Below are 144,179 nucleotides of genomic sequence, written 5' to 3' on the forward strand. Positions count from 1 at the left end.
TGGATTTGCTTCTACAGAGAACTCATTGAAACTTCTCCAATCAAAATAGTGAGACATTATGTTGTGAACTTGTCAGCTCGACTGTTTAGACTGAAGAGACGTGCACGCGCGCACGTGCTACGCTCCCCCTTGTTGAATGTTTCTCCAGAGAAATGACACGTGTGTGTGCTATGCTGCTCCCTGTGAGGTGAATGTTTCCCCTTCCCAAATTCTATAGATAAGAGTGAGTTCATATAACTCCTACATCGAAAAAACCGTTACATTCAATCATAGACACATGAAAAAATGTATAGTCTGATTTATCATCTTGAAGTAGCATGTGTTAGCAAGAAAACCATTAAAGTTCACCGTGCTTCAAATTTCTCCCTCATATGCCAAGTGTTATCCTTTCACAAGATTTTATGTTTTTGGAGACAATACAAACCCTTTATACTGGGCTAAAACCCATTCTTGTAGTTATCATTTCCGCAACCTGATTTTCGGAAAGGTTATGTTGCTTAGCTTCTATCCAATTCATATTAAAGCTAACATGTGCGTATCCGCTGCTGACGATATCGTAGCTATCTTATGGATGAATAAATTAAGATAATCTATGAATGCAGCCGAACATTGCAGTCTCATAACAGACCCCTCTTCCAAATTTTTAATTGCCTCAGCTATTTCATCACAAACGCTTTTCACAGCGACTTCCATCTCGTTTTTCTTAATAAAATCTCCTATATCACTTTTAGTTGCATACTTGTCTGCAATTTGATTAATCAGAATAGCAATAGCATCTTTTGTAATGAATTGTTCAATACCATCCATAATATTAGCTTTTATTGCACTCACCATTTCAGATAATCGTTTTTCAAACTCTTCCTTTGTTAATGAAGAACTAGTCAATTTCTGCAAAGTAGATTCAAATCCATCAGTATGTTGAAAGATATAACGCAATGACAGTCAATGTTTTCCCATATAAGTCTGTCTGGGCGCCTGACTTCTTGCCCGATATTCAATGGCGACGAGAAATCTAACTATATATATCAATGGGAAAATTTACATCTACCATGTTTGTGTCATCTGCAAATCAAGCTATGTACACATGGTAGCGCCGCACTGCGCGGTGCGACGCGCGTCCAAAATTCTGCAGTTGTACACATGCGAGCGTTTTATACGCGGCGTCCACCTCCAGTTTAGCAATGGAAGTTGAAGAGGTAACATGTATGTGGCTTGTGTATCGTAGATATAAAGCGAGAAAACAAAGGCAAAGAAACTTTTGGGTTCACCCTATTTTGACCGATAGATTAACGCATGGTGCTTTTGTGACACTTCACTCTAACTTGAGGAAATACGAACCCAAATTTTTTAACTATTTGCGAATGTCAATTTCATCTTTTGACGAGTTGTTGGAGATCGTAAAAGACGACTTGGCATCAAGTTCTTGCAATCAGGACTTGCCATATCCCATGTCAACTTTTTACTTCTTCTATAAACAATTCTGTGTCAAAATTGTTCATTTCCATGGCTGCACACTGAACAGAGTTGCTGTAAAATCACTACACAAAACAAGTGAACTAGATCAAAACTCACATCCGACTGCTCTCATGTGTACAGTCCAACTGACTGTAGTGTACTGGGAACTGCGCTGTCACCGCGCGGTACATGCTCCGAATTTTGCTTGAGCAAAAGACTGAAGCTAAACTTGAGTGTCTGGACCGGGCTTTAACGAAGTTAGCTGATGTTAGAGTAGTAGCCACGCCTACGCTACCGGTCCGTGTCCAACAATCAACAAGAACTGAAATAATTATTTATTATGATATGTGTAGACTTGGTTAGACCGAAGTATATTATCTGTTGGATAATATTATATAGTGAGGCAGTATATGAATAACATTGGTGTTGCTTTCCAGTGTTTGATAGCGCTATCCTCTTTAAGCTCTGCAACATTGCCATATTATCGTTTTTCAACGATGTAGAAATATAATAATTTAATAATCATTGTAAAAATATATTTTTTAGTATTTTTAACAAGAATGAGCAAGAAAAAAATAGTTCTGGACTTCTCTCATGTAACCAAATAGTATATTGAAAAATCAGAACTACAATATATATTGCAAGCACACCCTCTTTTTAATGTATACTGGACTGAATCCATCTCAACACTGTATTACATCACTTAGTGAAGAATATCCTTCTAAATTTGTTGAAACATGTGGAACTGGTCATTGGATGAGTTAATCAACTTCAACGTCTAGTTTGATGACCAGACATCGTACTGGAAATCCAATCCATTTTAACCGCTGCAAAATGGTGTACCGTCCGACTTGATCATAAGTTTCCATTGTAAACTTTCCATTGCATTGGTTCTGCTAGATCACGTCATAATTATGCTTAAAGTAGTTGAATGAAATTTGAATTTCGTGCAATTGGCCTAAGACTATTGGATAAGTGAGGAGCTGTCAACTAGACAGCATAAAACATGAAATGCGTAAAAAATAAAAATTTATCTTTATTTAAAATTTATATAATTGTACATAAAACATTAAAAATCACAGACTAAAAGCAAGAAAAATTGCATCAAGATGAGCCATGGATTGCATTACATCGACAGATTTACTTTGAACTTTCACATTGTTTAAAACAGGAGCATTGATTTTATTTATGAGGAATGACAGTTTTAAGTGAATCTCACAATTGCTTGCAATCCATGGCTTTGCTCGTGAAGGGTGGACTATAGCACTACCTCCGTTTGCGGAGATAGAGGCTATAGGCTACTTACAATATAATAGTCATATCTGGTTTCCAAATGCAAACTATTCTATTTGTTTTCTAAAAACCATAGTCGGGCCTCTGTTACTTTGGTTTTCCAGTGATCTAGAACAGAATTGCAATAAAAAATTAAAACTAGGTCATTATTGACAATGTTATATGAGAGGGATTAAGAAGAGCATTTTTAAACATTTTCTGGGACTGTTCAAAGGTATGGTTCAGGCTATACCTTAAAGAAATTATTTTCATGTCTTCTCTTGATATTTCTCATATGACAGAGTGCCACTGGTACTTATAGACTACTACCCGTTCAAGAACATCGATCATTTTTCAAAACATTCTATTTTTGCTAATAATGTAATGCTATAAAATTAATGATTATGCAAATTTTTGTCCGAATTGTTAACGTAAATCTACTCATTTATTTATTCATTCAACAATACAGTAATTATATAAACAAAACAACATACATAATAATTCCATGCATGGGCCGAAGCCTGTGAGAAGGAATGAGTTGTATCATCATATTAAAACTGTAGCAAATCATAGTGAAGCATATAGTAAATGCTTGTAAACTACATAAGTAGGTATAACTACCTGATGAATGAAAACCAAAAGATGCATACTTTCGTAACCAAACTTCAAATGATAATAATCCTTGTGATTGAATATACAGTTGAAAAATGAACCAGGATGAGAATGAATGAGATGAAATTAATTAAAGAAAGAAAGATGATTGAGGGAAGTGTAAGATATTCATCAAAGAGTAAAATAAAGAAAGAGAAAAACTATTGAAGGGGAAGGGTTGAAGAAGAGGGACTGTGGAGGGATTGGGAAAAACTGCCAAGAAAGCAGAAACATTCATTGGCTTCAACCAAGGAGAGGCAAAACATGAAAAATCAACTTAAGCAGAAGAATATTAAACACAAAACTAGAAGTCAAATGGAAATGCAGGTTTGGGAACAATATGCACTTAAAATTGTAGCAATAATTAAATATTATTTAATAGAATAATTTATACATGAAATGATTACAATGTAACCCACACTTTTATTTGCTGGGAATTCAGTTCTCAAACAGACACTCAAAAAATATAACTGGATTTTAAAAGATCAATAATGCCTAACCTCCCTACCACGATTAAACATCAATAATTAACATCGTGAGAATGTTTCATATTTTTTTAGATAAGATGGCAATCTAGAGTATAATATGTTTGCTTTGTAAAATGAATTAGTTAGATTGATCGATTTTGATTCAGAAGATAAATAGAATTTAATAACATCCATACTTCATATGTATAATATAGTGTTCCCTTTTCATATCCAACACAGTTACACCCAAACTGAACATCAAAAATTGATGAAACCCTGGCATAATCATGAGAAATGTTGAGGGATGCCAATTGTGTTGATCAAATTGAATGTAATGTGTGCATCATCCTTAATATATTTTTTTGAAATCAAGTTTACATACAAAAATCTCATTACCAATCAATTCCTGGAGCTCTCCATTGGTACCACCATATTCCTTTGGTAGAATGTCAGGAGAAACCTTTTGGTGAAAACTGTCTAGATTGAAACCATGGACTTGTACCTAGAAAATTTTTCACAATAAGCGAATTGATGTAGTGTTACATGTATGACACAAAATAGTTTTGAATGTTCCCTCTGCAATTGCTTACCCCAAAGAGAGGAGAAAGAGAGGGGATGCATATCATGAACACTCCTTCATTTTAGATCAAACTCCGAGATTGCCATGCGCTTTGATTCTCTCTCCTTCGTTACAAAACACTTTGTGACAACATGTTTCAATCTGAAGAGCAAAATTGTTTCATACATATTGCCCATTATGAGTAATAGAGATATGTGTCTACAAGATGCTGCTCTGCCAATCTTGAAACTGTTTGAGATATCGATGTGCGGTTTCTACCATTCATTTGCTGCTAAAATCCTGTTTTTAAATAAAATATCATAGGACAACCTTCCCATTTGAAAAAATGAAGTTTGATTCAATACGATGGATGGTGGACCAGATTTTTGTAACATAATTTTTTTTCAATTGGAATAGGATCCTCAATGAAACCTACTGTCAAATTATCTTTTGGAAAAGGAATATTAGACTGTTCTCATAATTTTCACCAACACTGTTGTAGACCTATGTGTATCCATATAACTTTATAGTTTACTCCATAGGCTATGGGTAACTCATAGTTCAGAATCAAAATTCAAAATCCCAAAATTAATAATACTAACATCACAGCAGCTGTTATCACAATTATGCCCGGTTTCACCAACCTTGGTCAAGGCATTTGAACATGGTTAAAATCTATCCTATGATCAAATCAGCAATAATTCGTTCCACCAAAACCAGTTACATTTGACCATGGTCAAACCAATGGTTGAGTTTGACTGCCACCGAATGGGCGATCAAATTATTTGAACATGGTCAAAAGACTGGTTCGATCAATTTCCTTGCTTGTTTGTGGGTTATGTTTTTGACGCAATGAAAATTTTTAAAGTTTTTTGTGCAATTGAGTTTAGTTGTAGTAAGTTATTAGGTTAGTTCAAAAACTTTCAAATTTGGTAGGTATGTTCAGTTGGACATTTAGAGGCGCACTAAGAAATCTTTTGGCGATATTTCAACTCTAAGGGTGGTTTTTAAGGATTCAAAGTTTGTCTTTTAGCATGTATATTCTTCTTATTCCAATATCTTGAAATTATATTATAATTAATTGAAATGTCCATACCATATGTTATAATCTAGAGAGAGTACCTCTTCGAAACACTTGTTCTGGTAACTAAATTAAAAATTTTGTCAGGTTGGCATTAAGCTGAGTAGACTTTGATAGGTTGGCACCAAGTTGAAGATTGAAATGCATTTATCCATGACCTCCTAAATACCAATTTATCCAGTACCTCCTGAATAAGTATTTAGGAGGTCCTGATTTATCGCGGAAAAATTGATTGGGTACTGCTACTTCAATCAGAGCTATTCCTGGGAATATTATATTACTAGCCATCAGGCTCGCTTCCCTTGCCTTATCCGTTTAGCCAGACATTTAGTCTGGATCATCCTAACATATGATAAAAATATGACATAACATTTCAAATTTGGTAGGTGTGTTCAGTTGGCCCTTTAGAGGCGCAATAAGAACGGATTTGGAAAAAGATACGCCCAAAATCTGCGTTTTTTAGCGTTTTCTCAGCTTTATCGAGAACAAATGAACAGAAAATGTTCAAATTTACTACAGAAGCTCAGCTGGGGTGCAATAATGTTGTGTTCGAATGAATTAGAAATAACGCCAAAGATACACCCAAAATTAGCATTTTATCAGCTTTTCTGCGTTTCCTCACCTTTTTCAATAATTGATTGAAATATATTAAAAAAAAAATCATTAGCAAAAAATAGCTGAGGTGGAAAAATTTTTTTCGCCAAAGATACGCCGATATAGTAACAGGTATTTTTCGAGATCAAATTGACATAATATGTTCAAATTTGGTACAGAGTTTCCGCTGAGGTCCACATGCAGGCGAGCGAAGCGAGCCCGCTGATCTTATTTTTGGACAATCCAGTCGGGGGTCCAGGGGGCGGAGCCCCCTGGCTAGACGGATATGGCGAGCGAAGCGAGCCTGATGGCTAGTATTCTATATAAATAAAAATCGAGCCTCAAATTTTGACATTCAATAACTTTTTTATGTGTGCACCGAATTTGATGATTTTTTTTAGTTGTGTTCGTTATGTTCAGGACCAGGTTTATGGCCTATCAAATTTATAATCCGACTTCAGGACTCTTTCCTACGGTCCTTCAAAGTTTACATGTAATCCTTATGGAACAAGATTTGTGAGCTAGCCACACACAGAAATAAAAATCAGCTGTTATAATCATACAACATCATACAACAGCCTTATAATCATTATAACATTAAACATTATAATCATTATAACATCATACAACAGCCGTTGATATTATAGGTAGTAGACAAGAGTGTGTGCTGCTCCATAACCACCCATGTATTTTTAAACGCCCTGACTAAAGACAACAAAATGACTGTTCTGTGTGTGTAACCATCCAGCAGTGTGGCTTCAGGTTAAAGACATGCTCTAAAGACATTGCTTTGTTTTGAATAATTGTGCTGTCTTCGGTGTTCAGAATTAATTGATTTTTAGTAAATTATTTATTTTGCAGTTGTAAAATTATCTATATAAATAAAATGCCGCATTGCACCTCCTCAGGTGTGCATACAGCTAAAGTTTACATTACTAAGTAGTTCACAGCTAAGTTTATAGTTAAAGCATTAAACTATTTGATGGTATGAAGTTCGCCAGGTCAGCTAGTGAATAATAATAATTCAACTTTTGATACAAATTCAACTTTCAAGTTCTGTTCAAACTTATTGCTTCTAAAAGAATCAATCTTAAATAATATAGACTGCGATGTGTAAGTATGAAATACGTAATGCCAGTTGCATAGGATATAGTTCTAGCAGCTAAATCTGTAAGATTTTAAAATGAAATACAAAAATTATCGCTCACCCTGCTTTTGAGTTTTGCAGTCATAAATTGTTTGAATATGCTCAGTACAACATTAACATGAGTTGGAGCATTGATGAAATGTAAGCCTTTGATGCGTAATGGGTAACAGTCCTGTAAAACAAAACATAAGGTGAATTGAATAGGCCTAGTCCTAAAACTTTCAAGTTAAAGTAATAAAACCATAATCGTTTATATAATACAGAGTGATCAAAAAGTCGCGCACATTAATATGCACATTATTGATTGTTTATTTTATGCTAGAATCCTCTCACTGATTTATGTACCGGTAGGTGCATGCACATTCAATCATTAGTGGCCAGCCTTAGGCAGACCAACTTGCAGTCTGAAACGGTCCTTATTATTGGTTAGTTTAAAATACCTGGTGATTAGGATTTATGAATTTCATTTCAGGAGAATAAAATAGTAGTTGATATTATGAAGTATACATATATAGTCCAGTCAAATGGTCGTTTTTCAGGAAACAGCCTCAAAAGAATTTTTCTCGACGGTTCTATATGCGATTTTACTGTTATTCAAGAGTCTCTCAAACGAGTAAGATACATGTTAGAAACTTGCGATTGGTCTCAAATAAAAGAGAATTACATGCTCTATAAGCTACGTTGCCCTCAATCCATCTTGCATGACTGTTTATAATCGAAAAACTGACGAGACTGTGAAAATGAGGAAAATATAGTTTATTTCTTGATTTCTTGAAACAAACATATCTTAGTTCACGATTATATTTTTACAAAATTCATTTACCTCACATGAAAGAGGAGATTCTGTTCTTCAAATCAAGACCAAGTGGGCCCACCATTTTCTATCATTCCGTGTTACCGAGATACACAATTTGAATATAGAAATTGGCCATTTTTCTATGTATTTAAATATGGGCTAAAATACACTAAAGGAGGAATTTTTTATTTTTTCATCAAATTTAAGTTATAATACATGATTTTGAACCGCCTTGATGAGCTGTGAAGAATGAGCTGTAGTACGAGGAGATCTAATCATTCTGTCAAAATTTATAAGTGTCTGAAGTTTTGATCCTTGATGTATCTTTATGACGTACCCCCCCACAACTAGGAAATACTGAAATTAAATGTTTCTAATGGATGATTCTCATAGAAAATAACACTTGTGAGACGATTTTAGCCGAAATATGTATTTTTTTGTTTACTAGGAAGGCCTTGAAAAGGTATTATAATGGAAAAATTGTATTTTGGCTGTAGGACATGATTTTCTATTTTTGGGTGTATTCCCTCCAAAAAACGACCATTCGACTGGACTAATATGGGAATGAGAGATTGCTTTTTTTGTTTTAATGTCAAAGAATAAACAATAATAAATGTTAAACAAAATCCAAATCGAATGGTGATAACCATTTGCTAAGACTTCTGCTACATATTGTACTGCAAATATTGACAACAGGATGAACAGCTAGAAGGAAATTGAAATCAATAAGTACTACTACCCAACACTTATTCGCCAACTGGGTTTGATTCCAGGGCTGGCGAACAAAATTAGTTGAAAGACCATTTGTGTAGCATTAGCTTGATTCACTAACTGCTTTTGTAAATTGCAATTCATCTTTTGTTTTATTGTCATTTTACTTTAATTCACAACTTATTAAATATAATTGGATTTTCAACAAAGTATGTAAGGTTGATTATTGATTTTTCTGTTTTATTGAACTTTTATAACGCCTCTACCATATTAGATATACACCACTAATATATTTTGTAATACATGTTCAAAATTTGATAAGGTAGGAATTGAAACAGGTAAGGTCAGTATGATATTACCTGCCATGAGTGTACAGCTTTTTTGATAATACTCGGTGTCATCTGCCGGGCATGGCCCAAAGTAACTCCATTCAAGTCTATGATTGCAACAACACCATACACTGATATTGACTCGTCATTTTCGACTTCATACTCCAAAGTCATATTGCCCAGCTTGAAAACATCGTTCTGCTTATGTACTTTCGGTTTATGTACAGCTGCTCGAATCAGGATAACTACTCGTCCTTCAGCATCTCTTTTGGGAATCGGCAAGAAAACTCCTAAATTCAACAGATCTTGAAGTTCGGGCAACATTGGGTCTCTATTCTCATACCATTCTGGTGTCTTTTGTCGCAACATGTAAAAAGATTCTATCTTTCCTATTGTTCGGTCAAAGTTGAATTTGCCTCCTCTTAAAAATCTAACCAAGTTTAAGGAATCTGTTCTAGCGTTCAGGTGCTTCTGATCCGATAGCCACTTTCTGATAGCAGCAATTGCTACATCCCGACTTTCTTCATTTTCATTCAGGAATTCTCTGGCATGGCTTAGAGCTGCTGCATCAAGAGTTGTCACATATTTTTCCGAATCCATATCTTGAGAATATCTGCCACCTGTGAATAGAATAAATTATTACAGTAATAGCCTAAGTTGTCGAACTTAATAATGCATTTTAATAATGTGTAGGAAAAGGAGGAGTTCTACTCAGCATTGAATGCAGTTGTGGAAGGTGTTTATCATCAAGGAAGGCAGGTTATTGTGGGTGGAGATATGAATGCCCGAATAGGTAATGACTGGGGTCACGCACATGGAGTAATGGGGCCTTTTGCTGGAGAGCAGGTTAAGAACAGCAATGGAGATAGACTGCTGGAGTTTGGAGTGGACAATGGGCTGTTGATAGGAAATACATGATTCAATCATAAATCGGTACACCAGATCACATTTGAGACAGAAGGGAGAGAAGCATGGAGTATAATAGATTATTTCATGTACAGCAAAGAAATGAAAAGAAGAGTGTCAAAAGTAGTATGAAATTGTTACTTTTGGGACAACTCAAGTCAGGACAACCTTGAGTTGTCCCAAAAGTAAGAATTGGGTTTCAAGGTCACCCATAGCGTCGTAGTAGTATAAAAATGGCGACTCTGGAACACAGTTGTCCCAAAAGTAACAATTGGGTTTCAAGGTCACCCATGGTGTTGTAGTAGTATAAAAATGGCGATTCTGGAACACTTATAAAAATTGAAAAATAAATTAAAAATTTTTAAATAAATGAAAAAATCAAGAATAAATGAAAAATAATTGAGAATAAATAAAAAAAAAATGACTGGGGATCTATAACTGGGGGGCTATAAAAGGAGTTGATCTGCAAGGAGTGGGACATTGTGTCTTGTGCAATCGTGCTGTCAGTACATGTGTGTGTGTGATTTTTGTATATTCAATAAAAGTAGCAATGAATTGCTGATTCTTATTCCTCAAATCCTCTTCACCCACATTTAGTAATGTAAGAAAAGTGATCATTCTATAGAATATACAAGGAGCTTGAATATCCAAACAGTAATGAGATATCCTCTGGGTAGCATGTATGCTTTCAAGAGTCTCAGACATGAATTCTAGAGTGTAATCAAATCATTGTATCACAAGGGATATCTTTTGTTGAAATATGACTCAACAGGAAAGTTTTCATGTTTCAACTGGTGTGTATGACATCATATAATAGCCAAGTGATAAGGAAGTTGTTGAATAATAATGAAAATGTGCAAGTATATAGTATTTATTAACAAATCTCAATTATTGAAAAGAATATACAAATGAAACAGCTTCTCTCCTCTTGTATAATCATCAGTCCTATGATACCTCTCAGCTGATGGCTTCTCATGCTCTCGAACTTTGCACGGTCCATCAGGTACATCACAAGAAAGATCATCATCATATAATTTGTAGGGTGTGCACATAATTCTGGAAGCAACTGTCTTGTAAATGATTATTATTTCAAAAGCTGAATCACCCAACTCTCCATCCTGAATCTCTTAACCTGATCAGTGCCTTCAACCAGTGAAAAGCCCGCAAATATAATCTCATCCTTGCCCAATCCTAGCAGAGTCAGTTCTTGGAGACCGCATTTGAATTCATACCAATAGTGTTCTTGTGTATCAAGAAAATTCAGTACAATTTTCATATCCTTGTTCTTCCAGTCAGGCATCTGTTGGAGATCCACAATGGTGACCATGATGTGTCCCAGCTTGAAGAATGTCTTCAACAACACTTGTGTGTCATCAAACAGCACACTAAACTTGATCGGAAGTCCAGGTGGGCAATGCTGCATTATAACTTTGTTTATTCCATCCTTGATATTTTTCATAGTGTGGGTGAAGACATCGGTCAGGAACTGATGCACATATCCATTGCTGACAGCTGTATTTTCCAATGGATTGTGAATATCACCTCTTCTATAGAGAATGATGCTGTCCACGCTTACTGCATTGACAACTGCCTGTCGTTTATCTCGAAGTCTGGAGCAAGCACAAATGTAAGACTCATGATCTGGACATGATTCCAAATGTCCTGCATTGTTGAAAAAGTCTGTCAACGAGATAATACCATGATTATGTAGTTTCTCCTCAAGCTCAATCACTGCATCCCGCAGACATAGCTCACTGTTTGACAACATGTTGCAGTAGACTGAATACCTCTCAGTGCTGACAAGCCATCTTATACCAAACAGAGAAAAGTGGTGGTGGTGGTGGGGATAACTTTTCCTGTTTCAACAGGTCTATGATGATGTCCCCCATCATGACTCACTTCTCAATTCCTTGTTATCATTAGTAGGAAGAAGTATCATATTCTATATAATTTAAGTCTTTAAACATAAATCCTCTATGGTGTAGTGGTTAGCATGTCAGCTTCCCAAGTTGTAGGTTCCAGGTTTGAATCCAAGGTGGTAAAGGTAAGTATTAAAGGTCAGTATTAACAGAACCAGAGGATATATTTTTTGTATGTAGTGGGTAGAGAAAAGAAAACAATATTTTTATTCTTCCCATATACATTTATCTTCTATTATAAAACAGAATATATATATTAGTCATTGAAAATCCTCTTCTATATTTTGTGGTTTCCCGATAGACCTCTGCCGACCTTTCCTCTCGTTCTGAAATGCTGCTTACTCAATCAGTTTGTACAGTATCCCGAAAAGCAGCACTGTAGATAGATATTAGTAGAGCAGGGTCTCCTGAACAGCCCTCTGTAACTCTGAATCTCTTCATACGTCCATCATCTCTGCAGTATGAGAATCCTGCAAAGGTCACCTTCTTGTTGTTGCTGATAAGAGTTAGACTCTTGTCACTGCATTCAAATTCACACCAATACTTTCGGGATGAATGATCATCAAAGATCAATTCAATCTTGACATCCTCATTTCGCCAATTATAGACTAGAAAAATATCTATCTTCCAGCATTGTCTTCATGATCCAATCATGGGTTGAGTTTACAATATTGAGTGCACAGAGTAGTGGTGCATCCATAGACTCCTTCCTTGATCCAGTCAGCTTCTTCCACACAGACTCCACATAGTTGAGTAGATAATGCTCCGGGCAGAAGCTTCCATGTCCAGAGCTAGTCCTCAGCAGATTCTCCAGGTTTGGTATCTTGTAGTAGAGATAGGGTGATGTCAAGTCGACATACTCTATATTCTCTTTATCATCCAGCTGCAGCAGCTTGTCTAATAGAGCGATTGTGTCATATCCATAGACAAAGATCTTGATTGACTGTCCCAAGTTGCTGTCAGCCAGCCATCGTCCAATCATATCGCAAACAATTGGTTTCAGAGCTCTGTAGGGAAGATGTTGTTGACCGGCTCCTTTGACTGACCATCTTAGTCCATGTTTAGCTTGATGTAGACAATTGTTGTCAAGCACCGCACTAGCTTTCAACAGCATATCTGGGTAGGGTGGCTTGAAAAAGTAGTGATGAGTTGTTACATGATAATTATCATCACATTCCAGTACTGTCATCTCCTTCATAATGAAATCATGACCCAGTCCTTCAAATCCTTGGAAGTTTATCAGGTAGAGTGGTAGTGGACCGAAAATTTTGCTAGCGCTTCTCAGTGTAAATGTTGCAAACTTCCACTACAGTCCTCAAATACCACGCCATCATCAGAAGCAGTATGTAGGTCTGTAGTACTTGTAGAAGCATCCTTCATCAACGGTTTGTCTATTTTCCTTAGTAGAGAAGGTAACAGTAGCTGACTTGAACATATAAAATAATAATAATATCGAGTGACCTGGCTGGCTCAGGCCCGGTGTGCTTTTTAGGCAGCCAGGACCGATGGCTTAATGTGTGCATCCAAAACACGGGAGTGGCCTGAGATAAATATCTTTCCCGGGCCGGGATAACTTGAACATGACTGTATCACTCAATGCTCCACAAGAGAATGAGCTGCACAATCCAGATCATAAGTATTTTATATTCTCTCTATGCTGACTGTACTAGACCAGTCAATGGTCGGTACTCTTTGATCATTTCATGAATCATTAGGCAGTAGGCTCGTGTATTGGTGGGTATGTGGGCAGTAGCTTCAAACTCAATCCTCACATTGACACTTCCAGTTTTGAGTGATTCATTTTGGCGGGAGCAATCAAAAGCAAACAACAATATATCATCAGTGCTTATAGCTCCTGTTTCAAGCAGAGGTTTAGATGAGCGAGCATTATCATGATTGTAGACTCCATTGAAAACTGCATACATGTTGTAGACACAATTATCATCGCCATCAATGCTCTCATACAGGTAGTATTTGTTGTTTAAAAAACACTCGAATATCCTCCATACTACACTTGTCAAATTTTGAACTGTTTGCTGCTACACCTCGTCTTGCAGTCTGCAGGCCAACTACAATGTAGCATTGTACAAGTTGTTGACTTGACAGTCCATATATGTTTTGTAGTTTGCAGCAAGGTTGGGTACTTGTACAATTCCCAATGTCAAAATGGTATACTGATTGGTGTGTCATTCTGCACAATCTGTAGCAGATGCATTCTTACATCATCAGCCACTTCTAAATATGGCATTCTCCACAAAAGCTTTGTGATTGTAACATTAGCACCAGCAACACTCACAGAGTCATTGAAATTAGGATTGACTCTCAACACCAGCTCTTGTTTCACATTCAACAGAATCTGTCTATAGTCTTCGGCAAAGCCTAGCAGGTATCATAGAGGTACATCCATTTTTGTACCACCTGCCATAAAATTGGCAAAACCAGTGGTTGAACTAAACTTGTAGCCGGCCGCTTCCATCTTGCTGTGTTCATCTCGCTCAAATGTCATAGCATTCTTCATCAGACTGGTGATACCCGGATTACGTATGCTGTCCACCTCCACACCATTGATTTCATAGCGTATCTCTGAAAACAGATTGGCAAAGAATCTAGACACACACGTGTTCCAGCCACAGCAGCATTGCCAGCTCCAAGCACAGTATACTCTAGATGTAGATAGCTCTCTGATGGTAGTGTGTAAATGTCCTGTTGCTGGATTGGTATCCTCAATTCATCATTGGCATTGGAGCTTGTGGTATAGGGGGCATGAGAATGATAGTCATAGCCAATGATACTGTCGTCTGACAAAGGTCCTCGTCGTGTCACATCCAAAAATCCCATTTCTTCTATTGTCCAACTTGACAGCCTCATTCCTTCAAATACTCAATGCTCCTTGATGTTAACCTCACTGAGGTTGAATGCTGAATGAATCCTTGTTTCCTTTTATCTTCTTTTATAGATGAAGGAGGATGATGATGGAGAGAAGAAGGAGGAGGATGGACTGCAGCCACCATATAGAATCCTTGATTCCACTTTTCAAATAACAACACCATTTCACTTGTGTTGTCTTAGATGCAGAGCTATATTAATCTCCTCTCCTCTATTATTTATCAGACATCTGTTCTCGTCAACTACCTGCAGTGTAATGATACCAATCTGCATGATGTCTACAGGTAAATAGATTACATTCTGCACAGTCACCACCAATTTATACCCAGGATGTAGACATGTTGGCCTCTATTTTTTGAGTATTAGTAAATCCTAACAGCTTTCCTATTGAATTTGATGGACTGAAATTCAGCTTAGCAGTGCTCAAAACTAAACACTCCAAGGTTGATGGATCTATAGTTGCCTGGAATTCAATATCATGCTCCAACAGCCTTTGTGCAAGCAAGTCGGCAATTGTGGTAAATTCAAAACTACCTGTTGGTAATGATACATAATGCATAACCAAATCTTTACTTGTAGTAGTAGTAGTAGTAGTCCTTGTACGCCTTTTACCAATAACCTCCTCATCTTCATCCTCATCAGATTCCCCAGGTTTATGTTTGGAGATCACACTATTCCAGTAGCTATGGAGCTTTGATTTTGCCATACTCTGAAGCTCGTCATGTGTTATCTCTGCACTAGTATCGCCCTTCTTAGGAATTCTATTACTTGCATAAAAATGTAGTACATTGTTAAAACCTTCCTCAACATTTGGTATTGAGTTACAACTTGTAAAGCCAGTTAATCCAATTTCCCAGTCACCACTGCTCACATCAAGTGGTGGAAAATACTTGCTCTCCAGAGCTGACATTTTACCTCCAAAATAGAGCATCATGATGTTGCCTGCTCAATATACATTTATACAATGACTATAAATTTCCCTTCATTAGCCTTATATACCAAGAGTAAAGGGTAAAATAAATATATAGATGGACAGATTGTGATATTAATCAATTTTAATTATTATCAATCAAGAACTTCAAACACAAATGTCCACAGATATGTGAGTATAGATCCTCCTGCTTCTGCTCATAGTTATACTCGATCCTTGATGCTGGCTCCATCCCTTGATGCATGTAGTCAATAAACTCCTGCAGTGGTCTCAGGTTTCTGAATCCATCAAAGTATTGGGTGACATTATCCTTTTTCACATAGCACACCCAATGTGTGCCTGCTCCACTGCTGGTATCCAGGTTGATGATACCACACTCTTGTCTCAAGGGTCCATCCAATGGTAGGACATCCCGCATAAACACTCCTCAAAAGTGTTTCAGCTTTAGACGACTCACATACTTGTAGAGGTCTGTGTCGGTGAGTGCTCGGTCAGGCAGAGCAATCATTGTCTTCTGCATTGACAATGGCAGCGTGCCCCATTTCCCATCCCCTGTTGACATCTCAGATAAAGACCTTTACCTTTCTTGGACAATGTCTGCTGATGTCTCAGATAAAGTCCTTTACCTTTCTTGGACGATGTGTGCTGACTTTTCCTGGAATTCTTCTTCTTCTTACAACTTCTTGCTTCTCCACCAAACTTTGCCTTAGCCTTCATGATGTTGGTGATTGCTAGTGCTGCAGACTTCTCAAGTACTCCCGCATTTGAAGAGTTTACCACACTCCAAGCTGGATCTGCCAAGATGTTGTCAGCCTTTGCTCTGCTTGCTGTCACTATTTTTAGAGTAGGCAATATCGTGCTCTTTGCAAGCTCGGTCAAGACTATTTATACCCAGATCACCTCTCACCAATCGCTTCTCCAACTTGGTACCGGGTCCACAGTACTGGTAGCCGGGGATGTAAAGTTCTACAGGTAAAATGTCTATTGCTTTATTAACTATAGTGCCAGCACTATTTTTAACTATTGAACCGGCAGCTTTTGCAATTGATGATAGTACCCCTCTCCCTTGGTACCTCCTCACTCTCTTACATCCAGCCATCTAATGCTTCTTAACCACTTTAGCAGCTGGTTTTATACTTTTTGGTGTGGGCGATGTTTGTGCTGGTGGCAATGATGTTTCAGGTGGTGTTGCAGGTGGTGGTTCCAGTAGACCCATAAGATCTATGAAATGTTTCTTCATTTCATCAGCTGGCAATTCCTTCATAGTTTTAGCATTTTCCGGATCTAACACGATGTCTAAATACAATGTAAACATTTTACCAGCAAACTCTATCAGCCTCTTCTCAAGATATTGATTGTTCACTCCATCAGTAGGCTTAATTGGATCCAGCATATCAGTAAGTATTGAATCCTTGATACTTGTAAATACTTGTGATATGGTATTGTCCCTTGTCTTTGGCAGCCACATTGAAATCAGTTCTCTACTGTAAAAATGTTCATTATTCCAATTATGAATGGTTTTGCGAATTATCATGAGAATTCAGTCCTGTATAACATTTCATTGCACTGCCTTGCTTTTCTGCATTGTGTTGTGTCGACTTTGTTAGTGTGTGTGTAGAAGTTTTTGTACTAAGAAAATAAACGATTTTCTTGGAGCATCAGTGCTGGTTCATGACCTTATAAGGTAAGGAATTTGTGTCCGATTGATTATCAATCATGCCTTATTTGGTTAGGAATTTGGAAAATAGCTGTCACTTGGTGGGAGAATGTATCTTAAGTTATTGTTGTATCGTTCCTTTCTATTGGCAGAAATTTTCTAGAAAATAGTAACTGCTAATCACAGTTAACGTTGGTTAGGTTCCCATCTAGTGAGGCTATTTACAGCTGTCTACTGCAAGACGAGAAAAGCGAAGTGCATTCATTCAGCATCTGTCCATTGTTGCTAACAGAACTAAAGATGTAGTCCCTCAATAGACTTTGCTTGAACTTATGTAGTGATTTGATATTTATTATGGCTTTTGGCCGGCTTTAGTCTTTCCTTTTTTTTGGCTCTGCAACCTTTTGTTGTAGTAGCATGTTCAGTTTGCTTGCGTTTTAGAAGTTTTTTTTTTAATTAAGAAGAGAGAGAGTATCAAAAATTGTCACCTCACAATGGAGATTTTCCTCCTATAACCGCTACTAAAGGTACATCATAGATTATAATATAATTTAGGAAATTATTATCGATAAAGCTTCCATCAGAGTGTTAAATTTGTTGTGATAGATACATTTGAGTGTAATATGTAGAAATGTAGAGTACCTATAAGAAGGAATTGAGAATTATATTTTTGAAGAGGAAGCTATTAACCTAAATTAAAAGGACAGTATTTTGAAAAAACTAACAACAATACTCGAAAGACCTTATTATAAAGTTGTTCAATCAACTTGTGAATTATGTAGGCCTATTATGGAATACTATGTACTCATCTCTTTGTATAAAGGGCATGACCCTGATTACAAATAAATTCTTTTCTATTAGATCAAGATATTGAAGTAGGTGATGTCTATTTGTGTTTTAAAGTAATAAGTTGTTCTGAACAAAGCTCAGGCTAGAGCTACTAGAGGACTGTAATTTACTATTCAAATAATCAAATACAAACAAGGGGGAAAATTTAATCTTCAATTTGAGCCAGGTTATTTGTACAGTTCATAAATTCTTTGCAATCTGGCATACAATTGTTCCAGTTTAGCGCGATGCACCCAGATTTGTTTCTGTAATTTTTCCTCCATCTTGAACTCATACACAAAACAATTCAGCCCCGAATACAAAACAACAGACAAAAACAAGAATGAGTTCAAAACTAGATGAAAGGAAGAATCACGACTAGTAAGTTATCAAAGTTAAACTTTGATTATCAATTCACAAGATAAGTTACTGCTGAGAACAAAACTATATGATTAGATAATGTTCTTCCAACAACTCACAAACAAATGATAACTTGTTGAATTGAACAAACAAAATCATGCTGTGATTAACATGTATAACAAAAATGGACAATACAAAATCCAACAAACAAACCAATTCCCGAAAAAGAGCACAATGAGCCTAGTTTCAGGAAAATTACAATTTTAACTGAAATAAATTTAATTTCAGACAAATACAAATTGACAAGAAACCTTGCTCTAGAACAAGGCTACAACAAACTCAAGTTGAGCATAGATCAGACCATTCTGAACATGCCAACATTGGACAAATAACAAACTGCTTAAATCCAATGTGTGTGAATTAATCAACAAATTACAAATTTAAATTCATCACGGTTCGGAGGCCCAGAAATGTTCTGAACAAAGCTCAGGCTAGAGCTACTAGAGGACTGTAATTTACTATTCAAATAATCAAATACAAACAAGGGGCAAAATTTAATCTTCAATTTGAGCCAGGTTATTTGTACAGTTAAACTCTGCATTAATGAACAATAAAAAAGAGCAAAAACTCACCAGATTTAATCCAATTTTGTCTACTTGCCCTTCGAAGCCTTTATTAGGTGTTTTGGTCAGATTCAAGGTGGGAAGAAATCTGGGAAAAAGACAGGTTTTCGCTTCCAGGCTGTTTTCCCGTGTTCAACTTGCAGGCTCTGTATTGTATTTTGAACAAAGCTCAAACTGGATTCTTTATAAATTCAAATCCGATTCAAATTACTTCAATTTAACACTATTTACGCTGTTATACTCAATTCACACACACTACACTCAAACAATCAATTACAAGAAATTTCCAAACGAAATTACATGACAAAAAATACAAACTTGATCTTGCACAAGACGACGGGCTGACAATACAAGACAAACTGACCGACTAATGGACGAAAGCAAGAATGACTCAGGGTTTTTTTTTATCTCGACAAGCCAAACAGCTGGACGGTCGGCACTGGTGCCAACAAGCCTGCTATTGGCAGAACTGTAGTCAGGGATTTGGCGCTACAATTCGAATGCTCTGGCCAAACCATACCCCCGCCTCTGAAAAACTATTTTTCAGCCAAGTTGCAAAAACTGAAAAAAAAAACCACAGAAAGGAAAAAAATCCAGACATGCTAAAAAGAACAAAACACCAACACCAAAAAACAACACAAAGAAAAAAATGCAACAAGCACAACAACTATTGAGTTGGGAGTGGATATAATTTCATTATTACTAGGTCGAACACGGAAACAACGATTACACTTAAAAACACAAATACGAATAATAGAGCGAGCAGACAGTATCCAGAATTTCTGTCTGATCAAGGACAACAATAACGAAGGTCCAGCATGACAGTTCTTCTTGTGATGATAATCAATCAACATCGATACGAAAGTGTCGGATTTTGGTAAGATCATCTGATGACAAGTCTCAAATTCCAGTCCAGCATGAGACAAACAACCGCCGACGCGAATCACACCTTTATCAATGAATGGAGACAGGCGACGTAGGCGCATAGAACAATCCTCTCCCTTCTCTAATTGCGCAAATTCAGATGAAAAATGTATCTTCTGTACCACTTTACATAGATACCTCTCAGCAACATCGAAATCTGATTCTTCTGATTGGGGTAAGATTCGTAAAAATTTGAGAACAAGAACTACAATTCTCAAAAGATGACCATAATCCGAACAACGACCAATCAATGAATATACTGCATTGCTGTTACAATCAGGAGATTTTGTGACTGTCAACACTGACAGTTTTTTCGCCTCCGGTGGATCCACGATCTCTTCCATTTGAGTTCGGACGGGCCAATCGCATTCGTCCTCTGCTATCCATGATGGACCTGAGAGCCACAACGGAAAGTTCACAAGCTCAACTGGTGATAAACCTCTAGACAAACAGTCAGCGGGATTTTCAATTCCGGCAACATGCATCCACTCCTGTATACAAGAATCCTGTATTTTTGCGACGCGATTACCAACAAAAGTTTGCCATTTCGCGGATGGAGCATTAATCCAACACAAGGTGACTGTCGAATCAGAGAGTGCGACAATACGAGACACATGACAATTTTCACTAATAATAGTGACTACTGAATTTATGAGTTCTGCCAACAAGAGTGCCGCACACAACTCCAAACGAGGTATTGAAACAACTTTAGATGGTGCTACCTTGGACTTTGAACACAATAATACAACTCTTGGCTCCTCGCTCTCCTTCTGCGACTTCACATAGATAACTGCACCATAACCAGACAATGATGCGTCACAAAAACCAATCAAACTGATGTGAGAATCCTGAAACAAACCAACGTGACGTGGAACAGCAAATTTCAACAATAGAGGCAACTCTTTTTGACAATTCTCCCAAAGAGTGCAGATAGACTCAGGCAGCTTCTCGTCCCAATCCACTCCTAATTTCCACAGTTTCTGGACAAGACACTTTAGAAATAATGTAAACGGTGACAAGAGACCAAGTGGATCATAGATACGAGCCATCACTGACAGAATAGAACGCTTAGTAGCAACGACCTCACCACTCTTGACTGAAAACTGAAACAGATCAGTACTAGGTTGCCAATTCAATCCCAAGATAGCCAAGGAGTTGTCTGCTTTGAAATCCTTGTACGAAAACGATTTCTCGTCCTCCGAGAATTTCTCCAACATTGATGGTGAATTTGAAGTCCACTTTGTGAGCGAGAAACCTCCTCCCTCAAACAGCTGCTTGGACTGACGATACAGCTCTGCGGCCTCTGACTCTGTGGCGACAGATGTGACTAAGTCGTCCATGAACATGTCTCTTGGTATTCTCGCCTTGGCTGCTGGAAAACGATTTCCATCCTCCTCTACAAGCTGGTGGACGGTGCGAAGCGCCAAATATGGAGAGCTTGAAACACCAAAAACAACACAATTGAGCTGATAAATTTCGATCGGATCCTCCGGCAAAAATCTCCACAATACACACTGATAACGACGGCAGGAATCCTCCACTAATATCTGTCGATACATTTGTTTAATGTCGGCAGTTAGTGCGATTGGGAACAAACGAAAATTAACTAACAAAACAAAAATGTCAGTCTACAATTTGGGACCAGCATGAAGAACCTGGTTCAATGACAAACCCGATGATGTTCTGGAACCAGCATCAAATACAATTCGGATGGGCGTGGTAGTGCTGCTTGCTTTCACGATGGCGTGATGTGGTATGTAGTAACCACCTCGGTCTGTCTGATCTGCTACAAACGACATGTGACCCTGACGTAGGTAATCAATCAATATTTCATGATATGAAATATGAGTATTGCTGTCATGCTCTAGTCATCTCTCCAAAGTCAGCAGTCTGCGTTCGGCGACAGCATACGAATCTCCCAAGCTGCTGGGCGGCTCCGCAAATGACAAGGCAACAACAAAACGACCAGAATTCACATGATGTACAGACTTCCGAAAATTTACCTCACACTCCAACTCTTCCGGTTTCAGTTGACAACTTGGTGCAGGGCACGATTCTAACTCCCAAAAACGTTCCACAAAACTATCCAACGATGGACTACTAACGAATGGACTACAGATGGCTGTAAAACAATTCGACACATTCGTTGTTGAAGTGAGAATCAGCGCTCTTCCCATCAGAATGTGACCAAAGACACTATTAACAGTCATCAATTCGTGCAATTCACCTATACTAGGACTCCCACGCAGCAAGTGAGGAAATAACTCCGCACCAATGATGCCATCTATTCTACTAGGAAGGTAGAATTTGTCGTCAGCCAGTGTGAGATTTTCAAGATGATGAAGTTTGGATCTGTCGATTTCACAAGAAGGCAACTTGTCGATGACTTTATCTACCACTGTGGCATCCATCGAAAACTTGACGGTAGGATCCAACTTCGACTGAATTGACACACAAGTACGACCTCGAACTTCACTAGTACCACCACCGAATCCACGAACAACGGTTTTCATGGGCTGGAATGGTAGTCTCAAACGCCAACACAATTTGGCTGTAACAAAATGACACTGACTCCCGGTGTCAATCAAGAAACGAACATCACAAAGCTGATCATTACAATCTCGAACATGTGCAGTGACGGTCGACAACACAACGGTCGAATTTTCTACATCGTTGGATGTAGAACAACAACTAATAGGTGATGTGCCACCTGCCTTGGAGTTCGACGAGGACGCAACACCTTCATTGGAACTTGATCTGGAAAAGTGCAATAACGAATGATGAGATTCTCGACATTGAGCACACTGAGTTTTACTACGACAATCTCTACTCAAATGATCCACATCAAGACAACGAAAACAACAAAACTTTCCTTTTATCAAACAATAACGATCCCAAGGAGTCATTTTCAAGAAACTTGCACAATCTACTAACCGATGACCCGGTTTTGAGCACTTCAGACAATTGGGCTTTTTACTAGATGCATCGTTAGATGAATCATTAGATTGAACCACAAACACCTTTGATTTATTATCCTTTTTGTGCCTCATATCAAACGATTCAGTCTGTTTCTCATCAAAAGGAAGAGTCTTAATTTGCTTTACAATGAATTTGACATAATCGGCATAAGTTGGCATAGCCTTGTCACGGACGGCCGATTCAAAATTTCTACGAGAACTTGGATCCAGCAATCTCAAGCCATGATAGAGGAATATCGAGTCTGACAAATCAGTGAGTCGCAATCTCTTCACTGCATTGATTGAACTGCAAAACTCATCCAAAATCGCAATACAACCTGCTTTTGATTCTGATTTTATTGGATGAAATTCAAAAATTTGTTTGAAATAGGCATTGACTTGCGCCCGTGGATCGTTATAGCGGGTCAATAATGCCTGCCAAATTATTTGATAATTGTTAGCCAATGGTGGCAAATGACGACAAATATTTGCTGCTTGTCCAGTAAGTCTACTTACAAGATATTGGACCTTCTGCTGATCGTTCAAACTCTTGTTGTCATGTACCAATGCCTTAAATAGTTCATAAAACACCGACCATTGAGTCTGGTTCCCATCAAATTTCGGAAGGTCGATTTTGGGCAGTACCGACTCGGACACGACCGGCTGTGCACTAGCTGCTGAAGCTGCCGAAGATTGAGCAATAGCATCAGTCGCCTCTCTCTGTTTGAGAGTGTTAGCCACTACTTCAATATACTGAAACAGATCTAGATGTGAGTCATTGAATGCTACAACATGGTCTTTATTCAACTCAAGTTCCAACTCATTAACTACTAATTCTGTCTTTTCATAATCCGAAATGGTCTGAGACACCCGAGGATACAAGATTAAAAATTGCTCAGCAACCTTTGGATCAGAGACATTTTTAGACAGTTCATAAATTCTTTGCAATCTGGCATACAATTGTTCCAGTTTAGCGCGATGCACCCAGATTTGTTTCTGTAATTTTTCCTCCATCTTGAACTCATACACAAAACAATTCAGCCCCAAATACAAAACAACAGACAAAAACAAGAATGAGTTCAAAACTAGATGAAAGGAAGAATCACGACTAGTAAGTTATCAAAGTTAAACTTTGATTATCAATTCACAAGATAAGTTACTGCTGAGAACAAAACTATATGATTAGATAATGTTCTTCCAACAACTCACAAACAAATGATAACTTGTTGAATTGAACAAACAAAATCATGCTGTGATTAACCTTCACTAACATGTATAACAAAAATGGACAATACAAAATCCAACAAACAAACCAATTCCCGAAAAAGAGCACAATGAGCCTAGTTTCAGGAAAATTACAATTTTAACTGAAATAAATTTAATTTCAGACAAATACAAATTGACAAGAAACCTTGCTCTAGAACAAGGCTACAACAAACTCAAGTTGAGCATAGATCAGACCATTCTGAACATGCCAACATTGGACAAATAACAAACTGCTTAAATCCAATGTGTGTGAATTAATCAACAAATTACAAATTTAAATTCATCACGGTTCGGAGGCCCAGAAATGTTCTGAACAAAGCTCAGGCTAGAGCTACTAGGGGACTGTAATTTACTATTCAAATAATCAAATACAAACAAGGGGCAAAATTTAATCTTCAATTTGAGCCAGGTTATTTGTACAGTTAAACTCTGCATTAATGAACAATAAAAAAGAGCAAAAACTCACCAGATTTAATCCAATTTTGTCTACTTGCCCTTCGAAGCCTTTATTAGGTGTTTTGGTCAGATTCAAGGTGGGAAGAAATCTGGGAAAAAGACAGGTTTTCGCTTCCAGACTGTTTTCCCATGTTCAACTTGCAGGCTCTGTATTGTATTTTGAACAAAGCTCAAACTGGATTCTTTATAAATTCAAATCCGATTCAAATTACTTCAATTTAACACTATCTACGCTGTTATACTCAATTCACACACACTACACTCAAACAATCAATTACAAGAAATTTCCAAACAAAATTACATGACAAAAAATACAAACTTGATCTTGCACAAGACGACGGGCTGACAATACAAGACAAACTGACCGACTAATGGACGAAAGCAAGAATGACTCAGGGTTTTTTTTATCTCGACAAGCCAAACAGCTGGACGGTCGGCACTGGTGCCAACAAGCCTGCTATTGGCAGAACTGTAGTCAGGGATTTGGCGCTACAATTCGAATGCTCTGGCCAAACCATAAGTATTGATTTGAGTTTTATATAACCTAAAGTAGGTTGACTTCATGATATAACTGAAGTTAAGTTTATTTGTATTATCCTAGTTTATTTTTTTTATTCTAACAGCGGTAAAAATATGGATCCATCAATGTACGAGTCCATCAATTTATGGGTTCATGAATGTGTGTCTTTAAGCTGCTGAGACGCCTCTGAGACAATGGCAGTCCTAGAAGCTTGGGGTATGCTGTCTCCTGTCCATCTGGACGTGTTTTAGATTAGAGCTAGATTCTAATTGAAGAAACAGCTTTGAGGTAACAACTTTTTTCCAAAATTAAACAAATGTCCCAGGAACTCCAGATATGACAGAATGGGTTTTAGTAACTATAGACTTTCAAAAAGGGAGGGGTGTAAAATGTGCTAACCATCAATTAAAACGTGCAGAATTAGACTTTTTTCAAATCATAACTTTGAAATATTATTGGGCATGGATAGTTTACAAATTTTATTAATTTGGTTTGAGTAATAGATTTTCGGTTGTATCTTTACATTAAAATGTAAGGCCATATTTTCTCTGTAAGGATCCAGCTGGGAATTTCAGTTTCCTTTAAATTTATATTTTATAATCTACTAAACTACTAAATGTTGAATTAGTATATGAAATGTTTAAAGGTCCCTCATTGATAAATTAATGTTTTAAAATAATTTTCATCTTAAAGTTGTAAAGGATCAAATGAAGTTTCAAGGACCCTAACCTTTTCTAAATTTTGTTTTGAAATCACACTTTTTTGAATAGTTTTCCAAGGTAGAACTCCGTGATGTATTTTTTTTAGGAATATTTTGTCTTTGCTGCTTTCATAATAATTATTTTATAAAGATACAGAATGGATATTATTAACATTTGATAGTATTTTGATAGTGTTTTAGAAGTTTCCAAATGTGTTCTAAATGTGCTAAGGGTTTTCTGAATTTTTTGTGGATCTTTTCTTAAAATATCTATTCTTATTTATGATTAACTTGTGAGCAATATCTATGATAACTTTCAATTCTTCTTTCTGAAATTAGAGTCCTTTAAGCTTCTTATGATTCAATCTAAAACATTTTCAATGTAAAGCAGACCAAATAGGTTATTACCTAATCATCTATTTCAGAGATAACTTTCTAAATTTAGTAATTTTATTTTCGGTTTTCATTATGTAACTTCATTTTGTCTTATTATTCGTTGAATTTAACTGTAAGAGGTGACAATATAGTTGATATCTTCTCTCTATTTTGTTGTCTCTCTTGTCATTTCTGGTTTCCCATTCTCTAGCACTAGGTATGTTTATCAAGCATCCCTTTTATTGAGTTATATTGTGTGTGCTTCTAAATTCTGAATTCCAAATTAACTTTCTAAATTTTCATTGCACGGCACACTACATGTTGCAAAGTTAACAGCATCTCCATCAGCACATGGATGTGCTAAATTTATCAAACGTCTATAGCATGCATTAATGTTTCCCACAGAATCCATAGCTCAACTATTATGTATATACATATCAGGTCTCTTATATAGCAAAGCTAGTATGCAGGATTACCAACTATATAGCCGCCTTCCACCAACTCTTCTAGAATCGAATTGATTTCATTCTCATGTCCAGTGTTGCCAACTGCCTTGGACTGATCCAACAGTCTTAGTCTGTCACCAACTCGTTGGGATCATTGTAGTAGACATACTCAATCTTAGTTCGATTGTTTACCACCATATTAAATGGTTTCACCAGTCCTCTCCCACTATGCTTACCATTCCTTATCAGTGGGTAAATTGTCTTCTTGTACTTGATATCATTGGAGTTTATAATACGTCCAACTGGGTCATAGTTTTTTCTATACAAATTGGTCAAATACAGAATGCGTTTGTATGCATTTGAGTCAGGTGACATAACAAGTTGATTGTTAGGCTTCTTTTTAAAAATTAGCTCACATAGTCCGGCTGTTGCATCAAAAATCGTTTTATGTTCACCATCTGCAGGGTCAGTCAGTTCAATCTTTGAGCCATCACTCCCAAAGGTTAGATGCCTACTACCCAATTAGTACTTGTTTCCTACTAATCTTGGTCCAAATGTAGTACCTGCACTACTATCATTCAACATCGCTCTATAAACATATGGACCCACTTTGGTTCCACTTAATCCACTTTGAGTATAAATGTTGTACACTTCCTTAGGACTGCTGTTATTCAACACTGCCTCAATATCCTCCTCCTCCTCCTCCTCATCACTGCAAGTCCTAGCCTTGGACAATAATTTTCTTGCAACTGCTGAAGTACTTGGAGCCGGAGTGGAGCCTGCTGCTTCTCCAAATGATTCATAGGTTGGTGGCTCCTCCTCCTCCTCCTGAACAACTTCTAGTTGTGGTGGTAATGGATGTCAAACATGCCTGGGTCGGACTGGAGTTGTTGGTGGTGTAGGCGGTATAAGCCGAAGTTGTTCTGCTAATGGTTGAGCCAGTGGCTGTTGCTGAGCTGGAGGTGCTTGTTGCTGAGCTGGAGGTGGTTGCTGCTGGGCTGCAGGAATCTGAAGAGTCTCGATAATTTTTCCCAGTGGTTCAGTTAGCGGTTTGAAATGTTTTGCATGTTGCTCCTCTGTCAATTCTCTTCCAAGTGTGAGCTCCTTATGCTTTCTCTTGATGTTATGTCTTAGCTTTGCAATCTCCTTGATGGTAGGAGCTACCTCCTCCAATGTCTTCTGAGGAGGTCGAACCATCCTGCTTGCCTCACAATAACAGACTGATACTCTACTAGACTTACACCTCAACTAAATAGGTGTCAATACCATTTCTGTAGCGCCCAGCATTCTTTCCTGATGACAATGAATGCATGTGCAGCTGATGACCAAACCTTGTTACACATGTCCTTGAACTGATCAAAGGTCATATCAGTGCCGACATGGTCTCTATACAGATGCTTCAAGTTCAGCTCATCCTGTTCAAACATGATTAGAAAATTTGCATTATCACGAATCAGCTGTTTTGGAATGTGGCTATAGGTCTGTGCCAGATAGAAAACATCAACATCACTGTGTCTGTCCATACTAAAGTATTTCCTGATGGCATCCTGTTGCTCACAAATTATATCATCAAAGATAATTATTGAATTGGCAGGCAGTTCATGTGGTTCAGGTATTTCCTCACTTGTATCACACTCTACATATTCCATCTCATCACCTAGTCCCTGCATGATGGTTTTAAGTAACTTGTACTTGGACTGAAATGTAGTCTTTGAAAAAAGATGTATATTTGAAATATGTATTCCATTTGGATCAAAAAGCATATTGAACAGTAGATTTGTCTTACCACACCCTGAAGGTCATCATATAATGCATCTTATATGGTTGGGGAACAAAGGACCATGCCGCTTCTTATTGTCTATTTCCAGACCACAACATTTCACCACATGATCAAAATCAATAACTTTGAACAGGTTTTGCCATTGTACAACCTCTCTCATCCTAGATCAAGTCACTTTTGTCGATCCACGAGTCGTGACTTGAACTGTATCCTTTCCAATGCACTAGCAGCTTGTCCCCTCTTTTCCTCAAAACCTTTTCAATCTCAAAGACACTTGGCACTGTTGTCTTTACAATTTCTTCAGAGTAAAACCCTCCTTGAATAGGCTCACCTCTATAGTCTTCCAATTCATATGTTACAGGTACTGTGGGACATACACGTGTTACTGTGAACACCTCATTTGTCCAATTGGCTAGATAACCCTTGTCAAAAGTCTTTTTATACTTGCTGATTCTCACCTTATCGCCTGGCTCAATGTTTTGACCAGGACCAGGATAGAACTTGTTTTTCGGTTCATCATCCAACTTATCCTTATACTCTTGTCTTTGTTTGCTAAGCCTGGAAAGCTGCACTTTCTCATGCTTCTTCTGCACATCTACTGGCTGCATACCTATTGTTTGATGAATCTTGGCATTATACTCTTTGAGAAGTGAGGTTAGAATATCTGTCCAATGATAGGTTCCTTGCTCAGTGAACTTGAGCCACATTAACTATTCAAGTGTTCTGTTGAAACGTTCCACTATAGATGCCTTCTTATCTGATCTAGTTGAATAGTTCACATTATACTGTTTCACAAGTTGTTGGAATTTTGTATTGAACCACTCTTTTTATCATCATCGGTCTGTAGATTTTTCATTGGATGTTTTTCAAATATAGGACGCATAGCCCCAACAATGTCATTGGCTGACTTATTCCTAATTGGTATAGCAAATGCAAGCTTACTAAGACAATTTATGATTGTAATAATGTACTTGTAACCTTTGTTATGTTGAGCATACATTATCATCTCAACAAGGTCAGCCTGATAGGGATTGTCAAGACCTTTGACTGTAACCTTTCTTGTCAGAAAATTCCGAGCTGTGCAGCTCTCACGCTATCACTGTCTCATCCATAATCGCAATATAAATTTGTTAATTAGCATTTATATGGGCAACAAGTTTATCAGACCATGATGTCGGCGGAAGCCATGATTAACCTACTTCCTGCATGAAGATAAGTTTACCAGAGTGAGATGATTCCTATTGGATTAAATGACTAACAGTATAGGATGTAATTTATGCTTTATCTCACACCTTGTGCTTACTCTAGAAGTTGAAGATTGTATGGAATAAAATGTACAACAATTGTGGTATTACTTGATGTTTATTTACAGTGTATGCATGAAAAAATATATAGTGCACAAAGATAATATTTCAGTCCAATATATCAATAACTATCCATTGATACAAATCTCCTAGTCGATTGCTTATTTTGCAAAATCCTCTGCCAAACACGAATTTCAAGATGACTGCTCCCTCGCATAGATTGGTGCAGCTTGATACTTCAGTGTCATGGAAGATGTATGTCAATGTCTTCAAGAAGTTTTGAGCCGTTCAAAATGGTTCAGGCAGGTTCTTATCTCTAAAGTTTGGGAATGGTTCTATGATCCATTGGTTGCTGGTTACTAGTAGACAGTCTCTGCACTCACACATGTCTGCTTGCTCCACTGCAGGCTCATGTTGTTACTGGGTCTGGCACAGTGGCAGGAGTTGTAGTAGCAGCAGTACTAGTTGGATTAGTACTAGTGGGAGTTGTAGTGCTAGCAGGAGTTGTAGTACTAGCTTGAGTAGTTGTGATGCTAGCAGCAAGAGTTGTTGTAGCAGTTGCAGTACTCACTGGAGTAGTTATAAAAAGCACAGCACAGTGCACAGACCTTGACTGACCTTGCAACAACCGCTTCCAGAAAGTCCAGCGATGTGAATGTAGGGTGAAGACAGGTGTGCAGATTGTATGTGCAGTGGACTCGTTTGCAGAGAGCTCCCTCCACAGCTCGTTCCCTAGCCATATTCATGTACCAGTCTCTGATATTGATGTACATTTGATAGATTGCTGACTGATTACCACATAGAGCAGGAATCCCTGATGTTAGCAGGCACTGTTGCATATGTTGGATGTTTAACATATCCAGTCTGTGTTCCCTTGAAGTGAGAAATTCCTGTGTCCTGTACTTTGAATCCAATGCACTGGCACTGAGTGCTAGCACAAGGTAGAGCGCTGCTTGGTAGATGCTTGTAGCTGCCATGATTGAAGAATGATGATTGATAACCATTACCTTCCCCTTTTATACTTCCTTTTAGATGACTCATCTTTTGTGGTATTCCCCTCCGCTTTTTCTCAGTCTACTGCAACATGTTGTCAAACAGTGAGCTATGTCTGTGGGATGCAGTGATTGAGCTTGAGGAGGAACTACATAATCATGGTATTATCTTGTTGACAGACTTTTTCAATGATGCAGGACATTTGGGTTCAGAGTTTCGAGTCCAGAGTCCAAAGTTCAGAGTCTGGAGTTCAGAGTTTAGAGTCCGGAGTCCAGAGTTCAGAGTCCAGTGTCTGTCACACAGAATCATGTCCAGATCATGAGTCTTACATTTGTGCTTGCTCCAGACTTCCTTATCACTTGGCTATTATATGATGTCATACAGACCAGTTGAAACATGAAAATTTTCCTGTTGAGTCATATTTCAACAAAATATATCCATCGTGTTGTAATGGTTTACAAACAATTACACCTAGACTCTACCTACCTACATTCCTTAACCAAACATCTTACATCCCCATATATACAATGAAGATTTGAACCTGGGACCTTATGAATAATTCAAACCCGAGTCCTCTAGAATGGAAAGCAGAAGTGCTAGCCACTACACCATGGTGGATATCTATTTACTTGTTGTTTATTATGTATACTTTAACAACTATATCCAAGCTCATTGCAGCTTCCAGCAAGCTGTAAGTGAACACTGACTGAACAGTGACTGAGCAGTGACTGAATACTATTGGATGCTGTTCTGGGAAATATAACTGGGAAAATATATCCCTTTTGATACAATGATTTTATTATACTCTAGAATTCATGTCTGAGACTCTTGGAAGCATACATGCTACTCAGAGGATATCTCATTACTGTTTGGATATTCAAGCTCCTTGTATATTCAATAGAATGATCACTTTTTCTTACATTACTAAATGTGGGTGAAGAGGATTTAAGGAATAAGAATCAGCAATTCATTGCTACTTTTATTGAATATACAAAAATCACACACACACATACTGACAGTATGACTGCACAAGACACAATGTCCCACTCCTTGCAGATCAACTGCTTTCATAGCCCCCCAGTTATGAATCACCAGTCATTTATTTTTTATTTATTCTCAATTATTTTTCATTTATTCTTGATTTTTTCATTTTTTAATTTTTTTTTATTTTTTTTTAAATTTTTATAAGTGTTCCAGAGTCGCCATTTTTATACTACTATGACGCTATGGGTGACCTTGAAACCCAATTGTTACTTTTGGACAACTGTGTTCCAGAGTTGCCATTTTTATACTACTACGACGCTATGGGTGACCTTGAAACCCAATTGTTACTTTTGGGACAACTCAAGGTTGTCCTGACTTGAGTTGTCCCAAAAGTAACAATTTTATACTACTGTCAAAGTAATAAGAGCTGCCGAACTGGATACAGATGGTGGTGATGGACATGAGATATACCAGTAAAGCAGTGATCAAAAAGGTACAATAGATTGAATGTCCAGAAATTGAAAGATCAACAGACTCAGGAAATAACAGTCAAAAGATTGCTGAGGAATTCAGGACATTACCAGAGGACACCAGAGATCCAGATGTATTTTGGCAATAAATAAACAAAGAAGTACTGAAGCCTGCAGAGCTAGCATGTGGAAAGGAAGTAGTCAACTCAAAACTAGAAAGAACAAGGTGGTGGAATGAACAGGTGAAGAGGTTGGTGAAAAGAAAGAAAGAGGCATGGAGAGCATATCTGGCTAGTAAAAGCCAAGAGGATAGAGAAAGCTATGTCCATTGTTGGAGACAGGTGAAGGAAGCAGTGCGGGAAGCAAAAGCCCAATCTTGGGAAGAGTTTGGGCATGATTTGGAGGAAAAATATAAAAATGATAGCAAGGTGTTCTGGAGAATTGTGAAGGGCTTAGGAGAAGAGTAAAGGGAGTGAGAAGTATTTGGAATGTGGATGGAGTGTTGGTGTGTGACCAGAGGGAGGTTTTGGGGACCTGGCAACAACACTATGCTGATAAGTTTGCTGGAGAGGAAGAAGAAGAACCTGAAAGAGACTTTCTGCCCATTGCAGTTGGAGTGGATGAGCAAAATAGAGATGAAGTGTGTGGCGAAATAACAGTTGAAGAGGTGAGAGCAGCAAAAAAGGTATGAGAAGGGGGAAGGCTGCTGGGATTGATAATATTGTACCGTAATTCATTGTATTTGGAGGAGAATCAATGATTCAAGCTCTCAGAAAACTGTTTGGGCTCATTTGGGAGAGTGGTAGAATACCGACAGAATGGGAAAGAAATATTATTATTCCCATACACAAGAAAGGAAGCCAATATGAACTACCGACCTATCTGTTTGAGTGGTACAGTGTATAAACTATACACTCGAGTTTTAGAAAGAAGGCTGAGAATGGTGCTGGAACATCGGATAGAGGAGGAGCAGGCTGCTTTTAGGCCAAACAGACAGACTCATGATCATGTCTTTTGCTTGAGAATGATAATAGAAAAGTGTTTTGATAGAGGAAAAGACTTGTTCCTGGCATTCCTGGATCTGAAGGCCGCGTTTGATTCTGTACCCAGAAAAGAAATATGGAAGGCAGTACAAGCAAAGCAAGTCCCAAATAAATTGATGAGAGGCATCAAATCTGTGTACAGCAGTCCAAAAGGGTTTGTTAGGCTCAATGGGGAATTGTCCAACCACTTCAGCATGACAAAAGGTATTAAGCAAGGAGATAGTCTGAGTCCACTGCTCTTCATCAATTACATGAACGAGGTTCACAAAATTTGTAAGAGAAGAACCCAAAGAGCAGTAGTGGGTTATTGGAGATTACAGCCAATCATGTCTCAAGCCCTGCTCTATGCAGATGATATTGTATTGATAGAGGATACAGAAGAAAAACTGCAGAATGCAATAGTGGAATGGAAAGAGGAGCTGGAGAGAAAAGGTATGCATCTAAATGTGGAGAAGAGCAAGGTCATGCATGTGGGAAAGACAGAAGAACAGAGGGTGGAAATCCAGTGTAATGAGAGGAGAATGGACCAGGTCAGTGAGTATGAATACCTTGGAGTAATTATAGATAGAAATGGGAGGATAGATCAAGAGGTGTTGAATAGAGTCAAGAAGGCAAACCAAGTGTATTACTCAATATGCAATACAATTGTGGGTAAGAGAGAGGTGAGCAGACATGCAAAGCTGCAAATATTCAAAACTGTGTTCTTGCCCACAATGCTGTATGGAGCAGAAAGCTCGACCACCTTGGATAAGCACATGAGTAGGGTCACAGCAGTGGAAATACGCTACCTCAGAAGAATAGTGGATAAAAATAGGAGGGACCATATTCGAAATGAAACTGTGAGGCAGGACTTGGGGGTGAGGCCGGTGAGTGGGATACTGGAGGAGAGGCAGTTGAAGTGGCTGGGGCACGCAAGCAGGGCTGACAAAACAAAGAAAATAAGACAGTTCCTTGAAGCCAAATTGGAGGGAAAAAGACCAAGGGGCAGACCACGGCTAGCATACCAGGATTATATGGTGAGGTTGGGGGAGATGCAAGGAAGGAGTTGGCGTGAGATGCAGAGAATGATGGGCGATAGACTGGAGTGGAGACGATGGACCGAGGACCAAAACCACCCGACCCTGAGAGGCAGAAGGGTTCGATAGAGAAGAAAAATAATGGGCTATAATGCATCACCTCGGTTCAATCAATAAAGACATTGATGCTCAATATATTAGGGGAAAGGTGAATTTTTGCAGTGTGTTGTTATTCATAGTACATTGCCTGCACAAACCGCAGAGTCCCATCGTCCTCCCGCTTTCTTCTCCACGCCAGGATATCCCGAAGTTTGAAACTGCAATATTTTTAGTAAAACTAAATATCAGCTCCATATCCAGATATAGCAGACTTTGATGATTTCATTCTTCTAAGAATAGATCTACAATATTAATGTCATATACCATTAATGTTTCGTATAAAAGTTGTAGCTCATTCCTAGACATTTAAAATTATGTATCATAAGTCATATTTTCTTTGTCCTATAAGCCTGGTTTTCACTGGTAGAGTTAGTGGTCGAGTAACTGTTTTCACTACTATTGAGATTAGTAAGTAAAGTGTGTTGTCTAGTAAACAAAACTAACCTTAAAATGTCAATACTTTTAAATAAATTAGCACTTAAACTCTTAACACTTTTTTTTTAAATTAACACTTCTCAATAAATAACAATACTTCTTAAAGTTGATAGCCTACGGCTCAACTCTACTCTACCTGCTCAAGACTGTTATAAATTAGCATAGTAGTGGTAGAGTAGAGTGAGAAGCAGTGGTGGGGGAAGGTAGAGTACTATCCCACTGTAGTTAACTAAAAACTAGTAGGCTACTCTACCATGACTCGACTCTACTCTACCATGAAAGTTTTCATTGGGAGAGTTCACAAGATAGTTAGTACTTGCCCAAGGAACTCTACCCGCTACTAACTACACTAATGAAAACCATGCTTTAATCTTAATTGCTCAATCCACACAATGTACGGTTTTCCCGTGCCAGATGTCCATTTGATTAATACCAAACAACTAACAACCAAATTTCAGTAAACCAACAGGTGGTTTCGGGAAAACTAATATTAAAAGTGATTTTTCTGTTCTCAATACTATCCACCACGAGAGCCCTTGATGATGAAGAATTGAATTTTTTGGACTAGGAATCTTCCTCCCACGTTAAACTATATAGAATAAATAGTTTTGGAATTAGTTACATAAGTTTAATTAAAAGAGCCAACGATTTCAAGAAAAGTATCCTCTCTCCTAGGCCAGTCAATAAAGACATAAAAAAAGGGTTGTGCTTGCAATTTATATTGTAGTTCTGATTTTTTAATATATTATTTGGATACATGAGAGAAGTCCAGAACCAATTTATCATGCCATTTTTTTGTTTATTGGAATATGGGCTCAAGTACACTTAGCAATAAATTTTCCATTTTTCGACCGAATTTGACTTATGATGCATGATTTTGGACCACCTTGACGAGCCAAGAAGAATGAAGTGTAGTTTGATGAAATCTGAGCATTGTGTCAAAAGTTATAAGTGTTTGAAATTTTGATCCATGAAGTATCCTCATATGTTTGCCTCTCAATTGGAAATACTGAAATGAAGGGCATCGAACGGGTGATTCTCATAGAACATAATCTCATGAACTTATTATAATTGTGCGAAATATCAATGTGAGGGCAATGTAGTTGGTAATGGTTGAAGCTAGAAGTTAGGTGTTTTTCACGATACAAAGAGCATTGTTGACAGGTGTACCTGAAAATCTTTATGAGATAGAGCGCTCTACCTGATCTCAGATTGTAAAGCACAAAAATATGCCCAGAGAGATTTTGAATTATACATGTAAATGGTAACAATCGGAAGATATTGTTCATCTGAGAAAAAGGCAAGAGCAAATTTTTCTGTCCGAATACTCTATTTGGCAGAAATAGCTGAAAACTGGAAAATGAACCGAAAATACAAGGTTTTTGGGCCACTCTCTATCTGGCAAAAGGTAATTTTTCATGAAGAAAATGGTTCTGGACTTGAATATTTAAAATTAATAGAATGTGAAGAATAATAATCATTCTGTTTTTGTACATGAATAAGCTTCTGAATGAGCCTGACTGAAATATTGTAGGCCCCTTTGATGGTACTCATACTTTACATTGAAAACCATTGAAAATGGCGACTTTTCCTGTAGATGAGATATCTAGATAATTGAGTTTGAGATTGCTTTGAAATATCACCTACATAATATTGCCTACCACCACTTCTTGGAAAGGATAAGACTGCCCAGACCGAGAAGCACATTCTATTCTGTACAAGCTCAAACTCTGTTGAAATCATTGATATGGAAAAGATTGAGCATCTCTACAATTAATGTTCAGTAACAATTCACCTTGAATTGAAAATGAGCTCGAAGTTCGAGAAAATGTGATTATTCAATTGTAAACTGTTGGCAACTGTTGATTATTAAAAATCATTCACTACAAAGAGATAGCAGATGTTCGGACATTATCCATGTTGCTCTGTTGTCTGAGGTTGTGTGGTGGAGGGGGCAATTATACGGTGATGCGCAAAGCATAATCGCGGCCAGTTGCCGATTGACAGCCAATCAAAGAGCTCACTTCTTGTAATGTCGATTTTGCAAAGTGATCTATTGATTATTTATTGTGATTTATTACAAGTGTCATCTCATCTCGTATCGTGATCTGGACCCGGGATCCTGGAAGCAAGGAGGATTTGGACATGAAGGTAGGCCTATGTTATTGTGCACTTAGCCATTTTAATTGTTCAACTTGCTACCCGACGCCAGACAACCCAAAAGTTCTCGATGTAATATTGATACAGTCCACAAACCAGAGTGCTGTTTGAGCCAGCCTCTATCGAATAAACAGCAGACCTCATGTGTCTTCAGCGTTATTGTCCTGTCACCAGCTGGCTCAGATCTTTGAATAGTAGACTTGAGATGTGCATGAACACTAGCGTCAGGTGATCAGTTTTCATAATGGCAAGGAAAGTTGTGTGAGTGCACCACACCAGATTTTTAGTTTTATGGGAGCAATAGTTTACTTTGACATCTGTGCAACGGAAAGTGAATTTATGGCTTCTTAAATTAGTTGACTGCCTGCTTTTAACTTTATGTGACAACTCTGCAACCGGGCATTAGTGTTTTTAATCTATCTATGTTGTGTGTTTCCTGTGTTTATATTCAATTCAAAAAAAAAAAAAAATAATAATAAATAAACAATCAAATGCATTCCAAAAAGCAAATTCAATATTGGTTCCTAATTTCTAATATGTGTTCCCTATAGGCTACCCTGTGTGGGGACACTTGAATATATATAATAAAATATTTATATACAAATTTAAATATTATATCATGAAGAACATAATAATTGAATATGGTATTATATTGAAATAAATCAATATGTCAATTTATAATCATTCTTGCACACATTCACACATGCACACACACACACCCACACTTACACAAAACTTAAAACTATGTATGGAGTGGTTGCTGTTTTTTTCATATTTAGTTCAATTTTATTCATAGTTTCGTTTTTTTTTCAAAGTGCTGATGTAATTAGACTTTGAATAACTGCGTTTTGAAGAAAGAGACAGTACCTAATTGAAATTTAATACTGTCTTGTTGGAATATAATAATTCATATAAAACTATATTTTGTATTATTTCTATTGTAATGTCAAAATTATTTATGTGTTTGAACAACTATGGTGGCAGCACTGTCATGGTGATTAAAACACAGTCGGTATGTAAAATTGTTTTTTTTGTGAGTTTCCCTCGTCAACTCTTTATTCTTTAAAAGTAAAACTAAAACTTTATCATGTCTTACTGTTTATGCATACCGGACGGGATTTGTGAGTTCAATGATCTTTTATTGTTGCAGTGTTCATGTCATGTAATGTTTAAATTATACTAAATTTAGACCTATATTAATTTAGTAGAAAAATCATTCGGGTTGTCTAGTTGTAAAATGAATTTCTTGATTTCTTTTCTAAATAACTGAGTGACGTTATTTTCCTTGTTGTTACTGGAAGTGAAATGAATATTTTTATAGCTATGTATTTGAAGTGTCGTCTGGAATGTTCTAATCTTGATTTTGGGAGGTTAATGTCCTGTGAATTCCTGAGGTTTATTCTTTCTCTCATCTGTTGAATATCGAAATTATTTTCAGCTAAATCCAGCATTGCTATGAATAGAAAAGAATGTCTCACTGGTAATATTGATAGTTCTCTGAAGAGCATCATTGAACTATATTGTTTAGGTTTATTACAAATTATTTTTAATATATGTTTCTGACCAGTAATCACAGGTTTAATATGAACATTGTATGCACTCCCATAGCATATTATTACATAATTTATTCTAGAACCAATAATTTCATGGTATAATTGTAACAATACTTCTTTTGTACATAACTGTCTGAGGTAATAGAACTTCCTTATGTATAAAAATAACTCACTTTTTATCTTCTGTACATGATCTGACCAAGTGAGCCTACTATCCAATATGAGGCCCAGATACTTAACTGTACATGCTTGTTTTATTGTTTCACAGTTACACAATATATTATTCGCCTGTTGCGCACAATCTAATTTATGGAAGTAAATACTAGTTAACTTCTGATCTGTGTTTTGAAGATTAAATTGTATTATATTAGATTTGTCTGTGTTGATAGTTAATTTATTTTCACAAAACCACCACCTAAGGTGCTTAAGATCCATTTCTAATTTATTTTTGAGTTCTTGACTTGCTTTGGCCGAATAAAATATAACTGTATCATCTGCAAATGATATAATCTTTCCCTGTAAGTCACCATACATCAAATCGTTAATAAAGACCAGGAATAAATTACTTGATAACACTGATCCTTGAGGAATACCTATGGTAATGTCTTCGGGTTCACTCAACGTATTGTTAATTCTGACCCTTTGACAGAACCTTCTATTATTTAGGTAGCATCTTAACCAATCATTAGCAATTCCTCTTGCTCCTGATAAATCAAGTTTTTTCGGAAGCATGTTTTTATCAATAGCTTCATATGCTTTAGAGATATGAAGAAACAGAGCTGCACACTTTTATATTAACACTGAAACTGTCATTTACTTTTGAAATGAGATTTTTAATTGCCGCTTCTGTACTTCTTCCTTCACAGAAAACATATTGGTATCACTAAAAAAGTTATTATTTATATAAAAGTTTTCAAGTCTAACCTTGAATATTTTTTCTACAATCTTGAAAAAAACTGGTAAAAGTGAAATTGGGCAGAACTGATGTTTTTACAATTTGGCATAGGAATAGGTATAACTATGCTGTGTTTGAACATGCTTGGGAATTTTCCTTTGACAATACTAAGGTTAATTAGATCGGTTAATTTGTTCAAATAATTCATGTAAGTTTTTTTAATCATGCTTGTGCTTATTCCATCAACACCTGGTGAAGATTTGTTTTTCAATTTTCTTTGCTACTTCCTCCGGATTTGTAGGGTGGAGAAAAATTGAATTAGTTGGAGATTTGTATGGAACGTTATCTCACTGCTAATATAAACCAAAGTTCCTCCTGCTCTGTAGTTATGATTAAAATTACCATGTACTGAATAGCCCTCTATATGATATAAATCTATTTCATTCTCTAGTAACCATATTTCTGTCAAAACTATTATTAGCGGGTTGTTTTCTAATTTCCTCATTTGCTCTAAGAATAAATCGAAATTACTTCGCAGACTGCATATATTTTGATGAATAATTAGTGTTTTTCTGTTACTTATCTCTGATGACATTTTTATTTACTGACACTGTTATTTTCTTGGTTACCTGGCTGCTCTGATGCACTTCTCACGCTCAACTTTTTCACTTGTTCACTGTTCTTGATAACTGGTGTTCCATCTTCTTTCCTTGCTAGAATCTTCCCTTCCTTGATTCATAAGTATTTGATGTCGCCTCTTTTGAAGGTCTCTCTCGCCATGGTGAAAATCCTTCTTCGTGTAGGTGCTAGACTTTCATTCACATAGACTGGATGGTCTGTTGTTTCTCCCATCTGCTTTGTAGAAAACTGCCTCGTAACTTCCCTTTTATTCAATATTACTTGTTTGTCTGTTCTATGAACAAACTTAACAATGATTGGTGGAGGTAGGTTTTCATTTCGTTGTTTTAGTCTGTGACAAATGTCAATTGCATCTGCTTTTATTTTGTGTCCTAATACTTTGCTCATTCTACAAATGATTTCTGTTACATCTTCATCCTCTTTTTTGGGTATACCATTTATTTCCAGCATGATTGATCTTGAGTATTGCTACATATCCTTGATGCGTTCCTTCAGTTCTGCATTTTCTTTCCTGAGGCTAGCTACTTCTGTTGAAAGCTTATCAATGTTGATGAAGCAATGATGATGATGCTCATCAAACTTCTTATTTATGTCGTTAATCGCCTGATGACATGATTCAATTGATTTCCCAAGCTCCAACTCCATTTTCTTAATATTCTCCTTCATCAATGTCTGATTTTCTGCAATTACCTCAAGAACTCCTGCGAGTTCTTGGAGAGTCAGGTCCTTGTTTCCTGTTGTCGATTCACTCACCATACTTTTGTGGCATGTAGAGGAACAGCTGCTACATCTCTAAATTTGTTTGTTTTTCTTTATGTAGTCTGCATCGTCCTTGGTCATTTTCACACATCCTATATGAAAATTCACTTCACAGTAAACACATGAAATCAGCTCACCTGAATTCCGAACGGATTTAGAGCAAATTAAACAAGACATTTTTAAATCTTCAAATAAAATATTCACTACAACACGGTTCACTAGCACAAAATATTTTGTTACAGAATGTTTAAACTTTGCACAGCTGACGCAGCAACCACTCCGATAAGACCGCTCTCGTCGAGCTCTCAATCATAACTGGTTGTAATTTATATTATGAAACCGTAAAGTGTATCTGTTATGATATATAAGTGATATATCTGTGTATATATAAGAATAGATCTGATTAAGCTGATTTCAATAGTTTCCAATAATGTTTGTCCTGTATTGTGATTGGTTGACACCCCATTGCATAATGTTCAAGTTGTTACATAAAGTCCTCATTATAGCATTGTTTTGAAAATCCATTACAAAAATGAAGCTCTTATGGGATTGATGTAGTGAGGTCCATGTTATAATGGCAGTGGAAAAAATAGGAGAAAACCATTGCTGATCAGTTTTGTCAATGCCTTCTATAGATGGTAGCTGATACAGGTTTATTGATGTAATAATGGTTCATTCTCGTTTAAAATGATCAATAATTGATAATATAATTATATTTTATTAAGCAAGAAATTATATTTTTCAATAATTCCATAATGAATATTCATAATTAAGATGAAATATTTTGTTAATTAATTATTAATTTCACATTGTTAAAAGACAATTTGGCAACAGAGGAAAGCGAGAAAGAGATAGTGCTATCCGCTTTGTTGAATGATAGACAAGGATAGCAATACCATTGCTAATCAAACACTGTCATTGTAACGTGGACCTCACTATAGTAATGTTCAAATTACTATAACATGGTCATGTTAATACATAACTGCCCATGTATTTTATTCTAAACGCCCCAATTAAAAACAAAATTACTATTCTGTGGGTAACCATCCAGCAGTGCAGCCTTAGGATAAAGACTTACATGCACTAAAGACATGGCTTTGTTTCCAATAATTGTGATGTCTTTGATGTTTAGAATTGATTGATTTTTAGTAAATTATTTATTTTGCAGTTAAAAAATTATCTATATAAATAAAATCCATTGAAATTAATAGCTGGAATAATATGAATAATAGCATCTGCTATTCAAAACTAATAACCTGGATGCGAAATGCCTGCGCCTTCTCAGGTGTGCATCCAGCTAAAGCTGAGTTTTCCGTTTGTGCATAAATGCAGTCACCGACCTTGACAGGGTGAGGATCTCAGATTGGGTAGATTTCAATTTGTCTAAAAAACCTCAAAGATATTTTTATTTTTATACTTTTAGATGGCAATATGTTGATATTATTAGAAATGTTTGATTCTTGAATAATAAACACAAATAATGAAAAATAATTAAATCAGCTGTTTCAGCACACTTGAAATTTGGAAAATATGAATGTCAACAATGCTTGTCGTCATTGACTGCAGAAATTTATGCACAAACAAAAATGCACCTTTAATTTTGCCATGAGAAGCATTATAAATATAATAATATCAAGTGACCTGGCTGGCTCAGGTCTGTTGTTAGTGTTTTCAGGTCGCAACTGATCAATTTTAGGGCCTCTGACCATGACCTAACGACTTTTAGGCAGCCGGGACTGACGATTAATGTGTCCATCCGAAACACGGATTAATGCATTTAATGAGATGTTATAACTATTTGGCAGTACGAATTCAGTAATTCAGTATATTCAGTCCATGACCGGCAGTTGCCAGACAGACTTTGTCAAAATATAAAACAATCAATACACAAATAATGAGAGATGGCTGCAGATAGGTTGTTTCATGTGGCTCTGTGGATGGACTGCCATACCAACTCATGAAACAATCTCTAACTGGTCTACAAGTCCACTGGTCTCATCATCTCTCAATGAGTAGAGAGGGTAGTTGATGAGTTTTTCACGTACCAGCCTACAAAACTTCCCATACTCCAGCTCACGAACACTAATTGGCAGTCTGTTAAAAAATTTTAGCATCAATAAGGGGTAGCATTCATGTGCTTTCGATAGTCTGGAATAGGGCAGGTTAATGTTGCCCCGTCTCCTGGTATTGTGGTGATGCAGCTGGCCCCTCTCCTGGTGGGCATGAACCTCACTCCTTAGGAGCCATAGGGAGCTATACATGTACTGACTGTACACTGTCAGTATTTTTAGATGCTTGAAGATTGGCCGGCAGTGCTCCAGGTAATGCAATGATGTGATGACTCTAAGAACTTTCTTCTGTAGAAGGAGAATCCTTTCACAGCTACCCGCATGGCCCCATAGTACTATTCTGTAGCTTATATGACTATGGAACAGCCCATGGTAGGCTGTAATTAAGTAGTTGGCAGGCACCTGTTGCTTCAGCTTCTGCATCAAAAACGTCACCCTGGCCAGTCAATTGCACAGCATGCCAATATGTCGATCCCATGATGGAGTGGGGTCCATCACAAAACCCAAGAGTTTGACCTCTGCCTCACCATGAGCCTGACCATGCCTTAAGGTGCACAACAGGTTCTGTGTTTTCCCCTCATTTGGACACAGTTTGTTTGATTTAAACCACTGGCAAGCCTCTTCTACAAGAAGATTAGACTGGGCAACAGCAGTTTGGGGGTCCTCATCCTGGGCCAGCAGGATGGTATCATCAGCAAACAATAAGGCTCTTCCATGCACACTGAAGTCGTTGATGAATACAAGGAACAACAGAGGACCAACAATCGATCCCTGCGGCACTCCATAGATCACCTCCTTTGACTGTGATTCCACACCATTCACCGATGTGACCTGCATTCTATTGGAGAGGTAATCCTCCATGATTTTCAGGGAACTCCACTTATCCCATACCTCTTCATTTTACCCAATAGTATGTCATGTGAGACACAGTCGAATGCCTTGGTCAAATCACACAAAGCAACAGAGACCGACTGCCTGCCCTCCATTGCTGCAAGAGCTGACTCCACTAAATACTGCACAGCTCCCGTGGTTGATCTCCCCTGACAGAATCCATACTGGTGAGGTTGGAAGATGGAATTACTCTCAAAATACCATGAAAGCTGAACATACATCACCAATTCCACAAGTTTGCCAAATACAGGAATTATCAAGACTGGCCTGAAACTCGACAATCCATGAGGTTCACCTTTCTTGAAGATTGGAATTGTCCTTGATGTCTTCAGCTCCTTGGGGAAAACTCCAGAATCCAAGCAGTCATTGATCAAATTACAGAGTGGTATAGCTAAAACATCAACTATTGACTTGAATACCACTGTTGAGATTCCATAGATGTAAGGACTTGTTGAGCTCTTGTATCCCTTGACTATTTTTATCAGGTCCACAGGGGAAATTCTCTCTCACAAAACTGCAAGTACTGACAGGAACATGATTCACTGCATCATCAGGTGAACCGGTGAGAGCCTCCACCATCCCAGCCACTGAGTGAATAAAGAAATTGTTGAAGTCATCGGGACTTGCACCTCCTGACAGTACAACCTTCTTGCTTTTGGAGCTGTTGATAACATTCCAGGCTGCCTTGCATGGGTTTGGAGCATTCCTAATACGATGCTCATTGAGTTGACAATATCCTGTTGATATACTTTCTTCAGTCTGAGGTAAGCTGAATAGAACTTGTTTCTATCCTCTGCAGTTATGGCATTCTTGTACATATTGTTGGCAATAATAACAAGTGTTCTAATACTTGCCAAGTCTACTGTATACCATGACTTATCACATGACTGAAGGGTTCATTTCTTCTCCCAGTAAACCGCCTCACTCTTTTTGGGAAGAAGTCATCAAACATACTCATGAACCTCTGGAAGAAATTACTGAAAGAAATTCTTGGAACACAATTGATGCAGAGACTCCAGTTGACTCTCCCAAGCATTCCAACAAAAACAGGTAAGTTGTTTTTATCAATTCTCCTATGTGTGAACCTGTATTTACAGAACCATTCAGGATTGACTCTGCTTTGGACAGGCCAACATCTATAAGCAGGGCCTGATGATCTGCCACAACTGGTTCAATCACTTCAACAACACAGTCCCATGAATCCAGTGTTGTTGCAACTGTATCCAAACAAGCGGTTCCTCTAGTTGGGGCCCTGTTGCTGATGATAAGACCATAGCTCCTGAGAAGAACTGTGAATCTATTTTCCAAAACACTAGACTCTGTCAGATGTATATTAAAATCACCACACATAACTATCTGGTACTGTAGAACATTCAGATGACCTAGACAATCCTGCAACATGTCAAAGAAAGAATTGATATCACCATTTGGAGATCTGTACACTGTTAAAATTAATAGTGAGCAGCTCAAATACAACACTGCAGACAGTTCAATGACAGAGTCTACACTAAATCTTTTTAAATCAACAAGTCTTACTTCAGACTTTAGTTTCCCCTCCACATAAACAGCAGTATCCCTACAACTCATGGTATCCCTGCAGTGTATACTGGACAAACCTAGACTGCTAATACTGTGATAGAACTCAGTTTCTTGGTGCTTGAGCCAATGCTCACATATGCACAGAAAGTCAGGTGACACCTCCTCACACAGGAGTTTGAGGGACTCAAGCTTGGTGCGTAGACACTGAACATTTATTAAACATATCCACAGGTCCTTTTTTTTTGTTGCACTTGTCACATTATTCAAGTCATTGAATTGATTGGAAGGAGAAGGTCTTGAACACATTAATTTTTCCTTTGGCCTAAAAAATGCTTGGATTTAGGGTGTGGTCGTATCTGGAACCGGTATTCACTTACAAGTACACCTTCAGGCCATATCTCAGATTTGATAATTTTGTCCTTATTACCTACATCAACAGCTATTTCAAATGATTTGTAAGTAGGAAACTTTGATTTCACCTCCTCACACAAAATTTCACCTGAAATAAATTGTTTTACATATTCAGAAATAGCCTCACATGTAGTATCCACTGCCAACTTGGAAACAAAAATCCCGTCCTTCCTTTGGGCTGATATCAATTTGGATGTACTTGCTCCACTACCCACAATATGCTTAAGACTATTACTCTTATCGACAGATGCATCAACACTGACCTCATTAGTAGGCTTATTCCTACCATTAGTACTTTTATTACTGCACCCACTAGGTTTTGTCAAGCCACGGCTTTTGTTTGAAAGCGATACTGCATGCTTATGTTTATCTGATATATTAGTCTTGTGTATCTTGAATTTATTTTGCTTTGCGACCACATTCCATTTTTTACCTTCTGTCACAGAAGGATTCAATGAGTTTCCTTCATGTGCTTGTATTAACTTATCAGAATTTTTAGATTTATTATTAGTCCGATTTACAACCAGTGGATTAGAATTAGTGGCATTCTTACTACTCAAACTAGATGACAAAGCACTACACTCTTCAAAAGAATTCATATTCATATTATTCATATTTATTCATATTTTTACAAAGAAGCACTGATTGGAAAAAAAAAACTAAGGATACTCCTTGTACTATTCCTCTCCCAAATTTAGATAACACTTTAAAAGTCCCAAATAGGGTTATGATTTCACTTCACCAAAATTTAGTCCATTTTCACTCAAAAACAACGAAAACTAAGATTTTTAAATTTTGACAGTTGAAAACAGAATAAAAAACAAAAATATCACACTCAAATCATCATTAATTGGAAAATTTTCGAGTTATTTTACAAAATTTAGAGCCAGAAAAAACACAACTCACTATTCAGCACAGCTGATCATCTGATAATTCACTCTCCTATTCAAGTCAATAATTCCAGTGTTTAGTCGAATTGTACTAAGAGTTTCAGACTGAATTGTCTTAATGTCTTTAATTTTGTCTTGAACACTATGAACAAGAGACTGTCTTGAATTAGTTAAAATTCTACATTGGGAGTTGTCTTCTAAATTCATGCTTAGTAATAATTCAAAGTTGTTGTCACTTACTTGTTTTGAAGATGAGTTAGTTTTTGTAACCTTTTGAACAGTATTGGATGGTACATCAATTACATTCACGTCACTTATAGAACTAATAATTGTATTCGAGCTATTTAGTTCATAGTCAGAAATTGTGTTAACTTGAGCATCAAATTTATCTTGCATGGATTTATTACATGTATTACTTGAACACACTTGAGAATTTTTGAACTGTTCTTCCAAAACAATTTCCAATTGATCACGAATTTTTTCATTTTCAAAATCCATTACATTTAGTTTGTTTAGTATTTTGTTAACATTAATAGCAATGTTGAAAACATCTTCTGATTTCAAGTTAGAATCATGACACTGTCCTAACCTAAAGTCGAGCAATACCACCTTGAATGTTCCCCCAATTCTTCAATTTTCTTCATGTCTGATGATGATATTTTTACACATGTGGTATGAAACCACTTATCAGCACAAAATGCTTCACACATGATTGCTGGATCGTTTTTACCAATAGATAATTTACAAAGACCACCCACTGAAACATCACAACCAGCAGCCGTCTTGCTCCTCCATCCAAGTTACAAAGTTTGCTGGGCCAGCTAGTTATAGATAAAATTTACTGTGTTTGTGTATCTATAAGTTATTGTATACTTTTTGCATGACTGACACTAAATCATAATTATTATTAAACATGTTGAATTTTGTTGATTGTTTCTGTGATTTGTCCTGGAAAATACAAAACCAGATACATATTCAAACAAAAGAAACATGATGTTGAATTTAATTTTGGATAGTAACTAATTCAATCACAGAATCGGCCATCTGCATACACTTTCTTTAATGAGAGATGAGACTATCCATACGTAATGTAAAGGAGTATTTGGAAAAATCTGGTGTGGCGCACTCACACAACTTTCCTTGCCATTATGAAAATTGATCACCTGATGAGCAATTGATGAATTGATGAGCTTTTTTTGCTGAAAGCAATGAATGTGCATCTCAAGTCTACTATTCAAACATCTGAGCCAGCTGGTGACAGGACTATAACACTGGAGTTACACAAGGTCTGCTATCTCTTAATAGTGAATGATTTGATAGAATCAACCGTTTCCAACAGTTTGCAATTGGATAATCACATTTTCTCAAATTTTGAGCTTTTTTCAATTTTAGGTGAAAATGTAACTGAACATTAATTGTAGAGATTTTCAGGATCAATATTTTCCACTTGAAATTTTTTGTTTAAATTGTATCTGAAGCCTGATGATTGGGAATCTAAAATCCAACTTTGTATAGATGGGGCGGAACTCCTGAAATTTTTACAGATATGGGACTCGTGGCAGTTGATAGAGCTTATGGCAGTTGATAGAGATTAATCAATGACTATTTTAGGTGTAAATTTGATCAAAATCACTGGAGCCGTTTTCAAGAAAATTGTGAAAAAAACCTGTTATTGACAACATTTTTGCCGCCATCTTGAATTGCATTTGATCGAAATTGTTTGTGTCGAATCCTTATAGTGTAAGGACCATACGTTCCAAATTTCAAGTCATTCTGTTAATTGTAAGATGAGATATCGTGACAGACACATACACTCATACACTTTTTTGGACTCAGGGGACCTTGGAACATATAGAAATTTAGAAATTGGGGTACCTTAATTTTTTTCGGAAAGCAATACTTTCCTTACCTATGGTAATAGGGCAAGGAAAGTAAAAAATGTAAGAGCCCATCATCACAAAATTCTAGCCGGTGTGCTCCCCCTGTTATCTCAGTTATTATTGAAGATATCAACTCAATTTTTTTTTTAATGAAAGAGGAGGAAAAAATAAAGTGTGCTAGCCTATTTTTATACAATTTAGTTCGATTTTAATATTATAAATAGCTGTTTCAAGACTAACCTTATTTTGAAGAAAGGACGATTCTAAATATATTATTATCTCAACTATTTTTGAAGATATCAACTCAATTTTTTTCTGATGAAAGAAGAAGGAAAAATAGGTGTTGCTTCTATGAATTTTATTTAGAAAGACTAATTAAAACATTAAAAAAAACAGTTTGAATTTCTGAAGTGAGACTCAACAATGAAGAATGAGGTTATGTTAACAATGAAGAATGAACTGTGAATAATGAAGCCAATAGCACAGCTGACTCATATATGGCCAAATTAAAGATTTCAAAATAAGTGATTGCTCAAATGAATGTTTGCATCAATTCAACTTCTTTGAAAGTGATTGAAGAGTACTGGTAACTGCAGGCAATCATGGACATTGGAATACAATATAATTGATTAATCAATGAATTAAATAGAAATTAGATATTATTCTGGGGAGTTTTCATTAAATTAATATTAGAGTTTCTAAAGCTGACCCTGAAACAGAACAGAAATTGGTAATTTTTGGTATATGTGACTAACAATTGTATCTCACAATATTGTATTGCACAATGGTATCTCAACTATTTTTGAAGATATCAATCAATTTTTTTTTTTAATTGAAGAGGAAGAAAAAATAGCTGTCGGTAATATAAATTTTATCCTCAAATACTAATTTAAACATTAAAAAAACAATTATGTTCTGGTCAATTTCTGTCAGGTTCAAGTCATTCACATTTATAGTAATTAGGATGATTGAATAGAATAATTGAATATTGAGATAGGATTCAAGAGTTGAGATAAAAAGATTTTTCAAAAGTAGAGACTCATGGAGTATGGGAAGAACTTTAAAGTTAAGAACTAGGAGTTGAAGAAGTGGTGAACAATGTACAAACTTTTACTTTTGATAACATTTTCTTATGACAATGATAAATTTTAATTGAATGAACTCTAAGTCAAATAATTACTAACCTGAACAAGTCTGACCAAAGCTTATTGAGCCTGGGCCAAGACCAAATCTCTCCTAAACTAAGCTTTTTCTAATCTGTGATTTTCCTAACCTAAGCTTTCCCTAACCTTAACTTTTTCCTAACCTAAGCTTATCCCAACCTAAGCTTTTCCTAACCTAAGTTTCTCCCAACTCAAAGCTTTTCCTCACCTTAGCTTTCACTAACCAAAGCTTTCCCCAGCCAAAGCTTTTCCTAACATATGCTTTCCCAAACCTAAGCTTTACTAAACCTTAGATTCTCCTAACCTCAGCTTCTCCTAACCTAAGCTTTCCTAAACAAAGCATTTCCCAACCTAAGCTTATTCCTAACCCAAGCTTTTCTCAACCTAAACTTTTCCTAACCTAAGCTTTTCCTAACCAAAGCTTTTCCTAACCTTAGCTTCTCCTAACCTGAGCTTTTCCTAACCTTATCTTTTCCTAACATGGGCTTTCCCTAACCTTAGATTTTCCTAACCTATTTTTTTCCCAACCTAAGATTTCCCTAACTTGTGCTTTTCTTAACCTAAGAATTTCCTAATCGAAGCTTTCCCTAACCAAAGCTTTTCCTAACCTAAGCTTTCACAAACCAAAGCTTTCCCTAACCAAAGCTTTTTCTAACCCAATTTTTTTACAACCCAACTGTTTCCTAACCTAAGTTTCTCAACCAAAGCGTTTCTAAGCTAAGACTTCCTAACCAAATCCTTTTTATGCAAAATCTTTCAAACCTAACCCCCCTTAACCTAACCTTTTCCAACCTAATCTTTTTCAACCCAAACCTCAGCAATAGCATTAAATACAGGAGAAAATGTGGTCAGCAGTAATGGTTAGCTCTTTGATGGAATTAAAATAATTTTTTTACAAATTTAATATATTTGAATTCTAATTCAAAATTATTTTTTCCCATAATTGGAATTTTTTTGAAAAAATTGAAGATAGTGAAAATTATAACTGGAACCGTTTTAAGCGTAAGTTAGCCTGTGGTACTTTTCTGTAATTTGTAAGTTGTTAAGTAAACTTTAATTATTAATACCTAAATGAGACTTTTTAAATTTAATACCCATTGGGGTTACCAATTTTTTCAAAAAAAGTATTCCAATTATGGGGAAAAATGTAGATTAAATTAGAATTCAAATATATCAAATTGAAGTTTGTAAAACAATAACAATAAAAAAAACAATAAAATGAATATTGGACTCTTGAAACATTAATCGAAGAAGAATCTTTCTGATCGAGCGATTTGAAAAACCGATGACAACTCTATTTAGCATGCTTCAAATTTGTGACCTTTAGAGAATAGAGCAGCAACTTTAAAACTCCAAAACTCTATGGTGCTAGTAAAAACATGATAGGATTATAGGTTAGACAAAATTCAATATTTGCTATTAATATTAATAATATTGAATTTCATCGATTAAAATTGTTATTCAGTTACCAACACGTATTATTTCTTCTTTCATTAAAAAAATTGAGTCCCATATCTTCAATAATAGTTGATACAAATAATTATAATTTAGAATCGTCCTTTCTTCAAAAAAAAATTAGTTTTGAAACAGCTATTTCTAATATTAAAATTGAATCAAATGGTATAAAAATATGCTAGCGCGCTTTATTTTGTCTTCCTCTATCATTAAAAAAAAAATTGAGTCGATATCTTCAATAATAACTGAGATAACAGGGGGAGCTCACCGGCTAGAGCTTAGCCGAGATGAGAATACAATAAGTTAATTACATTAATATTGATGACGAAATGACAAATTCATAATAAATGTGGTGGCTGTTTGAATGGAATTAAAAAGCAACTGTTTTACTGTTGCACTTTTCCTTTGGTTGAATAAATTCAGTACGGTACTTTTTGTTAGAAAGTAGAGTTTGTTTAAATAAAGACAATTTCACAATTGTTTCCAAACACTTGATATTTTACAGTAATCACTGTACAAGTTTGAACATAAGTTATTAACACAAACATAGTTATTAACATAACCTCACTTCTGTGTAGACGCTATTAGAGACGGGCGCACGGCACGGCAGTAGCACGGCCTTAGACCAGTTATAGAATAGACATGGCCTATTGTTTTTAATATTATACTCAAAGTCGATGAAGCCAACATCTACTGCCATATTTTCCAAATCGTGACGTCAGCATCAGAAAACTTTTCTGTAGAGTTTGTTTACATTGTATTCCATAGCAGATTGTGTCTATTTCAGCGGGAGCGCAGCTGAAGTTTACCATTTTAATGAATAATAATTCACATCCTTCTGAAATAGACACAATCTGAAAATTTTATATCCGATGATAACGTCACGATTTGGAGATATGGCAGTAGATGTTGGCTTCAGAGGCTAGACTTCCCAGCGTGTCTATTCTATAACTGGTCTAAGGGCACGGCGCACCACAGACCACATCACACAATAGGCCTATCCTGTGTCTGTGCAGGTGCACAGCAACGAGCTAATAATTATAGTAAACCATAGAGCGGCTATTGGTGTGCTTTCAGCGCTCTCAATGTGTTACACGGCGAACTAAGGGCAGCCATGACAGAGAGAGGCAACAAGAGCCTCTTTTGCCAGTCTGCTACTGCAGGAATAGATGTGTTTTTGTGAGTTAAATAAATTTCTTTAACTAAATATTATCATTATGATATTTATGGTGATGATGATGGTATTGCAAACTATGATGATGATGGTATTGAAGAGCCTCTATTGCCAGTCTGCTACTGCAGGAATAGATGTGTTTTTGTGAGTTAAATTGATTTCTTTAACTAAATATTATCATTATTTATGGTGATGATGGTATTGCAAACTTGACTGGAATGAACTATAGACATCAGCTTATATTAAATCAAAAAAATAACAAACTAAGACCGGTATTAGACAGTAATATTTCTGTCATATTATGCAGATCATATGAAATAAGTTGTACGAAATCATATTTTTTCATATCATAGAACTATTACCGGCCTAACATGATCATAATAATAATAATAATAATAACTTTTATTCACTTCATTGTACAATTTTACAAAGCATAATAACATAAAAAATATCAAGTGCACTCCTCATTAGGCTAGGCCTGCGTCGAGGAGTGGTTCGTCTTATGAATTACAGAAAATATAAGAAAAACGATTCAGCTGCTTCAAGTACTATATAGAGCTACCTACATAAATAGTATTATCTTATGCCATTAAGTAATCTAAACGAAAATACACATCTTCCACAAAAAGAAACAAATTGATTACAATGCTTAGTTTATATAGCCTAGTTTACAGAATAAAGTTAAACATATTTCAATGAAACGAAACAAAACAATTTATGAAGCCGATAAATACAGTCTTAACCTTCTACAGAAAATCGATAAGGAGGACTCTCTAGTAGAAATATCGAGAGGTAAAACATTAAATAAACGAGGACCCTGAAAGGCTGCATGACCAGCCGCAGATGCAGTTACACATCTCAGCTCATAGAGTTTCTCTCTGGCTTGACCACGAGTTGTATATCCATGTTCAGGAGTCACTGGAAAATCTAATGGTCATTTAAATACATATTTTAATAAGTTCAATTTATATAAATCCTCAGGGCTTAGAACTTTGAATTCTTTATAGATTAGGTTAGTGGGATATCTAATTGGTCTATTCAGACATATTTTTACAATTTTCTTATACTGCAAAATAAGGGGTTGTAAGATGGAAGATCCACAACCTCCCCATCCAACAATGCCGTATTCAATTACAGAAGAGATTAGGGCAAGGAATACCATCCTCAACTGGTACAATGGAAGAATATTTCTCAATTGAACAAACTTATAAAATGTTTTCCTTAATCTATTACAAACATAAGAAATATGTGGCTCCCACCTTAGTCGAGGATCCATCATGATGCCTAGATATTTTACAGAATCATGAACAAAGAGAGGAACACACTGGCAATAAGACTGGTTACAGTCAGGTTTATGAATAATAATTTTAAGTTGGTACTCCTCAGAGGGCTTACCAGCCATTGTAAGGTAAAAGGGTAGAACCACAGTTTTATCTTTATTTATACATAATTTACTGTGGTCACACCAATTTTTTATCTTTGCTATACCACTATTTGCTTTCTCAAATGTTTCCATCCATGAATTTCCATGAAACAGAGCTACAGTGTCATCCGCAAATGAGTAGAGAGAGCCACAGTCTAGATCAATATTTAATAAATCATTAATATAAATTAGGAATAGAATTGGGCCAAGCACTGTTCCTTGTGGAATCCCAGCTTCAACTCTCCTATCGTTGCTAATTGTATCATCAATTTTTATGGCTTGTGACCTTAAGTTTAAGTACAACCTAAAAAATTTCAAAACTATGCCTCTAAAACCGATAATTTCCATTTTATCATAATATAATAATATTATATAATAATATGTTAGGCCGGTAATAGTTCTAGATATGAAAAAATATGATTTCGTACATGCATGATCATAATATAATAATATTATATAATAATATGTTAGGCCGGTAATAGTTCTATGATATGAAAAAATATGATCTTGTACAACTCATTTCATATGATCTGCATATGACAGAAATATTACCGTCTAATACTGGCCATAAAATAGTTGTTATTTTTTTGACTATCATATTTTGCCTTCTTGTTATGAACTTAGAGTTATGTGGATAAGTACCATAAGCTGATATCAAAGAAACGTCTTCATAAACTAGTTTTTTGAATTACTCACTCAAAATAACATGAAAAATAATCCAGTCTTTAAAATAATAATTTTGCAGTTATGGTATGGCATTTCAACTTACTAGAGCACTTGTACGGCAAAGCAGTATTAACACTGTAACTCAGGCTACATTAATTTCACCAAGGCTTCAAGTAGCCTAAAGCATTTCAAACAGTCAATTTTATGGATGCAAAACAACTGTAATACATATATTTAAAATTCTCGATAAAAATTCAATGTAGTATTTATCAAATATAACTGATTTACACCTTGTATTTTATGCAAATTCCCATTATATCAATAGGGCCATTCAAATTTTCCGCCACTTCTTGCCTCTCTCTGTCATGGCTGCCCATGTTCAATTCGTAACAGGAATAGTGGCCACTCAGCCACTCTATAGTTTACTATATAGCTCGTTGGTGCACAGAGAAGATAGAGACATACGGGGCCGCGGAATTGGAAATATCTGGAACTCAAAATATCAATGTTAAAATGTCTGTAAAATCTGACAAAGCATCTTTGGAACGGTTCCACTTGTTATTCGTTCCGCTACTACGTAGACTTCATGTCGTCATCATGTCTGTCTGTCTGCGCGCTGTGTCTTTTGTGCGTCTGCGCTGTTCAGTGACGTCTCAATCGCGGTTTTTTGCCTCTGCTCTATCAGCTGGTTTTCTATACTTTTATTCGTATTTTTTCGTCGGATTGTTGCAATTTTAATATTGTGCTATTCGTTTTTTAGAATTTAATCTTGTCTTTAGGCATCTTACCTTTTAGATATTTGTTACTTTTTCACCATTCGGTTGCGAGCGCTTTGCCTACGTTTCTAACACTTCCGGCAGCTTGCCTTTTTCATTGTCTCCATGTCTTTCATAGCGTCTCCGTGTTCGTCTTCAATGGTGGTTAGTCGATGGTGCATTTACGCCTTCGGTCTAAACCTTTCATCTGAATTCATCGGATCTACAAAACCTTTTTAAAGTGTGAATTATTCTTCAAATTAATTCGTTTGTTCCATTCTTCAGTGTGATTCAATTATTCATCGAGTTCTTCACTCAATTACTCTGGTAAAATTGGATACAACCTCGTGTAAGCTTCAGTTGCCATTTTTCTACAATTGGCTTTACCTCGTGAACCTCAAACTTTCAAGTGCATCATCTCTACTGTTTGGAAATCAATCCAAAAATTCCACAATTTGAAGATCGGATTATTCGTTTGGAATTCTACTCGCTCCAGCCTACTTTTCCATTGGGGGATTCGCCTGCTGTAGTGGACGTTTTCATGCTTGTCATAGCATGGCCAGATCACTTCATCGCTTGCTGATGTCCTGTTCCTGTTGGTATTGCGGAGTCATTGCCTGTCTGCCTGGCCGCATCTCCTCTTCAGAATTTTATTCAGGTTATGTAAATCGTTCTTTTCAATTTTCATTCACGTATGCATCATTATTGATTTATTAATGTCTATCTTGACATCCAACTCATTGAGGCCACTGACGCCTACTAATTGTTTTATTAATGTCTATCTTGACATTCAACTCATTGAGGCCACTGACGCCTACTTATTATTTGATTAATGTCTATCTTGACATGCAATTCACTAAGGCCACCGACGCCTATTAATCATTGTATTTTACAGTTACCCTTGACTTTACAAGTGATTTTCTGAGGCCACTGACGCCTACAATTGTTTTATTAATGTCTATCTTGACATTCAACTCATTGAGGCCACTGACGCCTACTTATTATTTGATTAATGTCTATCTTGACATGCAATTCACTAAGGCCACCGACGCCTATTAATTCATTGTATTTTACAGTTACCCTTGACTTTACAAGTGATTTTCTGAGGCCACTGACGCCTACTAATTGTTTTATTAATGTCTATCTTGACATCATTCATTGAGGCCACTGACGCCTACTTATTATTTGATTAATGTCTATCTTGACATGCAATTCACTAAGGCCACCGACGCCTATTAATCTTTGGATTTGACAGCTACCCTTGGCTTTACAAGTGATTTTCTGAGGCCACTGACGCCTTATAATTGTATTCAATAGTAGTACTATTTGTTTATGGATTTGACAGCTACCCTTGGCTTTACAAGTGATTCATTGAAGGCCACTGTCGCCTATTACTCGTTCTAATTGATGTCTGTCTTGACATTCAATTCATTGAAGGCCCATGTCGCCTATATTTACCTGGATAATCTTCATTTATTTTTAGCTACCCTTAGCTTTTAAGTGTTATTCTAAGGCCAGTGACGCCTATTAATTATTTGGTCGAAGTCTATCTTGACATTCAAATCACTGAAGGCATGCCACATATATTTTTTATGTATGTTATTTGTGAGCATTTTTTACAGCTTATTGTCATTTTTAATCATTATTATTGTACCTTAGTAATAACTTTCATTATTGCCCTCAAATTATATTCATTTCAGGTATCATTATTAATACCTTTGCATTTATTGCAATATCATTAATACCAATATCATTAATAATTTAATATCATTAATAACTTTGCAGTTATTGTCATACTTCAATGGTCATTAATGACATTGACCTAATTCTTTAAATGTTGTAGTTCTCTACATTATTCACATGTTGTAATTTTCCCAAGATTTAACTCATTGTTTTTTTGTATGTGGCCATCTGCCTACTATTATCATTTATTATTATTAAATCTTATATTGTTGATTCATTTAGTCTTTTATTGGCGTACTTACCACACTTCAAGCTATCAGTATTTTTATGTACAGAATTCAAAGATTTATTTGTAGGTATTTATACCAACTATCATCCACAGTCCACTGCCCTGCCCTTGGATTCTGTCATAAAAATTGGTCCTCCAGCCCGTCATCTTTGACCCAGTGTCTACCTAGGATATTGTTAATTGGGGACCAATTGGATAAAAATTGGTCCTCCAGCCCGTCATCTTTGACCCAGTGTCTACCTAGGATATTGTTAATTGGGGGCCAATTGGATAAAAATTGGTCCTCCTGCCCGTCATCTTTGACCCAGTTTGCCTAGGATAATTGTTAATTTTTATTACCCATTTCTTGGTCCATTGAACCTTGGGGTTTCAGTGACCGTGTGCCTAATAGTCTAGCTTGACGCCAATGATTAGGTCCCACTCTAGTGTATATTTTATTTCATTGTACCTTTGTATGTTTATATTGTTTAATATTAAGCATTCACACACTTGTTTCAAATTTTCAGTACTGGCTGCAACTCAAAGCACGCTGCGACGTGTATGCACCAGCTATCAACTATCTTGTACCCTGAGAGACTGAACCGCACTGAACTGGTCACAGACGGCTATTGCGCATTGAGAAAACAACACACGGCATACCACACCGCCTTGCGAGCTCGCTACTTGACTCGCCGCACAGCAAGCTTGATACAACTTGCCTCAAACGCACAGGCGTGCCTCTCTGCGTACTGGACCAGCGCCCAAGGTTGCTTATTGGCGCAGCAATCGCATTGCTACAGTGTCATTCACTCAGGTTTTTCTGTTAATTTTTAAGCATGTCCGATCATGAGGAAGATTCACTTCCTGAGCCTTCTGCTCTTTTCAATACAAGAGACAATTTACACCAGGAAATAGATTGGTTCATAACCAGCTATAACGATTATGTTGTGGACACTGAAGCCACTTATTATCAACTATTGACTGTAAAAAACGAACTAGGTTCACTTAGAATTAAGTATGATAAGATACATCAACAATTATCGAATTCAGAGTTGCAAGCACAGGACACTTCAACTCATTTTGAGATACTCAATAAGTTTATCTCCATTACCTCTAAGGCAAACGCTGCATTAACTGCCTTTGAAAGCAGACAATGCAACAATGAGGCCACTGCTGGTGCTTCCCAGCGGCCAACATCTCAAAACGCACCTTTGGCAAATTTTCAGTTGCCTCAGATACCGCTTCCACGCTTCAATGGGGAGCTTTCAAAATGGCAAGCATTCTCAAGTGCTTTTACTAATATTATTGGTAATCAAGATAACATTAATGATTCATTGAAATTTTTCTATCTTCGTCAATCACTCAGTGGTGAAGCTCTTGCTAGAGTGGAACACATTGAAGCTGACGAAAATGGTTTTCAGCTTGCATGGAACCTCTTAAGGGAGAGGTATGACAACAAGAGATTAATTGCTGCCAGGCACGTCACGGCAATTGAATCTCCGCCTACCATAAAGCGTAACTGTCCGCAATCATTACGGGCATTCATTGACTTTTGCAAGTCCCACATTACCGTGCTCAAAGCGCTTCAACTTGGAGTCCAAATCAAGGACTTGTTGTATATGCATAAAATGTTGTTGCAGTTGGATACTGCTACTGTTCGAGAATGGGAAAAGAGTGTTGGTATACACGACATTCCCACCATTGATAAATTCTGGAATTTTTTGGAATCACAATGCAAAATCATGGAAGCTGTTGCTTCAAGCTCAGCTAACCATCATCAAGGAAATGTACAGCAAAGTACATCCAACTCGGTTGGTGCTCATAGCAAGCCGAAGTTCAATCAAAGTCAATCAATGTTCAAGCTAGGATGCAGGTTACTACCTCTTCTATGTCACCTTGTAGTTTTTGTAATTCTGTTGGTCATTTTCCAAATCGTTGTAATGAATTATTGAAGTTACAGGTAACTGATCGTTGGAATGCTGTCCGTGACAAAGGGTTATGTTATAATTGCCTCAAGCCTTTCGCACCCAATCATGTTTGTTCGGACAAATCGTGTACACTTTGTGGCAAGAGTCACCACACTGTTCTTCACAGGTCGTATCCTCAATCACGGGACACTCAGCCTACTTCTAAGGATAAGGTAACTTCAAATCTTATTCATTCTCAATCTTTTGCTCCCTCCAAGGGTAAGAATGCTGTTTTGAATTCCGTCATGGTTCAGAATACGGAAACAACTAAGCAAGCTGTTTCTCATGCAGAACAGCCTCAGAAGAACTCTCATGTCACAATGAGCTCCACTTCGTCACTGTGTTTGCAACAGCAATCAACCGTCGCCTTGTTACCTACTGCTGAAGTTTTGGTTCAAACTTCTAGTGGAGAATTTATTAAAGCAACCGCTCTTTTAGATTCTTGCTCTGATTGTAATTTGATGTCAACTAGGTTGGCTGAAAAATTGTCACTTGCTGCTTTGTATTCTGACACTTTGATTCATAGTGTAGGTGAGAATAAGACCAAATCATCTATTTCTCATTCAGTTTGCTTGTCTTCTGCTGATCGTTCGTGGTCGGTTGAAGAAAATTGTATTGTAGTTGATAGCATATCATCTAATGTTCCTAGTGTGAACATTGATCTTTCCAAAATTTCAATTCCTGTTGAACTCAAATTAGCGGATCCATTGTTTGATCAGCCTAAGCCTGTAGATCTGTTACTTGGTGCTGGCATATTTGCATCTGTTCTTCAGCCTGGTAAATTGTATCTAGCTCAAAATGCTCCCATTCTTCAGAAAACCAGTCTAGGTTGGGTCATATTTGGTCCTTGTAAAGCTATTCGTCCTATTGCAGCACCTCGTTTGTGCCTCCCCGCTTCACCTGTGGCCGCTCCCCGTAGGGTCACATCAAATTTTCTAACTTCAAATGTTGTCTCTCATCAGCTAGAGAAATCAGTTCAGGTATCAGTTCAGAAATCAGTTCTCAATCAGTTCAGGTATTAGCTGCCACTTCTTCTCATAATGATGTTATCTCAGGTATAATCAATGGTTGCTCCACTTATCACAAAATTGTTCATACTACGGCGTATGTTCTATGGTTCATTCATAATTGTAGGAAACAAAATTCAGTCACTCCGCGTTTTGGTCAATTAACTATCTCTGAAATTTCAGAAGCTGAAAATTGTATCTTCAAATCTATTCAAGAAGAAGCTTTCTCTGCTGAACTTAAGCATTGCGTCAAAATCAGGAGCTATTGCCTAATAGTTCTATTAAAGCCTTGTCACCATTCGTTCATTCAGATTCTCTGCTCAGAGTTGGTGGACGTTTGCAAAATGCAAATGCTTCATTTGATTACAAACATCAAATATTGTTGCCCAGCAATCACAAATTCACTCGTGCATTGATTGTTGCTCACCATCGTCGTATAAGTCATGCTGGGGTGCAGGCCACCATGGCCAGTGTAAGACAACGATTTTGGTTTCCCTCCACCCGTCGCACCATCAAAAGTGTATTGCGGCATTGCATATTGTGTTTTCGCTTTTCGGCTCTTCGCTCTGAGCAAATCATGGGTAGTTTACCAGCGGCCCGCATTCAGGCTAACTTTCCTTTTATAATTGTGGTTTGGATTACGCCGGTCCTATTTCCATCCGTGTAGGCGGCCCCAAATCTTGTACTTTTTCTAAGGCATACTTGTCGCTGTTTGTGTGTATGGTAACTCGTGCCGTTCATATTGAAACTGTCTCGGAACTTACTTCCAAGGCATTTATTGCCGCTCTGATTCGTTTTTCTGCTCGTCGTGGCATCCCGCATTCCATTTTTTCGGACAACGCCACAACTTTCGTTGGTGCCAACAATGAGCTACGTGAGCTCCACGAATTTTTGTCCTCTGATCGTCTCAAATCAGATATTCATGACACCATGTCTGTACTCAACATCCAATGGCACTTCATTCCCCCTCGGGCTCCACACTTCGGTGGACTCTGGGAGAATGCGGTAAAAAATTTCAAACGCATATTCCGTGTAGTCACTTTCAACAAGGTAATTAACTTTGAAGAAACCTGTACTCTTGCTGCTCAGGTCGAGGCCATCTTGAATTCGCGCCCTCTTGTTCCCTTGTCGGAAGATCCACATGATCTTGCCTACTTATCTCCAGGTCATTTTTTGATTGGACGTCCCCTTACGTCATTACCCTTCTTGCCGCCTAACACAAAACACATTGACCATCGTTCACGTTGGTATCAACTTGCTGTTTCTATCCAGGAGCTTTCAGCTTGCATGGAACCTCTTAAGGGAGAGGTATGACAACAAGAGATTAATTGCTGCCAGGCACGTCACGGCAATTGAATCTCCGCCTACCATAAAGCGTAACTGTCCGCAATCATTACGGGCATTCATTGACTTTTGCAAGTCCCACATTACCGTGCTCAAAGCGCTTCAACTTGGAGTCCAAATCAAGGACTTGTTGTATATGCATAAAATGTTGTTGCAGTTGGATACTGCTACTGTTCGAGAATGGGAAAAGAGTGTTGGTATACACGACATTCCCACCATTGATAAATTCTGGAATTTTTTGGAATCACAATGCAAAATCATGGAAGCTGTTGCTTGAAGCTCAGCTAACCATCATCAAGGAAATGTACAGCAAAGTACATCCAACTCGGTTGGTGCTCATAGCAAGCCGAAGTTCAATCAAAGTCAATCAAATGTTCAAGCTAGGATGCAGGTTACTACCTCTTCTATGTCACCTTGTAGTTTTTGTAATTCTGTTGGTCATTTTCCAAATCGTTGTAATGAATTATTGAAGTTACAGGTAACTGATCGTTGGAATGCTGTCCGTGACAAAGGGTTATGTTATAATTGCCTCAAGCCTTTTGCACCCAATCATGTTTGTTCGGACAAATCGTGTACACTTTGTGGCAAGAGTCACCACACTGTTCTGCACAGGTCGTATCCTCAATCACGGGACACTCAGCCTACTTCTAAGGATAAGGTAACTTCAAATCTTATTCATTCTCAATCTTTTGCTCCCTCCAAGGGTAAGAATGCTGTTTTGAATTCCGTCATGGTTCAGAATACGGAAACAACTAAGCAAGCTGTTTCTCATGCAGAACAGCCTCAGAAGAACTCTCATGTCACAATGAGCTCCACTTCGTCACTGTGTTTGCAACAGCAATCAACCGTCGCCTTGTTACCTACTGCTGAAGTTTTGGTTCAAACTTCTAGTGGAGAATTTATTAAAGCAACCGCTCTTTTAGATTCTTGCTCTGATTGTAATTTGATGTCAACTAGGTTGGCTGAAAAATTGTCACTTGCTGCTTTGTATTCTGACACTTTGATTCATAGTGTAGGTGAGAATAAGACCAAATCATCTATTTCTCATTCAGTTTGCTTGTCTTCTGCTGATCGTTCATGGTCGGTTGAAGAAAATTGTATTGTAGTTGATAGCATATCATCTAATGTTCCTAGTGTGAACATTGATCTTTCCAAAATTTCAATTCCTGTTGAACTCAAATTAGCGGATCCATTGTTTGATCAGCCTAAGCCTGTAGATCTGATACTTGGTGCTGGCATATTTGCATCTGTTCTTCAGCCTGGTAAATTGTATCTAGCTCAAAATGCTCCCATTCTTCAGAAAACCAGTCTAGGTTGGGTCATATTTGGTCCTTGTAAAGCTATTCGTCCTATTGCAGCACCTCGTTTGTGCCTCCCCGCTTCACCTGTGGCCGCTCCCCGTAGGGTCACATCAAATTTTCTAACTTCAAATGTTGTCTCTCATCAGCTAGAGAAATCAGTTCAGGTATCAGTTCAGGAAATCAGTTCTCAATCAGTTCAGGTATTAGCTGCCACTTCTTCTCATAATGATGTTATCTCAGGTATAATCAATGGTTGCTCCACTTATCACAAAATTGTTCATACTACGGCGTATGTTCTATGGTTCATTCATAATTGTAGGAAACAAAATTCAGTCACTCCGCGTTTTGGTCAATTAACTATCTCTGAAATTTCAGAAGCTGAAAATTGTATCTTCAAATCTATTCAAGAAGAAGCTTTCTCTGCTGAACTTAAAGCATTGCGTCAAAATCAGGAGCTATTGCCTAATAGTTCTATTAAAGCCTTGTCACCATTCGTTCATTCAGATTCTCTGCTCAGAGTTGGTGGACGTTTGCAAAATGCAAATGCTTCATTTGATTACAAACATCAAATATTGTTGCCCAGCAATCACAAATTCACTCGTGCATTGATTGTTGCTCACCATCGTCGTATAAGTCATGCTGGGGTGCAGGCCACCATGGCCAGTGTAAGACAACGATTTTGGTTTCCCTCCACCCGTCGCACCATCAAAAGTGTATTGCGGCATTGCATATTGTGTTTTCGCTTTTCGGCTCTTCGCTCTGAGCAAATCATGGGTAGTTTACCAGCGGCCCGCATTCAGGCTAACTTTCCCTTTTATAATTGTGGTTTGGATTACGCCGGTCCTATTTCCATCCGTGTAGGCGGCCCCAAATCTTGTACTTTTTCTAAGGCATACTTGTCGCTGTTTGTGTGTATGGTAACTCGTGCCGTTCATATTGAAACTGTCTCGGAACTTACTTCCAAGGCATTTATTGCCGCTCTGATTCGTTTTTCTGCTCATCGTGGCATCCCGCATTCCATTTTTTCGGACAACGCCACAACTTTCGTTGGTGCCACAATGAGCTACGTGAGCTCCACGAATTTTTGTCCTCTGATCGTCTCAAATCAGATATTCATGACACTATGTCTGTACTCAACATCCAATGGCACTTCATTCCCCCTCGGCTCCACACTTCGGTGGACTCTGGGAGAATGCGGTAAAAAATTTCAAACGCATATTCCGTGTAGTCACTTTCAACAAGGTATTTAACTTTGAAGAAACCTGTACTCTTGCTGCTCAGGTCGAGGCCATCTTGAATTCGCGCCCTCTTGTTCCCTTGTCGGAAGATCCACATGATCTTGCCTACTTATCTCCAGTCATTTTTTGATTGGACGTCCCCTTACGTCATTACCCTTCTTGCCGCCTAACACAAAACACATTGACCATCGTTCACGTTGGTATCAACTTGCTGTTTCTATCCAGGAGCTTTCAGCTTGCATGGAACCTCTTAAGGGAGAGGTATGACAACAAGAGATTAATTGCTGCCAGGCACGTCACGGCAATTGAATCTCCGCCTACCATAAAGCGTAACTGTCCGCAATCATTACGGGCATTCATTGACTTTTGCAAGTCCCACATTACCGTGCTCGAAGCGCTTCAACTTGGAGTCCAAATCAAGGACTTGTTGTATATGCATAAAATGTTGTTGCAGTTGGATACTGCTACTGTTCGAGAATGGGAAAAGAGTGTTGGTATACACGACATTCCCACCATTGATAAATTCTGGAATTTTTTGGAATCACAATGCAAAATCATGGAAGCTGTTGCTTGAAGCTCAGCTAACCATCATCAAGGAAATGTACAGCAAAGTACATCCAACTCGGTTGGTGCTCATAGCAAGCCGAAGTTCAATCAAAGTCAATCAAATGTTCAAGCTAGGATGCAGGTTACTACCTCTTCTATGTCACCTTGTAGTTTTTGTAATTCTGTTGGTCATTTTCCAAATCGTTGTAATGAATTATTGAAGTTACAGGTAACTGATCGTTGGAATGCTGTCCGTGACAAAGGTTATGTTATAATTGCCTCAAGCCTTTTGCACCCAATCATGTTTGTTCGGACAAATCGTGTACACTTTGTGGCAAGAGTCACCACACTGTTCTGCACAGGTCGTATCCTCAATCACGGGACACTCAGCCTACTTCTAAGGATAAGGTAACTTCAAATCTTATTCATTCTCAATCTTTTGCTCCCTCCAAGGGTAAGAATGCTGTTTTGAATTCCGTCATGGTTCAGAATACGGAAACAACTAAGCAAGCTGTTTCTCATGCAGAACAGCCTCAGAAGAACTCTCATGTCACAATGAGCTCCACTTCGTCACTGTGTTTGCAACAGCAATCAACCGTCGCCTTGTTACCTACTGCTGAAGTTTTGGTTCAAACTTCTAGTGGAGAATTTATTAAAGCAACCGCTCTTTTAGATTCTTGCTCTGATTGTAATTTGATGTCAACTAGGTTGGCTGAAAAATTGTCACTTGCTGCTTTGTATTCTGACACTTTGATTCATAGTGTAGGTGAGAATAAGACCAAATCATCTATTTCTCATTCAGTTTGCTTGTCTTCTGCTGATCGTTCGTGGTCGGTTGAAGAAAATTGTATTGTAGTTGATAGCATATCATCTAATGTTCCTAGTGTGAACATTGATCTTTCCAAAATTTCAATTCCTGTTGAACTCAAATTAGCGGATCCATTGTTTGATCAGCCTAAGCCTGTAGATCTGTTACTTGGTGCTGGCATATTGCATCTGTTCTTCAGCCTGGTAAATTGTATCTAGCTCAAAATGCTCCCATTCTTCAGAAAACCAGTCTAGGTTGGGTCATATTTGGTCCTTGTAAAGCTATTCGTCCTATTGCAGCACCTCGTTTGTGCCTCCCCGCTTCACCTGTGGCCGCTCCCCGTAGGGTCACATCAAATTTTCTAACTTCAAATGTTGTCTCTCATCAGCTAGAGAAATCAGTTCAGGTATCAGTTCAGGAAATCAGTTCTCAATCAGTTCAGGTATTAGCTGCCACTTCTTCTCATAATGATGTTATCTCAGGTATAATCAATGGTTGCTCCACTTATCACAAAATTGTTCATACTACGGCGTATGTTCTATGGTTCATTCATAATTGTAGGAAACAAAATTCAGTCACTCCGCGTTTTGGTCAATTAACTATCTCTGAAATTTCAGAAGCTGAAAATTGTATCTTCAATCTATTCAAGAAGAAGCTTTCTCTGCTGAACTTAAGCATTGCGTCAAAATCAGGAGCTATTGCCTAATAGTTCTATTAAAGCCTTGTCACCATTCGTTCATTCAGATTCTCTGCTCAGAGTTGGTGGACGTTTGCAAAATGCAAATGCTTCATTTGATTACAAACATCAAATATTGTTGCCCAGCAATCACAAATTCACTCGTGCATTGATTGTTGCTCACCATCGTCGTATAAGTCATGCTGGGGTGCAGGCCACCATGGCCAGTGTAAGACAACGATTTTGGTTTCCCTCCACCCGTCGCACCATCAAAAGTGTATTGCGGCATTGCATATTGTGTTTTCGCTTTTCGGCTCTTCGCTCTGAGCAAATCATGGGTAGTTTACCAGCGCCCGCATTCAGGCTAACTTTCCCTTTTATAATTGTGGTTTGGATTACGCCGGTCCTATTTCCATCCGTGTAGGCGGCCCCAAATCTTGTACTTTTTCTAAGGCATACTTGTCGCTGTTTGTGTGTATGGTAACTCGTGCCGTTCATATTGAAACTGTCTCGGAACTTACTTCCAAGGCATTTATTGCCGCTCTGATTCGTTTTTCTGCTCGTCGTGGCATCCCGCATTCCATTTTTTCGGACAACGCCACAACTTTCGTTGGTGCCAACAATGAGCTACGTGAGCTCCACGAATTTTTGTCCTCTGATCGTCTCAAATCAGATATTCATGACACTATGTCTGTACTCAACATCCAATGGCACTTCATTCCCCCTCGGGCTCCACACTTCGGTGGACTCTGGGAGAATGCGGTAAAAAATTTCAAACGCATATTCCGTGTAGTCACTTTCAACAAGGTATTTAACTTTGAAGAAACCTGTACTCTTGCTGCTCAGGTCGAGGCCATCTTGAATTCGCGCCCTCTTGTTCCCTTGTCGGAAGATCCACATGATCTTGCCTACTTATCTCCAGGTCATTTTTTGATTGGACGTCCCCTTACGTCATTACCCTTCTTGCCGCCTAACACAAAACACATTGACCATCGTTCACGTTGGTATCAACTTGCTGTTTCTATCCAGGAGCTTTGGGATAGGTGGTCTCGTGAATATTTAACCACTCTTCAGAAAAAAGGCAAATGGTTAAACAATTGTGAAAATTTGAAGGTCGGTACAGTTGTCATCTTGAAGGATCCTGGTTCCGCGCAGTCCACTTGGAAGCTGGCGCGCATTACTGAAGTTCATCCCGGTAAGGACGACAAGGTTCGAGTTGTCACTGTTCTCACTCCCTCCGGCACCTTTAAGAGAGCTATTTCGAGTTTAGCACCTCTTCCCATTGATGAGGATTCTAGTTAATCCCCTTGCTCTTATGGTTCATGTTGTATTTTCAGGTTTCATTGTTTTTTTTCCCCTGGTTCTCACATGGGGCCCAGTTTTCAATTTCCAATTGCCTTGCCAGATTTTACATATTTCTTACTTTTTCTTATTGTGCCATACCCCCGTATGACACAAGGGGCCCAGTTTATGTAAAATCTGACAAAGCATCTTTGGAACGGTTCCACTTGTTATTCGTTCCGCTACTACGTAGACTTCATGTCGTCATCATGTCTGTCTGTCTGCGCGCTGTGTCTTTTGTGCGTCTGCGCTGTTCAGTGACATCTCAATCACGGTTTTTTGCCTCTGCTCTATCAGCTGGTTTTCTATACTTTTATTCGTATTTTTTCATCGGATTGTTTGTCGTTGCAATTTTAATATTTGTGCTATTCGATTTTTTAGAATTTAATCTTGTCTTTAGGCATCTTACCTTTTAGATATTTGTTACTTTTTCACCATTCGGTTGCGAGTGCTTTGCCTACGTTTCTAACACTTCCGGCAGCTTGCCTTTTTCATTGTCTCCGTGTCTTTCATAGCGTCTCCGTGTTCGTCTTCAATGGTGGTTAGTCGATGGTGCATTTATGCCTTCGGTCTAAACCTTTCATCTGAATTCATCGGATCTACAAAACCTTTTTAAAGTGTGAATTATTCTTCAAATTAATTCGTTTGTTCCATTCTTCAGTGTGATTCAATTATTCATCGAGTTCTTCACTCAATTACTCTGGTAAAATTGGATAAACTTTGTCTAAAATTGCAACCGCGTGTGAGCATTTCAACGCTATTTATTTGATCTACAAAACCTTTTTTAAAGTGTGAATTATTCTTCAAATTAATTCATTTGTTCCATTCTTCAGTGTGATTCAATTATTCATCGAGTTCTTCACTCAATTACTCTGGTAAAATTTAAAATGGAGTTGAGTAGTGAACGCCGAGCAAGACAGACGTCTTTCTTGTTTGCTCCGTGCTGTTATCTCTTCGTTCAAACTGTTCAGTTTTGGTGAAAGTTTACTGGATTGAGCGTGAATTATTCGAATCTATTTTTCGGTGTTTTTTAACTTTGCTGTCTTTGAAAACATTCTTTCAATTATTATTGAATTCAACTGACCAGTCAATAAAACGAGTAGTGGAAGCTGTATGTGTGTGTGTGTGAAATTCAGTAGTGTTATGCAAAGAGATATTCAAAGTTATTGTACTCCTACTGTTTCGTCGAAGAGAGGAAGATCGCAAAATTCACCAGAGGTCGAGGGCCAATCGAGTAGAAAGAAAACAACGATGGGTGTCGACGAAGAATTCATGAAAAAACTATTTCAGGACTTGAGAATCGTATAACTTCAATATAGATGAGAAACTGCAGCAATTCAGGAAGGACTCTCAACAGGATATTGCAACTATGAAAACAGTGGTGGATCAATTAGTGACTGAAAATAAAAAACTAACAAACAAATTAAATCAGATTTCTATAACGAACAAATCTTTGTCGAAACGGTTATCGATCTTGAAGATAGGAGTCGTCGAAATAATCTCATCTTCAGGGGCTCAAATATAATGTGAAAACGTTCAACCCTTTATCGGTGGTGAAAAACTTTTGTGCTGACTATTGGGATCACGAAATGATATATGGATAAACCGAGCTCATCCCCTAGGAGCTGCAAAGGACAATGTCCTATAATAGCACACTTTCCCGATGACTCTGATGTGTTCCATATTCTAAAAAATGCTAAAAAACTGAAAGGTACTGGGTATTATGTGCACAAAGACTTCTCTTTCGAACAAGAAAATCTAGGGCTAAACTATTCGCGATGAGAAAGGAGATAATTAAAATACGTCCACAAGAGAAAGTATTCGTAAATCATGATCGAATTACCATAGGGAATGTGACTTTCGGAATCGAGGAAACCGGGCGTTTGAAAATTGGCAACCGGAGCGGAGAGGAAAGACTGCGGGAAATCCTAGGCGATCACACGGACACTGTACTCGCGGCGATGAGGGATACCAACGAAGGACATAATAATGAAACTAACAGTGATGAAGTTAATTGAGCCAAAGCCGTCAGTCAGGCAGAAAGAGAGTGTAGTGAATTAGATATATTGGTTACAATGTAGCTGGGCTGAGGGGTAAGTCTATTCAGGATATATTTAATTTTCTTAGAAAGTATGAGTGTTTCATTCTGTTGGAAACCTTTGTAGAGGAAGGTAACCATGTATATTTTGAAAAGTATTTAGAGGGATATAATTTTGTTTGGGATTTGCAACGAGGGATTCACAATTTGGTAGAGCAAAAAAGGGGCAATTAATAGCTATTAAGAGCAGGAAAGAAAATATTGTTAGATTAGAAAATATAAATGGAAGAAACTTAGTTGTTCTGATAGAGAAAAACATTACCATTGTTCCAGTTTATTTAAGTGGAGGCTTACAAGGAGAGTGGGAGTTGGATTTTTGTGCTCTGTATGACTTCATATCTACTCTAGATAACACAAGTAGTTTGATTCTTGCCGGAGATTTGAATGGGAGAGTGGGAACTTGTCAGAATCTGCCGCAAGAAGTATTACTAGATCACGCACTATATTTCATGAAGAAACTCAAAAGATAACGTTCTTAATATTAAAGGGAAGAAAATAATAGAATTATGTGAAGAATATAATATGATAATTTTGAATGGTAGGAATATAGGTGATTTACTGGGAGAGTTTACGTTTATAAATAATAATGGGGCATCAGTGATAGATTTGTGTTGCGTGAGTCTAGAATGTTTGAATGCAATAGAAGAGTTTAAAGTTATACCAGCGAGTTACTCGGATCATTTGCCAATATGTATTAAATTTTTGTGTAATAGTTATAAGGAGAATGAAGATAGATTAATACCAATCGCCCCAAAAGTATCCTTAAAATGTCTTGATGATAGTATTTTTATTATTATTTTTAGGGCGAGGGGAGCATTATTGCCATTGAATTTTAGAGTGGATCGTGGAGAAAATAGTTACATATGTTCTTTATGCAACAGTGGTGAGGTGGAAGACACCTATCATTTTATTGGAAGATGTAAAGCCTTATCGGAATTCCGAGTAAAATGGTTCGGCTGCTTGGTTATGACTAATGAAATGGTACATGAGTATTTGAATGGCGAGAATTGGAAATGCTTAATAGGTTTTTGACATCAGCACAGAAATATAGAGATTTTCTTGTAAGGGAATTAATTTTTAAAGATAAAATTAGACTTGGTTTACATAATATTATCGATTTATCTATGTTAAATATTGGTTTATTTATATTTATAGTAAGTATAAGATTAATCTTCTGTAGCTATTAACTTTTATGATATGATTGTATAGGTAAAATTTCTTTGTCTTTTCTTTTTCTATGGCCCTATGGTAGGAGATAATGATGCTTCATATGTAATTCAAGTTTTTTCTCAGTGTAATATATTTGATAAGTTATGTAATTTACAATACATATGTGTACATTTACATGTACACATTTACATTTTATAGATGTGTAATTTAGGTTCAATTTGAGTTGCCATACATTGAATTTATTCATTCATTTATTCTCTTGTTATTGTTCATTGAGTTACTTACCATGTCAGATATATTCTATTTTAAATTTATTTCATAGTGCTGGCAAATGATCCGAGGAATGCTTTTTCAGTTGTTGCTGAAATTATTATCGAATAATGAATGATGTTTTTCAAAAGTGTAGTGATAATATTAGTTTAGGACAGATAAGGATGAAGCTGCTGGGGGTTGCTTTTGGTCTTCGATAACAGTTTTGGTTTACGTTTGTTGTTTCATCAATTATATTAAGAAGTAGAATCCGAATTTTTTTTTTGGGAGAATTTTCTATCAAGATTAGATAGTAGAAACTACTCAACTCTGGCTGACGGCTTCGGCTAAGCTTATCGAATTTGAGCTAATAATACAATTTTTTATTTGTTGTTCTGTTACTCTAGTGACATTACTGATTACTTGTGAAATGTATCTTTTGTTTCCTGAAATAAATTCGTTTATCTATCTATCTATCTATCTATCTCTGGTAAAATTGGATAAACTTTGTCTAAATTTACAACCTCGTGTAAGCTTCAGTTGCCATTTTTCTACAATTGGCTTTACCTCGTGAACCTCAAACTTTCAAGTGCATCATCTCTACTGTTTGGAAATCAATCCAAAAATTCCACAATTTGAAGATCGGATTATTCGTTTGGAATTCTACTCGCTCCAGCCTACTTTCCATTGGGGGATTCGCCTGCTGTAGTGGACGTTTTCATGCTTGTCATAGCATGGCCAGATCACTTCATCGCTTGCTGATGTCCTGTTCCTGTTGGTATTGCGGAGTCATTGCCTGTCTGCCTGGCCGCATCTCCTCTTCAGAATTTTATTCAGGTTATGGCTAATTTCCTTAAAGAAGAGTGTCAATTTTGTGAGACAGTGTTAAGTGCTTTGATTAGGTCATCAAAACTTCTGGAATTATTGTAGAAATTTTCTTTTTTTGAGATTCAGAATAGATATTGGAAACCAACAAATGAATCGCCTAATGTCAAGAATCCAAAGTTAGAGCCAATCGTTCTTGTGGAGTTATTGATTCCCTCATGATGATATCACTATTGTTTAGATTACTAGTTGAATTAGATTCAGTATATTGACAAGATAATGTTTTGACAACCTAATAAAGTTTGAACTGTCAATCTTATGTCATGTAGCAATTTATTTCCTTACTTCAACCTACAATCGTTCAACCCACCAACATCGTTTGTCAAGTTTTATTTTTGATTTTATTATATAAGTCATTGAAATAAAATGATACTGCTGCAATTTGTGATAACTATCTTCAATGATGGAATGACACCATTGTTGTCATGTTGTGGAAAATCTACATCTACCATGTCTTCGTGTCGTCTGCAAATCAGATAGCTTTTTGAATGCCGAGGCATACGTGGATCGCGTCCACAAGGACGTACAGTGAATGTTGAGGCATATGTACATACAATTGTTCGCGCGAATCTGTACGGACGTGTGTACAAGGCTTAACAGGAATAGCGGCCACTCAGCCACTCTATAGTTTACTATATAGCTCGTTGGTGCACAGAGAAGATAGAGACATACGGGGCCGCGGAATTGGAAATATCTGGAACTCAAAATATCAATGTTAAAATGTCCTATGCTTGAAAACTGTTGTTGGGTGGAACTCCGAATATTTGTCACACAGCGGAATTGGAAATATCCGAACTCGAAATATGTTGCTAGGCGGAATTGGGAGTATCTGGAACTCGAATTATTTGTTTGTCACATGGCGAAATTGGAAATATCTGGAGCTCAGAATATCAGTGCCAAAGTGGGAGTACTGATAATGTGTTTGTTATTGAGAAATGGTTCAAGTCTGACTTATTTTCTGGAATGATATGGACTAATTAGCCCACTTAGGGTAATTCATAGCTCATTATATATTAATTTTCAATGGAAATATTGGACTTGAACTTTAAACAGTAGAAACAACTTGGCTGATCTTTTTGGACTTGTTTTTCATTATCAAAATTTGGGAATAGAATACTTTTGGACCCGGTCTGTCGTTCTTTTTCAATTATATTCATACATATTATGCGAGCTTTCAAAACTCTGTTATCTGTTTCAACAAACAAGACTGATGACTGTTGATGTGTTGATGAATTTATTTTAGGTTAACTATGGAACCCTCCATTTGTTTTGCGATAAATTTGTTTCATCCCACATCTACACAGTCTCGCTAATAACGATCAATATTGTGAATTCGATATATTTCCAATTCCACATACTTCCAATTCCACCAGCTGACAAGATATTTTGAGTTCTGCAGGTCTGCATGATATTCGGAGTTCCGCCTGTCAACATATTCGGAGTTCCATATATTTCCAATTCCGGCCAGCTGCAAGATATTTTGAGTTCCAGATATTCCCAATTCATGCGACCCGAACATACTTCCACTTTGTGGTCTGTGTCTGTCTGTGCCACAGTTTCGAGCGTGCAAAGCAATCCTTGTGCGTACACACGCACGCCTCGGCGAGGCAGTGTTCCTCCACACATGCGTCGGCATTCAAACAGATATCCGATTAGCAGACGACACACCAACGCACATAGCTTGAAATCAGCTGTTATAGTGAGGTCCACGTTATAATGACAGTGTTTGATTAACATTGGTGTTGCTATCCTTGTTTTATTCCAAGAGACAATTCACATGCCCTGGGAAGGAATTTACTACACAAATAATATCAATAATATCCTTTCAATAATAGTCAATAATCTACAATATCTCTTCAATAAATATGTTCCAAAGCTTCTACTTGTTCCCTCCAATCTGACTCTTAACTGGAATATATTCTGGTTTCTCCTTGTTACATGACCATGAATTTCATTAGCTAAAGTGAATGAATCTAGATTTCTCTTCACAAACGTCAAGCACTCATATATATAGAGATTGAAGACTGTCATCACTTTCAACCAGATGAACAGTGGCTTACAATGATCAATCCTTCCAGCCCTCACACCACAACCCTAACCGCTCGCTTCTGCAGCAACAGGACCCTATCCACACTGGTCGCATGTCCCCATAGGATTGTTCCATAGGCTATATGGCTCTGAAAAAAGGCAAAGTATGCCTGACGCACAAAAGTGTCAGGCACACAATCCACAAGCCTCCTCAACAAGAACACAACCCTACTGAGCCTGATGCATAGTTGATCTATATGAGTCTCCCACGTCAACTTACTGTCCAGGGAGAACCCTAACAGTTTCACAGTATCTGTAGTGGAATTCTGGGGATTGAAACTAAAAACTAGCTCCTGAGTCTTATCATTATTCAGGGCAAGTCTATTTGCACTAAACCACTGGGAAGCACTATCATACAGCTCTCTAACAACCAACTTGGCAGACTCGATACTATCATGCTCAGCAAAAAGAGACGTATCATCAGCAAACAGAAGAACACCACCATTCACTGAGTAATAAAGGTCATTTTTTGAAATAAGAAAGAGCAAAGGCCCCAGAACTGACCCTTGTGGGACTCCGTAGTGTAAAGGAGCAGAGCCTGACAATTCTCCATTCCAGTCCACAACCTGGGACCTATTACCGAGATAAGATTTCATCAAATTAACAGCACTGACTCCTAGACCATCTGTGGAGTGGAGTTCCCCCTCTTTGTTACAAACCTGTCAAAACCGCTTAGCCTCATTCTTATTGGAAAGAAACGTTCAAAGCCTTCCTGAAACTTCTGAAAGAAATAATTGTAGCCAATGTTTGCCTGCATAGTGGAGACCAAATCATGCCAGACCCCACCTCATGCCACCAAATATTCACAAAATAGCCTGACTGCACCGTCACTGAACACTCTGTGAGGGATCCTCTTACCATAGTTATTAACATTTTCCTCAATACCGGACCCAAATGCAGCTTCCATAAAAATATGTTTATGGTCGGCAATCTGTTCAATGCTCACCTCTGCCACATAGCTCCAATGATCCAAGTTTGTAAGAAAATTGTCAAGGGATGCATGGCCCCTTGTAGGTTGAAGTATGGCACCATATAAATTTAGACTTCTCAACAAATTCAAAAATCTTGCAGTTGTAGCAGAATTACTGAGCAAATCAATATTATGGTCTGTACCAATCACAATAGACAAACACATATCACTGAGAAAAGCAACACACAACTCAAGCCGCTCAAGAAAACATCCAATATCACCACATGGTGAGCGGTACATACTTATCACAACAAGTGACAATCCAGGGATAAGTACCCCAGCAAATTCAGCATGCTTCTCCAAACAAAACTCCTTCAGGTCCAGGGTAACCACCAACTGCACCATACTTGCACACACAAACACAGCCACGCCACCACCTGAGGATTCCCTGGAGAAATGAGCTACCCTTTTGAGATCACCCAGAGTGCTATAGTACGTGATTTCATCATCAACCAGCCAATGCTCGCAAATGCACATTATATCAATTTTATTCAACAAGCAAAGCAACTCAAGCTCACTCATCTTATTCCTCATGCATTGAACATTGACAGAGCAGAATTTTAATTTCTTACCATACTGATTTTCTGAAGCCTTTACATCTCTCCTTCTGTTCTTACTTGACACAATCAGGGGTACGCTGATTAGGTTTGAAAAATCAGGGACTATATCTGTTTGAGGTTTTGGTTTTCTAGTTTGACTAATAATTATAGGTATTGGTAGGCCAATAAGTTGTGAATCCAGGCTGAAGTTGTTGACCATACTATGATCATAATCAACCTCATTGTTATGAGCTAACAGTTTAAATTTAATTCTCCATTTGAATGTCCGGAAGACAAAGCGTCCAGACAGGTAGGAACCACACCGATAGTATCCTCAGAGCCTGCAATGTTTAATATTTCAACTACATGTAAATCATTAATTGATGATCTCCTATTCAAAGTGAGAAGAGAGAAACAAGTTTGTTTCCCATTGAGAGAGTCACCAATTATAGTACAGATCCTTTTGACAATTCTCATTTTCCCTCTTTTATTAGTGTGAAGACCGTGCCTAGTATGTTCAACAGCAGAAAGATCCCATGTCTCCAGCAACATGGCATTCTTAGAGATAGTTTCCCTCAGATGGTCATTGAGTGATTCTATCAAGATATTCACAGATGAGGAGGGCGGCATGTCATATCTGTATGGTACAGTCCCTATGATTAAATTAGTATGTCTTATTTGAAACAGCAAATTTTCAACTGCAAGTCTGAGAATTACAATATCTTTTTCGTTTGCTGAAGAATCAAAGTCATTTGTTCCCCCCATTATAATCAAGAAGTCGTCCTTATTCAACTGCATCACCTCATTACAATTATGTACTGAATTCAAGATTTGGCACAAACCAGCACCAGGATACACAAAACTTGAAACTTTATACGGATGTTAAATCCTATCTTGCAATAAGTTAGCCAGCTCACGTCCTTGACTATCGGAGAAGATCACTATTCTTCTCTCTACCTTTTTTGTACAAGTGAATTTAGGTATTGAACCAAGTATCTCCCTATGGCCATCCCTTAGAACTAATTCTTCAGTAATCGTGATATTTTTACTTACTTTAGATAAATATTTGCCAAGATTTTCTCGTTCCACCTCTAATAAACTAATCATGATTCTACTCTTAGTGATATCACTCTCTAGACTAGCAATTTCCCTATCCAATGCATCTTTAGTAGTACCGTACTAAGTGAATGAGAACTCTGCAAATTTTCGGTTTGTGTTCCAATCTCAAATGACTTTTTCTCTTTCATCTCCATAATCAGTTTATCATTCATAATTGAACGGTCAATAGCTGCATTCCACTGCTCTCTCAGACGAACATTGTCTTCTTTTAAAGATTGATTCTCAATTATTAATGTCTCTATGAAACTAAAACACTTGTTACATTTGTTTACATCTGAAGATTGAACTGGAAATAAGAAACTAGGAGTCAAGTTATTTATAGAAACGTCAATATCAGATTGAGAAGGCAGCACTCCCATCCTATCAGTAATTGGTGTGGAGCATGTAACGGAATTTTGAGATTCATTAATATTACAATTTGGTGGTGGATGGTTGTGAAAGATCGGAAGTTCAATAATTTTAGTTACTGAGTTGTCTGTTTTAAGATAAGCTTTACAGGTACTAGACAGGCAACGCCATCAAACATCACCCAGTGCAGTATCGCCTGCTCTTCTAAATGAGAAATCATTGAATATCAGTTTGGGGTTTTTCTTATTGGTCAAACCAAGAGAAAAACTATTCATCCTCAATGAATAATACTGACTATATCAAGATAACATGCAATACTGAATAAAATTGGGTTACTTGAACTACCCAATTATTCAACCTATCCAATTATAATTGCAACTACAATATTATAAGAATTGTACTAGAGTCCCATAAATTCTATGATACTAAGTACTATATTATCACAAGTTTCCGTGTACGGAGACGATTCACTGCAAAGTTTTATTTAGTTTTCAATTAGCCAGACAAGTTTATTATGAATCAATAACAATAATAGAAGAGTAAGATAAACAAAATATTGTCATTCGATTAGATGCATTAGATGTTCGAACAATTGAAGGATGATTCAAACACGCTGTCAGGTGATAAGATTCGCCGGGCCCAAGGTGACAAGCAACAGGTCTTATCACACAATCCGATAGCAGTCTCAAGACGAGGGAGTAAGAAGAAGAAGAAGAATGAGTAATATTAGAGCAAAATTAGCAGCAGAGCCTCACTCTGCTGCACGTGTAAATTACCCCACACGTAGATATGAGTTGAAGAATGAGAACAATTTATATCAATCAGATCTGATTGAGATGGGTAGATTATCTAAATTCAATAAAGGATATCGTTATATTTTAGTTGTTATTAATTGTTTTACTAAGTACGCTTATTGTATACCTTTAAAGAATAAGACTGCACAAAGTGTTTATAATGCACTCAAACCTTCGTAAGAATAAACATTTGCGTTTTTTCCAGACAGATGGAGGGAAGGAGTATTTTAATAAGCATGTGAAAGATTTGTTAGATAAGTATAATATCAAGCATTATTCTGTTTTTACTAATAAGAAAGCTAGTATCGCTGAGAGATTCAATCGTACAATAAAATCAAAAATATATTGAATGTGGGAGTAAAAACTGGGTTAATAACTTACAAAATATTGTAGATGATTATAACAATACAGTACACAGTTCCATTGGAATGCGACCTAAAGATGTAACTAAAAAACATTGTAAACACGTTTTAGAATCACTAAACTCTGCATTTAATAGACGATTCAAATTAAAAGTGTTGAAACCAAAATATAAGCTAGGTGATATTGTGAGAATTTCTAAAAAGAAACAGATATTTGATAAAAAATATCTAATGAATTGGTCACCCAAATATTTCCGAATTGTGAGCATACATCCCACAAGACCTATCACTTACTCATTAGAAGATCTTAGTGGTGAGATAATACAGGGTAGGTTTCATCAAGAAGAAATTAAAAAAAACACATTTGAATGAATCTGAAAGAGATGTTTATATGATAGAAAAAATATTGAGATGAGATAAGGATAAGTTGCTTGTGAAATGGATTGGATTTCCACAACCATCATTCATAAATCGAGAGAACTTATTAGAGTAAGATTGTAAATAATCAGAGTAAGATCATATGTTGTAAATAATGTACATGGTATAATTTTATCGATTCACATTTTGTTGTAAATAATCAGAGTAAGATCATATGATGTAAATAATGTACATTGTATAATTATCTATCCACATATGTTGTAAATAATTAGAGTAAGATCATATGATGTAAATAATGTACATTGTATAATTATCTATCCACATCTGTTGTGGATAATCATTGTAATATTCTTTACATTGTGTGTGTGTGTGTGTTTTTTAAATAAAAACAACTTGAATTGAATGTTTGCTCTTTCATTTCTAATTTTGTCATAGAGAAGTGTGAAGTAGTAGCATGTGGTACGTGTCTAGATGTTGAATGGGTGAGTACTTGTATGTGTGTCACCTAGAAAACGCTTCATTAGCGAGTGAACCAGACACATGAAACAGTTCGTTCTGTTTGTATATCTCACTTTCTCAACAAGAACAAACTCGTCATTGTAAATTTCGATAAGTTAATTGCACAAGAGGAAAAGCCTGTATGGTGTAAGAATGGGGCATTGATACCACATAACACTAGAATTCTCATCGTGGGCCCATCTGCATGCGGTAAAACAAATTTATTGTTCAACTTGATTTTTTCCAAAAATGGATTGAGATTTAAACATATTTATTTGAGATATTGAATTTCATGTGAATGATACTCCCGATAGCATTCCACATCCAAACAATATACCACAATATTCTCTAGTTATATTTGACGATTTACAACTTAGTCACACACCTCAAATAAGGGATTATTTTACTATGGGTAGACATCATAATATTGATACAGCATATTTAATTCAAAGTTATGGTGCAACACAAAAACATTTCACCAGAGATAATGCAAATATGATTGTTATATTCAAAATTGATCAATTATCACTCAAATTAATACATAGAGACTATGTGGGTGAAGATATTTGCTTCAGAGATTTCAGTAAATTGTGTTCAAATGTGTGGAATTCTAAGAAGCATAGTTTTCTTACTATTATGACTGAATGTGTAGCTAATAGTGGAAAATATAGGCAGGGTCTGGATAACTTTATTGACATTCAGTAGAGAGTGAGTAGCAGTGAAAGAATGAGGATGTCTCGTAGAAGACAAAACGCTAGCGTTGCTCTAATCGATAAGATTAAGAAATTGAGGAAAGTTATTAGAGACAAACATAGAAGCATTGTACATTTTGAAAAGCAATCTGACGATTACAGAGAAAAACTTTTTAAACCGATTATCACACCTCTAGTTGAAATGGGGAAAACTAAATCTTCTCACCAATCTGATCAGAGTTTTATACAAAAAAAGGAGGAACAAGAAGAAGAAGAAGAAGAAGAAGAAGAAGAAGAAGAAGAAGAAGAAGAAGAAGAAGAAGAAGAAGAAGAAGAAGAAGAAGAAGATGAAGACAAAGAAAGTATGGATCTAGGAGAAAAACGTGATGATATTAGTGTAACAATAGAAGTTGCATCACCATCAGCAGCTGAAAAAGATCTAAGCATGAACGATTCAAGTATATTTAATTCAACTAGGCTTGAGAGTGATACAAGCAGCAAAATAAAGAAGATAAAGAATCAAGTGCTTGCACAATATTTGTATACATTTCATAGTGAAAAATTGGATTACTGGATTCCTTATGGAATTTCCTATGATTCTGACCAAAAATTATATTTTATGGGTGAGATGGTTGTTAGCTCTGATAACTACTTCTTTTATATTGATAACGAAAAATTCCGAATTACACATGGTCTATTAGAACTGTTATTTGCCCAAGACCAAATTCATATCTCTTTGATGAAAAAGATCTAAATAAATACAAGAAGATTTTATCAATAACAAAAGTTCATTTGGATAGACGAGGATATGTGAAACATAAGACTGGTGTAAAGTCATGCTTAATTCAAATGCTGTTTCCTGTTAAAAAAGCAAGTAAGAGAGGTTCAGGGTTATTGAAATTTGCAAAAAATACTTCTAGCAATAGAATTTACCAATATTATGACAACTATGATGAATTGGTTCAGAGACTTCATTTATTAAAATCATCAAAACTTGCTGGACACTCGGGTCATGATGTTGAGATTGCATCAATTATAGAGGAATTATGTGAAGGTAAAATTATTGTTTAGTTGCAGAATGAGCGTGAACAGATTTGGAGGTAAAAGCGAGAGAGTCGCTGTGAAGAAAGAGATTGTATGGAATGAACCAGGTCTTGACAGTTTTAGTGAGAGAATAATCCAGGCAATTAATCAACAGGGTGTTAGTGAATCTCTGCGTTCGTATTCAGATTCACAGTTACCTAATATAGTTAAGAATATTGGATTGAACGAGATCAAAAAGAAACACATCTTCAGTACATTACAACAGTTATCTGACAATATCGATAGGGGAGTTAAAGAGAAATCTATCAATTTGGAGAATTCTCTACATGATCTCAAATCAACAACAGAGATATTCAGATCGCACTTGAATACGATCAACGATAATAAAGTTGACAAGAATTATTTGGATGAGAAATTGAAAGTTATCTCAGACAAGATTAAAAATTTGCAAGTATTAGATAGAAATTATCTAAATACCAGATTGAAACAGCTTAGCACAGAACTTCTTACTAGAGTAAATGAAACTCATTCATTATCGGTTGATGAGGAATATTTGGACAAAACTGTGCAGGCATTGAATAACATTATTATAACAAAACAAGAGTTTGAAGATTGATTATCCGCAATGACTAATACGATAAAGACAAATCTTATGGAGGGGATTGAACAATTTGTTTCAAAAAATGATTTAAATACATTGCTATCTACGTTTAGCGTAACTTATGTATTGAAAAATGATCTGAGTAGTGAAATGCAAGCATTTATTAAGAAAGATGAATTACAAGCTACAGTCAAATCAATTCGTGAGGAAATAGCATCTTCAAATAAAAATACTGAGAATGATGAAGTGACAAGATTACAATGTTTACCTGTATTCACTGATTATCTCACTTTATTTATACATTGAATAGCCTACCAAATAGTTTGGAACTATGCGAAGGTTAGCTTTCATATGAATTGGATTGAGGCAAAACAGCATAATTTGACAGAAGATCAAGTAGGTGATTTAATTACCAATAAAATGGGTTTAAGTATCTATGGGAATGTTCTAAAACCCTCAAGTTAGAATCACATCAATCTTTAACTGATTTCACTATGCAAATTGCTTGGGAGAAATTGCATGAGAAATAGATAGCTACATTCTATTTCAACGTGAGAGAGTGTTCTCTACTTCACAACCATTTTTTCCAAGGTGAAACAAGATTATGCATGAAACGTGCTAATGATCAAATTTGAGAAGAATTAGAGCAGAGATGCATTCGTCCTTGTGAGCTCTGTGAAGTAAAATTGCAAACGTGCTAATGGTCGAGTATTGAATTAGGCCAGAACCACATTCGTCTTTGTAAGGTCTCTGAACTGAAATTTTGAAACGTGTTAATCTTCGACCAAGAGTAGAATTGGTGCGTAATGATAATGTCCAAGGTTGTCTCACAGGAAGCTTGTATATGATTGTAATTAGTATATCCTTATCTATAAACGTTGCTACATTGTGCTGTGAGATGAGTGAAAACTGCAACAAGAAATGACACACTTTGATATGTCAATTTTCAATGAACTTTCATTGGAGATATATCCCATTGAAGCATTACAATCATAATGTTTTTCAGTTTGATTGGTTCTATGTTAAGAATGTAAGATTTGGTGAGAATGACTCAATTTATATCAATATAGATTCAGAAGACAACTTTGAATTCACTATTATTCTTCCAAAAGAATATTCAACTGTGCTGAATACACACATCATAAAGAGTTTTAAAAGCAAAAGATGGGATTTGAATGTTACTGCTGGACATGTATTCTTGAAAGAATGGTAAAATCTCATCCTAGTTGTCAAGTACATCTAGAATTTATGACAGTAAGAAGTTAGTTTCACTTAAATCTGGCAGAAGTTCGTTTCACTTAAATCTGTCAGTAGATTGCTATCTACGTTTAGCGTAACTTATGTATTGAAAAATGATCTGAGTAGTGAAATGCAAGCATTTATTAAGAAAGATGAATTACAAGCTACAGTCAAATCAATTCGTGAGGAAATAGCATCTTCAAATAAAAATACTGAGAATGATGAAGTGACAAGATTACAATGTTTACCTGTATTCACTGATTATCTCACTTTATTTATACATTGAATAGCCTACCAAATAGTTTGGAACTACGCGAAGGTTAGCTTTCATATGAATTGGATTGAGGCAAAACAGCATAATTTGACAGAAGATCAAGAAGGTGATTTAATTACCAATAAAATGGGTTTAATTATCTATGGGAATGTTCTAAAACCCTCAAGTTAGAATCACATCAATCTTTAACTGATTTCACTATGCAAATTGCTTGGGAGAAATTGCATGAGAAATAGATAGCTACATTCTATTTCAACGTGAGAGAGTGTTCTCTACTTCACAACCATTTTTTCCAAGGTGAAACAAGATTATGCATGAAACGTGCTAATGATCAAATTTGAGAAGAATTAGAGCAGAGATGCATTCGTCCTTGTGAGCTCTGTGAAGTAAAATTGCAAACGTGCTAATGGTCGAGTATTGAATTAGGCCAGAACCACATTCGTCTTTGTAAGGTCTCTGAACTGAAATTTTGAAACGTGTTAATCTTCGACCAAGAGTAGAATTGGTGCGTAATGATAATGTCCAAGGTTGTCTCACAGGAAGCTTGTATATGATTGTAATTAGTATATCCTTATCTATAAACGTTGCTACATTGTGCTGTGAGATGAGTGAAAACTGCAACAAGAAATGACACACTTTGATATGTCAATTTTCAATGAACTTCCATTGGAGATATATCCCATTGAAGCATTACAATCATAATGTTTTTCAGTTTGATTGGTTCTATGTTAAGAATGTAAGATTTGGTGAGAATGACTCAATTTATATCAATATAGATTCAGAAGACAACTTTGAATTCACTATTATTCTTCCAAAAGAATATTCAACTGTGCTGAATACACACATCATAAAGAGTTTTAAAAGCAAAAGATGGGATTTGAATGTTACTGCTGGACATGTATTCTTGAAAGAATGGTAAAATCTCATCCTAGTTGTCAAGTACATCTAGAATTTATGACAGTAAGAAGTTAGTTTCACTTAAATCTGGCAGAAGTTCGTTTCACTTAAATCTGTCAGTAGATTGCCTCTCTCTCTCTCTCTCTCACACATATCTCTCTCTGCTATAAATCATCATCAAATAGAGCATGACTAAATGTAATTGAGCTTGACTGAATGTAATTGGGCATGACTATTTATAAATGAAATAGAGCATAACATAAAGAGAGAGAGAGAGAGAGAGAGCATCATCGTTATCATCTTCTTCCTCCTCTCCTTCTTCTTCCACCTCTCCTTCTTCTTCCACCTCTCCTTCTTCTTCTTCTTCCTCCTCTCCTTCTTCTTCATCTTCTCCTTCTTCTAGAGAGAGAGAGAGAGAGTGAGAGGTTCTTCTCCTTCTAAGGAGTGGGGGAGTGGGCAGGGGAGGTGCGGAATGAGCGGGGAAGGTGGGGGGTATGTAGGATGGGTGCGGGGGGAGAGCGGAGGGGGGGAAGTCGTAAAAAAGTCTCGCAAAAATGGCATTATCTGTCTACTGTATAATATGTATACATAGTGCCAGCATTGCCAATAAGTTTAGTGGTTAGTTTTTTTTGTTTCTCATTTTACATGTGGGAAAGGTTCCCAAGTTGCTTGGTTTCTTGTTTTTATGAATAGTGGTTCTATATATAGTCATCATTTCTCATCCCATCCTCTCCTTTCCGTGGGCCTCCTACTCCTTTTGTATAAGTCTCCTCAATGGCCCCTGAGGAGTGAAGATATTTTCCTTTTTTTTCTTGTTTCCCTAGTAGGGTTCATTATAGGTGGTTTTTGTTTTTTTTTGTTATTGGAAGTTCTTCCAAGGTGGGCGGAATGTTTGGACGTTATATCAATGTTGCTTTGTTTTCTGGTGTTGTGTGGTGGAGGGGGCAATTGAAGGGTGATGCACTTAGCATAATCGCCACCAGTTGCCGATTGACAGCCAATCGAACAGCTCACTTCTCGTAATGTCGATTTTTGCAAAGTGATCTATTGATTATTTATTGTGATTTATTACAAGTGTCGTCTTGTCTCGTATCGTGATCTGAACCCGGGATCCTAGAAGCAAGGAGGATTTGGACATGAAGGTAGGCCTATGTTATTGTGCACTTAGCCATTTAAATTGTTCAACTTGCTACCCGATGCCAGACAACCCCAAAAAGTCCACAAACCAGAGTGCTGTTTGAGCCAGCCTCTGTCGAATAAACAATCATATTTTATTAGCTTCAACTATGATTCGATCTATCCAATATTATTTTGAAGATAAAAAACTTAGGGCCAGTTATAAATTGAAAAAAAATCTTCATTATTTCAATTCAATTAATTCCATATTGGTTTAGAAAATTACTTGGACTGTACTAGTATTGCAGTAGTCAAAGTTCTATTGTTCTAATTGTGATTTATTCACATTTGAGGATGGATCCAGGTTTCTCACAGCCTGTGCTTGTGTGATTATTTTCAGTGGCTAAATTTTCTCTCCAATATATCAATTCTATTGAGAAAATCAATAAATGATTATTCGTCATCATTTTTATATTGGAGTGAACAGTGGGAAATGGCATTTATCCTATGTTGAAGTACTGCCAGTTCAATCTGAATTTCAGTACTACGTGACTGTTGAGCTGTCATCACTTAAGATAAGATAAAACAATCAACTTATTTTGTCTATATCTCAGATTATTCTCGTGAGATCTTGCAAATTCATTATATTCAAGTCAATAATTCCGGATTATTCCTGTTTTCTCCAGTTTATTGAAGCTTCTCTGGTTCACCACAGTCAGTCTGTTCTTAGCTCCCGACTGAGTAACATCAGGCAGCTCTGCTCTTCTTGAACAATACCTCTGACTGTGTCATCTCTGGTTATTCAGTATAGTTCCCTATTTCTGACTAATAGTCCCACTTCAGTTTGTTTTTTATTCATTTTCTAAATTTATTTTTCAACGTTCCTGCTTTTATTTGACTTGTGATTTTTTCTTTAGTAGTGCATTTCATCATAGTAGGTGTCCCCTTCCCCAGTGCCTTCTCATTTCTTCCACCGTTTTATTGTTGTATATTCCTTTGGTCCTTCATCTCTATTCTCAGAAGGATGCCATCTTACCGCACCTCCTTCACCGACAAGGTCCTTCGCGAGTTGGAGCGACTCTCTCTCAGTGATAAAGGGAGATTCCAGCCTTTCCAGGCCCTTTGTACCCGGCATGCGGGGTGCACCCCAGAGGGACTACGGGATGTGTTACGAAACATGAGGAGAAACACCCTCCTGGATATCCCCCTGGTGTGGCAAGGAGGCATCGCTCTTGCCATGGTCAATAGGAAGGAGGGCACCACTACCATCCTTGACCCGGGGCACCGAACTACACCTGAAGATTTTGATGCTGTCCATGCTCTCACATCGAAATATTGCCAGGTGAAGAGGCTGCAGCACATCCAGGCATAGAATGTGCAGTGTTTTCGCCATGCTCGTGAGGGGCTGACCCGGTGGCAATCTGTGAGGCTGACTAGACCCTGGTACATCATCGTGAGGACCAGGAAAGGTAAGAGGACCTCGAGTAAGGCTCAGGGAGGCCTTTCTCGACCTCAAGACGCGATCCTGCCCACAGGAAATAGCTGGTGCCCAAGGTTATGGACCCAGTGACCAACAGTGATGGCGAGTGTAAGGGACTTTCCTACCTTGCTATTTCCAATAGGAAAAGAAAGTGGACCTCGGAAAAGGCTTGGGAAGGCCTTTCTCGACCCCAAGACACAATTCTAGTCGCAGGAAATAGCCAGTGCCCGAGGTTAGGGACCCAGAGACCAGTAGTGACGCCTGGTGTAAGGGCTATCATACCTTGCTATCTCTCCCTAGAATAGCAAGAGGACCTCGAGTAAGGCATGGGAAGGCCTTACTCGACCTCGAGACGTGATCCTGGCCCAAGGAAATAGCTGGTGCTTGAGGTTAGGGATCCGGTGACCAACAGTGACACTGAGTGTAAGGGACCTCCTACCTTGCTGTTTCCAACAGGAAAAGCAAGAGGACCTCAAGAAAGGCTTGGGAAGGCCTTTCTCGACCTCGAGACGTGATCCTGGCTGCAGGAAATAGCTGGTGCCCGACGCTAGGGACCCGTGACCAGTAGTGATGCCCGGTGCAAGGGCTCCCATACCTTGCTATTTCGTCCTAGAATAGCAAGAGGACCTCGAGGAAGGCTTGGGAAGGCCTTACTCGACCTCGAGACGTGATCCTGGCCGCAGGAAATAGCCGATGCCTGAGGTTAGGGACCCAGTGACCATCTACGGCATCCAGTTCCGAGGCTCTTAATCCCTGCTATTTCGGATCCTAATAGCAGAAGGACATCTAGTGGCAATCAGGAATGTTCCTCCCGTACCAGGGACCTCCCTCACAGCAGACACCAGATCGTTCCTATTCCTCTCACTCCATGCCGCACCTTGTTAGGCAGTGCGAAAGCATGGCCCCTTTTACCTAAAAGAGGGAAGCATTTCTCCTAAGTACTCAAGACCCTGTTCCAACCCCCGACTCGAACAAGGGTGGTTGATGGTCGCCCCACCAAGCCTCTCATCCCCTGCTGTAGCCCACCCCAGATGCCAACTGAGTCTAGCCGGCCCAGAGCGACACTGGGGATTCTGATAGAAGAAGGTGTGGGCAAAAATCTATTCAGATTATATTCATCCTGAAATGGAAGATGGAATGAATATGGAATTCAGTGTGATTCATCATACATCGCATATTTCCTTGACCATCTATTGACAATTAACAACTATGAAAACATTGAATTCATTCCTGAAACACTGATTTAACCTATCTATTTTTATTTTTCTCAATTTAATACTTTACTGATAGATATTACTACCAATTGATTGAGTAGAATATGTTTTCGGGATAATGCTGCATGACTGAGCATATAGGGATAGGAAGTCCGTATTGAGATGTAAATAAAAACATTGATTTTCAGATGAATTTCATGATTCACCAAATAAAGTCAAGTGTGACATGGGGTACATTGACCTGTTGGCGGTACGAAGTTCACCGGGTAGGCTAGTTGTGAATAAAGCTTTATTATTAAATTTATAGTCAACGCTGAATAAAGACAGGCTCAATCACCAGGAATACTATGAGGGACCAGTAAACCATTAATTTTGAGTATTTCAATCACTTTCACTATGGACACTGGATAGATTATGGACAATCAATGAATCAATATGTTTTAGTAATTCAATTAAATCAAAAATATGTATGAAATTTATTAGCTACAGAATAAAAAACTTTTGATTGCAGTGACCCCAACTGCTACATAAGGAATTACTCACATCTCTCATCAACTCGTACTTTTTATTCACACAATATTTTAAAAAAATATAAGTTATATTGAATAAACTCACGGCTAAGGTTTGCCTTTATCTGGCCATGCTACAAATGAATGTAGGTATATGTGCGACATTTTTTTTTGTAATCTTGTTGTCTATTAAGAAAGTTTTAAAAGTGATTTTTGATGGCAATAGAATTTGAATTTGAAAAAAAGAATTATCATCAAACTCCTAACCAAAGAAAATCTCTGTGCTCTGTTCTAATTGGAATGTGTATGAGACTCCATACAGCTGATAGAAGGGCGCGAACCGAACTGGCCAAGAATACAACAATGAAACACACATGTGTCTCGATTTACGAAAAATTAATTCGATCAGCTGATTGATAAGATTATTTTAAGCTTTCCAATGATTACAACATATATTAGAATATGATGTGTCAATTATCTCAGTTTCATATGGCGTTCACCTTACCATGTCCATAACCTTACTTAAATAGGATCCTTTTTCATCCTTTGAAATCCTTAGAGGCAAAATATCTCAAAATCCGTTCTTAGTGCGCGTCTAGCATGTTTGAAGAATATTTGTGCAAAGTTTTAAGTCTGTAGGACAATCAGTTTTAGCTGTAGTGTGATTTTACATAAAAATTTTCGAAAAAAGCCCTCTCCTGAACACCCCTGTGCTCCTGATCGGAATTTTCCTGCACAGATCTGATTATTTTTCGTAGCTGAACAAAAAAGTTCCTCATGACTTTGCTGTGAAATGAGCGGTTATAAAATACAACATTTTTGGGGGGCCCCAGCTCCCTCAGGGGGGCGAATTTCTGAAAATCCTTTCTTAGTGGATGTTTTGAGGTTACCATAAACAATTGTGCAAAATTTCAAGTTTTTAGGCTCAGTAATTTGGGCTGAGGTGTGATTTCAGTCTGTCGGGGCTTAGCCTTTTATAGATAGGATCAATAAATAAATAAAATAAATTTGATAGAAGCAACTCCCGTCATAAAAGTTTGTTTTATGAAAAATAAAAATTATCCATACTCCCAGGAATAGCACTGAATGAAGCAGCAGTGCCCAATCAATTTGTTCTTGATAAATGCATTTTTATTGATTCTTCAACTTGGTGCCAACCTAATGAAATAATCTCAACTTAATGCCAACCTGACAAAATAATTATTAATTGGTCGCGAGCTATCAACTGTTTCGAATATGTACTCTCTAGATTATAGTTCTATAGTAACATATGATATGGACATTTGAATTATTATAATTAAGAGATTGGGAGAAGAAGAATATACATGCTAAAAGACGAACTTTAAACCCTTAAAAACCACCCTCAAAGTTGAAATATCGCCAAAAGATTTCTTAGTGAGCACCTAGGACGTATAAGGAAGCTATATTCTAAGTTTTGTTGCAATCCATCCAGTAGTTTTCCAGAAATCGTGATCAGTGAGTCAGTGAGATAAGAATATTTTAAAAGTATAAGATTATTAGCAAGAACCCGTGCTTCGCAAGGATCTATTTTAAAACTTGACAAAATGAAAACTTGACATAATGAAATTTTGAAGAATTGAGAATAGGCCTATAACCATCCTTGGTTAATCAAGAATCTATAAGCAGAATTTCAAGTTAATTAGTCCAGTAGTTCAGAAGTGATGATGCGTCAAACATAATTTTCCTATTCCGTACGTGCATAAGCCAGCTCTTTACTTTATATAATTATCATAGATATAGTTAACGACTGCAAGAGATAGGACTGTGGAACAGAATAGTGGTGAAACTATGATAGCGCCAGAAGTGTCTACAGATATGGGACTTGTGGCAGTTGATAGAACTTATGACTATTTCAGGTATAACTTAATCAAAATCGTTGGAGCCGTTTTCGAGAAAATCGCGAAAAACTGTGTTTTTGACAACATTTCCGCCATTTTAGCCGCCATCTTGTATCGCATTTGATCGAAATTGTTCGTGTCAGATCCTTATATAGTAAGAACCTTACGTTCCAAATTTCAAGTCATTCTGTTAATGGGGAGATGAGATATCGTGTACACAGACGCACACACACACACACACACACACACACACACACACACACACAGACCAATACCCAGAAACCACTTTCTGGACTCAGGGGACCTTGAAACGTATAGAACACACACACACACACACACACACACACACACACACACACACACACACACACACACATACACACACACACACACACACACACACACACACACACACACACACACACAGACCAATACCCAGAAACCACTTTTTGGACTCAGGGGACCTTGAAACGTATAGAAATTTAGAAATTGGGGTACCTTAATTTTTTTGGAAAGCAATACTTTCCTTACGTATGGTAATAGGCAAGGAAAGTAATAATTATCACTCCTCTATCATTGAGAAACTGGAAAATGTTGAAAAAACTATTCACCCAATGAAAGAGAGTATATATATATATATATATATATTGTATAGTATTCATATTGCATTCATTAATTATTACTGAAGAATGAAAGAATGATTTACAATTTTTTGAATTTAGCTTAGCTTATATTCATCTTAAAATGGGAAGAATATGGAATTATCGCATATTTCCTGGACCATATATCGACAATCTACAGCTATGAAAACATTGAATATTTTTCTTTGAAACACTGATATAACCTTTTTTATTTGAAAACTTTACTGATATACTACAAAGATACTACCAGATATTACTACCAATTGATTGAGAAGAATAATATGTTTTCGAAATAATGAATGCTGCATGACTAAGCACATAGAAAGTCCGTATTGAAATGTAAATGAAAATACTGATTGTCAGATAAATTTCATGATTCACCAAATAAAGTCAAGTGTAACATGAGATACATTGGTGGTACGAAGTTTGCTGGGTAAGCTAATTGTAAAGCAAGCTTTATTAGATTAATAGACAACGCTGAAAAAGACAGGCTCAATCACCAGGAATACTATAAATCTATGAGGGACCAGTAAGCCATTAATTTTGAGTACCGTAGTTCAATTACTTCCATTATGGACACTGGATACATTATGGACAATCAATACGTATGAAATTAATTAGCTACCGTACAGAATAAAAAAAATGTTGATTGCAGTATTATGGATAACCATTCGGATCAAATATAAGGAATTACTTGCATCTCTCATGAACTCGTAATTTTATTCACAAAATATTAACAAAAAATATAAATATTAAGTTATATTTAATAAACTCACGGCTAGTACTCAAGTTTGTCTTTTTCTGGCCGTGCTACAAATAAATGTAGGTATATGTTTGACATTTTGTTTCTGTAATCTTGTTGTCTATTAAGAAAGTTTTCAATGTGATTTGATGGCAATAAAATTTGAATTTGAAAAAAGAATTATCAACAAACTCCTAACCAAAGGAAAACCCTTGTGCTCTGTTCTAATCGGAGTGTATAAGACTCCATAATATACAGCTGATAGAAGGCCAAACCGAACTGGCCAATCATACAACGATGGAACAAACACGTGGTAAGCTTGCGCTCTCAATCAACGCAAAATCAATTCGATCAGCTAATTGATGAAATTGTTTTAAGCTTTCCAATGATTACAACATATGTTAGAATATCATGTGTCAATTATCTCAGTTCCATGTGGAGTTCACCTTACCATAAGCTTACTTAATAGGATCCTTTTTCATCCTTTGAAATCCTTAGAGGCAAAATATATCAAAATCCGTTCTTAGTGCGCATCTAGCATGTTTGAAGAATATTTGTGCAAAGTTTTAAGTCTGTAGGCCAATTACCTAGTTTGAGCTGTAGTGTGATTTTACATCAAAATTTTCGAAAAGTGCTCTTTCCTGAACCCCCCTGTGCTCCTGATTGGAATTTTTCTGCATAGATCTGATTTTTTTCGTACCTGAACGAAAAAGTTCCTCATGACTTTGCTGTGCAATGAACGGTTAAAAAGTGAAAATTTTGGGGGGCCCAGCTCCCTCAGGGGGAAGAAGAAGAAGAAGGAGAAGAAGAAGAAGAAGAAGAAGAAGAAGAAGAAGAAAAAGAAGAAGAAGAAAAAGAAGAAGAAGAAGAAGAAGAAGAAGAAGAAAGAAGAAGAAAAAGAAGAAGAAAAAGAAGAAGAAGAAGAAGAAGAAAAAGAAGAAGAAAAAGAAAAAGAAGAAAAAGAAGTAGAAGAAGAAGAAGAAGAAAAAGAAGAAGAATGTGCGTCCACACATGCCAAACCGAACCTCGAACCGCGCAGCAAACCGTGCATTCCTCCGAACATCTTTCAACGAACATGGGCATATGTTTCATAATGTTAAAAATCAGCTGTTAATCATTCGCCGTACCGCACTCCGAACCATTCGCCGTGCCGCTTGCCTCTGTTCTAACTGCTCGCCTCACCTCACTCCGAACGCTGAACTTTTCAGCCAATCAGAGCCCTCGATTACAATTCGCCGTGCAGCTCGCTATACAATATTTTGGCTATCCATCACAAGTGGAAAACATGCGAGCATGAATACAGAAGTATGGGCAATTTTTTATTTGATTAAATTCATGTTTTGAAGAATTCATTGTTACGAATGATAAATTGATAGGAGCTTATAAATATTTTCTAATTCAAATAAAATAACTTCTGAAAAAAATAATGATTGGATAGATACCAATATTGAATTATTGTTGACCAAGAACTCAGTACATCGACAATTCATTCAACTAATTCTGTATTGATAAAATTATAATCATTTTCTCTATTGATAATCAATTTCATCAACTAATCATCAACTAACTGAAAATAGTACTTCAATTTCCATGAATTTATTAATAGAATTATATAAATCTAAAGTGTAGGTCATATCTAAATTCACAAAGAGTTCGATTCTTGTTGGCAAGATAGATGTTATTCAATGCAGAAGTCATTGTTATTTTACTAAAAGATAGGATAAAATGGATAGGCCTAGTTCTCTTTCAGGGGGAGTTTTGACAACCCACAAAACTCATTTTTCATTTGAAGAAATAATATCAAAAAGGTGCATAGGACCTTACTTTTTTGTTCAGCTTGCCAAAATACCCCTCATTTCAATATTAAAATTTTCGACTGACTGTAAAGTGAGTCTATCAAGGCTTGAATAATTTTGAAATTTTAATTAAATAGAAATGGTATAGAATAATTATCATGTAGATATCAACACCTTCATTTAAAGACATATTAACTGCATGCGTTTTCATATTGCCGATACAGCATTGATAAAACTGTAGACGTTTATTTAGCAGTCTCAAAAAACTGATCTAGCTGAAAAATTAATCATACATGCCACGTGTAGGCTTATACATTGCATCAGGAAAACGAAGTTCAAAACTATGGTTTTCCTAAACATATGTTTCTGAGATAATTTATTTGATGCAGCTGTTTCACATTCACCATTATAAATTATACAGAGTTTGTGAAAATAAAAATATTTATTGAATACCAAAACAATACTATTATTATATTAATGATAATAATTAATTATTAAAACAATACTTTTATTATATCAATAATAATAATAATAATATTATTATTAAACATATTTATCAATTATCAGAACAATATTATTGAGGTTGAGTGGAATCAGGTAGAAAGCAATAATAGAACAGATGTTCTTTTTTGAATTTCTATCATATTATTTTGTCATTTCCAATGATTACAACATATGTTAGAATATCACATGTCAATAAATAAATTATCTCATTTCCATATGGCACTAACCTTACCATGTTCATAACCTTACTTAATAGGATCCTTTTCCATCCTTTGAAACCCTTAGAGGCAAAATATCTCAAAATCCGTTCTTAGTGCGCGTCTAGCATGTTTGAAGAATATTTGTGCAAAGTTTCAAATCTGTAGGACAATTAGTTTGAGCTGTAGTGTGATTTTACATCAAAATTTTCGAAAAATGCCCTCTCCTGGACCCCCCTGTGCTCCTGATCGAAATTTTTCTGCATAGATCTAATTTTTTTTCGTAGCTGAACAAAAAAGTTCCTCATGACTTTGCTGTGCAATGAGCGGTTAAAAAGTACAAAATTTTGGGGGGGCCCCAGCTCCCTCAGGGGGGCAAATTTCTGAAAATCCTTTCTTAGTGGATGTTTACAGGCTACCATGAACAATCGTGCAAAATTTCAAGTTTTTAGGCTCAGTAGTTTGGGCTGTGGTGTGATTTCAGTCTGTCGGGGCTTAGCCTTTTATAAGTATAGAGAAGAAGAAGAAGAAGAGAAGAAGAAGATTGATGGAGCTATTAATGAAGATGAAGAAGAGCCAACTTGTGAGCCTTTTGAAGAAATGAATTACATCAAAGTTTGATGTCAATACACAAAAAAATGATAAATGATAATATTTTATGCACATTTCTACTACTATATGGACAGTCTTTTTTATATATATTAAAAATGTATTAAAATACTTGAGTATTTTTTCATGGTTATTCCTCCTGGTAAGAATGTTATCACAATCACTTGAGATTTATTTTTCTTTGGTTCTAGTTGTATCCCATGTATTTTGGTACAAAACTTACATTATTCATGTAAGGTTGCTTCAAAATTCACATTAAACCAAATTTTGCTACAAAACTCACTCTTCGTGTATTTTAAGTTAAATTCTTGTTTTATTTAATTCAACAAAAGCACTTACACTGCAGTTCAACATTAAACCACAGTCTCATGTTTCAGCTTCCATTAAAACAACAAGCTGGTTAATTTGAGATCGTACAAAGTTGATAAACTTATTGAAGCTGTGTGCAAGTAGTTGGTATGATTCCAAGCTTTGCATGAAAAATCACTTGCAACAATATCCTTTTTTTAACATCATGAAACAGTTTTTTGTGTTTTCCCAAAAATTTGGAAAAGTGTAGAGTGTGACTTTCACATCTATACCAATCAGTTAAAGAATATATAATATAACACTATATAAGTGTTATATTTAGTGCTGCAATATACTCAGCTGAATGAGTGATGAATTTTCGTAGCGAGTCTGGTTGCCAATAGGTTTATAGTCTATATTATATAGTATAATATATATTATATACTATACATTATGTATTATATATGAACAGCTTTATCTGCCTACCTAGCTCATGCATGAGGAGGAGGTTACAAAGTTAATTTTTTCAAGGACCCTCGGTTAGTCTCCCGGAAGGAGACTCTTGCCAGTTGATAGAGCTTATAAATCACTATTCAGGGTATAAATTAAAAAAAAAACTCGGTCAAGCCATTTTCATAAAACCATGATAGGTAGATATTTAACGGAATCCATTTTTTTGTGGAGCTTCTGCGATTTTTCCAGAAATGAGACTCATTTCAGTTGATAGGGCTTATACATAGCTATAACCTTCAAATATAACACCTATTATTACCACACTGGGGTGTGGTAGCCCCCAACTTATTTCTTATCATAATTTCCGAAAATTCTTTCTACAGATCTTTTCTATGTTATATGTTTCGATCGCCTAATACCAGTTTTTTATGAGTTATATATAGAATTGATTCTATTATTGGAGAAATAAGTTAATATATTATCGAATAGAATGTTATAAAATTCATATATGAACTGTAAGTATACTTACTGATACTGTGAAATCCCACTACAACATTCAGCTTATTAGTCACTCAAAATGAAGCTCTCCAGCTTATCAAGTCTCAGTGAGTACAGTCTGGTTTCTTAATAAATCACCAATTACCATTAATAAACTCAAGTGCTTCAATAAATTGATAACAGAAGTCAATGCCAATTAGACCAATTAACTGAGATTTGCTGCATTTTATACGGTATATGTTTTCGAAAACTTGTTCTATAAGTTACACAGTATCGTAAGTACTTTCAATTTCAATATCGGGGCACCGAGCTTCGCTCTTTATTAATTTATTGACTTTTGATAAACCGAACACAATTCTTTAAAATGATTGAGAAAGTACCGTACTAAAGCTGCGTTTACACTGTGTAACTTTGTGTTAAATAAATAAGTTATAAAACTTTTGACATACAACAAAAGTTTGATGGTTTGAATTTGTAACATGTTATAAAACAAAAGCATCAGTTTGCATCTCCATAAGTTGCAGTTTGCAGTTCCATCGGTTTGCAGTTCATCGGTCTCCATAATTGGCAGTCATCATGGCAACTACAGACGATGATATCAATGCTGTTCCCGTTCAATTAATGCTGACAGTTAAATAAGAATGCCACCATAGAGCAGCTTGGTTGTGAGTCAGCATACTTATAAACAGCATCAATGCTGTTCTCTTTCAACTAATGCTGACAGTTTAAAGTGAATCTCACTACAGAACAGTAGCAGTATAGTGGGGTCCACCTTATAATGGCAGTGTAGGAAGATAGAAGAAAAGGGTTTATACATGGGTGGCAGCCTTACCACCCAACAGCTCATAGGCCTACCAGTATATCTGATGAATTTAACAGTTCATTATTGTTGAAAAGTAGTTAATCATATTTTATTTGTCAAGAAAATATATTTTTTAAAGATGTAATAATAAGTTTTCATGATTGAGATTAAATATTTTTTCAATTAGTTGAACTACTACATTGTTGATAAACGATGTGGCAACATCGCAATACGTGAAGGAGATAGTAGCGCAATCTGCTCAATTGTTAACGATAGACAAGGATAGCAACACCATTGCAAATCACACACTGACATTATAACGTGGACCTCACTATAGCAATATTGGTAGCAAGACAATTTGGACGAATGTTTCTTCTACAGCCGCCCATTTGTATGTCTCAGTATGTTACAATATATTCTGGCTTATACACTAATTCACAATAAATGACAGTTTTGCTACCGTATTTATTCAACGAATTTTACAAAGCATGATTATGATAATGATTCATAGCCCATTCAACAAAGTGCTATAGAAAGAAAAGTTTAGAAGACAATTTTTGACCTCGCAGTTCTGTTTAGGGTAGTGAGGAGGTAGCCAAGCAAATGAATTCAATATGAAGAGATAAGTATTTTAGCTTGTAAGTTTCTATGTTTAAGTGTCAAATGGTTTTGTTCAGTGAATTTTTGTTGTAAATTGCCCAAGTATTATGAAAATCATAATTTAATTTTGCTCTGAACTGGATTTCTTATTCATAAGCATTAGATCCATTCATGATAAGTTATATCAAGATATAATCTTATTAGGAACCAATGACTTTCCTTAAGTGATAGGTGAATGCTATCCAACCTATTAGGATAAATTGGTAGCACGTCAAATGGTACGCCCTGGTGTGGGACTCAAACTACAAAATATATCCCTGGTTATGAAAAATTATTAGTAGGATAGAATATCTTGATAGATTGTGAATGGGAGATGCTGCTGAGTGGGGAATCGGTTCGAGAGAGTTCAGGTTCTGAGTAAATATTTTTTACGCATTAGAAAGATGGAGAACAATAAAAATTATGAAGTTTTATCCAGGGGGAACATTCAAAATGTAGATGAAGAATCTCAAGATTTAGACCTAACCTTAAACAATGACTCAAACGATAGTGTAGCTGTAAGAGAAAATGTTTCAAATGTAACAATTCAAGAGGAAGTAGTAGAAATATCAAATGAAACCAGTATGGAAGGAGCTAAAAATGATCTAAATCTTATAGCGTTTTAAACACAAAAGTTTGAGGAACAAAATGCTAAGTTTGACAGACAAGATGCTAGGTTTGATGAACAAAATGCTAAGATTGACAATCTGAAACAAGATCAAAATGTTAGGTTTGATGATATGAAGCAAGAACTTGCTAGCATAAGAATAGAACAGGTTAGTACAAAGCAGGAAATAAAAGAGATAAATGATACATTAAGTAAAAATCACAAAGAAATAGATCAGCTACAACAAAAAACTAATGATCTTGAAATATCAATGTTAGATGTAGTAAAATCAATGCAAAACAAAATCATTCAAGTTTCTGATAAGGTCGATGAGGTTGTTGAAAGCGTGAAATAAGATCATAATTGAGCAACAAAATATGACACAAGATGCTATTAATGTAAAAAATAATGAAAGTATTAAACATGTTGAAAAAGAGGTTGTAGATTTAAACGAAAAAGTAGACAGGGAAATCAAGGTATTGTCCTCTTTGAAAATAGATTGTCAAGAAAATACAGCTGCTATAACTGAGGTTAGGAAAAACATGAATAAAATAAACATGTTCACAAAACCTATTTGTAATCATAATGGTAACAATAGTAATTTTGATAGGTTTGAGTTTCAAATGCAAATTGACAAAAAGAATCCAATGCATTTCTTAGTAAACTTCACTGAATATCTTCAAAGAAATGAAATCACAAACTGGATCAAAATTAAAGGTATTTTGGAAAACAATTTCAATTCAAATTTTGCTCATCGTGATTGGTGGATTTTCATCCGTTTTGATGTAAACAACTATGAAGAATTTAAAGAGAAATTTATTGCTAGAATGTGGTCAGACGATATTCAGTCATCTGCTAGAAATGATTTGAGATTTGGAAAATTATAAGCCAAACTTATCTAAAAGTCTTACTGATATTATATTTCTCGTTTCAATATTGCTAAGAACCTAATTCCAGCCTTAGATAAAGATACTATTTTTAAGTTTTTGAAAGGTCATTATGATGAAACCATATCTACAGCTGCAATCATTCGTAATATTAAGACTAGACTATTTAGTGATGAGTTCATTTGTTTGTTGAATGAGTTTGACAATACTGACACTTACAAAGTAAACAGACAAATGTCCCGTGATCATAACAATGCTCAAACTGGAAGTCAAAACAAAACAATAGGTTTTTATCAGAGTGAACATAGGGGTGATAGGAATAGATTTCAGAATTCGAATTGTGTAATGTTTCATGATAATAACAAGCAGTATCAAGGAAGTAGGAATTATTTCCAAAATCGAAGGTACCAAAATGGACCAAACAATAATGGTCATAGAGATCAAAATTTTCAGAATAATTTCAGAGATAATAGAAATCATCAACTTGTGAATTCAAATCAATTTAATTCAAATCGACCAGCTAACAACTACCAGTTATTAGATTTCAGCCTCCCACCACCAGGTTATATGCCTGCTCAAACGGGACTGCCTAAAACCTTGATAAAAAGTGATTGACCGGGTATTTCTAATTGTCCGATTCGTTTCAAATTTGGCATACAGAATGATATACACATATTAAACATACTGTTAAAGTTTCATCAAAACATAATGATGTTAAGGGATGGTAGGGGTAAAAAACCCTATTGACCAGCATAAAAAGTGATTGACCGGGTATTTCTAATTGTCCGATTCGTTTAAAATTTGGCATACAGGATAATATACACATATGAAACATACTGTTGGAGTTTCATCGAAATATAATGATGTTTAGGGGTGGTTAGGAGTAAAAAACCCTATTGACCAGCATAAAAAGTGATTGACCGGGTATTTCTAATTGTCCGATTCGTTTCAAATTCGGCATACAGGATGATATACACATATTTAACATACTGTTAAAGTTTCATCAAAATATAATGATGTTAGGGGTGGTTAGGGGTAAAAGCCCCTATTGACCAGCATAAAAAGTGATTGAGCGGGTATTTCTAATTGTCCGATTCGTTTCAAATTTGGCATACAGGATGATATACACATGTCAAACATACTGTTGAAGTTTCATCGGAATATAATGATGTTTAGGGGTGGTAGGGGTAAGAAACCCTATTGACCAGCATAAAAAGTGAACAGACAAATGTCCCGTGATCATAACAATGCTCAAACTGGAAGTCAAAACAAAACAATAGGTTTTTATCAGAGTGAACATAGGGGTGATAGGAATAGATTTCAGAATTCGAATTGTGTAATGTTTCATGATAATAACAAGCAGTATCAAGGAAGTAGGAATTATTTCCAAAATCGAAGGTACCAAAATGGACCAAACAATAATGGTCATAGAGATCAAAATTTTCAGAATAATTTCAGAGATATAGAAATCATCAACTTGTGAATTCAAATCAATTTAATTCAAATCGACCAGCTAACAACTACCAGTTATTAGATTTCAGCCTCCCACCACCAGGTTATATGCCTGCTCAAACGGGACTGCCTAAAACCTTGATAAAAAGTGATTGACCGGGTATTTCTAATTGTCCGATTCGTTTCAAATTTGGCATACAGAATGATATACACATATTAAACATACTGTTAAAGTTTCATCAAAACATAATGATGTTTAGGGATGGTTAGGGGTAAAAAACCCTATTGACCAGCATAAAAAGTGATTGAGCGGGTATTTCTAATTGTCCGATTCGTTTCAAATTTGGCATACAGGATGATATACACATGTCAAACATACTGTTGAAGTTTCATCAGAATATAATGATGTTTAGGGGTGGTAGGGGTAAAAACCGTATTGACCAGCATGAAAAGTGATTGACCAGCGTAAAAAGTGATTGACCGGATATTTCTAATTGTCCGATTCGTTTCAAATTTGGCATACAGGATGATATACACATGTCAAACATACTGTTGAAGTTTCATCGGAATATAATGATGTTTAGGGGTGGTAGGGGTAAGAAACCCTATTGACCAGCATAAAAAGTGATTTACTGGGTATTTCTAATTGTCCGATTCGTTTTTAATTTGGCATACAGGATCATATACACATGTCAAACATACTGTTGAAGTTTCATCGAAATATAATGATGTTTAGGGGTGGTAGGGGTAAAAAACCCTATTGACCAGCATAAAAAGTGATTGACCGGGTATTTCTAATTGTCCGATTTGTTTCAAATTTGGCATACAGGATGATATACACAAATTAAACATACTGTTGAAGTTTCATCAAAATATAATTATGTTTAGGGGAGGTTAGGGGTAAAAAACCCTATTGACCAGCATAAAAAGTGATTGACCAGCGTAAAAAGTGATTGACCGGGTATTTCTAATTGTCCGATTCGTTTCAAATTTGGCATACAGGATGATATACACATATTAAACATACTGTTGAAGTTTCATCGAAATATAATGATGTTTAGGGGTGGTAGGGGTAAAAGATCCTATTGACCAGCATAAGAAGTGATTGACCGGGTATTTCTAATTGTCCGATTCGTTTTTAATTTAGCATACAGGATGATATACACACGTCAAACATACTGTACAGGTTTCATCAGAATATAATGATGTTTAGGGGTGGTAGGGGTAAAAAACCCTATTGACCAGCATAAAAAGTGATTGACTGGGTTTTTCCAATTGTCCGATTCATTTCAAATTTGGCATACAGGATGATATACACATGTCAAACATACTGACGAAGTTTCATCGAAATATAATGATGTTTAGGGGTGGTAGGGGTAAAAAACCCTATTGACCAGCATAAAAAGTGATTGACCGGGAATTTCTATTTGTCCGATTTGTTTCAAATTTGGCATACAGGATGATATACACAAATAAAAAATACTGTTGAAGTTTCATCAAAATAAAATGATGTTTAGGGGTGGATAGGGGTGGAAAACCCTATTGACCAGCATAAAAAGTGATTGACCAGCGTAAATAGTGATTGACCGGGTATTTCTAATTGTCCGATTCGTTTCAAATTTGTCATACAGGATGATAAAGGTCTACACATTATTAACAGACTGTTGAAGTTTCATCAAAATATAATGATGTTTAGGGGTGGTTACGGGTAAAAAACCCTATTGACCAGCATAAAAAGTGATTGACTGGGTATTTCCAATTGTCCGATTCGTTTCAAATTTGGCATACAGGATGATATACACATATTTAACATACTGTTGAAGTTTCATCAAAATATAATGGTGTTTAGGGGTGGTAGGGGTAAAAAACCCTATTGACCAGCATAAAAAGTGATTGACCGGGTATTTCTAATTGTCCAATTCGTTTCAAATTTGGCATACAGGATGATATACACATATTCAACACACTGTTGAAGTTTCATCGAAATAAAATGATGTTCAGGGCTGGTTAGGGGTAAAAAACCCCATTGACCAGCATAAAAAGTGATTGACCAGCATAAAAAGTGATTGACCGGGTATTTCTAATTGTCTGATTCATTTCAAATTTGGCATACAGGATGATATAGACATATTTAACATACTGTTGAAGTTTCATCAATCACTTTTTATGCTGGTCAATAGGGTTTTTTACCCCTACCACCCCTGAACATCATTATATTTCGATGAAACTTCAACAGTATGTTAAATATGTGTATATCATCCTGTATGCCAAATTTGAAACGAATCGGGCAATTGGAAATACCCGGTAATCACTTTTTATGCTGGTCAATAGGGTTTTCTACCCCTAACCACTTCGAAACATCATTATATTTTGATGAAACTCCAACAGTATGTTAAATATGTGTATATCATCCTGTATGCCAAATTTGTAATGGATCGGACAATCAGAAATACCCAGTCAATCACTTTTTAAGCTGGTCAATTAATTTTTATGCTGGTCAATAGGGTTTTTTACCTCTACCACCCCTAAACATTATTATATTCCAATGAAACTTCAACAGTATGTTTGACATGTGTATATCATCCTGTATGCCAAATTTGAAACGAATCGGACAATTAGAAATACCCGATCATTCACTTTTTACGCTGGTCAATCACTTTTTATGCTGGTCAATAGGGTTTTTTACCCCTACCACCACTAAACATCATTACATTTCGATGAAACTTCACAGTATGTTAAATATGTGTATATCATCCTGTATGCCAAATTTGAAACGAATCGGGCAATTGGAAATACCCGGTAATCACTTTTTATGCTGGTCAATAGGGTTTTCTACCCCTAACCACTTCGAAACATCATTATATTTTGATGAAACTCCAACAGTATGTAAATATGTGTATATCATCCTGTATGCCAAATTTGTAATGGATCGGACAATCAGAAATACCCAGTCAATCACTTTTTAAGCTGGTCAATTAATTTTATGCTGGTCAATAGGGTTTTTTACCTCTACCACCCCTAACATTATTATATTCCAATGAAACTTCACAGTATGTTTGACATGTGTATATCATCCTGTATGCCAAATTTGAAACGAATCGGACAATTAGAAATACCCGATCATTCACTTTTTACGCTGGTCAATCACTTTTTATGCTGGTCAATAGGGTTTTTTACCCCTACCACCACTAAACATCATTACATTCTGATGAAACTTCAACATTATGTTTAAAATGTGTATATAATCCTGTATGCCAAATTTGAAATGAATCGGACAATTAGAAATACCAGGTCAATCACTTTTTATGCTGGTCAATCACTTTTTATGCTGATCAATAGGGTTTTTTACCCTTTACCACCCCTAAACATCATTATATTTTGATGAAACTTCAACAGTATGTTTAATATCTGTATATCATCCTGTATGCCAAATTTGAAACGAATTGGACAATTAGAAATACCCGGTCAATCACTTTTTATGCTGGTCAATAGGGTTTTTCACCCTTACCACCCCTAAACATCATTATATTTTGATGAAACTCTAACAGTATGTTAAATATGTGTATATCATCCTGTATGCCAAGTTTGAAACGAATAGGACAATTAGAAATACCTGGTCAATCACTTTTTATGCTGGTCAATAGGGTTTTTTACCCCTAACCACCCCTAAACATCATTATATTTTGATGAAACTTCAACAGTATGTTTTATTTGTGTATATTATCCTGTATGCCAAATTTGAAGCAAATCGGACAATTAGAAATACCTGGTCAATCACTTTTTATGTTGGTCAATAGGGTTTTTTACCCCTACCACCCCTAAACATCATTATATTCCGATGAAACTTCGTCAGTATGTTAAATATGTTATATCATCCTGTTTGCCAAATTTTAAACAAATCGGACAATTAGAAATACCCGCTCAATCACTTTTTATGCTGGTCAATAGGGTTTTTTACCCCTAACCACCCCTAAACATCCTTATATTTTGATGAAACTTCAACAGTGTGTTGAATATATGTATATCATCCTGTATGCCAAATTTGAAACGAATCGGACAATTAGAAATACCCGGTCAATCACTTTTTATGCTGGTCAATAGGGTTTTTTACCCCTAACCACCCCTGAACATCATTATATTCCGATGAAACTTCAACAGTATGTTAAATATGTGTATATCATCCTGTTTGCCAAATTTTAAACAAATCGGACAATTAGAAATACCCGGTCAATCACTTTTTACGCTGGTCGATCACTTTTTATGCTTGTCAATAGGGTTTTTTTCTTTTTCACTTTTTACCCCTAACCACCCCTAAACATCATTATATTTCGATGAAACTTCAACAGTATGTTTAATTTGTGTATATCATCCTGTATGCCAAATTTGAAACAAATCGGACAATTAGAAATACCCGGTCAATCACTTTTTATGCTGGTCAATGGGGTTTTTTACCCTTACCACCCCTAAACATCATTATATTTTGATGAAACTTCGTCAGTACGTTCGGCATGTTTATATCATCCTGTATGCCAAATTTGAAACAAATCTGACAATCAGAAATACCCGGTCGATCACTTTTTATGCTGGTCAATGGGGTTTTTTACCCCTACCACCCCTAAACATCATTTTATTTCGATGAAACTTCGTCAGTATGTTTGACATGTGTATATCATCCTGTATGCCAAATTTGAAACGAATCGGACAATTAGAAATACCCGGTCAATCACTTTTTATGCTGGTCAATAGGGTTTTTTACCCTTACCACCCCTAAACATCATTATATTTTGATGAAACTTCGTCAGTACGTTCGGCATGTTTATATCATCCTGTATGCCAAATTTGAAACAAATCTGACAATCAGAAATACCCGGTCGATCACTTTTTATGCTGGTCAATGGGGTTTTTTACCCCTACCACCCCTAAACATCATTTTATTTCGATGAAACTTCGTCAGTATGTTTGACATGTGTATATCATCCTGTATGCCAAATTTGAAACGAATCGGACAATTAGAAATACCCGGTCAATCACTTTTTATGCTGGTCAATAGGGTTTTTTACCCTTACCACCCCTAAACATCATTATATTTTGATGAATTGGCATCCTGTATGCCAAATTTAAAACAAATCGGACAATTAGAAATACCCGGTCAATCACTTTTTATGCTGGTCAATAGGGTTTTTTACCCCTAACCACCCCTAAACATCATTATATTTTGATGAAACTTCAACAGTATGTTAAATATGTGTTTATCATCCTGTATGCCAAATTTGAAACGAATCGGACAATTAGAAATACCCGGTCAATCACTTTTTACGCTGGTCAATCACTTTTTATGCTGGTCAATAGGGTTTTTTACCACTAACCACCCCTAAACATCATTATATTTTGATGAAACTTCAACAGATTGTTAAATATGTGTATATCATCCTGTATGCCAAATTTGAAACAAATCGGACAATTAGAAATACCAGGTCAATCACTTTTTATGCTGGTCATAGGGTTTCTTACCCCTACCACCCCTAAACATCATTACATTCCAATGAAACTTCAACAATATGTTTGTGTTTGAGTATAGTGTGTGTGAATTGAGTATAACAGCGTAAATAGTGTTAAATTGAATTAATTTGAATCGGATTTGAATTTATAAAGACTCCAGTTTGAGCTTTGTTCAAACCACAGTATATGACCTGCAAGTGGAACACAGAATCAACACGAAAAGGCAGCCCAGAAGCAAACCTTTCTTTTCCCAGATTTCTTCCCCACCCAATGATCTGACCAAAATACCTAATAAAGGCTTCGAAGGGCAAGTAGACAAAATTGGATTAAATCTGGTGAGTTTTCACTCTTTTTTATTGTTCATTAATGCAGAGTTTCGTATTTGTCCAATGTTGGCATGTTGAGAATGGTCTGATCTATGCTCAACTTAGTTTGTTGTAGCCTTGTTCTAAGAGCAAGGTTTCTTGTCAATTTGTATTTGTCTGAAATTAAATTTATTTCAGTTAAAATTGTAATTTTCCTGAAACTAGGCTCATTGTGCTCTTTTTCGGGAATTTGTTTGTTTGTTGGAAATTTGTATTGTACATTTTGTTATACATGTTAGTGAAGGTTAATCACAGCATGATTTTGTTTGTTCAATTCAACAAGTTATCGTTTGTTTGTGAGTTGTTGGAAGAACATTATCTAATCATATAGTTTTGTCTTCAGCAGTAACTTATCTTGTGAATTGATAATCAAAGTTTAACTTTGATAACTTACTAGTCGTGATTCTTCCTTCCATTTAGTTTTGAACTCATTCTTGTTTTATTGTCTGTTGTTTTGTATTGTCAGGGCTGAATTGTTTTGTGTATGAGTTCAAGATGGAGGAAAAATTACAGAAACAAATCAGGGTGCATCGCGCTAAACTGGAACTAAATTGTATGCCCAATTGCAAAGAATTTGTGAACTGTCTAAAAATGTCTCTGATCCAAAAGTTGCTGAGCAATTTTTAGTGTTGTATCCTCGGGTGTCTCAGACCATTTCGGATTATGAAAAGACAGAATTAGTGGTTAATGAGTTGGAACTTGAATTTAATAAAGACCATGTTGTAGCATTCAACGACTCACATCTAGATCTGTTTCAGTATATTGAAGTAGCGGCTAACACTCTCAAACAGAGAGAGGCAACTGATGCTATTGCTCAATCTTCGGCAGCTTCAGCAGCTAGTGCACAGCCGGTCATGTCCGAGTCGGTACTGCCTAAAATCGACCTTCCGAAATTTGATGGGAACCAGACTCAATGGTCGGTGTTTTATGAACTATTTAAGGCATTGGTACATGACAACAAGAGTTTGAACGATCAGCAGAAGGTCCAATATCTTCGAAGTTCGAATGAAGGTGTTGCGTCCTCGTCAAACTCCAAGGCAGGTGGCACATCACCTATTAGTTGTTGTTCTACATCCAACGATGTAGAAAATTCGACCGTTGTGTTGTCGACCGTCACTGCACATGTTCGAGATTGTAATGATCAGCTTTGTGATGTTCGTTTCTTGATTGACACCGGGAGTCAGTGTCATTTTGTTACAGCCAAATTGTGTTGGCGTTTGAGACTACCATTCCAGCCCATGAAAACCGTTGTTCGTGGATTCGGTGGTGGTACTAGTGAAGTTCGAGGTAAATTCAAAACTTGTGTGTCAATTCAGTCGAAGTTGGATCCTACCGTCAAGTTTTCGATGGATGCCACAGTGGTAGATAAAGTCATCAACAAGTTGCCTTCTTGTGAAATCGACAGATCCAAACTTCATCATCTTGAAAATCTCACACTGGCTGACGACAAATTCTACCTTCCTAGTAGAATAGATGGCATCATTGGTGCGGAGTTATTTCCTCACTTGCTGCGTGGGAGTCCTAGTATAGGTGAATCGCACGAATTGATGACTGTTAATAGTGTCTTTGGTCACATTCTGATGGGAAGAGCGCTGATTCTCACTTCAACAACGAATGTGTCGAATTGTTTTACAGCCATCTGTAGTCCATTCGTTAGTAGTCCATCGTTGGATAGTTTTGTGGAACGTTTTTGGGAGTTGGAATCGTGCCCTGCACCAAGTTGTCAACTGAAACCGGAAGAGTTGGAGTGTGAGGTAAATTTTCGGAAGTCTGTACATCATGTGAATTCTGGTCGTTTTGTTGTTGCCTTGTCATTTGCGGAGCCGCCCAGCAGCTTGGGGGATTCGTATGCTGTCGCCGAACGCAGACTGCTGACTTTGGAGAGACGACTAGAGCATGACAGCAATACTCGTATTTCATATCATGAAATATTGATTGATTACCTATGTCAGGGTCACATGTCGTTTGTAGCAGATCAGACAGACCGAGGTGGTTACTACATACCGCATCACGCCATCGTGAAAGCAAGCAGCACTACCACGCCCATCCAAATTGTATTTGATGCTGGTTCCAGAACATCATCGGGTTTGTCATTGAACCAGGTTCTTCATGCTGGTCCCAAATTGTAGACTGACATTTTTGTTTTGTTAGTTAATTTTCGTTTGTTCCCAATCGCACTAACTGCCAACATTAAACAAATGTGTCAACAGATATTAGTGGAGGATTCCTGCCGTCGTTATCAGTGTGTATTGTGGAGATTTTTTGCCGGAGGATCCGATCGAAATTTTATCAGCTCAATTGTGTTGTTTTTGGTGTTTCAAGCTCTCCATATTTGGCGCTTTGCACCGTCCACCAGCTTGTAGAGGAGGATGGAAATCGTTTTCCAGCAGCCAAGGCGAGAATACCAAGAGACATGTTCATGGATGACTTAGTCACATCTGTCGCCACAGAGTCAGAGGCCGCGGAGCTGTATCGTCAGTCCAAGCAGCTGTTTGAGGGAGGAGGTTTCTCGCTCACAAAGTGGACTTCAAATTCACCATCATGTTGGAGAAATTCTCGGAGGAAGAGAAATCGTTTTCATACAAGGATTTCGAAGCAGACAACTCCTTGGCTATCTTGGGATTGAATTGGCAACCTAGTACTGATATGTTTCAGTTTTCCATCAAGAGTGGTGAGGTTGTCGCTACTAAGCGTTCTATTCTGTCAGTGATGGCTCATATCTATGATCCACTTGGTCTCTTGTCACCGTTTACATTATTTCTAAAATGTCTTGTCCAGAAACTGTGGAAATTAGGAGTGGATTGAGACGAGAAGCCGCCTGAGTCTATATGCACTCTTTGGGAGAATTGTCAAAAAGAGTTGCCTCTATTGTTGAAATTTGCTGTTCCACGTCACGTTGTTTGTTTCAGGATTCTCACATCAGTTTGATTGGTTTTTGTGACGCATCATTGTCTGGTTATGGTGCAGTTATCTATGTGAAGTCGCAGAAGGAGAGCGAGGAGTCAAGAGTTGTATTATTGTGTTCAAAGTCCAAGGTAGCACCATCTAAAGTTGTTTCAATACCTCGTCTGGACTTGTGTGCAGCACTCTTGTTGGCAGAACTCATGAATTCAGTAGTCACTATTATTAGTGAACGTTGTCATGTGTCTCGTATTGTCGCACTCTCTGATTCTACAGTCACCTTGTGTTGGATTAATGCTCCATCCATGAAATGGCAAACTTTTGTTGGTAATTGTGTCGCAAAAATACAGGATTCTTGTATACAGGAGTGGATGCATGTTGCCGGAATTGAAAATCCTGCTGACTGTTTGTCTAGAGGTTTATCACCAGTTGAGCTTGTGAACTTTCCATTGTGGCTCTCAGGTCCATCATGGATATCAGAGGACGAATGCGATTGGCCCATCCGAACTCAAATGGAAGAGATCGTGGATCCAGCGGAGGCGAAAAAACCGTCAGTGTTGACAGTCACAAAATCTCCTAACAGCAATGCAGTATATTCATTGATTGGTCGTTGTTCGGATTATGGTTGTCTTTTGAGAATTGTAATTCTTGTTCTCAAATTCTTACGAATCTTACCCCAATCAGAAGAATCAGATTTCGATTTTGCTGAGAGGTATCTATGTAAAGTGGTACAGAAGATACATTTTTCATCTGAATTTGGGCAATTAGAGAAGGGAGAAGATTGTTCTATGCGCCTACGTCGCCTGTCTCCATTCATTGATAAAGGTGTGATTCGCATCGGCGGTCGTTTGTCTCATGCTGGACTGGAATTTGAGACTTGTCATCAGATGATCTTACCAAAATCCGACCCTTTCGTATCGATGTTGATTGATTATCATCACAAGAAGAATTGTCATGCTGGACCCTCGTTATTGTTGTCCTTGATCAGACAGAAATTCTGGATACTGTCTGCTCGCTCTATTATTCATATTTGTGTGTTAAAGTGTAATCGTTGTTTCCGTGTTTGACCTAGTAATAATGCAATCATTCCAAAAATGGGTGACCTGCCTGCTTGTCGAGTGTCAAAATGCAAACCATTTGAAAATTGTGGTGTGGATTATGCTGGTCCTTTGCGTATTACTATGATGAGACGTCGTAATCCTTGTGTTTTGAAAGTCTACATTTGTCTGTTTGTGTGTATGGCAACAAAGGCGGTACATATTGAGTTGGTATCGGATCTATCAACGCCATGTTTTTAGCTGCGTTTCGTCGTTTTTTGTCACGTCGTGGACCCTGTCGTGTGATGTATTCCGATTGTGGTACTAATTTTGTAGGTGCCAAGGAACAGTTGCGAAAGATATCTCAACTTTTGAACTCGTCCGAGTTTCAAACCACATTGACTAGTCAACTCGCCAAACACAAAATTGAATGGAAATTCATTCCCCCTGGTTCACCGCATTTTGGAGGTCTGTGGGAGGCAAATGTCAAATCTGTAAAGTTGCATCTGTTCCGAGTAATTGGCAATCAACTTCTCACCTATGAGGAACTGAACACTGTATTGGTGCAGATTGAAGGTGTCCTGAATTCCCGCCCACTGTGTGTACTGAGTGAGGATCCGTGTGAACCGCTGGCTTTAACCCCAGCGCACTTTTTGACTCTAACACTGTTGAAATCATTTCCCATGTGGGACGTGGACAGCGTCCCTGTGAATCGTCTCACCAGGTATGAATTGATTGGTCATCTTATTCAATCATTCTGGAACCGATGGAGAAGAGAGTACCTGCACGAACTTCAAAGTTGTAAAAAATGGTTGAAATCACCCACTTCTATCAGTGTGGGAACGGTTGTGGTAGTGGACCAACCAAACACACCTCCATTGCAGTGGCCACTGGGTGTCATCGAACAGGTGTTTCCGGGAAGTGACGGCGAGGTTCGAGTGGCGAGTGTTCGCCTAAAAACTGGTATTTATAAAAGACCAGTAACAAAATTGTATCCACTCCCAACTCAATAGTTGTTGTGCTTGTTGCATTTTTTTTCTTTGTGTTGTTTTTTGGTGTTGGTGTTTTTTGTTCTTTTTGGCATGTCTGGATTTTTTCCTTTCTTTGGTTTTTCAGTTTTGTAACTTGGCTGAAAAATAGTTTTTCAGAGGCGGGGGTATGGTTTGGCCAGAGCATTCGAATTGGAGCACCAAATCCCTGACTACAGTTCTGCCAATAGCAGGTTTGTTGGCACCAGTGCCGAGCGTCCAGCTGTTTGGCTTGTCGAGAAAAAAAGCCCGAGTCATTCTTGTTAAGTCGTTCAGTCGTTCTTGTTTCGTACATTTTTGGTTTGTTTTGTCACACCTTTGTCTTGTAGCAAGACCGAATTTGTATTTTGTAATGTAATTTCAATCAGAAATTTCTTGTAGATTGTTGTTTGAGTATAGTGTGTGTGAATTGAGTATAACAGCGTAAATAGTGTTAAAATTGAATTAATTTGAATTGGATTTGAATTTATAAAGACTCCAGTTTGAGCTTTGTTCAAACCACAGTATATGACCTGCAAGTGGAACACAGAATCAACACGAAAAGGCAGCCCGGAAGCAAACCTTTCTTCTCCCAGATTTCTTCCCACCCAATGATCTGACCAAAACACCTAATAAAGGCTTCGAAGGGCAAGTAGACAAAATTGGATTAAATCTGGTGAGTTTTTGCTCTTTTTTATTGTTCATTAATGCAGAGTTTAACTGTACAAAAAACCTGGCTCAAATTGAAGATTAAATTTTGCCCCTTGCTTGTAATTGATTATTTGAATAGTAAATTACAGTCCTCTAGTAGCTCTAGCCTGAGCTTTGTACAGAACAGTTTGACATGTGTATATATCCTGTATGCCAAATTTGAAACGAATCGGACAATTAGAAATACCCGGTCAATCACTTTTTATGCTGGTCAATAGGGTTTTTTACCCCTAACCACCCCTAAACATCATTATATTTTGATAAAACTTCAACAGTATGTTAAATATGTGTATATCATCCTGTATGCCAATTTGAAACGAATCGGACAATTAGAAATACCCAGTCAATCACTTTTTATGCTGGTCAATAGGGTTTTTTACCCCTAACCACCCCCAAATATCATTATATTTTCATGAAACTTCAACAGTATGTTTAATATGTGTATATTATCCTGTATGCCAAATTTGAAATGAATCGGACAATTAGAAATACCCGGACAATCACTTTTTATACTGGTCAATAGGGTTTTTTACCCCTACCACCCCTAAACATCATTATATTTTGATGAAACTTTAACAGTATGTTTAATACGTGTATATCATCCTGTATGCCAAATTTGAAATGAATCGGACAATTAGAAATACCCGGTCAATCACTTTTTATGCTGGTCATTAGGGTTTTTTACCCCTACCACCCCTAAACATCATTATTTTCCAATGAAACTTTAACATTATGTTTAATATGTGTATATCATCCTGTATGCCAAATTTGAAACGAATCAGACAATTAGAAATACCCGGTCAATCACTTTTTTTGCTGGTCAATAAAGTTTTTTATCCCTAACCACCCCTGAACATCATTATATTTCGATGAAACTTCAACAGTATGTTAAATATGTGTATATCATCCTGTTTGCCAAATTTGAAACGAATTGGACAATTAGAAATACCCGCTCAATCACTTTTTATGCTGGTCAATAGGGGCTTTTACCCCTAACCACCCCTAAACATCATTATATTTTGATGAAATTTCAACAGTATGTTTGACATGTGTATATCATCCTGTATGCCAAATTTGAAACAAATCGGAAATTAGAAATACCCGGTCAATCACTTTTTATGCTGGTCAATAGGGTTTTTTACCCCTAACCACCCCTAAACATCATATATTTGATAAAACTTCAACAGTATGTTAAATATGTGTATATCATCCTGTATGCCAAATTTGAAACGAATTGGACAATTAGAAATACCCAGTCAATCACTTTTTATGCTGGTCAATAGGGTTTTTTACCCCTAACCACCCCCAAATATCATTATTTTCATGAAACTTCAACAGTATGTTTAATATGTGTATATTATCCTGTATGCCAAATTTGAAATGAATCGGACAATTAGAAATACCCGGACAATCACTTTTTATACTGGTCAATAGGGTTTTTTACCCCTACACCCCTAAACATCATTATTTTGATGAAACTTTAACAGTATGTTTAATACGTGTATATCATCCTGTATGCCAAATTTGAAATGAATCGGACAATTAGAAATACCCGGTCAATCACTTTTTATGCTGGTCAATAGGGTTTTTTACCCCTACCACCCCTAAACATCATTATATTTTGATGAAACTTTAACAGTATGTTTAATACGTGTATATCATCCTGTATGCCAAATTTGAAATGAATCGGACAATTAGAAATACCCGGTCAATCACTTTTTATGCTGGTCATTAGGGTTTTTTACCCCTACCACCCCTAAACATCATTATATTTCGATAAAACTTCAACAGTATGTTAATATGTGTATATCATCCTGTATGCCAAATTTGAAATGAATCAGACAATTAGAAGTACCCAGTGAATCACATTTTATGCTGATCAAGAGGGTTTTTTACCCCTATCACCCCTAAACATCATTTCATTTTGATGAAACTTTGTCAGTATGTTTGACATGTGTATATCATCCTGTAGGCCAAATTTGAAACGAATCGGACAATTAGAAATACCTGGTCAATCACTTTTTATGCTGGTCAATAGGGTTTTTTACCCCTACCACACCTAAACATCATTATATTCCGATGAAACTTCAACAGTATGTTTGACATTTGTATATCATCCTGTATGCCAAATTTGAAACGAATCGGACAATTAGAAATACCCGGTCAATCACTTTTTATGCTTGTCAATAGGGTTTTTTACACCTAACCACCCTAAACATCATTATATTTTGATGAAACTTCAACAGTATGTTAAATATGTGTATATCATCCTGTATGCCGAATTTGAAACGAATCGGACAATCAGAAATACCCGGTCAATCACTTTTTAATCTGGTCAATAGGGTTTTTTACCCCTAACCACCCCTGAACATCATTATATTTCAATGAAACTTCAACAGTATGTTCAATATGTGTATATTATCCTGTATGCCAAATTTGAAACGAATCGGACAATTAGAAATACCCGGTCAATCACTTTTTATGCTGGTCAAAAGGTTTTTTACCCCTACTTATTATTATTTGATGGTAGTCTAAAATCTTATACCAATAATAAAATCTATCAATTTTATCACTGGTTTTGAGCTTCACTTAGTAGTTTAGGCCTACTCACCAAAGATTGTTTATTAGTGTCGTCCAGCAACCAATCTTCCAAGTCACTAATCTCGTCCAATGTTTCGCAGGGGAGTTTTATATCAGGAGGAATAATGTTCATAGCAGGCTTTGTTGGACACAACCTTGCTAAAATTTCACTCTGATTCTTTTCAATATCATCCAATCTTCTATTTATCCTTGTTAAATGGCCTGCAAGAACATCGAGCCCTGAAAAAAAAAACAATGATATTAAATTTTCTACTGTGATTTCTACTGCTATTAAGAGCGCGGATGCACATACCCCATTGTAGTAAATGATATTCAAGTCTCTCTATCAAGGAATCATTGACCACCCAGTTCTCCTTGTTCTTGTCATTGTTTCTATCTTCAAGCAAGATATCTAATGAACAGAAGATTGAACAGTTTTGAAATTTGGAAGATCTTTATAGATTGAAGTATATAGATTAAAGAAACATTGGTGGTTGATTTTCAGAAAAGATACAACAAAACAAAAATTTCTTATGGCACTCCAATTTTACAGAAATCAACAATAGATTATCATTATTCAAGTGACTGCAGTGTTCTACACTGAAGAACAAATAACTTATTCCCAGCAACACAATGACGCAATGGGCTAGGCCCCCATCTGTTACCTGCTAGTTTGTGGTTTTAAATCTCCATGTATTTTTGGTTTATTGAAATAAGAGAATAAGTCACTATAAAACAGCTCACTACTGGCATATAGTGATAATATTAATATAAAACCAAAAGTTGAGAAACACAAGCTCACTAAAACTATCCTAGAATTACAGTTTAGGTACTCTAGGATAGCTATATAACTCTATACTCAGTACTCTACATAAAAAGTTGATCCAAGATTGAATAATGAATAGTGTACCTTTAGATGAACTTGAAGTAACTGAATGCCCACTGTTTGTACCTGAGGAGTAAATGATATGTTGTGGCCAGCAGTGTGTTCTGAAGAGACCAGGCATGACTCTTCAATCGGCTTCTCCAAATCTGAATCCCCTGCTATGAATGATTCTGTAATGAAATACAATGTACAACATGAAATGCTTTGTGCTAAGTAGAAATGAGTTAAGTTACCATACTAGTAGCATCTAGATGGCATAAGTTAACAGTCAAGTATGATAGGTACCATCTTAAGATAAATCTTATAATAAATTTTCCAAGTTATTTTCATGCCAATAATTGAATGAATTAAAAAATAAACCTTGAATTCATTTCAACTTTTTGTTATACTAGGACAATAAATAACAAGTGGTGGTCATTTTCCCACAATTTAGTTAGAAAATAAATTGACCTTATTAGGTTATCTAGTTCTAATTTTAATCAAGTTAAATAGCCTATAGCCTAATAATAAACTTACAAAACCTATTTTCAGAAGCTAGCCTAACCTGTCTAGTCACAACTCCAAGAGTACCGTAACTGTGCATTTATGCTGAGAATATAATAATAACTTAATCTAAACTAGAACAAAACTAACCTAGCAAATAAGAAGTTATGATTGGGGTTTTGATCATAGAAATAGCACGTTAAAAGTAGCCTAAAACTTGTAACTTATCATTCCTCTATAGTTTGATCGAGGTAGGCTAATATTAAAATAATAGTTTGAATCATTGAATTCAAAAGATCAGTGTAAACGTAGGAATTTTTAAAGTCCACCAAGTGTGAACTTGCTGGAACAATCTGAATAGAGAATATATAAATATCAAGAACCATATTATACATCTATGAAAAGATGAGAAATGCAATTTTAAAACTTCTGACTTAATTAATATAAATGATAGATGTTTTTTACAGGAGGCAAATTACTTATTTTTTAAGGAACAAAATTTTATAAAAAATGGCATGATTGTAAGGTATAATCCAGTAAAAACAAAGTGGAGCATGCTTCTAGCCCATCCCAATAAGAATTCAAGATCATTTTGATTGCATTAAAATAATTATAAACTTGATAATAACATGGAAAACGATATTGCTTTTATAGATTATCATAAATATAGTGATTAATCAAGAATATAAAGATGTTTTACTCACCAATCCACAATGAATGCACAACGATCAGCAAATACTACACAGCAATCCAAAATGGCAGACAGGCAAATGCAACTACAGCCAACCAACGAGCAAGCCACAAGGCATCAGCCATCAGCCGATGAGTGGCCGAATATCGAGTATCGATATTCTGAAGCCGATATTATCGATATTTATATCAATACTGTATTTCCAATTACCATTAAGGTGAGCCTACTTTGAAAAACATTAATCTTCTATTTAGATATCAAAAATCGAGGTATCAAAAATATTTTTTAGAAGTTTGAGGTTCAGACTTTTGATGTTCAAGACATCGCTTTTATAACAAAAAATGTTGTTTGCTGGTGAGATAGATGGCTATCGATAGTTATATGGAATTGCTGTTTGAGTTTTGATTAATTAAAGCATCGACTATCTTATCCTTAAGCTGCGTACACATACTCGTGCTTCCAACCCGCACCGAGCACGCTCCTCCCTCGTACCGCCCACGTACCACCATCGCACAGCAATCGCTCCGCCTCCGCTCTCTACTAGCACTGATCATGAACGTTACGGAAGATGGTAGATCTTCTCGCGTTCCCCGGTCGAACCATTGTTGCTCACTGTCAATCATCAATCGCTCTGCTGGAGGGACGTTCGGTCTTGGAGCGGAACAAAAGTCTGTACCATACGCACCTTTATTCATACTTACTTCTTAGCAAGTTAGCAATAATTGGTTGATTATGACGAGTGCTGACGAGGTGAGACCCCAGAAAATAATTTATTATAGCCTATATATAATTTATGATATACCGGTATTTATATTGAATATTATTTATTATAATAAATAGTAGGCTACCTACCAAGTTATATATTAAATACGGTAGTAGTCGACTAGCTTGCCTATAATAATTAGTAGTAATTGTGGTGGTCTTAGCAAAACACATTTCATTATAATATAATATAATAAAATAGATGCAAGCATAATGATAACATGCACAGTGATGTTAATGCAATTTTTGGTTGGCCCAAAATATAATCACATCTGTTGGCCGAATGAATGCAATTAAAGGTTGGCCCCAAAGAAAACAGATTAGTTGGCCCATTGATTGCAATTATTGGTCGGGCCAAAAATGGCTTTTGGTTGGCACCCCAACCAACCAATCCCCAACAATGCCAACTAATTTTCAATGTTGGGCCTAGGTTCTGTGCTACTTGGGTAAATGCTAGGTTTGATAAGCAAAATGCTAAGATTGATAATTTGAAACAAGATCAAAGTGCTAGGTTTGATGATATGAAGCAAGAATCTGCTAGAATAAGACTAGAGCAGGTTAGTATAAACCTTCTATTAAAAGATACACATGAAACATTGATAGATAATCATGAAGATGAAAGCAAGTTGAAGCAGGATGATAGTAGTGTTAAGATACAAGATCAATTATTTCAAGTTTCAGATAATGTAGGCCTAGTTACTGTTATTGAAAAAGTAAATCCTAGTGAGATAGTAGAATTGAGTAATGTAGTAGGTAGGGAGTTGTCTTTATTGAAAGTCAACAGTAAAGAAAGTAGTATTGTCAAATTGAATGTTAGGAAAACAGTAAATAAAGTGAATGTTTACATGAGACAGGTTTCTGTAGAGGTTAGGAACAATGTAAACAAAATGAATCTTGCTTTGAATCAAGTTGATGAATTCAACTTTCAACTGAAAATTGAAAAGGTGTATGCAAAGCATTATCTAGTGAACATGACTGACTTTTGTAAGCAAAATGGCTTTGTTGAAACAAATGAACCCATGAATAAAATTATGTTCTTGAAGAAAACAAAGCACAAAGTCACCATTGATGTGTTAGTATTCAAAGGTTGTTTCAAGTTGCTTACTTACAAGATGATGACTGTGAATCACATGATGAAAGGGTATTCCCCGGCACTATGTTATGATTAGGAATCCTGTGTTATGCCGGGATTCAGAATAGCATAATCACTACGCAGTGTATGGTAAGAGTCCATAATTGTGTCTTTTTTTCTTTCCTGTAGCCTATTTTTCTTGGCCCTTAATCGTTTCAAATTTTGATTCTTTCCTGTCTTTGTGTAATGTTCAGTAAATTTCTTCTATGATGCATATCTTAACCAATCTTGTCCATAGTCATTTGAATTTGTATTTTTTCTGAAATGATTTTGGAAGTTAAAATAGTAGCTTATTTTCCTAATCTTTAAATTGTTGATAAAACTCAACTTTTCTAGAATCTATCTATTGTAGTGTAATAATTGTTTGCTTGCGGTATATTTTTTCATCATGTATTACATATTTTAATTATGTCTATTTTTTGTCAGGTATCATATTAGGTAACTAGGTTTTTTAGAGCAAATTATGTCCCATTTTCTCATCTTTCATTGCATATCGTGCCATAAGCCATATATAATTAGGTTATAGTTTTCTTCTGGGCTTTAAACCCATTTTGCTATTTTTTATTAGTAGTATATTTTTATTAAATATACTTCCTCATGAAAGTTTAGTACTGACATGTAGGATAGGCTCTAATTAATCTTTCTCTTCCTTGTATTATTTAGGAAATTTATTTACTTAATTTTTCTTTTTCTCTTATTTGTATTTTTTAGGGAACTTATTTACCCATTATCCATCTTGATCGTCTTTGTATTGTAATCTTGAAATTTTTGTACTTATTATACAGTCTTCAAATTCTGAAATTATTAGAAAAATAAATGGTTCAATTTAGAACATGCTGAAATTTAATCTTATGTATAAATTCTTTTGTTATAATAATAGAACTTCAAAATTTGAAAGTATTAATGAATTGTGTCGCCATATATATATGAGATGTTCAATATAAATGAAAGTTAACTTGAATAATGTTTTCATTAAATAAAAATGTATTGTCATATTATTAATTGAAATGAGTTGAAGGTTAAAATTTCACTGAAGTTTTTGTAATTGATTTCTTTTTCTATATTTAAAAAAAACTGTTTGTTCTATAAATTTTGATATGATTGATTATCGTTTGAAATGGATGCTGGAGTGTATGTAGAATTTTTAGTGGGATTTGTTGATTAGAATTTTGCTGGTATGTGATTGTTTTTTTGAGATGGAAACCCATTATTGCCTAAAGAAGGAATAACAGTTATGACTTAGAGAGGCAGTAATGAGATAATATTTTTTGTGTTGATTACTTATGTTGATTGCCATAGATGCAAAATAATGATTAATAATGTTGATTGCCATAGATGCAGATGATTACTTATGAATATTAATTGCCTTTGAAGCAAAATATTATTGATGTTTTGAATGATTTCTTGTTTAATGATTGATAGTAAAGTTTTGTCATGAAATGTAGTTTGTGTTTTGAACATTGAAAAGTCGAAATAAACTATAGTATCCAACAAACGATGATTAATAATATTGAATAATTTGCTTTTCATAATATATTTGAACAGTGAATAAATGGAAATGGAATTATTTTTTTATTAAAATTTGTAATTGATGTCTCCAAATTTCACAATTTATGTATTGCTGACTGTATAATAAGATGTTAACAAATTTCATTTTTATATTGATTATATACTTGTAAATAATTTTCATGTGTATTAGATTGTATTGGTAGCCTGATCAAAATTTTCTTTTTAGTTTATAATCATTTTAAAATAACAGGTACAGCATGGACATTAACATCAAAATAATTATCACGTGAATCTCGAAATCAGCAACAAGTGAACACCATGAAGAGTGTTAAGAACATTTGGGTGATTTTCGAACTAGTGTGACTCATTAATTGACTATCAACACCAATATCTATGCTGATATCTACACCAATGCCTACACCAATATCGATGCTGATGCCTATGCCAATATCAACGCCAATATCTGCTCTGATGTCTACACCAATGCCTACGACAATGCCAATGCCAATGCCGACACCAATGCATACACCAATGACAATGCCAACGCCTATTGCTGACCATGTAACTCAAACTTCAACACTACCACATTACCTGGAGGTAATTACCATCCATGTTCACATTCACAACTTTGAATTCAGAATAACAGTCACAGTATCATGAAAGAATTGATTCAAAAAATCCTCTCCTAAATTATTCCTGTATGCAGAACTCTAAACCTTGAAAGATGAAAATATCAAAAAACCAAACCTTACCTAAATTAATCCTTACCTAAGTTAATCCTGTATGCAGCGTCTATCTCTTTTCCAAAAAAAACAAATTACATTGTCATTTCAAGCCTGAAATGTATATTGTATAATTATATGATACAACATTTACGTGACTCTGTATTGAGTTTGGTATGCAGCCGTCTACTACAAGCATGAGGCAATGCTAACTGAGATGTCACCTGTATTGAGTTTGGTATGCAGCAGCCGTCTACTACAAGCATGAGGCAATGCTAACTGAGATGTCACCTGTATCGAGTTTGGTATGCATCAGTCGACTACAAGTATCAGCCCAACACTACGAGTATTTGGATCAGCCCAACACTGATGTCATCACACTGGAGTCACACTCAACTGAAATTCATACTGAGTGCCTTAACGGACTGTTTTCCAAAATTTGCATCGTAAAATCAACCGCGTCAATAGTGAAAGAAATGAACATTTTTTGATTTATTGAAATTTTATGTGAAAATTGAATGTAACAATAATTCATCAATTCATTAAAAAAAAAAAAAATTTTTTTATTCAACATACTAATTTTTTTTTTTTAAATTGAATTCTTCTATCTATTAAATTTATGTGCAATTTCAAAAACTATTCTTTATATATATTAAACTTTCCGTTGAGATATTTTCCTTTAAATTATAAAGCTAAATCAAAAGTAATTTTGATATTCTATACTTTGAAATATTGTTTGGAAACGTATAACAAATGCTATTGATGAATTTTCATAATAATTTTCAATATATAGGATGACATGTAATGTTTTTATAGAAAAATTGTTACTGTTCTCGAATTCAATTTCAACAATTTCCATTTGTTTCAATGTAATTTTTTCTTCTGTCAAGAGGGGGGTATTTGTAATATTACATTTTTTCTGGATTAAAATCGAATCTTCAATTCGAGATCTATAAAACTTGATAGTAAATATCAGAGTAATCAATATGCGGACAACTTTTTAACTGAGAATTTATCATAAATAATTGTGTTGCACATTCCATGGTATCACCGAAACTGAGTAACAGAATTAACAGATAAATAGATCATTATAAATATAGAGAATATATATAAATTTAAAATAACAGTTTCGAAATAAAGTTTTATTGAGAACAAATGTAAAATGTAAATTCTAAACTTGTAATTTATAATTTTTTTGGAATTTAATATCGGTGACGTGTTCATGATGTCAACACTGATTTTGAGGTGGAGCTTTGCTTTGTACTTGTTAGGCTCTCTCTAAAAAATGGTGGCTGGCTATGTGTTCTGGTTTTGTGTTCTCTGAATATTTTTCTGTTTAAGTGAATTTTTAATGTTTTAAAACAGTTTTATGGTGTTCTAATTTTGTCTAAAATTGTTTTGTGTGTTTACAAGCCTATAGCCATTGTTTTTCAACTATATGAATGGATAAGTATTTAGCCTGTAATGATGTTAGATGCTTAAGTGTGTAAGGTATTATTTTTGTGGATTTGTGTTGTATATTGCCAAAATTCTTCTGAAGATTATAAGTTGGTTTGCTCTGAAAACTGGATTTCTCATTCATAGGCGATAGATCCATTCATAGTTTATCAAGAATCTACCATTTTGGAGCCGATAACTTCCTGTAGGTTAATAGGTGTGAAATGCTTTCCAACCTATTTAGGAGAAATTGGTAGCACAGCAGTACGGTGAATCAAAAACATGCAAATTTATTGAAGAGACTTTTTACATAGAAGATTGTTACAGACTCGTTACCAAAACTATAAGATACTGTAAGTATTGTCAACTTGTAAAGACATCAAATGAGAAGAAGTTATTAGAAATGCATACCATAATTTCTGAGAAAAAACATCACAAAGTGTTCATTGATGTTTATGGAGAACTACCAGGTGGCAAATACAAATGGATGTGTATTATTCAGATGGCTTTACTAAGTTTACAAAGTTGTATCCTATAGTTAAGGCTAACGCTCATAATTTAGTAAAAGTTGTTGAAAAATATGTAAATGAATTTGGTAAATTTGAATATATAATCAGTGATAATGATACTTGTTTTCAAAGCAGATTGTGGAAAGAATCTATGGAAAGATTAGGTATAAAATATTACTACATTTCAGTTTATCATCCCCAGGCAAATCTTAGTGAAAGACCATTGACTAACTGTGGAAGTGGCTGTTTATGCATCGACCGGAATTCGTTGACTGAGAATTCACTGACTCTCCCTCTTTTCAACAGCAGTCGACAGAAATGGCTAAGTCCGTAACTGGCTAACTGAGGATCCACTGATTACTACGTCATCGTCTGTTTCGTCTGCTACTCATTCCCTCGCACTCGGTCCTGTTCACTCTTTCACACTGGGACGGATAACAGATTGTGGCACACTAAGCTCGTATATTTTTTGGTAGCTTATTTCGGTATATAAATGATTGGATCTTATGTAAAACTTGCTGCAATTTTGAAGAATCAGTGTTTTGATTAAGCCTCGTTTATACTATTTAACTGTTATAAAACAATTTTATATCACAAAAGTTACAAAAAATTATATAACTTTGTTATAAAATAAAAATAAACATTTTCAAACAAATAAATATAATATTGTCATATAACATTACTGACTCAGAGTCTCAGTCAAGATGGCTTATGGACTCAATGTAGTCTCTCATAAGAGTATCTAGTATACCCATATCCGTTCACAGTAGAATTTTTAGTATGGCATAATTTTCCGAAAATGAATTGCTACAAGAATAGAACTTTCCACTATGCATTTATGCAATCCAACACCTGAAAAGTGAATGTAGCCTATGCAATCATAAGGGGGAAATTTGTTTGAAAATGATCTGTATATAACAGAGTTTTCAGCATTCAAAAATACAAACTAATCTAGTGAAGGTCGATTCCCTGCCTACTCCCCCCCACAGAAAAAAACTCGTTACATCATAAAACAACAGACGATGCAAACTATAACACATTTGTGTAATTCAATACTAGTCCAGTCAACGAAAGATTATAGAAGGAAACGTTTGGAATACAATTTTTGACCCCACAACACTTTTAAGGATAGTAAGTAGGTAAACATTACAAAAGTCCTCACTCCTACCCCCTGTGTTAAGTGGGTGGGGGTTATTTAAAAGTTCCATATTCTGTTTTTTTTGCATATATCTTAAAAAAATTCGTCTTTCGGAAATTTTTGTCAAATACAAAATTAAAGCTTACGAATTAGCCTACAAGTTTCATCCTTAACATTCCTGCAGCGAACATTAGCCATATTATGTTTCATAGTTTTTAAACTCAGCTGTTAAACGACCGCCGCGAAGTTCTCCGAACCGTTCGACGTCCCTCTAGCCGCTCTCTTAACCATTCTCCATGCCGTTCGCCGAACGCTGAACTTTTCAGCCAATCAGAGCCCTCGATTAAAATTCGCCGTGCAGCTAGCGGTCCAATTTTGGCTATCCATCACAAATGGAAAACATGAGAATACTTTCGCGAATATTAATACAGTACAGGCCTCTTCTGATAATCTATATTTTGAACAATTCATTGTCATGAATAATACATTAGGAATCAATAAATAATGTTTAATGCAAATATAATCATTTCTGAAAAATTAATGATTGGATAAATTTCAATATAAAAATATTTTTGACCAAGAACCAAGTATCATGACAATTATTTTCTTTTAAAATTATAATCACTTTGTTATGTTTAAACTAATAATATTAATTTCACCAACTATCAACTAATTAAGTTCACTGGAATAGATTCTGTAATTTCAATATCCTATATATTTTAATAAATACTACAGCATATACTAACTCACAAAAAGTGACAACTTTATAAATATTTTCCACTTGCCATCGATTTTTGTTGGTAAGAACCTTGATCATTGTTATTTCAAGAAAAAGTGGGTAGAGTTGAATAATTTCCCCCAAAAGGTGTCTGGTTTAGTCTATGTTTTGGCAACCAAAAAAACGTACTCAGGTGGATAGGATCTTCTCAGGCTCACCAATCTATACTATAATAAGTAAAGAGCTGGCTTATATTAGTACAGGATAGGAAAATTATGTTTGACGCACGTCTGAACTACTGGACTGATCAACTTGAAATTTTGCATATATATACTTAATTAACCGAGGATGGTTATAGGCCTGTTTTAAATTCTTCAAATTTTCATCACGTCAAGTTTTCAATTTGTCAAGTTTTAAAATAGACCCTTGCAGAGCACGGGTTACATGCTAGTCAATAACAAAGTTTTGATCAAGGAATAAGGGAGTGTTATTTCCATCGATTTGCAACATTCAGAACAGTACTGAACTGTACTCTGCACGACACTCCACAGCGTTTTCGGCCAACTGTACAGTGCGTCAGTCAGTCTATCAGTGACTTGACTTGATGTCCCCATCTCTACCCACTCTACCCACTTTGCTGAGGGGGTGGTGGTGGTGGTGGTTCAAAAGTACAATTTTTTGGTTTCATATAACTCGAAAACTATACATCTTACGGACATGACTATACAATAAAACATTGAAGCTTACATAATTTCCTACAATATTCATTCCACGACTTTTTCTATACCTTCCATACTTTGAATAAAAAAAATTCAAAAATTTGATGAAAACCTGCTATTCCAACAATTACATACTTTCAAGACCGGATTTCTCGAAAACTGTTAGAAATATCACAAAACTCCACTCAACAGGAATTGTAGAGAATCTATCAAACTTAATTTAGAGCAGTTATCTTGGTTGAACGCATTGTTGCAAAGTTATAAGCGTGGAAGCAAAAAGCTAAAGAATGCAACATTTAAATCACCCTCATCACTTCAAAAAATGGGGTAGGGATGGGGACTTCTGATATGTTCTCCTCCTAACTAGTATCAACAACGCTGCAAAGTCAAAATTGTGTTCAAAACTCTCCTTCAAAATTCATTTGTCAATTGGTCAATTGTTGCAAAACTGGAAATTTCATATTCAACACTAGATAAAGCTGCTGCAAAAGTCGTAGGGAAATGCGTAAAAGTGTGGAATTATACATCAAATTGAGGAGAATTTGATGCTCTATGAGCTCACAATTAGCATGGATTTTCTCCATGGGTTTCAAAATTTTCATTTTGAATGTTGCATTCTTTTAAAGCTGCTACATTTTTCTCATCAAATACCTTAACACATAGCTTGACATTTTGCCTTTCAAGGGAACTTGGGAAGAGAACTTTTCTGTCGAGTGGAGGTGCTAATTTGATAACACTATTCGCTTCTGAGTAATGAAACGTTTTCAAGTGAGAAAATCTTGCAGTGAGGATACTATCATGGTTAGCAGAATCTGGTATGTGAAAGGTTTGTTTTGAGTCAGTCTGATTCAACCAGTTGTTACGAATTCATGTACAGAATCAAATAGTAGAAAATATACTATGTGAGGGATCAATCTATATGTAATGTGTTCTGAGTCACAAAAACGAGTAAAATTTCAACAAAATAATCAATTTTAATGAATTTTAGTTTTCAATCAACAATATCTTCTGATTGCTACAATTCAAATGTATAATCCAAAATCCCTTTGGGCGTGATTTTGTGCGCTCTCCGGTCTCAGGTTGAAGAGCACAAAATTACGCCCAGAGGGATTTTGAATTGTACATTTAAATTGTGACAATTAGAGGATATTGAAAATTTTGCATGAAATATTGGTTCTAGACTCTAGAATTCTCTAATGTATCCAAACGATTTATTGAAAAATCAAACTAAAATATATATTGCAAACACCAATGTATATACCGGTAGTGACTGGACTATAATGTTTTAAAGGGTAAAGGGTAGATTAGCGAGTTTCGATTTTTCTTCTAAATTGCCTTTTTTGTATTATTCAAAATACATAGTTATAATCGTATAATGGTGCTACATTTTGATGAATAACATACTTTTGCACTTTTGAAATTGTTATTTGAGAATATTATATTCTTCCAATAAACATGTGTTTCAACCAGCAAGGAAAACCGGGAAGAACGTGAAATATACGGGGAATGTACGGGAATCTCCTGAGCCTGATTCAGTGGACACTCTGTATAGAGATTAGGTTAAAATTTTGTCAATAACTTCAGTCCAAACGCGGCTCAAGTCAACTCGCTAACGCTCATTCAATAAATGTAATTGAATTAAAAATATCTGAATAATAGTTACAGAACAGAGTTAAAACGAATATATAATAGTAACAACAATGTTATTATCATATTTAATTCTATTGATGTAATATTATACAATATTAATTCGAATTCAAATTCATTCAAATAATTCTATTATTTTTTTTAAATGTCATAATAATAATAATAATAATAATAATAATAATAATAATAATATAATAACTTTTGTACTAATAATAACAACAATGTTATTATCATTAGTACAAAGCTATGCCAAAGTTATAAAATCAGAATAATTTGTTATTATGACAAAACAATAATAATAGAATGAATAGACTCATATAATAGAACAGGAACCCCAGCAATAATAAGAATTCAATCATGGCAATATATTCAATACCCTCTAGAATATTATATAAAGAAATGATAATTTGGCCGGAGGATAATGATGACAAGGAGGAGGAGGAGGAGGTGAAGGAGTAGGAGGAGGAGGAGTAGGAGTAGGAGAAGGAGCTTGTGGTTGTAGAGGGGTTGGTGGAGGTGGATGAGGATGATGAGGAGACGATGACGAAAGGAGAAAGGTGAAAACGATGACGTCATAATCAGTGAGTCGCCAGTTAGCGACTTCCAAAGTTAGCCATTTCCAATTCTCCACAATTCTCTGGCCAGAATCAGCGGGTTCCAGAGTTAGCCAATCCTGTCTGTGACAGAATCAGTGAGTTCCTAGCCAGTCACTTTCACAACCACAGTTAGCCAAATTCCAGTTAGCGAATTCCGCGTTCCCTATTGTTTTAGGGAACTTATTACCTATTTTTCCTATTTCTCTCATTTGTATTTTCTTATATTTTCTATATTTACCCATTATCCATCTTGATTTTATTTATATTGTTGAAATGGTTTGTAGTGTATTATACAGTATTCAAATTCCTAAATTATTTGAAAAATGAATGGTTCAATTTAGAAAATGTTGAAATTTAATATGATGTATAAATTCTTTTGTTATAATAAAAACTTCAAAATTTGAAAGTATTAATGAATTGTGTCGCCATAAATTAATATGAAATGTTCAAGATAAATGAAAGTTAATTTGAATAATGATGATTTTATTGAATGTAAAAGTTTTGTTATATTATTAATTGAAATGAGTTGAAGTTTGAATCTCTTTTGAATTTGAAAATCAAATTGATGTATTTTTTTCTAAATTTTAAAACTGTTTTTCTTTATAAACTTTGATATGATTAATTATCGTTTGAAATGTATGCTAGGGTTTATGTAGAATTTTAAGTGGGGTTTGATGATTAGAATTTTGCTGGTATATGATTGTTTTTGAGATGGAAAACTATTATTGCCTAAAGAAGGAATAACAAGGTTATGACTTAGAGAGGCAGTTATGTGAGTGTTAAAAAGTGAGTGAAAAAGTTTTGAGTGTTAGAAATTTCGATCCTTGAGGTGTCCTTATGCGCGCCTCTCCACTGAATTAAGAGCATCTAACGGGTGATTCTCTCATAGAACATGATCTAATGAGCTTATTTCGTGGTACAAAATCTTAATGTGATGTCTTTATTGAGAATGTCATGATCCAAAAAAGGTGAAAACTATTTTTTGTGTGTCCTGATTACAGGATTTGGCAGAAATAACTGAAAAGGGGAAAATGAACCGAAAATACGAGGTTTTTGGGCCAAGGTGTATCTAGCACAAGGGAATTTTGCATGGAAAAATTAGTTCTGGACTTCTTTTATGTATCCAAACAATATATTGAAAAATTATTAGAACTATAATATAAAATCCAACTACATCCTCTTTTTCATGTCTATATTGACTGATCTATTATAACTGTAGCTTTTCAAGCACCTCTTGGAGAGTTAGGGGGCGGGGCGATCGCCTCACAGGCTTAAGCCTACATGTGAGTCTCTCATAACGTAATGGTATATAAATAAATGTACTGTAACTGTACTGTATTATTTGTAAATTGTGAGAATGAATTGATTTGATGTATCTTTCGAAACCAAAAAATTTCCAGCATGTCGAAAATTTCATGTTTTCTGCTCGAAATGTCTCGACATTGACGAACATATTAATTGAAAAATAACTATGGGTCGGATAAAATGATCCAGACACCAATAGAAAGGAGACAGTCTCCCCGTTGATTTGATATGAAATTATTACTCATTACGACGCTACAGGATTCTGAGAGAAGTGATATTCAAAAGAAAAAAAATCATCAAGATGTTTCCAATTTTATCATGAACGTTAAATTTCCTTTTAATCCTTCAACCCTGAAACTTGTTTAGCACTACTAGGATATCGGGGATGATATTATACATCCAATTCTGACGCTGAATTGGAAATTTGAGAAAGTTGCAATTTTACACGATTTGGCAACCCTGTAATTTCTTCGGATGGAGGGCCATGTCTCAACTTGTTTTACACAAACTATAAACGTAGCTAATGGAAAAAACTTGTTATATGACACAAAATTATGTTTTAAAACACGAAGTTACATGGTAACAAGTTACATGAATTTTTAACATTTTTGTTAAAGTTGTTATAAAATCGAAATTTTATAACAAAGTTACACAGTGTAAACGCAGCTTTATAGATTCTATTAGTTTGAACATAACTTATCATACACATGATGAACATATGTGTTTGTCAAGTTCCATTCAATCTAATAGAATCGATGAAGATCAATAAGTTATTAACATTTTGTTGATAACTTTGGTGTAAACGCAGCTTAAAAGTTTTTATGTTAAATTTTTATAAAATTTCTACATCTTAAGCTGCGTTTCCACTGTGTAACTTTGTTATAAAACATTGGTTACAGTATATAACAACTTTAACAAAAATGTTATGAATTTATTTAACTTGTTACATGTAACTTCGTGTTTTAAAACATAATTTCGTGTTACATAGTACGTTTTTCCTTTAGCTACGTTTAAACTGTGTAACTTTGTTATAAAACGCTATGGTTATACAACAACTTAAACAAAAATGTTATAAATTCATGTAACTTATTATGGGTTGACGGCGACCCGTTTTATAACATATATAATTTCGTGTTTTATAACAAGTTTTTCCTTTCCCGCACGAAGTTGGTAAAGATCAAGAAAAAGTATAACTTTTTGTTACAAGTTACATGTGTTATAAGAACGTTTTACTACTTATAACATGTTACAAGTTATAGAATGGAGTTGAAATAGGTGGTGGGGGAAGTAGCTGAATCATCAGCTGCTTACAGGCGCGGATCCAGGATCCTACCTGGAGGGGGGGGGCGATTGGGGTGGTCGTCCAGGGGACGGTGTAAACTCTGGTGTAAACGCATTATAATTTATTTACATTAGATCAGATGAAAATCATTATTTTAATGAACACACACATATTTCAATTCAAATTTGAAGACAATTTTTTGATTTTTATTCCGGCTGTTATATCATATGAATAATCTCGTTGAATGAAATCATATGGAAGTCAATTATATTGATAACAAGATCTTGCTAATAACAAGGCATTTTCTGTTAGAAGCATGAGTTATTAACTTTTGTCAAGATACATTTTTGGCGATTCAGTCAAGTTAATAACTTGTGTTATTAACTTCGGTGTAAACGCAGCTTTATATAGATTTCCAGGAGAAACCTGACAACAATGATCCTTGTATTTTGGAAAACACCTGAGTTTTAGCTTCATTCATCATCAGCAACTCCATTGTCATCACATTCAGATTTCGCACCATGATATAAGTTCATTAGATCATGTTCTATGAGAATCAGCCGTTATATGCTCTTAATTTAGTGAAGGACACCTCAAGAATCAAAATTTCAAACACTCATAACTTTTGACACAATGATCAGATCTCATTGTACCACAGCTCATTCTTCTCGGCATGTCAAGGTGGCTCCAAATCACGCATTATTAGTGAAATTCGACCAAAAACTAGAAAATTCATCCTTGAGTGTACTTTAAACAGTATTTCAATTCACAAAAAATGACTAATTTCCATATTCAAAAGTTGCATATTGTGAAAGTATTTCCTCTTTCTACTACAATGAAGAATACTCTCGATTCCAGTATTATTAGACAGTTACAACCGATTTTAAAAATGGCGATTCCAGTTTCTCATTTTTTCGCGATTTTTCTGTTAATCAAGAGTCTGATACATCATAGAAACTCATGATTGATTCCAAATTGTAGACAATTCATCCTCTACGAGCTCATAGTTGCTTAAATTCATCTTGAATCACTGTTCCCTATCATAGCACTGCTTAGACCGTTAATTTATGAGAAAAGTATCTTTGATTTCTTGATTTTTTTATAATTGAATCTTACATAACGATTATATTCTTCCATGTGCAAAAATAGAAGAAAAAATTCAAATTCAATTTCTAAAATTCAAGATCAAGTCTTTTTTATAATAATGGGTTACCGAGGTACATAGCTCTGATTTGTCATTTCTTTGTGTATTGAAAAGTACTGGTTAATCTACACTCAGGGATGAATTCCATATTTTTCGATTGAATTCCTTCGATCGAGTTCTTTCGATCGAAGCATTTTTTTTAACCGCCTTGACAAGCCGAGAAGAATGAGCTGTAGTACAATGACATCCGTTCATGTGACAAAAGTTATGATTGCTTGAAATTTTGATCCTTGAGGTGTACCCTACTTATGCGCACCTGAGGGAAGAAAAATTGATGTTTTAAGCATTATTAATGTTATATAAATAAACTTCAACGGTCTTTATCAAAGTATAATCAGTTTCCCTTCGAAAATTTCATACCAAACTCATCGGAAGTTCAAAATAAGTTTCCAATAGGTAAAAGAAGTTATGAATTTCAAATTTCCAAATAATTATCAATGAATAAGATAGGGCTATAAAGTTTGTTTATAATCTTGATGGCGGATTTGTACCAAGTGACAGTCAATGGCCATACTTTTGTTACCGCCAACCAGTTGCGGTAAGTAACCGCTACGAGCTGCCTCTACTTCCTACAGAGCTATTTGAACTATCGTTCGCCGAGGAACCGTTCTTCTTTGAAGGAGTCGTTCTCGAGTCATCGGTCAGTCAACACAGTAAAAAGTCGATCCCGCTTCCTGCTAAGTCTCATGTCGTTTTCCCGCTCCGAGTTACATTCATGTTGATTCTCTACAAGATTAATCCGCTCCAAGTGTTTTATTACTGTGATACCGCTTCAATATCAACTTGAGACTTATTATTGTTGAGTATAATTCATAAAGACAGTTATAGATAGAACTAAGCAAGTTGTGCTTCCGCCTTGTGTAGTGAGATTCCCGCCTTTGTATGAAAGACTTTGTTTTACACCGCTGTAACGATATTTACTGGTTAAGGTTGATCGACTGTCTCCCGTTTATATAATAATTACTATCAATTATTTATATTTGAATACCCTTTTTTTTTATTGAGAGCAACTAGTTAAACGTATGGATACAATCAATCAAACATAACAAATTAATTACTCGATTCTCACTATATACCTGGTGTGACGAAGGATTATTCAAAATTTAAAAACAGTAGTGGTAGCCAGTTGTATAATTTACAAAAAAAAGAAAAAATATTAAAGAGCAATACAAAAACTATTTGAGAAGAATATTCCCCAGAATTCAAACTTTAAAATATTAATAACGGTTTAAAGATTTTACAAAATTAATAAACTTTAGAAATTAATAAATATTAAATTCTACAAATACCTGTATGTACATATCGCAGAAGTGAGGGGCCCCAAACACTTGTATTTATTTTAGATTATCGATGTATTTATTTGAAACTTTTCACACTCATATAATTTTCACGTATTATTTCATTTCGCGCACAAATTAACTTCCCCCAGAAATCCCTATCTTCTTCTGATTTTGGGCTGGATCTGCTGGATTACTAATCCTTTTTGTAATTTGCTCGTAATCCAGGTGGCGAATGGTAGGCGACTTGAAACGGAGCTCTCATGTGAATTTGAAGCTATAGTAACCAGGAAGGCAATTGATCTAAAGTTGAAGTCTGGATGGCCTGTAGTTGAAATTCTGGTAGTGGTAAAGCTGGGACCGCTGTTAGGATAAAACAATATAAACCAACTTAGTTTACTCATAATATTACTAATTATCCTGTTCGCTGATGACCAGAAAACTCAAAAAAGGATTCAATAGTAACAATTTAAAACATAAGTCATAAAATAAGATTAATGAAAATTACATTATTCAGACCTAAAATCCATCAATGCAAGTTCAAAAGAAATAATTCCAATATTACCAAAAACATTAGATTCCAACAAAGTAGGATTTAATAATTTGAATTATAATTTATGTTGATAGAAACTTGAGTAACTTAACTCGTCCCATTATATTTTGAAAATTCTAACATTATATACTCAAATATGATACAAAAAATATAATTTAAAAGCTTGAAGGAAACTACTTAAGGGACAAACCTCGTAAAAGAATTTTTTTGTTTTCATTCTATTTATAGTGAAATCAAAGTTTACCAAAACAAAATAAAATAATAATGTTTTCAAATATTGTGGTGAGGTATTTGATGGCTTCACACATGTAGAGTGAATCTTGTACTGAGTCAATGGTGTAGCAGCTATAAATTTTGTAATTGCGTGCGTGGACGCTGAATGTACACCAGACTGATTGATTCACTACAAGATTCAATATAATTGTCGGAATCGCGGGAGGCCTAAACGCTCGCTCACCCTTGATTCTTCTAATGACAATTGTATAGTGATGAAATTTTTATAAGTAGTGTAGCGATCGCTAAACACTGAAGACGGATACCTTAAAATTATTACCTGTGAAGAATGAGCATACAAAATCATACAGGTCGAGCAAAAATCCCGATGTAGCTAATTTACGGGACTGCGTCTCTAATAAGTTCTGAAGGATTAAAAATACGGTATTTGAACCAAATATCGTCCAGAATATATTTCGAGAACAGAGTCTTGTCGGGTTTTAAGCTCTATTGTAGGAATTTATATGATCTATGGCTGCCTCTGCTGTACAATTGATGCATTCGCTCCAAAGTCGAGGTAGGTAACAGATAAAAGCTGATGTATGAGCAGGTAAGGACAAAGACTAAATATCTCGATCTGACCCCACTCGCTACATCCACTTAGACCTGTTCCAATATCCAGCTCAATTCAATTATTTCAATGATCGTATTCGATCGGTTCTTGATGATATAGAACGTATCAGACACAATAATTGACAGGCTTAAGAAATAATTGAACTCAGAAAGCGAATTAACAAAACTGAAATATATTACAATAAAATATGTAATCATACAGTGCAGATTCAGAATTCGATTTACAGGTTGATAATAATTTAGTATTAACAGAACAGTTAAAAATTTTCTTGTGCTTGCATGATACCATGCGTGATTCAACAGAATTTTACGATTGATAAAATTGAACAATTTTGAAAGAATAGTGAAAAAATGAATTATAAAATATTTTTAAAAAATGTTCGGGGTCGTGGTTCAGGCAGCGGAGGATAGTTAATCAACTACAAATTCTTATAAATTCAATATGAATAAATTCTAGACTCTTAAATGCTAAAGCGCTTGTCGGCGTGGCCAATAATTTAGCGAAGAAAAATTTATGTTTTTCTGCACTGAAATATTTTCGAAGCGTAGATTGGGGCCCCTTTTAAAACTTATAACTCACGTGAATTTCCTTGGCGGTCGTGGTTTTCTTCTTAGATCAAAAATCGTTTGATCGGCGGCAATCCAGGCTTCGGTTTCAGCACGTGGGGAATTTTAATTTAAATATCTCCTTCACCGAATTAATTAAGGGATAATTTACTTTAAGCTTTTAAATTTATCGATTGATGAAAACAGAAATTTACAAATAACAAATAAATTGGCCTAAAATATCGGCTCACAAATAGAACATTTAAAATCGAACAAGAAATTTTCACAAATAGGTCTTTGGTAAGTATAAAAGAGATCTGCACGGTGAGGATTTCAAAAGGGAAGTGCTGTCCTTTCTCCAAGCTCCTTGGCTAGACCTTGCTTCTCAGAATCTCGATGTAATAATTTGCATAAAAATTTGCCATTGGTAGAACGCTTGTGACGTAAACATGACGTCAGTGGCAAGCAGTAGAATATAATTCTTTTAATTACAATAATGATTCAATTTATGTAATTCTTAAAACTGCTTAATCTTATAGACATAGTTCCTCTCATACAATGTACATGTGCTAGTGTAACTGATAAGGCAGGGTTGTTGTCTGATAATAGATTAACATGTGTTGCTTTCAAACGATCACCTTCTTGGTGCTATTTCTATGCACTGTGATTGGCTTAGACCTGCCAAAGAGATTTAATTACCATGTGGTTCAGTTGAATTAAATCGTTAATGAATTAATACTCATGTACAATTTTTATTAGGTTTGAGATTGTTATAATTAATTTCTGCCATTTTATCAATAATATAATTCATGCTATGACCTATTTAGTTACAATAAGACCTGACATATAATATAATTTCTTAAATAATAAATAATTTCAACGATAATACATACAATTTTATTTATTTATTTATTTTTTTTTTTTTGAAATTCTTGATCCTTTATTGATAGTTTTAATTTTTAGAGATGATATTATATCTTACGTGAAGCCAGCGTGACATTTGACAATGCTTTGAATTAGTCAGCTGCGTTCGAACTGTTTTAAAAACATCTGATCGATAGTAAACAAAGTGTAACCTCAAAATCAGTGAGCGATTCATAAATAATTTGTGCTTTATTTGCAAAATAATTATAATTTTATTGAATAATTTTCCTAGAAAAATATTCAGTACAGAACGGTACTCTTATCAAATATACAGTTACTGATAAGTAAGCTTTATCGCTCGGTCGCTAACTATTCCTTTAGCAAATTCTTTCATTTTAAAAGGTAATCACAATTTTTCTCTCTTTTCATGAGGTCTATTTGAAAGATTCATCACACAAAAGCCCCCAGGATATTTTAAATAGGTAATTGAGAGACGAGTCGAAACAATGACTATTTGAAAAATCCGATATTGTGATGAATACACTATTTCATCTCCTTACTTCTACGAAAACTCCACACTTAACACTAAAAACAATATATCGTGCACTTTTGGCTACGAGAAAATAAATAATTGATTGTTCCTTTCATTGGATACAATCGAAATACAATAATTAATGAGGTCTCTTTGGATCCTTCATTAAAACAACTCCACAACTTCCATTCACGGGTGGCTTATGAGCAGACCCATAACTATAACAAATATACAAAATTTCACATATTACTTCTTAAGATTTGAATAGTATTTGCAACAAATATAGACTTTCATCATTTTTTCATAGTTATTACAGGTTTCGACTCTTTATTCTGGCTTTTACATAAATTGGGTGAGAATGTGATTTTACTTCGGTGACTTGACAATCGTCTACCGTTTGACTCGAGCAATTTCTTATTTGCGCTTAGTATGTTGTGTACAAACGGGGTTACACTTGAAATGGCTTTCTTGATTTTTATCAATGTTGGTTACAAATATTAAGTCCTTAAGATTATATTTATCAATTTGAATTACAATTCATGATCTTTTGATGCAACAGTAATAAATTTCACATTTGAAGGTAAGAATTTCATTTTCTTTGGAGTTTTTTAGAGATACATTCATATAACACAGAACATGCGCATTTCGTGCAAATTAACATAAATATATATTTTTGTTTGCGTTTTTTACTTATAATTCTACATTAAAGAATAGGTTACAATAATTAAATAACGATATTGCTTTGATTCTATACATTGACTCTAGGATTTCGCACACATTGGTTGGTGGGACGAAGAAAATTATCGAACAGGCGTTGGTTCTGAATAGATTTCTTGATCAATTCTGTATTTCGAGGTTATATTGACGTATTTTATTCAAATAAACTTTGTTTATTTTCTTTCTTCCTATTCACTACTAACTTCACCTGATTTCTAATTTACAATTATTTTCTGTTGATAATATAACTCTTGTTTCTGTTTTCCAGTTGGGCGGATATAACTAGGCGATTGTTTCTGTGATGATTGTAGCATGAGGCGGATGGCTTGATCAGGTTGGTAATTTCTTAAAGTTGTTTTCAGTTTTATTTCTTCTGTTATTAAAGTTGATAATAATTTCTTCATTTGATGTGGATTAATAATATTTCCTTATTATCTGAGATGCAGCGAAGTTAGGTTATGTTTATTAGGCAGCAGTAGAAAGATGCTAGTTTGCAAAGATGTGATTCAATGGGTAGGCTGTGACTATGAAGAAGTTTGATAATTGGTGTAATTCACAACGTAGCTTCCAGTTGATTAAAAGATTATTATTTCCTCAAGCCCCCATCTAAATTTGATTCCGGTGTTATTCAAAGGTCCAATTCCAATTTGCAACTATCCGTTTTATCAAACTTGGCTTAAAACGAATGTGCCTGCGAAGTAGGTAGATCTCTTCAGCCAATGTTGTCCTTCTTTGTTTACCGGTGACATGTAGTTTGTTATTTTTAAACCTGACATGCCGGTGGTGTCTGTGGGTTTTTTCAAATGATCTTTTTCTTCTCTGCATGCTGGTGTACGGTCTGCTTGACTTTAACCGGACATGACTGCGGTGGTTGTAGGTTCTTCTTAATATTATTTTCCTGTTTTCTTGAATGCTGGTAAAAGATTTGATGTAGGATTTCAGCCTTATATGACGGCGGTGTAAATGCACTCTACTAGTTGGTTTTCTTTTTGACGTATTGTAATTCTTCTTGTTTGTGGTTTTGATTCATGGTTTTTCGGTTTTTGTTTTGATTTTGATTTGTTGTGGTTTCTGTTTTACTTCTATTGTTTTGTGGGTTATCTTCATGAGTATTGGGTTTGTATGTTGCAGGCGCTGTCTTCGGTGGAGGGACAGTGATGTGGGCGGTCGGCGGTCCGGGCTGCTCTTCAACGTGGCGGGCAACGTCCTTGGACTCCTGGTGTCCAGCGCGCGGTGGTACGAGCTGTCCCTCTATGCCACGAATGATGTCCTCGGCTTGGCTGGTGATGTCGTCCAGTCTCTCTCGGCGTTCGGCGGGGTGCGGCGCGACTTCAGTCTTGACACTCTCGGTAGGTTGGTCTTCCATATATGTGTCACGTTCGTTGTCTGTTTTATGACCTCTCCTTCGAGTGTGTTTACTTCCGCATGCGTGGGTTCAGTCTCTGGTCCAATATTGATTTCCTTTGCATGACACTTCTCCTCAATTTGCCGTCCTAATATCTTGCTTTCTTCCGCTGCTCCTTCAACCTTTGTTCTGATTTTTCAAAATCTTGTTCACTTGCCTTCTCCATCTGTTGGGTTTCCCTCTTTAATTCTTCTCTTGCTTGTTTGTCGGCTTCCCTTGCCTGTCTGATTTCTTCCCTCCACTGTTGGGTTTTCTTACTCAGATTGTTTATTGCTTCATTTGTTTTCTCATTCATCTTGGTTATTGCTTTCAGGAGGGTGTCCATATCCATGGCGGGATCGGGTGTACATCTAACGGTCATCCGCTGGTTCTTCATCCGAGCAACGGTACGAGAAATGGGAGTTCCTGTCTCGGGGGCGTCGTCGTCCGTATGCTCTCCCGATGTTTCGTCCTCCGGCTCTTGGGCTGCCGACGGATCTTCCACTAGGATGCAGCTCTCCTCCACCTGTGTCGAAGATAATCATCCAGTACATTGGGATGGAAATCGGCGGCTGCGGTGATGGATGCGGATGGCGGCGAACATCGGGTGAGATGTCTTCGGTGTCCGACAGACTTGGATTGACCTGGTCGTTTCCTGCCATGTTTTGTGAGAAAATAATGCGACGAACGTGTGCGGTGAATGAAAAACGTGAAAGTATTGACGTGATATACAAAATAATTAATAAGAAATCCAATAGAAATTGCTATAGCTTCGTAGTGAGTGAAATACAGAAAAAAGTGGTTTAACAATGTGTTCAGTGATGAAATGAGTCAAGTTAGCAATATCGTTAACATAAAAATGACAAGACATACAGGATACACGTGAACACTTATGCGGTAATACAGGTACGCCTCTTATAATTTATTATTACTATTATTATAAATATTTTACTTTTATAATTTCTTGCCGCAATTCTATATATAGGCTAGTATTCTTCGCAAAATTTTATATAAAAGCAGTGATACTCTGCTTAATTATTCCGCAATATATCCGTGATTTAATTTTACTTCCCTCTTTATGCTTTAAAAACTTTTAAAAATGTAAATAACTTCAATCCTCTTTTCTGTAAATTTTTATAAATTGTTTCAATATAGACCTAATATTCTTCAAATAATATGACCTTTCTTATGATATCTCTTATACCTATGACTTATGGTATGACCAATTTTCGAATAACACGATAATAAAATTCTGAGTTCGATTTTTTCTCTAAAAATTCATCAATCGATAAATTTCTTTTCTGTTCAAAAATTGGGTATGGTACGTCTTGTTATTTTATATAACAGTGAACAGTTAATACTAAATTCGAAGAAATTCACAACCATGAATTTTTCAAAAATTTCCCGTTGTCAGCGCTATAGTATACTGAGCAACTAAATAATTCTCGTAGTCGATTATCCACCTCTTCAATGCCTATCACTGTTGGGCGCCAAATCATGTGGTGAGGTATTTGATGGCTTCACACATGTAGAGTGAATCTTGTACTGAGTCAATGGTGTAGCGGCTATAAATTTTGTAATTGCGTGCGTGGACGCTGAATGTACACCAGACTGATTGATTCACTACAAGATTCAATATAATTGTCGGAATCGCGGGAGGCCTAAACGCTCGCTCACCCTTGATTCTTCTAATGACAAATTGTATAGTGATGAAATTTTTATAAGTAGTGTAGCGATCGCTAAACACTGAAGACGGATACCTTAAAATTATTACCTGTGAAGAATGAGCATACAAAATCATACAGGTCGAGCAAAAATCCTGATGTAGCTAATTTACGGGACTGCGTCTCTAATAAGTTCTGAAGGATTAAAAATACGGTATTTGAACCAAATATCGTCCAGAATATATTTCGAGAACAGAGTCTTGTTGGGTTTTAAGCTCTATTGTAGGAATTTATATGATCTATGGCTGCCTCTGCTGTACAATTGATGCATTCGCTCCAAAGTCGAGGTAGGTAACAGATAAAAGCTGATGTATGAGCAGGTAAGGACAAAGACTAAATATCTCGATCTGACCCCACTCGCTACATCCACTTAGACCTGTTCCAATATCCAGCTCAATTCAATTATTTCAATGATCGTATTCGATCGGTTCTTGATGATATAGAACGTATCAGACACAATAATTGACAGGCTTAAGAAATAATCGAACTCAGAAAGCGAATTAACAAAACTGAAATATATTACAATAAAATATGTAATCATACAGTGCAGATTCAGAATTCGATTTACAGGTTGATAATAATTTAGTATTAACAGAACAGTTAAAAATTTTCTTGTGCTTGCATGATACCATGCGTGATTCAACAGAATTTTACGATTGATAAAATTGAACAATTTTGAAAGAATAGTGAAAAAATGAATTATAAAATATTTTTAAAAAATGTTCGGGGTCGTGGTTCAGGCAGCGGAGGATAGTTAATCAACTACAAATTCTTATAAATTCAATATGAATAAATTCTAGACTCTTAAATGCTAAAGCGCTTGTCGGCGTGGCCAATAATTTAGCGAAGAAAAATTTATGTTTTTCTGCACTGAAATATTTTCGAAGCGTAGATTGGGGCCCCTTTTAAAACTTATAACTCACGTGAATTTCCTTGGCGGTCGTGGTTTTCTTCTTTAGATCAAAAATCGTTTGATCGGCGGCAATCCAGGCTTCGGTTTCAGCACGTGGGGAATTTTAATTTAAATATCTCCTTCACCGAATTAATTAAGGGATAATTTACTTTAAGCTTTTAAATTTATCGATTGATGAAAACAGAATTTACAAATAACAAATAAATTGGCCTAAAATATCGGCTCACAAATAGAACATTTAAAATCGAACAAGAAATTTTCACAAATAGGTCTTTGGTAACTATAAAAGAGATCTGCACGGTGAGGATTTCAAAAGGGAAGTGCTGTCCTTTCTCCAAGCTCCTTGGCTAGACCTTGCTTCTCAGAATCTCGATGTAATAATTTGCATAAAAATTTGCCATTGGTAGAACGCTTGTGACGTAAACATGACGTCAGTGGCAAGCAGTAGAATATAATTCTTTTAATTACAATAATGATTCAATTTATGTAATTCTTAAAACTGCTTAATCTTATAGACATAGTTCCTCTCATACAATGTACATGTGCTAGTGTAACTGATAAGGCAGGGTTGTTGTCTGATAATAGATTAACATGTGTTGCTTTCAAACGATCACCTTCTTGGTGCTATTTCTATGCACTGTGATTGGCTTAGACCTGCCAAAGAGATTTAATTACCATGTGGTTCAGTTGAATTAAATCGTTAATGAATTAATACTCTTGTACAATTTTTATTAGGTTTGAGATTGTTATAATTAATTTCTGCCATTTTATCAATAATATAATTTCATGCTATGACCTATTTAGTTACAATAAGACCTGACATATAATATAATTTCTTAAATAATAATAATTTCAACGATAATACATACATTTTATTTTTATTATTTTTTTTTTTTTTTGAAATTCTTGATCCTTTATTGATAGTTTTAATTTTTAGAGATGATATTATATCTTACGTGAAGCCAGCGTGACATTTGACAATGCTTTGAATTAGTCAGCTGCGTTCGAACTGTTTTAAAAACATCTGATCGATAGTAAACAAAGTGTAACCTCAAAATCAGTGAGCGATTCATAAATAATTTGTGCTTTATTTGCAAAATAATTATAATTTTATTGAATAATTTTCCTAGAAAAATATTCAGTACAGAACGGTACTCTTATCAAATATACAGTTACTGATAAGTAAGCTTTATTGCTCGGTCGCTAACTATTCCTTTAGCAAATTCTTTCATTTTAAAAGGTAATCACAATTTTTCTCTCTTTTCATGAGGTCTATTTGAAAGATTCATCACAATATATAGACCATTCTATCTATAAAAAAAATTCAAAGTTTGATGATTGTCAAAGATGCAGCACCTTGTCAGAGGTAAAACATAACAAAAACTAAAAGAAACAGAGTCACAATTAATGTTTGAGTCGGCCGCCCTCGCATCAAAAGGAACGCTGTTCTCAAAAGAAAAGAAAATGCAATAATCTTAAATAAAGAAACATAGTTGAAGACAAATTAATCCTTATTCAAAAAAGAATAAATACAAATGATTAATAATTTTGTGTTATCATCATGAGATGATATAATTTATTTTAGGTACCTACCCACTTTTATTTTGAAAAATATTATATTGATATTGCAGCTGAATTGTGATTAATTTTTGAAACCTTCCATTTCAAATAAGTAATCGTTCAATTTACAATATTATAATAATTATTTAGCATATTTTACTGTTTGCTTATCATATGGTCATAATTATAATACAATTATTAATATAAATGTTTCTTCATAGATTTCTTTGCATCATTTCTGAAACTCCCACACATACATGATTTGAAATGTTATCAGAATACCTAGTATATTGCTATCATTACATATTCAATAATCCTTCTTTATTGAATTATCATGAGTCCCATAATTCATTATATTTACCTAATTTTATTTTTAAAAATATGAGATTGTATCAGATGAATTGTAATTAATTTTTGAAACCTTTTAATTTCAAATTGCTCATTTTACTCTGGTAATTATGTAGCATATTTTACTGTTTGCTTATCATAGTCATATAATATAATAAAATGTTTCCTCGTTATTTGCTTCATTTCTGAAACTCTCACACTTACTTGATTTGAAATTACACCAATGCATACCTACATAATTCTACATTCATAGCCTGCTGTAAGTAGGCCTATATTATTAAATTGAGATATTTTCTTAAACAATAATCATAAATCTTTCCTTTAACAATAAATCATATAATCCAAAAAACAATAGTATATCATATCAAAATAAACATAAGACTGTGTTTAATAGTTTCAATTAAACACAGCCCTCCTTTGGACTGTGTACGAACAAAACTCAGGATTGGAATAATAAGGACTATGAGCCTGTTTTTTCATTCCCAATCATTTCATGACAGTTTATATTTGTCCTTGTTAAATTGATAAAATAAATAAATGATACGCTCTCTGAAATCTGTCACAAAGTTATTCCCTTGCTTGTGAAAAGTTGACAATACTAAAACTACTGCAGTCACAAATGAAAAAATCTTTTCTTTATTCATATTCAACCTATTTCATTATTTTTGCTCTCGAAAAGTTAACAATGAACTGCTTAAAGAAAAAATAACACTTCTATGGAATAAGACATACAATATAGAAATAAAATAGAAATTGAAACTGTGCAATGCATTTTTCCATAAGAGCCAATATGTTACAAAATTACAAATCCCACAGCAATGCGGGTTCCCTATCTTTACCAGGTGTCTCACTTTCTTTGTGTTGCTAGACCATTCCAGTTAGTATAGAGTTCACTGAGGATCACTAGTCTGCCCCGGGTCAGCCGCCATCTTGTTTGGCTCTGGGTCACCCGAGTTAGTGACTCAAAAGTATCCCTGAAGATAACCATTGTTTCGTCTCGACGATCCTCCTTGCTAAAACGGTGTACACACGTACGTTTGCCTCGGGTGAGCATACGTGTATGGGCTTGCATTCGCACGTCTGGACACTGTTCGCTGAGGCATGTGGGCGAACCGGAACCCTGTCGGTATTTTGGCGTGCTCACAGGCGCCTCGGGCGAGCATTGAATGCAGGAGTGGACGCTTTTTTGCCATACGGGTGAGGCAAAACGTAACCATTGAAGGCGCCATAACCTAATTCCAATGAATTAGGTTAATGAATGACAAATCAAATTGTGATCCAATAATGAATTGTAAATATTGTATGATTTTTGTAATCTTGTAGAATAATATATGTGGTGTCTCAAATATTAAAATCGAAACATGCATGGAGTATATATTTTGTATCATGATTAGAAAATTTAGATCTGTATAATTTAAGTGAAAATAGCTTTTCTACAGGATTTCTACAACAAAATATAGATCACATATTTTATTGTAGCTATCAAATCATCTTGTGTTTGTTTTATGATATCAATCAGAGTTGGCAATTGAAATTGTAATCTTCGATATGCTATTATACGTTTTAGATAGCAAGACTATCTATAGTGAGATTTAATCAAACTTTAAACGAGTATTCCTTGAAGGTAAATCTTGAAGCTAATCTTTTGGAGAATCTTGTTTTATTATGTGTATGAGTAGAGTTGATTTACAATGAACAGTTATTCAGTATTTGATTCAATTTATGGTCAATTTGGTTAAAGAAGACTGTCAATTTCGTGGGACAGTTTTTAGTGCTTTGATTAGGTCATCAAAACTCCTGGAGCTATTGTAGAAATTTTCCGTTTTGGGATTTAGAAAAGTTATTGTAAACCAACAATAATTGAATCACCTAATGCCAAGAATCTCAAAGTTAGGGCCAATCGTTCTTGTGAAGTTATTGCTTTCCTCATAATGGTATCATTTGTTTGGATAACTAGTTGAATAAGATTCAGTATATTAACAAAATATTGTTTTTACATCCTAATAAAGTTTGAATTGTCAATCTCATATCTTATG

The 144,179-nt window shown here is 35.9% G+C and overlaps 2 protein-coding genes across 11 annotated transcripts; one reads left to right on the top strand and one right to left on the bottom strand.

Moving 5' to 3' along the window:
* Positions 1–2,467: 2,467 nt before the first annotated feature.
* LOC111060305 (retinol-binding protein pinta) lies at positions 2,468–115,085 on the bottom strand. Of its 9 annotated transcripts, XM_039435359.1 has the most exons (7): positions 115,050–115,085; positions 114,171–114,379; positions 98,807–98,849; positions 9,093–9,682; positions 7,288–7,398; positions 4,242–4,347; positions 2,468–2,856 (listed from the first exon to the last, which is right to left on the bottom strand). In XM_039435359.1, the coding sequence occupies exons 2-7, from the start codon at positions 114,270–114,272 to the stop codon at positions 2,801–2,803; spliced, it is 1,008 nt and encodes a 335-aa protein (XP_039291293.1). In that variant the 5' UTR covers positions 114,273–114,379; positions 115,050–115,085; the 3' UTR covers positions 2,468–2,800. The 9 variants fall into 9 exon arrangements, with proteins under 9 accessions (XP_039291293.1, XP_039291307.1, XP_039291330.1 ...); XM_039435373.1 differs by lacking the exons at positions 98,807–98,849; positions 114,171–114,379; positions 115,050–115,085 and adding exons at positions 47,047–47,754; positions 51,616–51,880; XM_039435396.1 differs by lacking the exons at positions 98,807–98,849; positions 115,050–115,085 and having other exon boundaries at positions 114,171–114,291.
* A 21,293-nt stretch (positions 115,086–136,378) lies between these two features.
* LOC120353007 lies at positions 136,379–138,132 on the top strand. 2 transcript variants are annotated; one of them, XM_039435428.1, is made up of 3 exons: positions 136,379–136,548; positions 137,346–137,563; positions 137,933–138,132. In XM_039435428.1, the coding sequence occupies exons 2-3, from the start codon at positions 137,372–137,374 to the stop codon at positions 138,104–138,106; spliced, it is 366 nt and encodes a 121-aa protein (XP_039291362.1). In that variant the 5' UTR covers positions 136,379–136,548; positions 137,346–137,371; the 3' UTR covers positions 138,107–138,132. The 2 variants fall into 2 exon arrangements, with proteins under 2 accessions (XP_039291362.1, XP_039291372.1); XM_039435438.1 differs by lacking the exon at positions 136,379–136,548 and having other exon boundaries at positions 137,296–137,563.
* The last annotated feature ends 6,047 nt before the right edge of the window (positions 138,133–144,179 follow it).

Source organism: Nilaparvata lugens, chromosome 1 (genome assembly GCF_014356525.2).
Source record: "Nilaparvata lugens isolate BPH chromosome 1, ASM1435652v1, whole genome shotgun sequence".
NCBI classification, from domain to species: Eukaryota; Metazoa; Arthropoda; class Insecta; order Hemiptera; family Delphacidae; genus Nilaparvata; species Nilaparvata lugens.

Excerpts from the sequence above, each read along its gene's own strand:
- LOC120353007 (XM_039435428.1), top strand. The coding sequence starts at position 137,372 with ATGTGGGCGGTCGGCGGTCCGGGCTGCTCTTCAACGTGGCGGGCAACG. Across the intron at positions 137,564-137,932 it reads CTTCAGTCTTGACACTCTCG|GAGGGTGTCCATATCCATGG; the intron begins GTAGGTTGGTCT and ends TATTGCTTTCAG.
- LOC111060305 (XM_039435359.1), bottom strand. The coding sequence starts at position 114,272 with ATGAACATTATTCCTCCTGATATAAAACTCCCCTGCGAAACATTGGAC. Across the intron at positions 98,850-114,170 it reads ACACTAATAAACAATCTTTG|TTTGAGCATTGTTATGATCA; the intron begins GTGAGTAGGCCT and ends TTTGACTTCCAG. Across the intron at positions 9,683-98,806 it reads GACATTTGTCTGTTTACTTT|GTGGCAGATATTCTCAAGAT; the intron begins GTAAGTGTCAGT and ends TTCTATTCACAG.